The sequence below is a fragment of the Erythrolamprus reginae genome, chromosome 5 (genome assembly GCF_031021105.1).
Source record: "Erythrolamprus reginae isolate rEryReg1 chromosome 5, rEryReg1.hap1, whole genome shotgun sequence".
Lineage (NCBI taxonomy): Eukaryota > Metazoa > Chordata > Lepidosauria > Squamata > Dipsadidae > Erythrolamprus > Erythrolamprus reginae.
The window spans coordinates 91,173,713-91,294,650 of NC_091954.1; the positions used below are offsets into that span (position 1 = coordinate 91,173,713).

At 38.9% G+C, this 120,938-nt stretch overlaps 2 protein-coding genes across 8 annotated transcripts; one reads left to right on the plus strand and one right to left on the minus strand.

The window, feature by feature from the left end:
• The first annotated feature begins 2,677 nt into the window (after positions 1-2,677).
• Positions 2,678-55,437, plus strand: ARHGEF26 (Rho guanine nucleotide exchange factor 26). 6 transcript variants are annotated; one of them, XM_070753478.1, is made up of 15 exons: positions 2,678-3,130; positions 5,539-6,640; positions 9,918-9,957; positions 12,471-12,616; positions 20,416-20,472; positions 28,812-28,972; positions 31,302-31,454; positions 32,978-33,107; positions 34,748-34,822; positions 39,853-39,942; positions 40,298-40,452; positions 47,647-47,856; positions 52,996-53,063; positions 53,458-53,562; positions 54,929-55,437. In XM_070753478.1, the coding sequence occupies exons 2-15, from the start codon at positions 5,588-5,590 to the stop codon at positions 55,069-55,071; spliced, it is 2,586 nt and encodes an 861-aa protein (XP_070609579.1). In that variant the 5' UTR covers positions 2,678-3,130; positions 5,539-5,587; the 3' UTR covers positions 55,072-55,437. The 6 variants fall into 6 exon arrangements, with proteins under 6 accessions (XP_070609579.1, XP_070609580.1, XP_070609583.1 ...); XM_070753479.1 differs by having other exon boundaries at positions 2,707-2,756; XM_070753482.1 differs by having other exon boundaries at positions 2,707-2,756; positions 5,539-6,520.
• Positions 55,438-71,122: 15,685 nt separating this feature from the next.
• DHX36 (DEAH-box helicase 36) lies at positions 71,123-102,089 on the minus strand. 2 transcript variants are annotated; one of them, XM_070753490.1, is made up of 25 exons: positions 101,785-102,089; positions 99,989-100,116; positions 97,925-98,156; positions 96,419-96,457; positions 95,009-95,183; positions 94,836-94,911; positions 91,100-91,174; positions 90,758-90,924; positions 89,665-89,746; positions 88,253-88,393; positions 87,713-87,815; positions 86,820-86,907; positions 85,665-85,720; positions 84,301-84,365; positions 83,189-83,332; positions 82,716-82,833; positions 80,771-80,869; positions 79,704-79,877; positions 78,383-78,469; positions 77,768-77,851; positions 77,540-77,639; positions 77,365-77,455; positions 74,500-74,620; positions 73,614-73,766; positions 71,123-71,592 (listed from the first exon to the last, which is right to left on the minus strand). In XM_070753490.1, the coding sequence occupies exons 1-25, from the start codon at positions 101,986-101,988 to the stop codon at positions 71,407-71,409; spliced, it is 2,988 nt and encodes a 995-aa protein (XP_070609591.1). In that variant the 5' UTR covers positions 101,989-102,089; the 3' UTR covers positions 71,123-71,406. The 2 variants fall into 2 exon arrangements, with proteins under 2 accessions (XP_070609591.1, XP_070609592.1); XM_070753491.1 differs by having other exon boundaries at positions 94,836-94,915; positions 95,013-95,183; positions 101,785-102,072.
• Positions 102,090-120,938: the final 18,849 nt, after the last annotated feature.

The window sequence follows — 120,938 nt, forward strand, 5'->3', positions numbered from 1 at the left end:
TTCTGATCCTTAAAATTACAGTATGTACCAAAGCCTTCAAAAAGTTGCGACATCTTTGAAGCTGCAGGCTTTGGTGCTTAGTAATTTACAAAGATAGCCAACATTACTTCTGCTTATTTAAAATCCAAAATCATGACCTTTCTCTAGATGTCACCATAAAACTTCATCAGGAATGCTGTGAGATGATAGTAGAAGGTAACAATGAAGGAAGGATAACAGACCAGAAAAATCACTGCAGCTGGAGATAAAGAAGAATAGCAAAATCTCACTGTACTTACTCCATGTACTTCATTATAACAGACAACAAAAACAACAATAATAATAATAATAATAATACAGTGGTACCTCTACTTAAGAACTTAATTCGTTCCGTGACCAGGTTCTTAAGTAGAAAAGTTTGTAAGTAGAAGCAATTTTTCCCATAGGAATCAATGTAAAAGCAAGTAATGTGTGCAAACCCATTAGGAAAGAAATAAAAGCTTGGAATTTGGGTGGGAGGAGGAGGAGGAAGAAGAGGAAGACAGTCACTGCCAAAGGAAGAAGGTGAGGTGAGGTGAATTTAAAAAAATCAAAAACTTTAAGGCTTGAAAAAAAAAGAGGGACTCTGAGGGGGCAAGGAGGAGCAAGCGCCTCCCCCCCACATTTGCTCTGGACTACCAAAGCCTCCTTAAGTGCCACCAAAAGGCTCCTCTGTCAGCCCAGAAAAGTCCGAGATGGATGGGATTAAAGGGGATGGCAGGAAACTGGCCGGGCTTTCATGCCGCTCTGAAATTTGCTGGGAAATCTTTCTGGGCTCAGGTTCTTAAGTAGAAAATTGTTCTTAAGAAGAGGTAAAAAAATCTTGAACACCCGGTTCTTATCCAGAAATGTTCTTAAGTAGAGGCGTTCTTAGGTAGAAGTACCACTGTAATAATATATGATGATGGCAATTCTATAATGAATTGTATGGACACTTTCCTTCTCAATCCTTTAGGCTCACAACTCTTCCATAAGAGCCAAGGATTAAATATTGGAACATCTGTACAAAAGTATAAAGGAAGAAAGGAAGGAGGGAGAGAAGGAAGGAAGAAAGGAAGAAAGGAAGAAAGAGAGAGAGAGAGAGAGAAAGAAAGAAAGAAAGAAAGAAAGAAAGAAAGAGCAAGCCACGGTGGCAGAGTACAGTACTACAGGGTACTTCTGCTTGCTGCCATCAATTTTGCAGTTCGAATCTCACCAGGCTCAAGATTGACTCAGCCTTCCATCCTTCAGAGGACCCAGATTGTTGGGGACAACGTGCTGACACTGCAAAGCGGTATATAAGTTTTAGTGCTAGCCTCTTGCTATCAGAATAATAATGGACAATTATTTCACAATTACAGTATTTTACTAACTTCACAAGCCTGCAGGACCTTTTTAACAAGAGAGGCTTCTTTTATTTAACTGAATTCTTTTCTTCTTTCCTGTTTGTCCACTGATATCAGATCCCAATAATGGGAATTCAGGAAAAACCTTGCATTTCTCAACTTCTAGGATTTTTCCCCTTTACTCTTTTAATATTTGAATAATTGAAATGGTTGGATCTAATTCTGAATAGCCCCATTTTATGTAGGGAGTCCAGTTTAGTACTTTAGACCGGACTGGAAAATTTGGCCAGATGCAAAAAGCTCCAAATTTATGCATGCTTGAAATTATACTTTACTGAGCAGTAACAAGGCTACAGAATAAAACCCCATATTTGAGTGAGGTAGTGTAGCTCAAGTCTTTAATGAGTTCTAGCAGCCAAGACTTCCATTTAGGTTTCAATACCTTTAACTTGTCAGCAGAGGTAATTAAAAACTCTATGACATAATTATTTGCTTCTGATTCAATGCTGTGAAATCTTATTACATTTTAGCATTGCATGAACTATGACAGGGCTACAATATCCTTATGGTTTTACTCCATTTAATTGGTATAGTCATTTGACTAATTGCTAACAATAAACTAACATATCCACATGGCCAGCTTCCAAACCCTAACCAGATAACAACAAAAATGACTTGAGTTTTCTGTATTTTTTGCCATCTGTATATCTGCAACAATGGCAGATAGTTTAGCAGGTCATACTTTTTTAAAAAACTGTTCATTTAATTTGTGCACGAATAACGTGCAAGGCTTCACGTTCACTGGAATTATCAGTCATCAGTAAAACTATCAGTAAAATCAGCAATAAAGGAGGAAACAAAGTTGTAGATTGCTTGCCTCGTCTAAATACGCTCTTGGCGGGCAAGAAGTATTTCATTTAATTATATACTCTATATCAGTGTTTCCCAACCTTGGCAACTTGAAGATATTTGGACTTCAACTCCCAGAATTCCCCAGCCAGCGTCGGCTGGCTGGGGAGTTCTGGGAGTTGAAGTCCAAATATCTTCAAGTTGCCAAGGTTGGGAAACACTGCTCTATATGACAATCCCAACCTTGGTTCACGCCTCATCCAGGTGGTCCCCTTTTCAGGACCCGGGGGGGGGGGGGTCCTCCACACCTTTTGGTCTTATAATAATACCTCATATATTTTGTCTATGGCGGTCTTTGCACTTATATTCATTCCCCCTCACCGAAACAGCTCCAAGGACCCCCGCTCCCTGTTTCCTCCTCCTCCGCCTTTTTTGGAAACCATTTCCCCTCAGCCTGTTCGGAGACCGCTTCCCAAACAGCGCGTGATTGATGGGACAATTTCACGCGCCCTTAAAAGTCCTTCCCGGCTTCGTCAATCGCGCAGCAGAGGGGAGAGTTGAGGGGTGGGTTTTTGTTGCTGCTGCTGCTGCTGCTGCTGCATGCAAAGCAGACCAAGTTCTTTGGCTGAGAAACCTCCGGGGGACTCTCGGGTCTAAACCGCCCGAGTTCCCGCGAGGAGGAGGCGGCGGCGGCGACAGGCTTTTTCATTACGCCCTCCTGTCGAGTTTAGAAGGTGGGGTTTTGCCTTGCCGAGGGCGGGGCTCCGACGAAGGCCGTGCACGGTGCGGGGACCGGACAGGAGGGCAAGGAGCAGGTCGAGCGCCTGGAGCGCGCGGGAGCAACGGGTGGGGAGTGTTGTTATTTGTTTTGGCTGCGCCCAAGCTCGGAAGCTTCGCAAGTCCTTTGCCGCCGCCGCCTTCGGTGCGGTTCCGATGAGGTAAATTGACGGGGTTTTAATTGAGGGGAAGGATTAGACTTGACCTGGGGGGTTGGGGGTTCTGAATGTGGGTATTTTGGCGGGAAAGGCGCTTGGGCTGCCCTAGGTGGGAGAGAAAAGCTGCCGGGATCCCCTCCCGTTCCCTGCAGAAAGTTTCCCTAGAAGCCGCTGCTTAAAGGGGCTCTTGAACGGAAGAGGGCTGAGTTGGTGATTGTAAAGGCGGTGTTTCTTTCATCGCTGAGCCGCAGGGGCTCCTCATGTTGGGAGGGGGGGTTTACACACACACACACACAACACACAAACACCCACCTCCAGAACTCTACTGTAGCTAATGTCAGTGCTATAAGACTGCTAACGGGAACAGTAAGCTGCTATGCGAGCTGTTACAAGGAAGGCACAGTACAGTATAGGAATTCCTCTAGTGCTCATACCAGGAGTGCGAGTTCAGAATTTTCTTCTTAAAGATGTAGTCTGCTTAATGCAAAGGCTTCGGAAGGATTACACCGCCCTCCTGGAAGGACAAAAGAGGGAGCAAAATAATCCTTCCTTTCAGATATTGTTCAATTCGAGGGATCCTGCACAGAAGGGGGTTTTTTTTAGCCCTCCCTCCTCCACAATATGTTATAAACTCACCCAAACAGTAGTGCTGGGTTATTGGAATGGTTGCCACTCTTTTATAGCTTGTAGTTGTATTTAATGGGAATGCTGGAATTCTTGTTTATTGACCTCGTTTAGTACTAACTCTGTAATGTTGTATATGTTTTCCCCAAGTCCCATAGAGCTGAAGGGGTCTTATCCCCAAAGCAGGCCTGGGCTTTCTCAGCCTCAGGCTCAGCAATTGAGTAAACAGGCATACTTGAGCATGGAGTTGTTGGAGCAAAATGCAGTCCTAAAACTTGGTTTTAGAAGGCTTGTGGAACAGATGTCCAAAAGCAAGATCTTAGTTGCCGCTGACTTTTGCTTTTAAAAGCTAAATGTTGTGTAATACATGTACAAGTTTGTAAAATGTTCCTAGACTTTGTACAGTTCTGCTTATCAGATTGGGGTTCTGCTGGTGGGAGGCACAAACTTTGCTGCTGAACTGCAGTCTTATACATGTTAGCTCAAAAGTGAATAACCTGGAGTTCAGTGGCACTTTCTTCAATGAAGGGTTTGCTTCTGGGAAAGGAGGTGAAATTTGCTGTTTTGCAGCATGTAATTCTTTGTTGAATACTTTGGGAACAGGTTTGTCATGAAGCTATTTTCTTTGGATTTTGTTGTTGTGAGCCGCTCCTAGTCTTCAGAGAGGGGCGGCATACAAATCTAATAAATAATAATAATAATTATTATTATTATTATTTGTGTGCATTTTGGGGTATTTATTTTAAAGGTATCTTCACTTGTTCTCAAAGCCACTGTTAGGCTTTGTACAAATTGTACCTATTTTCTTAATACCCCATAAATATTTGCCTAATATTTTTCGAAATGTGGATTGGTGGTGCTATTGAGTGAAATTAGGTTTGATGAAAAAAAATTGCTCCAGACTGCTTAACTTTTGCATACCCTACATGGTTTCACACTTTAAAACAATATTTTTCTACAGAATTTGTAATAGGAAATATAAAGGCTTCTTAATTTGCTTGTCTGCAGGAGAGCAGAATGTGACTTACTTGCAGATCAACAGAAGCTGATCCAATACAAATGATTACTTTTCCTTTGCTTTGCCTTCTGGAACCACCATGGTTTACATTAAATTATTCTTGGCTAGTATTCTGGTGCTGTAATTAAATAGACCCTTTTTTTTTACAACAGCATCGCTGTTTAACTGCATGTAGAATAAGAAACTGCCTACTTTAAATGACTCAGAAAAACTTCAATTAAAAGTTTCTTTTTTTTCCTGGCATAAATATAACATTTTCTGTCATGCTGGGAATAACTATAAGAATACATTTGAGGCTGCCCACTTCTTTAAAGGTTTAAACTCTGCTTTCATAGGTCCACTTTTAGTAGTGTACCCACCAGCTAAAGTGTTAAGTTCCTAAAGCATTTTTTAGAAATTTCATTTTATGGAACACAATTATTTTCCTTTATTCTTTAACCACGGTGATGTGAAATGTCAATACATCTGATAGGCCCAGGCATTTACTGTTTAAAAGAAGAATCTAAAACTTAATCCACTCATCCTCTGCACTTCTGAGAAGCATTTGAATGGTACCCATTGGCTATGTCAGCTTCAAGCTCAAATCCTCTTCCAATTATAGTAAATATGCTTTGGAAATGATAAAGAGTTTTTTTTTATTAAAAAATAAATAAAACTGAAATGATGGACACTTTCTTCTCTACCTTCTCTCCCTATCAAGGGTGATTTATTAGATTGTAGCTACGGAATGATTTTAAGTTTTTGTTTTTCCTTTTTTGTTGTGCAATAGGACATATTACATTCCTGTGTTGATGTTGAATTGACCTCAGTTCTGGGTTATGGATGGACAAAATGAAGTAGACTTTTCCAATAAGAATATTACACCATTGTGGAAGAGAAGATCAGCGCATCGTGGGCATTTGCATACCAAGAACAAAACTAGGCCACAGTCCTATCAGAGTTCCAGTGGGGTCCTCTTCACAGATTTTCCTGTGGAAGACAAAGATACATTCACTTTAATGCAACCTGGTGAAACAATTACTTCTATGGACAGCAACTCTGTTCAAAGAGGTCCCTTGCTTTTGACCTGTAAAAGTGTACCAAATGGAAAGGCTCAGTTTCCAGAACACAGAATCTTATCTTCTACACTTTCTGATCAGTCCCCACAAATCTTGAAAATGGTTTCAAATAATTCTATAAACTTTATGTCTAGTGGTTGTATAGATTCAGCAAGCAGTAAATCAACTTACACAAGGAAGTCGTCTAATCAAGCATCACTTAGTCCTGAGAAGGAACATACTGTTTTCACATCAAGCCTTGGAGTGTCACCATCAGAAATTGTGCATTCGCCAAATAATACAACCATTGCCTTAGCATTACAACCCAGTCAACTTCCTAAAAACTTAGAAAATGAACCTGTTTTCCTGCATGCTCCTTCAGACATTCCACATTTGCCTCTGCAAAGAATACCATCAAATCGGAATGACCAATCAGATAAGCCATCTGTGACTCTGAGCACAAATAGTCTTGCTGCATTAAAAATGGGGAAACAGCAGATCATCCCTAAGTGCTTAGCTTCTGAAACAAAAGTAATTGGCAAAGCTAACAGTCAGAATTCATGGTCAAACAGCAGGTTACTTAAGGTACGCAGCATGGTGGAGACTCTTGATGTACCTTTGGTAGCCAGTGAAGATGATGAAGCAGATGGGGATGTGGAAAGCCCAGGGATGCTAAAGCGTAGCTTGAGGTCTACTTCATATCGTCGAGCTGTTGTGAGTGGTATTGACTTTGATGGTAGTGCTAATATTAAAATGAAAAGCAAACTGTCTCAGCCAGGGCTGAAGGCAGTCGTAGAAGATAAAGAGAAATTCTCTAGTTTAGGAAGAATAAAGGTAAGTAAATAAGTGAAATTATTAATAGTTTACAGTCATTGGTAGTATAGATTGGCTTATTTTGAACGTTTGCTGTTTTAGTTTCTATGGTGAAAGATCAAGGTAGTATTTTAACCATAGATTAATAGGGAAAAATATGAGAAAGCTTAGAGCAGAGGTTTTCAAACTTGGCAACTTTAAGACTTATGGACTTCAACTCCCAGAAATCTCTAGCCACTGGCTGGAGAATTCTGGGAGTAGAAGTACACAAGTTTTAATGTTGCCAAGTTTGGGGACCCCTGGCTTACAGGTTTAAGGATGAGAAAGGAAATATTCATCACAACTGAGTGATAACTGCCCCATCTGTGATAATCCTTTGTTTATTCTGTTAATTCAAACTTCATGGTTGGAGCATCATAGTGAGTTCTTAATTTCATCGTGATCTTAGTAGCTATCCAAAAATTTATCCCTAGGACATTCATATGGGATGAGGGCTTGTGTCTGGGATGTTTCTCAACTATAGCACAAGTTCTGGTTACAAACTCAATTTTCTTCTTTGTGTTCAGAACGTGGTCAATGTAGAGTATTGTTCAATGCAAAAACAAATAGACTGTTGAGCACAGGGATTTTCTGTGACCCTTTAGGTACTCTTGTTAAGATCAGAGGCAAGCCATGGGCCTCACTCCCAAATCAGAAAAAAGCAGACTCATGCATTGATTTGCGTGATCTTTCTCCAAACTGGCAACTTAAAATGATTATATATGAGAATGAAATTACTTTTGATAAATTTCTATTCAGATGCTCAAGTTTATGATATTGATATGGTAATGATTGTTCCAGATTATGTCAATATGTTCTCATTGAAGATTTGGGATTATGAGCCATGGTGATGCAGTGGTTAGAGTGCAGTACTGCGAGCTGTTTCTGCTGACTGCCGGCTACCTGCAATTTGACAGTTCAAATCTCACCAGGCTCAAGGTTAACTCAGCCTTCCATCCTTCCGAGGTCTGTAAAATGAGGACCCAATTTGTTGGGGACAATATGCTGACACTGTAAACCCGCTTAGAGAGGGTTACAAAGCACTGTAAAACAGTATATAAGTATAAATGCTATTATTGCTATTATATAATTTTATTATTATATTTATGGTGCTAATTATTTCCTGGTTGTAAGTATCTGTATAACTTTGATCGAAATATTGCATATGCAACAATGCTCTTCAGTTATACTTCAAGATACCCACTTTATCGAGATTCTATTAATTTTATTTAGGACAATCATGGAACTGACAAACAGAAAGAGCAGGATGCAAAGATGCAAGCTAATGAATTCATTCTTCAAAAAACTTTTGTGCAGATTACATGTCCCATCTAGATTCCAGTATGTGTATTTGGAAGCATTATTTGGATTGGGTTTTCTTTTTATATAATTATATTAAGGGGATAGATATCCTACAATTTTTTCTGGAATCTTAATTCACATTAGTCAAAAGAAACTGACAAGGTTTCTTGCTATTTATTCATGTAGAACCTTTTGCATAAAGAAAAGTTAAAATTTCCCAGAATTTCAAAGTCAAATAATTTGCTCAAAAGCAACTCAATTGTATAACTCAATTTTGGAGTTCAACATACATACAATGTTGACGCTCTTCCATCCTTCTGAGGTCGGTAAAAGGAGGATCCAGTTTGTTAGGGACAATATACTGACTCTATAAACCACTTAGAGAAGGCTGTAAAGCACTGTAAAGTGGTATATAAGTTTGAATGCTATTGCACAGGGTTTTTTATTGAATTTTTTTGGTATATAAATTTGCTCATCCTGACTTTATTAAAAGCAACATTTTTTTATTTACAGTCCAGTCTTTTCTAGGCCTCAAGGTATAGAGCTGTCCACTCAATATTTTTTAAAATGTCATAATCTAACCCCACCTGGGATTTAAGAGATTTTATGCAGAATGTATGCATTAACCTATTTAAAAAACCCATAGAATTTGTAGATTTCATTTTTAAAATTCCATTTTGGAATGTAGAGATCATCTGAAGAATGTTAGTGTTTTCTTTTAGTATCCCTGAGATACTGTGTTGTTTGTTTGTTTAGCTTTAGCTTAATGTGTTGTGCAGCCCAACCATAGTGTTTTGCAAGTTATGATTATCTCTTAGCAAGATGCATAAACCTAGCTAGTCATTTAACTAACATACTGTATAATGGCTATTATATCCTGTTCTTTTCATTTAAATTCTATCGTGTTGAATGAGGTAAATTGTGATGTAAGTGGCGTTTCTGTCAATTCAGCCTTCCTCTGACCTGTTACTTTTGATCGTTTATGTAATTCTGGGATCATGGAGAATCTGCTAAGTGAAGGTGGAAGAGGAAAGTGTGTTTATGTCAGTCCTGTTACATGTTTCCAAATTTTAATCCAATTCTTTAGACTTATTATCAAATGTGAAGACATTATCTGTGATGGAATATATACAAAGTCTAAAGGAAAATGCTTTAAAAATCTTGAAATATAGAAATGTATGAAACTCATAGTAATTTTCTATAAAACTAGAGGTTGTTTTAGGATAATTAGGAAAAAAAGTCTGGGTTTTCTTTTTTTACCAAATTGCTATTGACTTTAAAGACTTAATAAAATAATTTACTGTATGCATTTTATTACACTTAAACAGTGAACCATTTCGTACTTCAACACACAATTTAAAATTTTTCTTCAGCGAAAACATTACTGACATACATGTTAAAAATCTGTTACTTTTAAACATTCTTCTAATTTTGGCAGAGACAGTGATTCTAGGAGTGTTTTATTTTGTGAATGGTTTTGGAAAGTTCTGGTTCAGAACCAGAACATTACAAAAATTGTATCTCCTGGAAGATGGTTACTATCCCAGCTTACTGGGACCTTCAGTTCTCTGGTGTGCATGTGTGCGTCCTAGCGAGATTTTGCTTCTGCGCATGCACAGGAAGCAAAATCTCGGGATCCATATGTGTGTGAGTTTTTGGAAATCTTTTCCTTCCGTGCATGCACAGAAAGTTCAGATGCGCTTGCATCCCCTCACGAGAGTTTGCTTTCTGCACATGCGCAGAAGCAAAATTTCGCTGTGATGGATACAGGCGCATGCCTGAGGCCCAAAGCTGCACATGCAGCTCCAGTTTTACTACAGGCGCGGCATCCTCATTCGTAACAGTAGGAACCCAATACTGGTTATGAAAAACATTTGAAATTAATTTATGCACTGAGCATTTCTATTTTCACCAGTTTTCCCTCCCCCTTCTCTATTTTCTTTTTGAAATATTATAGAAAAAAATGCTAAAAGGACAAGGGACATTTGATGGACAAGGTAAGAACTGTTGGAGTATACTGTATTTATTTTTAATGATATATTGTATAAAGAAGTGGAACCAGGTTAGGTTTCACTCTGCTCTGCAAAGCAAAGCTTGGGGTCAAAGGTGTAGAGTCTTCTGTTTATATTAACAGGGTGAGGGAAAACAAAACTGTCATTGCAGCAAATGTAAAGTGGCATTACTATTGCAATATCTAGTAGGGTTCTTCCACTGATATCATGGATAGGAGAATGTCAAGACCAACCTTATAATGCATTCAAGTAGAGTAAAACAAGAGACTAAAACTACTTCCTATTGTAAAGAAAAGTTGCAATTCTGTCATGCATAGTTAATGATAGGAAATGCAAGGTATTAATCTTGTTATAATGGCTATAGAAGCATTATATCTTATTTGCAGGGGTTTTCCACCTATCCTCACGGGTACTGTATTGTGAATTTCTTTTTGTTATGATTGTTACGTCTTGGCTATAATTTGCATATTTTTATCGTTTGTAGGCAACACTGGTTGGTTGGTTTGTTATTTACATTTCATATCTCTGAATTTTTTTAACATTGTTCAAGTTCTCTCATCTAGCATTTTCCTTTAATGTCTTGCCTTTGTTCATTCATACTTTCAGTGGCATCCTCACGCTTTGTTATTACCAGCATAGTTCCCTCTAAGCTGAGCAGTGAGCAATCGCTCACTTAAAAATCATCATCAACTCAGAGTTTTCCAAACCTGCCCAGAAGCCGAGAGGGAAAGAGTGAGAGGGAAGGAGAGAGAGAGGAAGAGAGAGAAACAGATAGAAAAAAGAGAGGAAGGAAAAGAGAAAGAAAAAGAATGGGAGTAAGGAAGAGAGAAAGAAAATCAAAATCTAGTTTGAAACTAGCTCAACTATTTAAGTGGCATTTTGATATTGATAGAGTTGCCCTATTATGAGCTCACTGTTATAGACACACAGTACAGTATTTTATTTTGAAATTCTCTGAGGCAAAACAGGGTGGGTTTTTTATTTATTTGTTTGTTTGTTTGTTTGTTTGTTTTTTATTTATTTATTTATTTATTATTTCTGTGCCGCCCAGTCCCGAAGGGACTGCCGCTCAGACACTATACTTTTCCGCCCACCCCCCCCCAAAAAAAATTAGAGGGAACACTGATTACCAGTGTAACTTATTTATATATCCTATATTTTCATAAACTTAGGCTTTCAGTCCATGTTATAATTTGAAGAACAGTTGAAAAGTAACATGATAATTGAAAACAAGGGTCAAGTTCAGTCACTTTTCCCCTACTCCAAGAGTACTAAGATGAAAGCAAACTTGATAGGTTTGATACCATGTATATATACATAAAACTAACTTCTATAGCATGACACACATGTCACAGGTGGCATGCGCGGCCATATCGGCGGGCATGTGAGGCATTGCCTTGGGTTAGCTCCATTGCACACTAGCCAGCTGATTTTTGGCCTTGGGGAAGGTGATTTCACCCTTCAGAGGCTTCAGGGAAGCTTCCTTGAAGCCTCTGGAGGGTAAAAAACAGCACAGCAGACAAACCGAAAGTCCATTTTTCTGAACTTCCGGTTTGGCCATTTTTTTCACCATCTCATGCTTCAGTGAGTCCTGTGCGCATGCAGGGGGTGGATTGTGCACATGTGCAGGGGGCAATGCAGAGAGCGGTGTACTTGGTTGAGGAAAGGGAATAGGTGTAGGTGTGCTGTTAGTGCATGCACACATACCTTTTTGGCACGCAGAACTCACTGTTCTATAGTATTCAGTAAATAATCACAAGATTCACATCTTGGAAGAATTGAAATATAGTTCAGTCTACTTTCACAAAGTCATCTTATTGTTGACTTATAAGTTCTCTTAACTGATTATGTGTCTATTTTTAAACTCATTAATTATTTGTCATTTATCTGGAATGTAAAGACTGAAATAGGGCTATCTGGGGTTTCTGATTGAAACTTGAGATACTTAGGTCAAGTCTATTTATAATAACAATGTATGGTACCACTTGGCTTTACAACATGTTGCTTATTATCAATTTCTAGATTAGGGTAATATATTTTTAGTATTTCAAAAGTAAAAAAAAATCTAAACATCAGATCAGGTATAATTAATGCAACATGGTAAAGTATGGAGTGATTTGATTGACATTTTAATAGGCATGAGGGGGGGAAAAACCCAATATTGGGACTACACTTTAGCTCTGCATTTGCAATTATAGCTACAAGAAGCATAATTGATTCTGTTAGTTTCAAATGATTTTATACTTGCTTACATACCTTGCTAACAAGATAGATCAGCCAACTTTCATAACTCATTGTATTCAATTATCCACAGAATGGGAGGGAATAAAATAGGTTCTCTTGTTTTTCTTTCCTGAGTTTGGCTGACCTGATGTTCCTGTAACTTGTAATATGCTTGCCCAGTGTCTGTTCTGAACAAAACTAGCTGTCTAAGAGAAAATTATTATAATTATATTGTCTAAAGTATTTCAAATCATTTCCCTCTTTTGTTATTGCAGAAAATGCAGTGTTGTATCAGAATTATAAAGAAAAAGCTTTGGATATAGATTCCGATGAAGATGTAGAATCAAAAGATCACAAGTCAGATGAAAAAATAGTTATTCAATACAAACCTCTAAGATCAACATGGAGTCAACTGTCTGCAGTAAGTGTCGTAATATTAGTTAATATCTCAAAGTTCAAATTGGAAACCAATATGATATTTATATGCATTATAAGCATGATTGTATGAGGGTTATCCAGAAAGTAAGGTTACAAGGCACATAGCTCTCGCGGGGAATGTTCATGGGGGAAGTTGGTATTACTATCATGTAGCGCAGGGGTCCCCAAACTTGGCAATTTTAAGACTTGTGGACTTCAACTCCCAGAATTCTCTAGCCAGCTATACTGGCTGGAGAATTCTGGGAGTTGAAGTCCACAAGTCTTAAAATTGCCAAGTTTGAAGACCTCTGATGTAGCGGAAAGCCAGTGGAAGCGAACGAGCAGTGCCAGTGTACAGTAGATCACCGACTAGTGTTGTGAAGCTTAGAGATAAGCGTCCTCATTCCATTTCCCTCCTAAAGTGTGCACTATAATATGCTACCTGAATGCTAAGGGCATGAACGCTGCTGAGACTGTTACCCAAGATACCTACTGAAGCGCACAAAATCAACAGTCAGTGCCACTCGATAATTTCTTGAGCATTTCGAGATCGAAGGCGGGGCTTTTCTCAACTAAAACTTGGGCTCATCACCCAGAGAGCAAATGTCAATCAATGCAGTGGCGCCATACTTATTCTCCTTCAGTCAAAAAAATTCAAAACTCAGCAATCGATGGGAAAAATCTTGGGCGCCCATCGCACACAAATCAGTTCTGATTGGAGGGTGGGGGTGGCGGTGGAAAATGGAAGGATTATATTTTCTTGAAGTCATCTGGTTGTTAACTTAGCACTCTCTCTGAGAGCTGTTAGGGTCACTTGGAGATTTATGTATGCCCCCCAGGTCACCTGAATCATAATACAAATGGTTGTGGAACTTTCTTGGAACTGCTGAAAGGTCTGCATTGTTGTAGACAGAGGTTGTATCATATTCCTGCCCTTCTATTGAAGGAGGGCTGTTCAATTCTAACATAGTTGGCCTTTTTAGCTCCTTTGTCAAATCAATGGTCCTCTCTATCCAGAATGTGAACTTAATAACTGTTACCAGAAATTGCAACTATTGCATGGCCGCTGTGGCCATGTGATGAAAATTTGGATACTTGGCAGTCTGTCTATCCTTATGTTCACAGTGCTGCAGCTTCTGCTACCTGCCAATCACCTCACAAGTAGTAGTTCTAAGGCACTGTGAGAGCAACCATTATTCTCATGACTGTTTGAATGGTAGTGGTGGTTGGAGCATGCCTTCATTTTCCAGGAAATGGTAACTTCAGCACCCTGCCAATTCTCACGTAGCCTGTGCCAAGCTTCCTGTGCCTTCTTAGCTGGCACACCTTCCACTTAATGATCGGCACAATTGCTTAGCAACAACAACTAGCAGAACCAGGATTTCAGTCATTGAGCAAAGCGGTAATGTGACCTCTTTGCTGATTTTGGTCCCAATTGTTATTGTTAAATGAGAACTACATATACCGTATTTGTTTCAGATCAAACCAGTGTAAGTAGCAGTTTTGTTTAAGAGATGTATAGAATTGCACGAAGAGCAGGAAAAGCCCAAGGGCAGGGCATATTATTCTGGGTATTTCTATATGTCCAGCTTTGTATACATTCAGTTGACACTTGATGTTCTATTTCTCCAAATATTAAACTATTAAAATTTTCAGAGTGTTCAAATATGACCTTCATCAAAAGATTCACTGTGAATGAATATTTCTTAAATGTTTCTGAAACAGTATGGTTGAATTTGATTTCAACTAAATCAGGTACAGAACATAATTGAACAGCATAGTTTAAAAGCAAAGCAAAACAAAACACCCCACCCTTTATTATTTGATCAACTACTCTAAAAGGTACTTTTCATTAATTACTCAAAGTTTGACCTATTGCAGTCAGAACGACCAACTGTTAACCAGCTGTGCTGTTAATTTCCCACTGTGTTTTCTGCTGGATTGACTGAAGAGAAGAGAAGATTGACTGAATCAGCTGAAATGGCTCATTGCAGGGAGCTTAAATTATAGTATGAACATCCAAATTTGGCCATTATCTTAACAGTTTGATTATTGCTTCCGTGTGGTTGCTTCCCATAATCATTCCACAGGGGGTCATGTAGAGCTATTGCAAAAAAATAATCATGCCACTCGCCTCTTGCCCACTTGAGATAAGCAGCCTCAGCAATATGAATGGATAACGCATAATGAAAATCAGTTCTGTAATATAATTATCTTTCCACAGCTTTACAAATAAGGAAATAGTTTTAAACATATTAAATCTGTAAGACAAAAGTACATATATTTAAAGTTCTGAAGTTAGCTGTACTTACAACTACAATTTAATTAATTGCTTAAGTGATGTTGTTAGCTACTTATATGTCATTTTAATGCTTGGAAGTATATTTGTAAACTCTTTTTGTTCCAAAAAGTGAATAGAAGAGAACTTAACATTTTAGAATAGAATAGAATAGAATTCTTTATTGGCCAAATGTAATTGGACACACAAGGAATTTGTATTTTTAATGACTCAAGAACCATTCCAATCCTCAATAGTAAACCCATCATAACCTATTATTGATGCAGTAATACGTTTCTAAAAAGGTCTCTATTGGCTATAACATAACCTTAAATGTAAGAACTATTGGACTAATGGACAGGTATTAGAGATCAAAATTCACCAAGCTGAATATAGTTCAGTAATCACACTTTATGACCTCTTCTTGATCTCTTAAATATGAAACAAAATTGGGTGATTGCTTGGTTGGGTTGATCGTTGACTGGATTTATGCAGCATATCAAACCAAACAAGTTGCATTATGATTTAATGCAGTTGTGAACCCATGTGTTGGTTGTAAACCAAGATTTATAAATTAGCAGAATCTAATCTGTTAACAAGCTAAAGACCATGATTTTCAAATATGGTTTTAAAGTTTCTATGTGTAAATAGGCGGTGAATTATAAATTGTGCTGTAGTCAGATTCTGTACTCAGGTGGCTACATCATTAAACAGTTATGTTGATAAACAGCTAATATGAACACATGTGTGTAACTATAAATGATAGTTTTCTTTGACAGTACACTGTTTAAAAAATCTTCATGATAAAACTGTAAATTACAAGGAGAAACAGTACTATTTGGACAAAGGTAAATTGAACAAACATATATCACTTAGTCACTGTTTTCTGCACTAGAAAAAGGCTATTTGACAATTTGACAATTAATTTGATGAGTTCATATCTTTTGAAACAGAGTTATGTGTACAACTTAGAATGTACGTGTTTTATGTAAACCTGTATCAGACGTGGGTTCCTTCCAGTTTTAACCGGTTCTTTAGAACCGTCAGTAAATCGTAGATGATGTCACAGAGGCAGTTCTGTCGGTGATGATCCATGGGCGCCGCCATCTTGGATTTTACTTTTGTACATGCGCAGAAGCTAACTTTTGCTTTGGCGCATGTGTAGAAGCTATTTTTTGATTGCTGTAAAGGCGCAAGTGCCCGGCGCTACCCTGAGCGAACTGGCAGCAAAACGATCCAGAACCTATCCCTTCTCTGTATCCTCTTTGTATCCTGTATTTGATAATGCAAGGGTCAGATGCAAGCTGTGTAAATTGTATGGTCCAAAAATTAGCACAAAAGCATAACGCAGTAAAGTATACCGCAGTTTACTTGGTTTTGGTTTAATGACAATTGGAAGTTGTAAATCCTGGTTTATGATTTTAAGTAATGTATAAATCTGGCCATTATAGCTGAGTTAAACAATATCTGATTAACTATTGAGAGAAGAGGATTGAGATGTTGAATAGGAATTGGAGCTGAAAATATCTTCCTTGTGGACCAAAATGTCTTCCATCTAAACAAGCAAGCAAGCATGTTACACACCCATTTATATAAGTGTGTGCAATATGCATAGGAAACAGGTGATGTTGGACCTATGTATGTGGGTTATTATCTTTTTTGTTCTTTCCAATGCTCTGCTGTTATGTAAGATTTTTTTTTTGTTTAGTTTGCTTATCTCTTCTTAATTGACTGCTTGAAAAAAAACTGGATTAGAACAGAAATTCTTTTGAAAATAGCTCCTAAGCCATTAGAAATAAGATATATTCAGTTCTTTTTAAAGCTGTCTTTGTTTAAAGAAGTAAAAGCTATGTTGTCTCATTCACAATATGCAACAACAGAGTAATAATATACATGTGAAAGTAGCTTGAACTGTGAATATACCAGGAAGTAAAGTGAAAATGCATTTGGTAATATCTCAAGTTATATAAATAAGTATTTCAAGTTATCTGCAACTCAGGTTATCGTAAAATAGCTGCATCTTTTGCAAGCTTACATAAAAACAGAACAGTCATTTATAAAAGTAGAATACTGACAGGGAGTACCTTGAAGCTACACAGAGACTGTTAAGTTATGTGCAAAGTAACCCTTGAATAACAAGAATATGCACATGGAAATGTTTATGAGAGTAGTTATGAATAATTATCCAGCCACACACATACACACTAACTTAAGTAAAAGTTTACTTTAAGAAATAGCACAATCAAATAAACAGTCCAAGTCGTACACGTAATAGAAAGAATGTTTTAATTAAGAATAAAATAGAAAGAATATTCTTAATTAAGAATACTGTCCAAAGAATATAAAATTACAGTCTTCTTACCAATCAATTGCCTTTGTCATTCACAGCAAACAAAGGTATCACAGCTTAGCCTTAGATACTATATAGAACAGAATGTCCAAGAAAGTATGTCAACAGAGAGTATGTTAGACAGAGCAAGCCATGATCTCCAGTTCCCTCTTATGGCAATCTGCAACACAATTAAACAATCAGAAATAGTATACAGTTAAAGCTACATACATCAAGAGAGTTAAACCTACACTGTTGGATTATATATTGCCAACCCAGCTGATTAGACAGAGTCCTAACAGAGACAATGCCTTGCCTTTCAGACAATTTTGATTCATTGAAACTTATGCAGTTGTTGATAGAAGCATAGAGAGACCAAGAAAGGTGTTTAGAGATACCATACCAATATTCCTTTCTCAGTGACAGCTCCTTGGCTTTCATGAACAGTGAGAATTTATTTATTTATTAGATTTGTATGCCGCCTGTCTCCGAAGACTCGGGGCGGCTCACAACAGCAATAAAAACAATATAGCAGTGGAACAAATCTAATATTAAAAACATATAAAACCCTATCATTATTTAAAAAACCAAACAGCACATTCATACCAAACATAAAACAAAGTATAAAAAAGCCTGGGGGAAAGGTGTCTCAACTCCCCCATGCCTGGCGGTATAAGTGAGTCTTGAGTAGTTTACGAAAGACAGGAAGGGTGGGGGCAGTTCTAATCTCCGGGGAGGGTTGGTTCCAGAGGGCCGGGGCCGCCACAGAGAAGGCTCTTCCTCTGGGGCCCACCAAACGACATTGTTTAGTCAACGGGACCCAGAAAGGCCAATTCTGTGGGACCTTATCGGTCGCTGGGATTCGTGCGTTAGCAGGCGGTTCCGGAGATACTCTGGTCCAATGCCATGTAGGGCTTTAAAGGTCATGACCAACACTTTGAATTGTGACCGGAAACTGATCGGCAGCCAATGCAGGCCACCGAGTGTTGCAGAAACGTGAGCGAATCTGGGAAGCCCCACGATGGCTCTTGCAGCTGCATTCTGCATGATCTGAAGTTTCCAAACACTCTTCAAAGGTAGCCCCATATAAAGAGCGTTGCAATAATCGAACCTCGAGGGGATGAGGGCATGAGCGATTGTGAGCAATGACTCCCTGTCCAAATAGGGCCGCAACTGGTGCACCATGTGAATCCTGCCTAAAGAAATGTTATAGCGAACAATTAAACTTTTCTGTCATAAATCATCAGAAGAATGGCCTTTCTCATTACCTAAATACCGATAAATGATCAATTTGCTGGATCAGTCCCAAATTTTGCTCTTAGGAAAGAAAACAAAATATGTGGGGATGGGAACCTGAATTACTTTTTTTACATGCAAGTTTGACATTCTTGGACTATAGGAATGTGAGGAGCTTGATCAGCCTGAATGAATCTGTCTGACAGGGACAAAAATGATTAATTTTAATTATAATCTTTTAATGAAGTAATAGTTTTATTTTATTAAAACTAGTAGAGGCATGCTTTAGCTAATCTCTCTAATCTCACAATAAAGTAATGCCTCTTTCCATGTTAAGCATTAGACCATATAAATAAAATAGGTTTCCTAAATGTATATGAAGCAAAGGGTTAGTAAACTTAAAACTTAGATTGGTCCATTTCCTATTAATTTATTCTATCACTGTTCTGAAATTAGGGAATTTTGCTCAAGTGCTTAAAAAGACACATTTATACCATTAGTATATATGTTCCTGAGCCATATTCTCCTTTTCCGGTTTCTCTCTGCTGAATTCCAGTTGACTTGTCTATCTCATCTGTTCAGCAAATTCAAGTTATATTTATATTTTATTTGAATTTGACCTCTGACCTTACAAATAATTCAATTACATACATAAATTAAAACTAATTAAATAAAATGCAAACACATGCTATAAATCTTTAAATTTTTCAGTAAAAATAAGCACATATAGTTTTTCATGTAATGAAAAGCTAATGAAAGTTATATAAAGTAACAGAGATAACATATGTTTGTCTTCTGTTCCTCCTTCTTACAGCCTACCCAGGCCCTAATCTTACCACACATTTGTGAATATTTGCAAGGTTTTTTCTTTCTTCTTATCACATACCCACTACCGATCTGTCAGTCTTCACACAACGATTCATCAGCCTACATACCTCCCTTAGTAATACCAACCTTTTAGAATTTTGGTATAAGAAATCCCCTTTTTAAGCATGGATTTTGCTCCATCCCTCAAATTTCACATTCTTAATCCATCCTTAAAATTCCTGGGATATGATATAGTTTGAGAACTCTCGCTCTAGTACAGGGGTGTCAAACTCATGTCAATGTACCACGTGATGTATCATGACTTTCCCCCCTTTGCTAAACTGGGTGGGGTTGGGACCAGCATATGATGCATCTGGCCCATGGGTTTGACACCCTACTCTAGTAGAATTAAATCAATACCTTTATGTACAAGGGAATCAAGAACATACTTTTGGGAGTACAGTGTTCCCTCGATTTTCGCGGGTTCGAACTTCGCGGAAAGTGTACCACGGTTTTTCAAAAATATTAATTAAAAAATACTTTGCGGGTTTTTTCCCTATACCACGGTTTTTCCCACCCGATGATGTCATATGTCATTGCCAAACTTTTGTCTGCCTTTAATAAATATTTTTTTAAATAAACTTTAATAAATAAATATGGTGAGTAATAATCTGAATGGTTGCTAAGGGAATGGAAAATTGCAATTTAAGGGTTTAAAGTGTTAAGGGAAAGCTTGGGATACTGTTCATAGCCAAAAATAGTGTATTTACTTCTGCATCTCTACTTCGCGGAAATTCAACTTTTGCGGGCGGTCTCGGAACGCATCCCCTCGCGAAAAGCGAGGGAACACTGTAATACCATTCACAGGGCAGTTTTATACATTTGGGAGCTATAATGAAACCTTTTCAGAATACCTTTGTTTGGCCAGAGCTCCAGTAGTTTGTAACATCTGTAAAGGGAACTGACAGCACAGAAGTTACCTCTGGTTGAGACATTAACAGATCATTTAGGTATCATAAATTGTCAGTTGCTGTTTGTATAATGAAGTAGCTTTATATTATAGAAACTATGATTTAGAGTAAGCAAATGGTCTATCTTTGTATATTTTAAAAAAATTATGAGTTATTGTATATTAATTAAGCATTCGTTTCAGGTGAAGAGGAATGGCCTATCTCAGACCATCAGCCAAGAAGAAAGAAAAAGGCAAGAGGTAAGTGTTGTAATAATTAATTCAATTATTAATATATGCCTTTCTAGTACTTTTGACAGTAAGTTCTGGTTCTCTTTTTTCCCTTTGAACTAAATTACAATAGCATTACAATAACATTTTTATCTAGGCTTTTTGAAATTTTATTGCCCCCTTTAGAGTAAGGTCATATATGCTGGTAGAAAAGGATTATTTAAAAATGTATATTCTTATATGCTATAAATAATATGTGGTTTTAGAGGTATATTAATGATGGAAAGAAAATCCTTAGCCTGTGTAAAGTAGTAAAATAGGTAAAATTAACCTATTAGTGACTTTTCTCATATCAATTCTGTTTCTGTTAGTTTTGATGTATTTTTGATAATTTTGGAATTGTAGAGATAAAAGGGGTTAATAGTAAAGTATATTAGGTCATTGACTCAAACAACAACAGAATTCACCATATTAATTTTAGATTGCTGAGGTCAGAAATGTTCCGTATCTCTGTCCCCGCTGTTCAGTTCACAGATTTCCTGGATAAACATTTAAACTGAACAGCGGGGACAGAGATTGAATTGATACAGAATATTTCTGTCCCCAGCAATCTAAAATGAATATGGTTAACAGTGCACGCAACATGTATGGGTAAGTTTATCAGCCTTGCTGTCAAGCAAAGCCAAATATTTAATAATGAATGCCATATCATGTGCACTAATCAAACAGGTATTAAGAATATAGGAGCAGTCAGGCACAACACAGGTCATGTATACAGTAAACACAAGGTCAATCAAAATAGATTTAAATCTCTATGCATTAAAAGAGCAGATGTAGTTCCCCTCTTCAAAAAAGAGGAAAAAAATAGATCCAGGAAATGCAGACCTATCAGCCTGACGTCAATACCAGGGAAGATTCTGGAAAAGATAAGAAATGAATCAATGAACACCTAGAAGCAAACAAAGTAATAACTAGAAGCAAACAAAGTAATAACCAAAAGCCAACATGGGCTTGCCAAAAACAGATCATGCCAGACTAATCTTACTGCATTGTTTGACAAAGTGACAAAATTAGTGGACCAGAGGAATGCTGTCAATTTAATTTACTTGGACTTCAGTAAGGCATTTGATAAAGTAGACCATAACTTACTACTAAATAAACTTGAAAAATGTGGGTTAGACAGCAACACCACCAGATGGATTCAAAACTGGCTAACCAACTGCACTCAACGTGTAGTGCTCAATGGAGCTGCATCTACAGGGAGGGAAGTATGCAGTGGAGTAACCCAAGGCTCTGTTTTAGGCCCAGTACTCTTCAATATCTTCATCAATGACGACGGGATAGATGGGGAATTCATCAAATTTTCAGATGGCACCAAACTGGCAGGAATAGTCAACTCTCCTGAAGATAGGCTCAAGATACAGAAGGATCTTAACAGACTTGAACAATGGGCTCAGATGAAATTCAGTGGTGAAAAAAGTACAAAAACAAAATGCACAGGTACAGTGTATGTGGTACCTTGATCAACAGTAGTAGCTGAGAGGGATCTTGGAGTCCTAGTGGACAACCATTTAAATATGAACGAGCAGTGTGCAGCAGCTGCCAAAAAAGCCAACACAGTTCTAGGCTGCATTAACAGAGGGATAGAATTAAGATCAGGTGAAGTGTTAACACCACTATATTATGTCTTATTAAAGCCACATTTGGAATACTGCATTCAGTTTTCGTCACCACGATGTAAAAAGTGTGTTGAGACTCTAGAAAGAGTGCAAAGAAGAGCAACAAAGATGATTAGGGGACTGGAGGCTAAAACATACGAAAAACAGTTGCAGGACCTGGGTGTGTATAGTTTAATGACAAGAAGGACTGGAGGAGACATGATAGCAGTGTACCAATATCTAAGGGGCTGCCATAAAAGAAGAGGGAGTCAGCCTACTCTACAAAGCACCTGATGGTAGAACAAGAAGCAATGAATGGAAACTAATCAAGGAGACAAGCAACTTAGAACTAAGTAGAAAATTCCTGATAGTTAGGACAATTAATAAGTGGAATAGCTTGCCTCCAGAAGTTCTGAATACTCCAACACTGGAAGTTTTTAAGAGGATGTTGGATAACCATTTCTCTGAAGTAGTGTAGGGTCTCCTGCCCAAGCAGGGTGTTGGATTAGAAGATCCACAAGATCCCTTCCAACTGTGTTGTTGTTATTATTATAGAATTAGGAAAGCTAATGATGGGAGCAAAGTCAAAATTTAAAAAATGCCAACTCGTTAAAACATGAGAGAAAAATTGTTTTGGGTGTAAATAGATAATTTAGGCTGTACAACTTTTTGCCTTTCAGCTCTGGGCCTCAAATCTAGTCAGTTATTATTAACATAGACCTCCAGGAGCAGTAGTAACTTGGATAGCATTAAATATTTGGTGAATGTTCTGCTGGAATATTCTTGTGCCTGCAATGTAAAATTGTAACATAGGTCTGACCGGAGGAATAATCTTCTCTGTCTGATAAATCTTTCATGAAAGACACAATCAGATATATCCATATAAAAATGACAATATAGTTGTTGTCCAAAAATGTGCTAATATATCTCTTTATACCACCTTTACCCTATCTATGTATATTGAACATCTTGGTAATATTTATCTAATATTCACTAAAATATATTTAAAATATGTTGCATCAGTAATAGCAGAAGGTGGGACATCAAGAGAAAGAGATTTCCAATGTGTGCCATTTGTTATAGCTTGGCATGTAGCCAGTTGATCTAGATCTAGATCTCAACTCCCACAATTCCTGAGCTAGCATGTTTGGCTCAGGAATTCTGGGAGTTGAAGTCCACAAGTCATAGAAGAGCCAACTTTTTGGCAAACCCAACTTCGGAGAGGGGCGGCATACAAATCTAATAAATAAAATAAATAAATAAACTTTGCCTATCCCGGGTCTAAACCAAAGGTATGTGGAAATATGGAAATACCTTCCTCCCCATTTTGTGGCTTTGCTCATGAGCTAGCATTGAATCCGGTGGTGGGATTCAAATAATATAACAACCGCTTCTCTGCCCTAATGAATGGCTGGATGGTCATAGTCATGGTGGGCATGGTCAGGGGGTGTGACAGGCAGCACTCGGCCTCCTGCACAAATGGGCCATGGGGGAAATGGAATACACCCCTTGTGCTCTGTTTTAAGGCTAGTAGGCCTCCCTGCAGCCTCCTGGGAGAAAAAACTGGCCACGGGGATCTGCACTGCACCCCAATGCCCCATTTTGGCTAGTAGGCCTCCCTTCACCCTCCTGGGAGTTTGAAAATGAAATGCAGGCAAGAAGTGTCACACACAACTGCAGCCTCTTGGGCCTAGTAGGCCTCTCTGCAGCTTTTTTGGAGTTAAAATGGGCCGCAGATGACCCCTCATACACTGTTTTGACCCAGTAGGCCTCCCTGCACTTACCTGGAAGCCTAAATGAGGTGCTTGAAACTCCTGGAAGTAGGGAGGGCAGGAAGAAGACAGCTAGCAATTTAACTATCATTTCGCCCAAACTGGCCCGAACCAGCTGAATCCCACCACTGATTGGATTTCTTATCTTTCTATCATATTAGCATGAGGAGTGATCCTAAAATTTGTTGTTTTCTCCTCCTCAGCCCTCTAGAGGCTTCTGCTGCCCTCTTGATGAATTTGGGAAACACTCTTCCAGCTCCTTTTGGTCTGGATTGCACTCAAGAGAATTGTTCCTCAGAATAGTCCTGACAGTTCAATGAGAGATCATAAGGAAGGACCTAAACATCATTCTGAGTGTAAGTCAAGTCAGATTTTAAAGCTGCATAAAGTTAGGGAAGGAGAGGGAACGTCAGCCTTTTAAATTAAATTCTGTTGTGAATAAATTGGGAAAGAAGCAACTTATTCTTAAAATGATAAGAACTTTCCAGCTGTCAAGGAAAAAGTTGCAATTGGTGCAGTTCTCTTCAGCTGTGGTCCAAATCAGAGGAGCTCAAGGCTGGGTAATGATTCAAACTAAAGAGTCAAAATGAGAAAAGTGTCTTGGATTGGCTTGAGTACAATTTTATAGATGGTAAAGTAGGTGAAATCTACTTACCATCCTTACCGGTTCGGAAGCGTGCACTTTATAGTTTATAGTTATAGTTTATTAGATTTGTATGCCGCCCCTCTCCGAAGACTCGGGGCGGCATACACTTTGTGCCACTGGTGTGTGTTCTTTTTCACCTTCTGTCCATGTGCAGAAGGCTTTGCACATGCGTAGAGGGTTAAAAAAAGAAAAGAAAATGGTGATGTCTGGGCAGATGGGAAGAGCCTCATGTAGCTTCCACTACCAGTTCTCCAAAACACTGGTTGACGGCACTACCAGTACACCCAAACTGGCCTGAATCGGTAGCTTGAAAGGCTTTTTACTAGGTGATGGTGGTTACAACACATTATGTGGTCTAACCTAGGTGTGAACCCCATCACAGTTTGTGAAGTCTGTGGTTTATGTATTAGATCACTTGGCTTTTTTAATAAGCTGATTAAAACAAATCTTAGCCTTAATATTACATGGTAAAGCAGATACATGTAATAAGAAAGGTTCCCCAAATGCACAATTGTTCCATTGGAGAGGAGTGTTGAGGAGTCTACCTAACCTATACTGCTTTAATAAATAAAGTATATATGTATACATGTAAATACAATATTTCACTTCTTTTACTGATTAGTGTAAGGTTAATGCATTTTGTACATAATGATTTATCTTGCAATTTATAAATTTAACTTGTGTGATAATGCAAGCCAAGGAAAAATAATCTGGCCCAAGATCGCTCTTAAAAATGTATCTGCTATATACGAGCCTTTCTAATCTTAAATGTAATTACTACAGTGGATCCAAGTACTGTACCAGCTTTTAAAAACGTCCCTTCTGTTTTAAAGCCCTTTTAATTTTAAATGTAAGTGCTTCTTCAGTACCATATGTAAAGCTTCAGTGCACATTTCATCTCTAAATAGTTCTGACAACTGTTCATCAGCTATCAGGCTTTAAACGTCTGTGTGCATTGCTGTTATGCAGATGAACTGAAACTACATTTTGGAGTGTCACTCATGAAGATTGTCATTTGTTTTGAGTAAGAAATAAGAATTGGAAAATATGTTATCATTCTTCATCTCCAATTAGCATCACTCGGTTATACATGAGTTCAAACACTCCCTATTCTGTTTCTTTCCTTTTTTTCACCAAACTAATTGTTTGTAAGTTTTCTGAAATCCTTTGAAAAGCTGTTTTTGTTATCTGCTTGTCTCACAAGCAGATATAACTATCTCATTTTCACTTTCAAAACTGGGATGCCTAGTCTTGGATTTATCAGCTTTGAAGGAATCAATTAGGGCTGTCATCAGGACAGAGAACAAAGAATCTTTAAATAGTCTTGAAGATGAGTTCGCTGATGTCCTTTCTTTTAAAAAATTCAGATCAGAACAAATTAGTCACGGAACACTGCTGCTCTCTTTAGGCAAATCCTTTCTTTATGAGTGCAGTTAAGGCAACAAGATGCAGTAGAAACATAGTTTTAAGGGCAAGATGATAGCAGGAATGTAAGTCATGGTGCTTCTGTTGCCTCTAGTCATATTATACAGATCTTCTTTATGTTCACTCGGTTGTTGATTAAGGACTTGAAAACAATTAACCAGCCTGCCCCAGACATTTTCCAGATAGTTGGACTTTAATTCTCAGGGTTTCCAAGCCAGAATTATCATTGCAAGAACTTTGGGAGTCAGAGCTCGCCCAGCTGAAGAATGTACAGATTGAGAAGAACGGAAATACATACAAGCATGCTTGAAATGCTTATGGACTTGCAGCTCACTGTGGACTTTCAACTGTCTGTTGAAAAACAGTGACAGTAGAGAATGCCAGGATCTCAATCAATATACTAAACATTCATTGTAAAAATAACAACAATGGAAGAATGGCTGCATAAAAAGTACATTAAAAGATATATTTTGGGGTAAACCAGAGAATCATACTGAAAGTAGTACAGCCATCATGTAAAAAACGACTAAAGCCCAGTGCGGTAATAAAAATGCCCCAGTAGATAGAAGGGCTGCTTGTTAATATTCATATTCATTCATAAATGGGATTTTAAAATTAACTACCCTGGGCCTGTATGTAGGTCTGCTTTTTTGTGTACGTGTACACTTTTGAGGCAGTTTTGATTTCTGGCAACTATCTGGACTAATCCATGCAATTTCTTGGAAAGATTTTTGGCAATAGTTTACCATTGACTGCTTCGTATGGATGAGAATAAATTATCCAGCTGCTTCATGCCTAAGGTAGAATTAGAACTTCTATTTTTTAGCCTAGTGCCTTAACCACTAAACCAAACTGATTCTTGTAAGTCTTTTGTACCTTCACCAAAATTTGGACTTCTATTGTAACCCAAATTAAGAATAATTAAATCAATTTCTCTCTGCTATTTTCTTCTTTATCATTTTCCTTGTGTCAAACCAGATGTACGTTGACTTGAATCATGAATACAGTAATAAGTTGCAAAAAGATTTGAGAGACTATATATATATTCTGGACCCCATCATTTTCATATTCAGCCAATCTTCAATAAAAAACATTATGTGCAACTCTGGTATTGATTTTACTATGAACTATTTTAATTTTGTAATCAATTAATAAAGCTTATTTTTGTTGGACAATTCAATAAAAAACACATGTCTGGGCTTGTCTCATTTTTATTATATTTGAGCTGAATTAACAGAACTTTTTAACAGTGTGTTACAATAATATAGACTTATTAAAATGTATCCTGGGTTATTAGAATATATTATAATATCAATAATTTATGACATCTTAGCTAATGTAAAAATACAGCCAGCAATGGATTGCTGATATTTGTGATTTGTCAATTCTTGATTTTGGGGGTTTTTCAAGTAATTTGACTTTTTTAAAATGAGGTTCTTCTTCCTTTCTGTTTTGGTATTTCCCCCCTAAAATATATATATCCGGGCTACGTCATGGGAACAAATATGTTATGAAATTGATATATTAAAATATATGATGAAGGAAAATCCAAAAACACTGGTCCAAAAATGTTATATAATTCACATATTTATCTCAAGTTGGGGTTGAAAGTGATATTTTATAATCTTAAAGCAACACCTCAGTCATCTAGTTTTCACTAGGAATGGACTTGCCACTAGAATGTTATGGATTTATTGATTGATTTTGCCTTAGAATTTTTCCTTCTTTTAAAAGATGAGATTGAGATCTAGAGCCCAAGAGTCAAATTGCTGACATTTCCTCTTTAAAATAGCCTCAAAATCTTAAAAAGTGGTTGGAATATGGCACATTTCGACGCACAATCTATCCTAACTAACTCTTTTACATTCTTCTTTTTATGTTATATGTTTAATATATATATATAGTGTGTATTCATTGGCTAAGTGGGGAGAGGTATTTTGAGTTCCGTTGGGATTGGATGGCATAGAAGTCAATTAAATTAAATTAAATTTTTATTCACACTTTTTCACTTAGTGTGCAGGTTTTATTTATAGGATTTTTTATTTTAAACAAAGTACTGTGGAACCTCGGAACCCCACTCCGAGTCCTCGGAGAGGGGCGACATACAAATCTAATAAATAATAATAATAATAATAATAATAATAATAATAATAATTATTATTATTATTATTATTAATGACCACAATCCATTCTGGAAAGTTGGTCGGTGCCCGAAATGTTTGGTATCTGAAACAATTTTCCCCATAAGAAATAAAGGAAATAAATTTAATTGGTTCCCAGCCCCTGTTGACTCGCTATTATATGAAACTAACTTCTTTCGAAACATTAGCTTCTTTAAGCTGCTCCTTTTGCTTTAAAATCGTTGAGATTGTCAACTTCGACATGCCGTATTTGGTGGCAATATCCGACACACGCTTGCCTCCCTCATACTTTGAAATTATTTCGATCATAACTGTGTCTCAGGCACGGATTATGCTTGGTCTGAGATGCTGGTCGGTCACGTGTGGGTGATGTGGCTGTTCGATATCCGAATTTTGTTCGGCATCCGGTGCAAATTTTAAACAAAATTTTTGGTTGTTATCCAAAATGTTCACCATCGAAGCCGTTCACTAGCCGAGGTTGCACTGTACATGCTAAAAAATCCTAAATAGTTCTAAAAGTTGTATTTGTCTTTTTCTTACTGTTGAAACATGTACTCAAGTATTAAATTTTAATTTAAAGTTCAGAATAATTCTTTCAAGATAATTGTCCTGGATATTTAAAAATATCGTTATGAAAATGAATTACTGTAAAATGATTTCTTGTATAGAATCAAAAGAAATAACTTTACTTTTCTTTGTTATTCCTCAAACTCCTTGAATCATGCAGGCTATATTTGAAGTCATCTCTTCAGAACATTCATATCTGCTCAGTCTAGAAATTCTGATTCGGATGTTTAAGAATTCCAAAGAACTGAGTTCTACAATGACGAAAACAGAAAGCCACCATCTTTTCTCCAATATCGCAGATGTCTGTGAAGCAAGCAAGAAGTAAGTTTTAAACAGTCTTTATCTATCGGAGTTAGCAATACACATCTGGTTGTTGCTTGCTTCCAGGAATTTTTAAATTCTTTCGTGTTAATATTGTTGACAAGTAGTTCATTGTTGCCATATTTCTTTAGATAATTCAGTCAAAGGACAAATTTATAAAAGTGTGATCAAGTGGGTCAAATTTTGCAGTGTCAACTTGTAAAAGAAGTCAAGAACTAAATCAAAGGAGCTTTTAGCTATTTTTCATCTGTTATTAAGACATACCAAAATCAGTGGAGCTTAACCAAGCATGCCTGCAAAATAAAAGAATGTTCATGGGAACAATTTTCTTAAAAAAAAAAAGATTTTAATTTTTTTTACTGCTTGAAATCATATTATATTGCTTATCTTTGTTGTAATATATGCAACAACATTCATGGAGTATGCTGAATATTTGTTACACAGATCCATTATAATAGATTTATATAAGTGCTATGTTAATCTTTTGGCAGACAGTGTAATGCATTGTACAAATACTGTTGAAAGCTTTGACAGATTTTTTCAATTAAGGCATTTCTGGTTTCAAATCATATCTTTTCTGGTCTTAAACCAAACAGCTCTTGCCAAACCCTTAAGAGATGTGTGGGAATCATATGAGTAAAAGATTAACTCGTTAGTAGATACTATTGTACGGTTGTGAATTTGATAAAAACTATTGAATTTAATGTTGCTGGATATTTTGATGGTTCTTTATTTTGTGGTCTAAATTATGCTTGCCAATTCCTACAGATTTCTAATCATGTTTAGACTATAATAGATAATAATCTTCTGAAATAGTCAAAATTACTATTTATTTGTTATTGTTATAGTAGCTGTACTAAGCCAGAGCCATGGTAGGGAAATCAGAAGTTAAGAAAGAAATACTCTTACATAAGAAAATTATCATAGAGTAACAGTATAACCTTGGACATTGCCTAATCCAAGAACTCTGAGTCACTTGTATTATTGTTTGCTTTCTCTTGGCTGAAAACTCATATATTTGATGTCTTTGTCACCTAACAATTGCATCATTGTGATTTATTAACCTGTTGTTTTATATTAAACTAGCATCTAAATAAAAAAAAATCTTTTTTGCTGTAATGGACAGGTTCAGGTCTTTAATACCCATACAAGTAGCTAATTTGTTAATAACAAAAAAAAGGATATTGTGTCCGGCACATATAATTTTTTTCATATATCTGATGAATATATTGCAATATTGTGGGATGTCCCAGGAATGCAATTGTAAATTTTTAGGCCATTGAATAGGGTTATACAGTGCTGTGTCCATGGATGTATTTTCCAACACACAGAAAGACTATGTATTTATAGCTATTTAGTACTTTAATTATGTATTATTTCTGTGAAACATATTTTCATAGTAGAATAGTATGGGCTTTACAATTTGGTATTTCTGGTGTTCTATACACTATGAGAAACCAAAGTCAGATTGTCTGTAGCAGAGAACTGTACAGATCTGCTTACTATGGCATGCATAGGTCTTCAGGTTAACAATAAGAACTTCCTTGCTTACATGAAACAACTCTTAACTACAACTAAATTTATTAAGTTAATGTAGTTATGCCAGTTGGGACATCGTTTCAGAGATAGTTCCTTGCCAGTTTCCTCAATGTCTTCAACAATGATAGAACTTCTAATTTACTGCCTTCAATGGAAAAGTTATTAAAAATTCAGGGAGGTACTCAGAGGTGTATCTGTCTTGAATATAACCCCTTGTAGATCAGGATATCAGTCACATTTCTAAAACCTGGTATGTAGTGTGTAGATTTTTTTATATCCACGTAATTACCATCCATCTGACATATTGAGAATAAAATATTTAGGAGCTACTACTTTATGTAACATTTCTGGTCACCAGAAGAAAGTAAACTCCCATTTCAGTCTCATATGTTTTAAATGAGGAATAAAAGAACCTAATTTAATTCAAGCATTCGTTTTCCTGAAACAAATGTGTTTCCATTCAGTTTCTTCCAGTTGTTTGTTGAATAGCCCATAAAATATGTTCATTTATTCTTTTGAATGCAGTCTCTGTTGTAGTCAATTTACTGTTCACCTTCCATCCAGAGAGACAAATCTCAGAGTTATTTTTTCTTCCCAGTAAGGAAAAAAAAAGGATGTATAAATGGTTTTCAGACAATTAGGTCAAGGTACTATATAGAGTATAGAGTATAGGACAAGCTGTCTAGCAACTTCCAGTTGTTTGGGTAGAAAGGCAGTTAAGGATCTCTTTGCTTTTAGATAACAAATTGTGATTAAATGTATTGTTTAAAAAATCTTCTGCTCATTTCAGGTTCTTCACAGAGCTTGAAGAAAGGCATCGGAGTAACATCTTCATAGATGATATCAGTGATATTGTAGAAAAGCATACAACATCAACTTTTGACCCTTATATAAAATATTGCACAAATGAAGTCTATCAACAGCGGACGCTTCAGAAACTGTTGTAAGTAGTGGGAACTACATGGGGCTACCTCTGAAGAGTGTTCGGAAACTTCAAATCATGCGGAATGCAGCTGCGTAAGCGGTCATGGGTCTTCCCAGATATACCCATGTTTCTCCAACACTCCGCGGACTGCATTGGTTGCCAGGCACAATTCAAAGTGTTGGTGATGACCTATAAAGCCCTACATGGCACTAGATCAGATTACTTGCGGGGCCGCCTTCTGCCGCATGAATCCCAATGACCGGTTAGGTCCCACAGAATTGACCTTCTCTGGTTCTTGTCAGCCAGACAATGTTGTCTGGTGGGCCTAGGGGAAGAGCCTTCTCTGTGGCGGCCTCGGCTCCCTCCAGAGATTCATTCTTCCCCCACCCTCCTCGCCTTCCACAAGAGACTTAAGACTCACCTTTGTCACTATGCCTGGGCAATTAGATCTAGATCCCCTGACCAATGAATGTGATGCATGGTGTGATTGAATTGGTTGATTGATTGATAGATTGGGTTTTTAGTTGTACTTTTTTAATGTATTAAATTTGTCTTATACACTTTGTTTTTACAGGCATACAAATAAATACATACATACATACATACATACATACATACATACATACATACATACATGGTGTTATGAATCATAACACCCAGCACCCAGGAGCTCTCTGCAGGCTTCCCAGACGCTCTATCCACCCACTATTTTTGAAAAAAAAACAGTCAAAAAGGGCCTCTTTTTGCAAAAACTGGGCTATTTTTGCAATCCCCCCAGCACCCAGGAGCTCCTTGCAGGCTTCCCAGATTCTCTGTCCAAAAATGGGATGTGGGGGTGAGGCTTCGGGACAGCAAAAATGGCTGCATTTGGTGTATAAGACATTTCCACCCTCTTTTAGGGGGGAAAAAGGTGTGTCTTATACTCCTAAAAATGTGGTAATGGAAGAAGACAATACATTGAGTTTAAATTTTGCGCAAGTAATTCCCACCAGGCTTAATTTATTTCAATATATTTCTAAATTGTCCTTTATATTCAGGCATCATGGGTAAACTATGAATATAATTGTAGATAAAACTAAAAAAAAATGTTTTAGGCACAATTGTTATTAAAATGTTTCTATTAAAAAAACTTACTAAAAAGTTTGTCATTGGATTTATTCTAGAAAAAAAGATTTATTCAGGATAGTAAGTTATGAGATAAGCTGCTATAGATAATGTATAGTTGTAGCATCACAATAATTGTTGTTTTGCAATATCTCTTGACTTAAAGACAGGTGAAAGAGCCTCTGTGCTAACTAATCAGTTTCTTTGAGTTGAAAAACTATAAGCAACAGTTTTATAACCAGCCTGGATATTACCGCATCTTAATAGAATATTTGTGGGACAGTCTTATGAATTTTGGGCAAAACCATAATTTACAGTGTGAGGTATGATTGTTGGTATTAGTTTTTATGTTTTCAAGAAAGCTATTGACAAATATTTTTTTTCAGACAAAAACTTAGTTTTAATGTTGTTTATAAAATTGTTGCTATTTTGGACAGAGCTACCAACCCATCGTTCAAGGACGTATTATCACGGATTGAAACTCAAGAAGAGTGTAGGAATTTACCAATGATATCCTTCCTCATTCTCCCAATGCAAAGGGTTACCCGGCTTCCACTACTGATGGATGTAAGAGCAGCTTATTTTTAATTGTCTGTTCTATTTATGATTGAGTTTATATATGTAATTCTGCGGTCACAGTGGTTCCACTGTAATAAGACATGTCCCAATAATAAGCCTGGCAGGGCTTTTTGGACATGCATTCAAATAATAAAGTATAAACCCCACCAAATACTTTCTGGGGGAAGGGGGAAATGCCAGGAGCCTCTCTTTCTCCAGTGGGCACTCTTTTGGATGGGAGAGCGAGAGCAAGTAAGAAGCAGGCGCGCACACATCTGGGCTCATCTGGGCTCTGTCTATGTCAAGAGAGAATATTATCTAAACTAGCCAGTTTGTGTAGTGGTTTAAGAAGTGGTATTCAGCAGGTTCTGTCCAATTCTTTAGAACTAGTAGTGGAAATTTTGAGTAGCATGAACAATCTATAAATACTACCTCTGACTGGTCCCGCACTCATCTATTCTCTCTTCTGAGTCCCACCTGATTGGGTGGAAATGGGGATTTTATGGTAATCTTCCCCTGGAGTGGGGAGAGAATGCGAGATTTTACAATATCCTTCCTCTGCCATGCCCACCAAGACACACCCACAGAACCGGTAGTAAAAAAAATGAATCCCACTACTGCCCCAGGCTACAAACCAGGGGACCATAAGTTCCAACCCAGCCTTAGCTATGAAAGCCAGCTGGGTCAATCTCTTTCAGCCCAACCAGTTGTGGGGAAAATAGAAAGAAAGTATGTTGGATATGTTTGCAATCTTGAGCTACTTGTAAAAACAGAGGTGGGATATAAATTAAATAAAGGAAAGTTATGCTTGGATGTTGTACTGTAGAGACATTTTCTTATACTTTCACTTAACAATTAAAAATCTATTAATGAAAGGCTATATTTATAAACAAAACACAAGACAGAATTTCAGTGGTGGGAATGAGTGGTGGGGACCACCCAATGAATTTTGTCAGTAAGAATTGTGAATCTTCTGCCAACATAACTTGGTATGCTAAATTATGTATTAATACATAATTAGTATCATTTGGCCTGCAAAACCAAAAGTAATGGTCCTTTTTATTCCATTAAGTCTCTAAAAACAACATATTATCAGGAACAGTTTTATAGCATTTTGGCTTCTCAAAAAAACCTCAAGTCCCTTGTCATTAGAAATAAATATATCAATGTAAGAAGTTTGCTTTGGTGCTCTTCTGTTTTCATAGCTTGCTTATAAAAGCAAGTTAATAAAATGTTGATTTAGTGGTCAGACTGTTTTTATTTTGTTCCTTAAAAAGAGAACATGTTAATTTGCTCTTGTTCTAGATCTATCTAAATGTTCTCAAAGACTTCCGTATGCAGATCTTTCATACTTCGTTAAAGTTGAACTGGAGAGGTAGGCAGATAGAAACATTTGTACCTGAAAGTAGAAAAAAAAGAATGAAAGATTTGTTACCAATTCATTACATTAAACACTAAAAGTGAAATTTAAGTATTTCCTGGGAGGAAAAAAACATTTCAGGGCAAGATGTCTTATATTTTGATTCACCAGAAGGTAAACATTGGCATAAAATTCATAATACGGATTTGCAGATCCGTATCATATACACTTTCCACTCACTAATTAAAAACAACTCAATGCTAAATTGATGATTTTTTTAATATTTCAGACAATTTGCCAGAAAACACAGAAAGATTTGCCAAAATACGAAGTTTGCAAAAGGGCTTTAAAAGCAGTAAGCAAGGTATATTTAGATTCTCTGTACAGAATACTATATGCTTTATTACTGAAACTATTTTGTGCATGTTTAGAAGTCAGAATTCTATGTATAAACATAGAGACATAGAGGATTGACAGCAGAAAAAGACATCATAGTCAATCTAGTCTGCCCTTATACTATTTCCTGTATTTTTATCTTAGGATGGATCTATGTTTATCCCAGGCATGTTTAAATTCAGTTACTGTGGATTTATCAATTACGTCTGCTGGAAGTTTGTTCCAAGCATCTACTACTCTTTCAGTAAAATAATATTTTCTCACGTTGCTTCTGATCTTTCCCCCAACTAACCTCAGATTGTGCCCCCTTGTTCTTGTGTTCACTTTCCTATTAAAAACACTTCCCTCTTGAACCTTATTAGCCCTTTAACATACTTAAATGTTTCAATCATGCCTCCCCTTTCCCTTCTGTCCTCCAGACTATACAGATTGAGTTCATGAAGTCTTTCCTGATAGGTTTTATGCTTAAGACCTTCCACCATTTTTGTAGCCCGTCTTTGGACTTCAAAATAATTTCCTCAAAATCTTCTAAGAAGTCTTACAACCACAGTTGAGGCCAAAGTTTCCATTGTTGTAGCATTGATAGGTTCATTGTTGTTGGCGATGGTAGGCTTTATATTTTCAGAGGGTAATTTTTGCAGCCTAATAGGAGCCTCGGTGATTAGAGTGAGTACTGCAGGCTTCTTCTGCTGACTCCCTGCAATTTGGTAGTTCAAATCTCATCGGGCTCAAGGTTGACTCAGACTTCCATCCTTCTGAGGTGGATAAAATGAGGACCCAGATTGGTGGGGCAGTATGCTGACTTTGTAAACTACTTAGAAAGTAGTAGAGCACTGTGAAGAGGTATTGCTATTGCTAATATGAAAAAGAAAGAACCACTCTTAAAATTTCATAGCTCGAACTTCCATGAGACGCCCAAGTAATTCATCTCTGTTGCAATCAGTGAATCTGAAAAAAAGGAAAAATAAAACATTTATGGCTAAAAATTAATCTGGTTGTTTCCCCCAAATTTTCAAGACAACGAGATGAGCTTTTCTTTCCCAACCCTGGCAGTTTGCCAGAGAGCTGTTTATCATTGCCAAGAAAATTAATTAGCATTTAGTGATACTGCTTTCAATGAATATTTGTAAAATATTGTATAGGAAAGCAGTGCTAATTTTCCTCCCTATTGGGTAGAGACAATAATACTGATATAGATTCCAGGAACTTAGTTGTATTAAAAAACTCTTAATAAAAATCTCTTTATTAGAAGTAAAAATTATATTCTCCTTAAGACTCAGTAATTCTTGCTGCAAATTATTCCTGATGTTAAAATTTTTCATAAAAGGCATAGAAATAGAAAGGGGAACAATATAAAAACTGTTCATTCAAGAATGATTATTGATAATTTATTTCTCTATACCAATACCGCATGTTACATAATGTAATGAATATTGTAAGAGGTCTATAAAAAGTGGTGATTTTACATACTCTTCAGATCAGAAAAGAAGACAAAATAGCATTCTCTTGAGTGATACTGTTACTCTATATGGAAGTCATTAAATTATCAATTGATAAATCTGATTTTATCTTTGGCTCATAAAAATTGCTTCTAATGGCTTGCCAACAAATACTTTCCAGAAAAAGTATGCCTCATGGGTCTTTTAAAAATGCCTTTATCTTCATTTTTTCCAAATTACTCATTATTTGCACTGAAATTCATTGCTACTGAAAAAAGAAAATACTTTAATATGCCTCCTACACATAAAATAGCTTATAATGGGAATTGAAATGTAACTGCTTTGTATCTAAGTAACTCCAGACGAATTTTGTCTCAGAAAGGATATGCGCCACTCCCACATCATTATTCTTTTTTGGGTTGAGGGGGAGGGTCCAAAGTTTTTGGTAAAGAGAACAACTTTCCCAAAGGTATTCTCCAGAAAGTGGGGTAGATTTGCTACTGGCTATACTAGTTTTATCTTGGTGACAATTAGAAAAAGTTATTTTTTTTAACCAACATCTGGTGTTTCTTTAAATTAATAACATAGTTGGAAATGCATTTAATGATATAGATTGGAAATAAATAGAATCAACACTCTGTATTATTATAATTCCTGAAGTTGACCTTTGCAATAAAAATTAAAAAGGACAAAAGAAATGCTTTAAAAGCTTACCTTTCATTTCTCTAGCACAGAAATCCTACATTTTCTTGGTAGTAAGGAAAATAACAAGATTACATTAATTTTAAAAAGTAGGTTAATAGTAATACAAAAATGTTATTGGCATTTTACAATTGAGAATCCATACACTAGAGCAATGGTTCCCAAACTTTTTCAGTCTACCACCCCTGAGGATAAATTCATCCTCACTGCCCCCACTCCCACTCCCTCGGGTGGGTGTGGCTTGGTGGTCAGGTGACTGGGTAAGTGAGGCAACCAAAGCCCCCTGGAGTGCAATTTAGCCATGGGATGATGGGGATAGCCGAAATCATTTTGGCCAGTAGAGAGAACAACAGGTTAGGAGGAACTTGCTGGACTAAACCCACTAGGTCTTCCCTCCTCTCCTAGGTCATGTCCACCTTGCACTCCAGGGAATCAATAATGGCCCCTAAATAGTTCAGCCTGGTGGAGGGAGTCAGTTGGCTCATGCCTAAGTTGTCCAGGAATCCGTGGTGCCCAAGGGTGCTAAGGATTGCTGTACATCCTGCTCTGCTTGGGGAAGAGAGGAAGTTTGAATAACTATGTCATCTAGGTAACACTGGACACACAGAGATATAGATTAGACTTAGATTAGATTTATTGGATTTATATGCCGCCCCTCTCCGCAGACTGGGGGCGGCTCACAACAATGGCAAAAACAGTACATAGTGACAAATCTAATATTTACCAATCTAATTACAGTTTTATGTTACAAAATTCATGAAAGCAACCCCAATATATATATAAAACAAGCACACAATCAATTATACACCAAAACAACATGGGCAAGGGGAAGATGTTTCAATTCCCCCATGCCTGATGGCAGAGGTGGGTTTTAAGGAGTTTACAAAAGGCAAGGAGGGTGCGGGCAATCCTAATCTCAGGGGGGAGCTGGTTCCAGAGGGTCGGAGCCACCACAGAGAAGGCTCTTCCCCTGGGTCCTGCCAGACGACATTGTTTAGTCGACGGGACCCGGAGAAGGTCAACTCTGTAGGACCTAACCGATCGCTGGGATTCGTGCGGCAGAAGGTGGTCCCAGATATATTCTGGTCCGGTGCCACGAAGGGCTTTATAGGTCATAACCAACACTTTGAATTGTGACCGGAAACTGATCGGCAACCAATGCAGACTGCGGAGTGTTGGAGTAATATGGGCATACTTAGAGAAGCCCATGATTGCTCTCGCAGCTGCATTCTGCACGATCTGAAGTTTCTGAACACTTTTCAAAGGTAGCCCCATGTAGACAGCGTTACAGTAGTGGAGCCTCGACGTGATGAGGGCATGAGTGACTGTGAGCAATGACTTCTGGTCCAAATATGAATCTTAGATGGGCCGTCAAGGCAGCCATGTCTTTAGTGAATACCCTTAGTGATGCAGACAGGCTGAAGGGAAGTGCCCCAAATTCATAGTCTATCCCTGCATAGCAAAACCTCAAGTATTGGTGATGGGATAGCCTAATGGAAGTATGGAGGTAGGCCTCTGAGAGATCGATGGATGTAAGTAGATCTCCCTTCCTAAAAATCACCAGAATTGATTGTAAGGTGTGCATCTTGAATTTTTTATGCACTATATATTTGTTGAAACGTTTAATGTCCAGAATAGCTCTCTACCAGCTCAAGGATTTTGGTACTACAAACGGTTCACCATGACTGAGCTAAATGGGAAAAAATGGTCCTTTGCAGCTAAGGCCCAGGATATCAGGGCCGTAAAAAACCCCGAGGAAGTGGAATTGGATTGGATGGCAATCATGAAGGAATAGGACCTATAAAGAGTTGATCCTATTCAGTTTTATTGAATGGGTAGGTGAATATAGGAGAAGGCATATTTAGAACAACATAGGGCTATGAAAGTGACAACCAGAAATAGGTCCCTTGATTCATACTTAGAAACTGACAGGCAAGCAGGGCAGAATCCCAGACCAGAGAAGTCAGTCTGCTGCCAGATACATTCATAACTGCCTGGGCAATTGCAGCTTGTATCACCTCTAGCTTTTGGATGTCTGAGTGCATCATAGTAGTTCAAAGCAAAAATAACTAAGACATGAGTGGCCTTAAGAAGGTGTAGATAGCCAGAGACCTTGGATACATACAATACCTTCAGGACCGCCTTCTGCCACACAAATCCCAGCGACCGATTAGGTCCCACAGAGTTGGCCTTCTCTGGGTCCCGTTGACTAAGCAATGTTGTCTGGCGGGACCAAGGGGAAGAGCATTCTCTGTGGCGGCCCCAGCCCTCTGAAATCAACTCCCCCCAGAGATTAGAACTGCCCCCACCCTCCTTGCCTTCCTCAAGCTCCTAAAAACCCACCTATGTCACCAGGCATAGGGAAGTTGACAGCTACTACGATTTATGTATGGTTTGCTTGGATTGTGTGATTAATTTTTTATGATAAGGGTTTTATTCTGTTTTTAATATTGGATATGTACATTATGTATTATGTTGTGAGCCGCCCTGAGTCTTCGGAGAGGGGCGACATACAAATCTAATAAATAATAATAATAATAATAATTATTATTATTATTATTATTATTATTATTATTATTACCTGTACGTTAGAAGGTGCCTATTAAAAAAACCCCATTCTATGAGTTAGAATACTAATGAAATTGTAAGCAGTTCCCTTTTTAAAAAATGAAAGAAGCATTCTTATATTATTTGAAGAAAAGGCTAGTTCATTCAAAGGTAGCTGCACATTAAAAATCTTTTTCTGATTTCCTTATTGTTACATACCTGTAAAAGATGGGACTTTGTAAAGAAAAAAAGTAAATTTTTAATACTGAGTGCAAATGTATTAGGTGATATAGATGTCTTTTTCATCCAGTTGGTTCGACTGTGCAATGAAGGTGCTCGAAAAATGGAAAGGACAGAAATGATGTATACCATCAACTCCCAGTTGGAATTTAAAATCAAGGTAGGATACTTCCTTCCGTGCAATTTTTGGCAGACTTTTAACTTCTAATTTGTTTTAGTGTGGTGAATGTAAGAATAAGCTGTGTTTATTTTTCTTATGATGAAATAGGGTTTATTCAGTTGATGTTTTGGAAAATAACAAAAGTGTTTCCTGGAGGCAATAGATTAAAGCACAGTTCATATTTTTGGTTAGTAAATGTCAGTTCATTTTTCTTTTTCTCTTTTTCTTCCCCTTCCTCCTCCTCCTCCTCCTCCTCCTTCTTATTCAGAACTGTAGTCAGAATATCTTTTATTGCAAAAATGTCTGCTTAGAAAATCTGGAGAAAAGATTACATTGCAGTTTTCTTACTTTGTAGCCCTTTCCACTGGTTTCTTCTTCACGATGGTTAGTGAAACGGGGTGAATTGGCAGCATTTGTTGAAGACACTGGACTTTTTTCTAAAAGGACTTCTAAACAACAAGTATACTTCTTCCTCTTTAATGATGTCCTCATTATCACAAAAAAGAAAAGGTAGGAACACGTTTTTTGAAATGGTAGAATTAGGCCTGCATTTCTTTTACTGTGCATAAAAAGAAACAAAGTATTACTTTTTAGTTTTCTTATTTAAACGTTTGACAGCTCTGTTGATTTTTAATCAATTGCCTTTTTCTGTGGGTATGATGAACAAATCTTTATTTGTCACATTAATAGGGGGGGTTTATCTTTTAAAATCTGCTTAGATTACTCTCATTCATAATTAAAAATAAATTCTGATTAAGGAATATTATCTTTTCTGCCATTTTTTTAAAAAAAATATAGTAACTAGTTTTTTTCAAAAAGAAAATTAATAGAGGGACAAGAATTTTCATTTGAGTATTATGGACATTGATATTCATGTTTATTAGGCCAGTCATTTTTCTCAATGTTTTTGGTCAGTTTATTTGAGACTCTATTACGGAGCAATATGAGAGATTAAACCTGGAATCTTATGGATTGGTGATGACTCAGAATTGAGGAAAAAAATATGTTGCAAAATGATCTTGTAGTTAAGGAGGACATTGTACATTGGTTTAAAATTCCTTGCATATTAGAAGACAACTTTCCAAATGCTTTACATACCAGTTAGATCATGAAATGAAATATCTGGAACATTTCTAATCATCAAGCATTGCTGAAAGGCATTCAAATAATGAGACTTTTTCTAATCTAAACAACTTTAAGTAGTTTAATTTTATATATTTAAATTTTCTTCATATTAGACAAAATCTGATGGGTTACTATGCTTTAATTGAATGCTTCCTAAGAATCAGTTGTGATCTTAACGTGGATCCTGCTGGATTGAGAAGTAGAGTTTCAAATAGTTCACAGAGGATTTATTAATTTGTAATTTTATAAACACTTGAAAATCACTACTTCATGATAAAATTGAAAATCTCTACTTCATGGTAATAATCAGATATAGCTTCCCCCCAGACTCTCCAGAAAACTTCGGGGGCACTGAAAGTATTTAATTCTGACTAGTTCAGCTCACATTGCAAAATTTATCCAGCATATTGTGGGAGCTGTTCAGCCTGAAAGAGCCCTTGACCAACATTGAATGAGATGCCTTTCTAACTTTATCACATTTGTCTCTTGGTGTTCCTTCTAGGATAGTCCAAAATTCATGATTTGTGTATCATGAATTTTCCAGCTCCCCACATATGCTCTGCATTTTATTCATAATCCCCTTCATAATCTCCTTAATACTTGGAGTTATTAACACTGTTTCTTTCCGAATTCCACTCATTTCATGCTGGTGGATCATCTCATTTAGTTTTAGAATGGCTTTGAAGCCTGGAGAGAGCGAAAAGGCAATGGGCATGCCATTGCATGCCGGGAGGTGTTCTGGTTTCTGGTAGAACTTTAGCTATTACAAATAACTCTTACTAAATGCAGTATTTAATAAAGAAAAAAACTCCATCTTTATTTCTCTTCCCTTCCGTATTCAAAATACAGTTGATACTAGCACATTCCTCTTCCTCCCGTTATCTTTCTTAATTGCATTCCTCATACATTCCTCCCAGCCTTCTCCGTTTAACAAGATTTATGTACTCACAGCATGATTCAAAAACAGCAGAAATGACTGTAAAATAACACAGACTGCATTTGCTTGCTTGGGAGCTGAATGGAAATACCTTTCATTTTAGCCCTACAACATTGAAACTCCACCCATCTTCCCCAATGACCCCCTGACGTATCAAATACATCACTCCAGTATTTAACCCATTCCTCCCCTTAATATCTTCTTCCAAACACCTGTTCATTACGTTTTTGGACCCTTCTGAATGTAGGATTGACCCAGCGAACGTCTGATTCTTCCTCGCTAGATCATAGCCACATCCTGTAGCTGGCCTCCCACCTGTTCTACTACTTGTAACCCCGGGCCCACCACTAATTCATAAACACTATCTGTATCAGAGTCCTCAATTTCTTCACCATCCTCCAACTGACCAGGAGTATGTACAACAGGAGGGGGAGAGGTCATGCACACATATACAAGGGGATGCATTGAATTATTGGTGTGGACACCCACGCGTATGCCCCCCCCCCCCCCCATCAACCTTTTGGCACACAAGCCTTTTTGCTGCCACCACCAGCTCATTCAGCACAGTCCATTTGCTGCTGCCCATTTGCCATGGCCTGTTCTCCCCTGCCACAACCCATTTGCTTATATTTGCCGTGGCCTGTTCATCACTGGAGTGACCCATTCATCACTGCTGATCCCTGCCGCCTGGAACCAAAAATGCAATGCTCCGAGGCCAAAAATGGGACATGCAGAGGCCGAAAATGCAATGTGTGGATGCCGAAAACAACCAAAGGGTAGGGGCCAGTAGGTGGATGGGGTTTTGGCAACATTCGGTGTGTAAGATGCATCACAATTTCCACCCATTTTGGGGGGGAGTGGGGAGTTGTGTCTTATACGCTGAAAAGTACAGTAAATGTTTCCTTTTTTCAACTGTTGAATTTAATTATTTTTACAACAATTCAGATTATTGTGAAGCTTCATTGACAGAAACATAGATAACTGTCAGTAGTATGCTCACATTTTAAGAACGCCTCCCCCCTTTGTTAACTCTGTGGTTATTAGATATTCTTACATGGTATAGTCCCCTTAGGACATCATTGAAATTCTTTTTCCATCTAATGGTTTTTCAGTTCTTGAAATAATCTTGGTAGTGGAATGCAGCTGGACTTCTTATATATGAAGCCAGCCAAAGGTCACAAACTCTTTGGAATGTTACCTGTGCACACTTTCTGAATAAAATGGAATTTGGGCTACACATAGCAAAAAAAATAATAATAATCAAAATAATAACCATTTGTAATAAAACTACTGTTTGGGTTTTTTTAAAGTTGCAGAATTTTACAGAGGATTAAAACCAACAAAAATAATGAAGCTAAAATTTATTGAAATCTTTGCAATTGTTTGCAATTTAATTGAGAAAAAAAACTTTCTAATGGGAAAAGAAAAATATTTTTGTATGTATATATTTCTTGGCATGCAGGCAAATTTTACATGGAAAATACAGCAATGGTTTACTAGCAAACAGATCCCTAATTTTTATACTATTACACTTTTCTGTATAAAGCCAGACTGATTGCATATCCATTTTAACATCTGCTAACCATCTTCTCCAGCAATATATTGTTTATTAAGATGGGGAAGATTTGGAATTACTCATAAGGACTCATTATGCACTGTAAACAAATTAAGCTCTCTCATTCTAATAGAACCCAAAAATAATTGCTTTACAAACTTCAGAATATCAATTGTTTATATAAATAAATTATCTCTACGAATTTTCAGTTGGATCCCATAGATGATGATTGAACTAATGCAATATATTTACTGAAGTTGAAAGTTGGGGACAGTTATATGTTTAATTATTTAAAATCAGCTAAACACACTTTTATACACTTCTTTTTTTCCCCAGTAAGATTTGAGATTGGATCCAAATTGAGCGACTTGAGTTTTAGGTCCCACTAAATCAGTTTATTTATCTGGTGTAACTGCATTCACTCAGTTAGGAACAAGCATGGACGTTATGCATATTCTTCACCAAATTTATTTATTTATTTATTATTTAGATTTGTATGCCGCCCCTCTCCGCAGACTCGGGGCGGCTCACAACAAAGTGAAAACAATTTACAACAAATCTAAATTACTGTTTAAATTTTTTTTAAAACCCCATTTTCTAAACACACATACATACAAACATACCATTCATAAATTGTATATGCCCGGGGGAGATGTCTCCGTTCCCCCATGCCTGACGACAAAGGTGGGTCTTAAGGAGCTTACGAAAGGCGAGAGTAGGGGCAGTTCTAATCTCCGGGGGGAGTTGGTTCCAGAGGGCCGGGGCCGCCACAGAGAAGGCTCTTCCCCTGGGGCCCGCCAACCGACATTGTTTAGTTGACGGGACCTGGAGAAGGCCCAGTCTGTGGGACCTAATCGGTCGCTGGGATTCGTACGGCTGTATTTGGTAATTTATCATAATGTTTTCTACAGTAAAAAACTGATTGATTGAATAAATAAATTAATGAATGAATGAATAGAAATGGGTTCTTTTTCTGGGTTCCTCCAAACAAAGATGGCTTCTTGCCCAATACTTCTTTAAGAGGTGGGGGAACAAAACCCTCCGTCAAGGATGAGTTCACTACTACCAGAACCCATCCACATCATCCCCAACATGGGCTTGGCCAGCCAGGAAGGGATGGATCTAAAGGGCAGAAGGGGAATATCATAATCATAATGAGCCTATCACTTCCTTGGGTCCATAGTTTAAACCATTCTAAGACAACTGTGCAAGCTGCATCCCAGGCATCTCCCTAGCATCTGTATAAATGCAATTATGCAATTAAGAATAAATCCAAGTTTCAAGAAACAAGGAATGTGACATTGATCTATTTGTTTAATTAAAAATGAATTTATTATAAGGAAATGAATTGGAATAGAATTATTTATTGGCCAAGTGTGATTGGACACACAAGGAATTTGTCTTGGTGTTTAATTCTGAATGCACTAATGTTGAGTAATTGTAGTATAGGTGGAAAACCTAAGTAACCAGAAGGAAGGCTTGATAATGGCATAGCTAACCTGCTGGTAGAGAATAGCTTAAACTTCATTAGCAAGAACTCAGCTGAAGCATTTGCATGGGTGACTTTTCTCTGAAATTCTGGAATCATATAATCATTGATTGCAAAATGAATATAGTATTTCAAAGCCCTGCTGTTCTGACCTAGGCTTCACAAAATCACAAAACAGGCTCCATGTCCTGACAAAACCCCTTTTTATTTGGCTAATGTGAATTCCTAGCATTCACAGTAAGCAAAGTCCTGGCAAATTCAATTAAATATCAGCCACAGACTATCAGTCCTTGGAGAGTTGCCTGGCCAAGAGCCTCCAAGCGCAACACTGAACAAGGAAATATTTGGCGAGGAGTCTTTGTGAGGCCAACTCAGATAACAAATCTTCACACTAATAGACAAACTAATTGTCTCCTGCAAACACCATTTCCCTTTAGCTCCTATTTATTTCTATGGGAGGGGCCATTGCAGTCTGCCTTTATTTCCTAGTCGACCTCCTGATAGTTCTGTGCATGCGCACATCGGAAACAGGCTCCAACTGTTCTTCTCTCCCAGTTATCTCTGAATCCGAAGGTAGCTGATAACTGTCTGGTGGCCCTAGCCCCATCTCTGCCTCTGATACAGAGCACCATCAGAGCCTTCCCCAGATTCCAGGACTGGCCCATATTCCTCCCCAACGTCATCACTTACCGAGGCTGCAGCCAGCTCCACTTACTGCTGGCGGGCCACAAAACCTGCAATCTATAGAGGCGAAGGCAGTGATTGAGATCTATCATGGTAGTCCCCAAAGTGGTAATTACCCGATTTTCTTCCCAGTGACCAATTGATACTAAGTGATTTAACAAATTTTGACAATTTCTTCTTCCTGCCTTGCATAAGACAATGCCAATTAAAATAAAATAATTTATAGATATGCCCAAGTGTCAGAATTTGTGTCAAAATTATAAAGATAGATTTGGGTGTTTTTTTTTTAAAGATATGTGGAAAGAATTTTGAAAGAAATAGAACAAATTATGTTCCAGTTAAAACCATCATAGAAGCTTAAAAATGAATAAATAAGGTTGATGGCAATTTCTTATGAGTGAATGAATATGGTGTAAGTAATATGTGTAATATAGCTGTTACATTTATATAGCTTCTTTCTAGAAATCTCAATTGATTACATTGTGTTTTTAAGATGTTGGATAAAGCACTGATGCAATATAAACAGCAAAAGCCTTAAAAGCAGAATATTAACTTGTGAAATGAAATAACATAAACTTAAATGCCTCAGTAAAAAAAAAAAGTCTGGTCACGAGTCCAAATGATATAGCATATAAATGCTCATAAGTCAAAGACTTACTAATTAATAAAACCTACAAGATAATGATAAAAGGTGGCTAGTGAGACAAGCAAAGGGTTTCACTGTTTCTTACCAAGGGCCTGAACTTAGAAATTTTACACATAATCTATTTCCCCTTAGCATTAATTGTAATCCAGATCTGTTTAAAAATAAACTGTTTGTGTGTTTCTTTTTTTGTTTGTTGTGAATGAATGAATGAATGAATAAATAAATGAATGTATTGGCCACCCATCTCACCATAGGCGACTTACAGTTATGCATAAGTTAAATCATAAAAAGTTAAAATTGAACATTAAATCCAAGGATGGGGAGGCAGGGGAGGAATGGTGGGGAGGTAGGATCTATTATTCAATCAACCACCTCCATTGAACATCAAAATCTTTAGGCCCTTATAAAAAGTTTGGGGCCAATCTCTCATTAAGCCAGCAGGAGCAACAGCAGAGAAGGCCCTCCTATAGCCAGCACTTCTGGCGCTACTAGTGGTATGAACCAATCCCAGTGAGAAATCCTTCAAGTAACCTGGACCCATGCCATGAAGGGCTTTAAAGATGATCACTCGCATCTTGAATTGCACATGGAAGCAGACTGTCAACCAATGCAGCTCGTGGAGCAAAAGTTACAGAAGCTGCTTTGCACCAGTTACAGTTTCCCAATGCTCTTCAAGGGTAGCCCCACGTAGAGCACATTACAATAGTCCAGCCGTGAGATGACTATTGACTGAATGACTGAGCACAGGGAATCCTGGTCCAGTAAAGGCTGCAAATGGCACAAAACACAAAGTTGGGAATGTTTAAATTAAATACAACGTTTAAATATTTAAAAAATAGACTACTTATAGCAATAGCACTTAGTCTTACAAACCACTTCACATTGCTTTACAACCCGCTCTAAGCAGTTTACAGAGTCAGCCTTTTGCCCCCAAAAATCTGGGTCTCATTTTACCAACCTCGGAAGAATGGGAGGATGAGTCAAGTTTAAGCCTGGTGAGAATTGAAGTGCTGGCAGTCAGCAGAAGTAACTTAAAGTTGTGCGTTCTGACCACTGTGCCACCATGGCTCTAGCTTGATACCCTAATTGGATCCTTCATGAATGTTTTCTTTCTTGTTTTTCCTCCTTTGCTAAACAGCTAAAAATGTCTGAAAATTTGGCATTGTGGACTGTTCCCTATATGTTTGTTGCACACTTGACATATTTAGCATCGATTTGAATCTAAGCTCCCTTTGACTCGTGTCTCTTTTGGTTCCCTTTATTGACAGTGACGAGAGCTACAATGTTACAGATTACTCCTTAAGAGATCAATTACTAGTTGAGCAGTGTGACAACGAAGAACAGAATTCCTCTCCGGTAAAAAGCAGCACACCGATGCTTTACTCTCGGCAGAGTTCTGCTAATCACCTCTTCAGATTAACTGTCCTGAGTAACCATGCAGGAGAGAAGATTGAACTGCTTTTGGGAACCGAAACTCAGTAAGTAAATGTCACTCAGTAAGTAAATGTCTTCTGTTTGTTTTTTTAAATCTGGGATTCTGGACTTTTCCATCCATTGTATTGAAATACATTTTTCTGTTTCTGTTCACCTTTGTTCTGCAAATATACAATAATAACATACTCTTAAATTATTATAAAGTTATTATTATTATTATTATTGTTGTTGTTGTTGTTCTTATTACTATTATTATTATTATTATTATTATTATTATTATTATTATTATTATGTCAGTACAACAGTACAAACAAGATCACTATGCTGGATTTCGTATTTCATCACCAGTCGGGCGCTTCCCAAGAACCTAGGACTGCGTGATGTAGCGGCGAATTATGTTTGCCGATCCCAGTAAAGCGGCCTTTTGCAATTGACAGATGGAGATTTTGTCAATTCCAATGGTTTTGAAATGTCCGCTGAGATCCTTTGGTACTGCGCCCAGCATGCCAAGTACCACTGGGACCACTTTCACTGGCTTATGCCAGAGTCATTGCAGCTCAATTTTTAGATCTTCGTATTTTACTAATTTCTCTAGCTGCTTCTCCTCAATTCTGCGATGTCGATGATCCATACTTTCTTTTTCTCCACGATCACAATGTCTGGTGTATCATGCTTCAGAATTCGGTCCATTATTATTATTATTATTATTATTATTATTATTATTATTATTATTATTATTATTATTTAGATTTGTATGCCGCCCTTCTCCGAAAACTCAGGGCGGCTCACAGAATAAATATAGAAACAAAGCGTACTTACTTTCTTATTAGCAACTATCATAGTATTACAGATTTTTTGAGACAACACATATCTTCAAGTTAATTAGAATTAAAAGGATAACAGAATTGGAAGGAACATGGAAGTCTCTGGTCTAATCTCTTGCTCAGGCCGGAAACCCTATAACAGTGATGGTGAACCTTTTTTTCCTCAGGTGCCTAGAGAACCTGTGCGCTGTCATGCATGTGTGAGTGCCCACACCCATAATTCATTGCCTGGGGTGAAAACAGCTTCTCCCTGACCCCTGGAGGCCCTCTGGGTGCCAGAAATGTCCTGTTTCCCAATTTCTGGTGGGCCCAGTAGGCTCCTGTTTTCCTCTACCCAGGCTCCAAATGCTTCCCTGGAACCGGGGAAGGGTAAAAATGCCCTCTTCCATCTCCTAGGAGGTTCTCTGGAAGCCAAAAATGCCCTCCCAAAGCCTCTGTGTGAGCCAAAAATCAGCTGGCTGGCACACACATGCACGTTGGAGCTGAGCTAGGGCAATGGCAGATATAGCTCCGCATGCCACCTGTGGCACCCGTGCCATAGGTTCATCATCACTGCCCTATAACATGAGACATAGTTGTGAAATCTCTTTTTAAAAGCTTCTAATGTTGCAGCATGCCACAACTTCTGGAGGCATGTTGTTCCAACTGTCTGGAAATTTCTCTTTAGTTCTAGATTAATTTACTCCTTGTTAGTTTCCATCCATTACTTCTTGTTCTGCCTTCAGAAAACAAGATTGATACCCTCTTCTTTGTGACAGCCCCTTAGATATTGGAACTTTTCATGTCACGCCTAGTCCTTCTTTTTATTAAATATACATTCCCAATACTTGCAACCATTCTTCATATGCTTTAGCCTCCAGCTCCTGATCGTTTTCTCTGCACTTTCTAGAATCTCCACATCTTTTTTTTATATCATGGCGATCAATGCAAACACATATATTCTGTCTAGTCCCATAATTATCTCTGTTGCTCTTGTCTGCACTCTTTAGAGTCTCCACGTCATTGTGATTAAAACATATTTCATTTGAATAGCAGTTTAATATCTTCTTTTATTTGAGTCAATTTTATAAGAGAGTCCTTGCTAATTTTGCCTAAGGGAATAGTATATACTCTGTGTGTGTGTGTGTGTGTGTGTGTGTGTGTGTGTGTGTGTGATCAGGGTATTATTTGCTCCAATGTTTATTACGATCATTATTTGTTAAAAAAGTGTAAAATCTCTCTAAAATTTATATTTTCAAATTTCGTTGCGTCTAAAAGATTCAGCTTAAACATTGCCTGCATTTCATACACATCCATTTCCTAAGAAATAAACATTATAATTCAGATATTAACTCCAGACTGCAGTGAAGCCATGGAAACAATCTTGCTGAATTCTATGTAGCCTAGAAAAAAGGAGATGAAACTGTTCTGCCTTGTTTGCCTAGCCTACATTGAAAGACTATTCATCCTGAGACAGCAACAACAAGAATCATCTTGTTTTCAATGGTTCAGATTCCATTTTTTTTAAAGTTCAATTTTGTAGAATGGCCTTGGCATCTGAGTAGCTTGCTGAAAACTAAAAGTCTAAATCCATTTCTGGAATCCGGAAAGCAAAACAGCATGTATGTGCATAAAAGTCCGTACATTTTTGTCCAATAGGACATTTCTGCCATCTCAAAAATTAAAATTAACTATGAAGCATTGCATTGTGAGATATACACACAGACACACATTCTTATAAAATGGCTATAGAGCTAGATGATTAAATATTGCAATGTTACTAGGTTAAAATGCCAGAATGCCCCTGGTGAATTCATCCAATTTGAAAATTGCCATAACTAAACCACCTCTACCATTCAGTCTTTTAAGGTCTAATTATCATGATTTCTTCATTTCAAGAAATTAAGTTTCTCCTATTGCTTAGATGTCTGCTGTATTTCAAATGACACGACAAAAATCATTAGCATAAGTATAGTTACGTATTTTCTCATATCTTAAAATGTAATAAGTAGTGATGCATACATACATTTCCAATGCATTTTTTCCCAAACAGGCTTAATTCAATTTCCTTTCTTAAAATCACTGTTTAATCTACCATAGCTTTTTCTCCATGTACTGAAACTCAAGTGATTTTATTTTTTTTGAGCTGATCCATGGAGATCCTTCTGTTCCAGGAAATATTTATTTATTATTTATAAATTGGACTTTTATGCCGCCCCCCTCCAAGGACTCGGGGCGGCTCACAACATAAAATAAAACAATGCATAAGGTCCTAAATGTGCTAAATGCATTACAAACCAACCACTTTCAAGACATAATTACTTTTTTTTTTGTTAGCAGGCATCTATAACTCTTTGGGATATATTTTCTACTGCATTAGTAGTGTTGTGAATAAATAACAATGTCTTTTAGAAATTTTGCTTTGTTTTAATATCAAAGCATAATTTTAAAAATGTTGTAGTGAAGATATTTGCGGGAGATTACGTTGGTCAATTTATTCCATCTCAGAGCCAGGGAGAACAACTTAGGTCTTGTTCCTAGAACCATGATGGCAAATCTATGGCACGCATGCCAGAAGTGGCACGCAGAGCCATCTCTCTAGGCACATCAGCCATCACCTATTGGTCTTCATGTGCATGCCAGAAACTGGAAGACCAGGTGACTGGCATGCATATGCATGTCGGAAAACAGAAGCTTGCCGGGAACTGTTCTTCCGGTTTCTGGAACTCCCGCACATGCACATCAGAGAGCTGCTCTTCCGGTTTCCTGTGCTCCCATGCGCGCACGCTCCTGTTTCAGCACTCAGTGCTGAAAAGATTTGCCATCACTGTCCTAGAACATCCTCAGAGTGGGAATGATGTGTCCCTGAAGAGATGTTATTCCATAGATCAGACATTGCAAAAGAGGAGACATGGTTCATGATGTACCATGAAAACACATTCATTTACCATACTAGGTTACAGGTGGGTCATAAGATGCTGATTGTTACCTGCAGGTTACTTAAACAACTGCCTATCTACCATAACATCTGCCTGCCTAATTTGATCCTGCAGGTGGGGTGCTCAGGTTCCTTCAATTAAAACCAATTCACTTTCTGAGACTCTGAAAAGGACCTTCTCTGTAGCAGCACCTATCTTCTAGAATGAGATCCTCCTACCCCAGAGATATGGATGGACCCTCCTGTGCTGTTATTTAGATTAGCTGTGAACACATTGCCTCCTATCAAGGCCTTTCGTCAACATCTTTTTTATCTTTTATAGATTTCATTGGAATTTCTTTGATGATTGAGTGTTGCCCAATCATCAAGTGTCAGGGAGCATACAAAGAATGATGGAATACAATTAGAGTTAATTAGAATTAGAAGAATAGAATAGAATGCAAATGCAATGCAATGCAATACAATACAGCACAATACAATACAATACAATTCTTTATTGGCCAAGTGTGATTGCACACAGAAGAAATTTGTCTTTGGTGCATATGCTCTCAGTTTTACATAAAAGTGAAAAATACATTCATTAAGAATCACAAGATATACCTAGTGATAGTTGTAGGTTACGAATAAGCAATCAAATCATATTAGGAAACAAAACATTATAAATCGTAAAAATAGAAGCATCATGGTTATAGTCATAAGTGGGAGGAGATGGGTAATAGGAAGGATGAGAATAATAATACAGTCGTAGTAAATAGTTTGACAGTGTTGTCGGAATGAGTTGTTTAGTAGAGTGATGGCATTCGAGGGAAAAACTGTTAATTATTAAATCAACTAAATCAAATTTAGTTAATCATTCTCTCCAGATTTAAAATGCTTTCACATCTGCAAAAATTCTGTCTTGCTAGGGAGCAGCTTACACCTTTGTCCCAGTGCAGATTTTAGTTACCTCTACTGAGTCACTTCTTTGGCCTGGGGTGGAGTTAAATACAGATAACACCAGCATAAAGATAGCAATTTTAATCCATAGTAATGAATTACCTCCCAGAACATCTGAGAATTTAATATCCCCTGTCTCTGACAACTAATATTGGCCGCTTCAGGACAGAAGATATATCACAAAATGGTGCTATCCACTCCAAAGTCTCTTGTTCATAAAGTTCATAAAGATATTTATGGTATCAAAAGTCAAAGAGAGTTCCATAAAGATTAGGAGGGTCATTCTCTTCTGTCCTAGGCTTTACCAGTGCAATCTTTTTAAATTCCAATCAATTACAGGTCTAAATGATTTGTTTTCTCCAGGAGAAAACTGGTTTCCCCCATGTTACTTTAAAAGGGAAGCTTGAACATGACACAATCTTTTAAAATGTGTGTAATATAAATATATACATGCCATGAAAAAGAGGGAGATACTTACATCCATAATGTTTCCCCCCTTTTTTTAGGAATGAGAGAGCTCGCTGGATTACTGCACTTGGACAAAGCAACGATAGAAGCACCAAAGACAGGACAAGTAAGAAAGGAATGAGAAAATTATTTGGAGTTGTAATGGGAGCTTCAGAGACCATTGATTAAAAAAATAAATAAATCTAAATAGGTTTCTGGTGGGTTCCTCCCCCCTCCTCCCCCTATTTATCTGTCTACTTTGAGTACTAAATAGACAGTAGAGACTATTATAAGTACCTAATTGCCTTTGATTTTTTTTTCCATTTAGTTTTCATGTGAGATTGAATAAGACTTAACATTTCAAGGATGCCCCCTACTGGTCTATAGCTTTGGATGTAATTGATAGTTAAAAATAATTTACCTAAACATTTTTGATCTTGCGTCTTTTTGTATGCTGTTTGATTCTCCTGAGCTTTTGAAATTTACCATATGACTCAATAAATACTATTTTTCTCCCTTAGCATTGACTCAGGTAGAAGTTATCAGGTCATACACTGCCAAGCAACCTGATGAATTATCCCTGCAGGCTTCTGATGTAGTTCTTATTGATCAAAAAGTCCAAGATGGTAAGTAAAGGACTTTTTCAGTTGTTTAGTGGCTGTGAAACTCTTTTAAATGCAAAGGTCTTTAGCATTTGTATTGTACATTACTGTCTGTCATTTATTCTTACAGAGTTAGGATATCTTATTTGAGATTTCATATGTAAGAACCAGTTTTAAATGCCCCCCCCCCCCAATCCGTTTGGAGTATTTGGAATATGTGCTTTTGGTAACATTATATGTATTGCTGTTCTGAAAGTTAATTACGTAGCACTTTTCTGTATTTCACAACTATGGTAGTAAATCATTATCCTTTAGAAAGCAGCCAAAATAACACAGATGGTCCTTGCTTAATGTTCAGTGAGCATTCCAAGTTACCATAGAACTGAGCAAAGGGATTTACAATTGGTCCTCAAAGTTCTGCAATACTTCTGTGCTCACACAATCAAAACGAGTGCTGCTGGGTTTCACCTACATTTATTCATTTTATTAAGTTTATATGCAGCCCATCTCACTGTTAAGTAACTCTAGGTGGCTTTTAATAGCATAAAACTACCATATTAAATAATTAAAATGTTAAAAACATTGAACATGTTTACAATTACTTTTTGGCCACCCGCCTATTCATTACTGCCAGCTGCCCCCAACGCCCTACTCTGGCCTATTCTGTTGCTTAGGGCTGCCTTTTATGCTGCATTCTTTTGTACTTGCTCAGGAATTGTGTTGAAGGTAATTGTTGTATTTTTAAAAAACGCTGGTAGGGCATTTATCATTGCTTACCTAGTTTCAGTCTGTACAAGCTGATGGTTTCTAACTAATTTGATGTAAGGCAAAATATAGTCTTTGGGAACTTTATTAAATTATGTCCAGAGGCCAAAGAAGTTTAAGTTTTTTAATAAAAGAGTCCAAGGAGGATCAGGGTTTAATGTAATGATATTAGCATGTCCATTAAACTTTACTCTTTGAAATCATTCATTTTTCTCTGCTTGGGAAAGCAAAGCCACTGCTTCCCTTATCCACTGATACAAAAAAAAAAAGTTCTGTATCTTCTCTCCAAAGGAATATTAACTAGACAGATGGTGGAGAGGTAAAGACATCATTATAGTTTCTGGTGATTATCCTACAGTTACTTTTCTATTGTCCTTCCCTTGAAGGGAAAAAAATTGGTGCAAGTAAAGTAGAGCTGATGCAGTCCTGGATGTGCTTGGGGCTCAAGGGGGTGCAAGCTGCCTATCTTATTTTAGTAAATCATTGATTATCGCTAATTACTGGAGGGTAATACACAAAGATTAAATAAATTAATGGTCTCAGTTGAGCTCCGTTGGATCCGACAGGTTTCTTTGTCCTTATGGTGGCTTTTGATGTGTTTAATCCCTTTTGCACTCCATTGCAGGTTGGTATGAAGGAGAGCGACTACGTGATGGAGAAAGAGGCTGGTTTCCAATGGAATGTGCCAAGGAGATCACATGTCAAGCCACAATTGATAAAAATATGGAAAGAATGGGACGTTTGCTAGGCCTAGAAACTAATGTATAAAGTTCTCTATAACACATGTACTCTATAATTTGCACTAAAGTCAATGGCATTTTGGTCCCCTCCATTTTATGTTGGTAGCTGATCAGATGTATGAAGATAGATTTTTAAGAACGGAAGAAATTAACTCAATTCAAGGTAAATAAGGGTTCGTCAGGATCAATTTCTACACAATAAACTTTGTTTTTAAATTTTTATAAAAATAAATGTTGATTTATTGATAGCATATGTTTGATAGCATTCCTATTTACAGTTTTTAAAAAATATTCCTGTATCTTATATCTAATATACCTTTGTTATAAAAACTAGTTCTGTAGTCCATCATTTCATCTTCTATTTTAATTTAATAAACAGTTTTCATCACTTTCACTTCCACAATCAACATTTTGAATTGGATCAACCTGCTGTTATGGTTGCAGCTGCTGTGGTGCACATGATTGAACTAGCTATTGGTATATTTTGAGGTATAAGAAAGGCTGCTGAGACCCATGAACATTGACTATCGCTCTTCCAACTGAATTCAGTTGAACTGAAACACAACTGATTTCATAGCATACACTGTGATACTAATTGGGGGCATAAGATGAATGAAGACACAGGGATTATAACCATAGCAAAGGCGAAGGAATGGTGAGTAGACTGATTCCATGCATCCAATCTCCAGATAAGGAGAAGATGGGAAATTGCCCATGTGTGCTCAGAATGGTTGCTCCTCATGAGACAATGTCAGGGTTCCAAATAACAGCCCTAGTAGAAGTAAAACTCCAGTGCAGACATTCTCAATGTTCCATTTTATTTATGATGTCATATTGGTACATCTTGGAAAAACCTGAAACTGAAAGGTCTCCGGGTTTTCCCCACTCAAATCAAAATCAAGGTTCTTTCCCTTCACCATCACGGTCCAATCATGTCCCTGTCCCAACTGGAGTTGCTTCCCAGTCTTGGCTCTCCAGGTGCAGGTGTATAGCTATACACCTCACCCTGTCTCCATCCACCCTCATCTCATTTCCCACAGCATGTCCATTCACCAAGTGTGGCAGCCCTGAAGATCCAAAGTAAAAGATGGCCTCCAGGGCTGACAGACAGTGGTCCTCACAGGTTTGATTGTCATGAGACTCAACTTACTCAGAACTACAATGGAACCTTTTAAGAAGAATGAGTTCACAAACATCACTTTCTAATTATTTTTGCAGATTACCTATTAGCCACCTTAGTTTTGATTTTTGGAACAAGAAGATTGAACAGTCTTCGCTGGGCAAATTTATAGTCAATTCTGAAAAAAATTACAATTTTTAATTACAAACCTAAGGACTTAAAATAATTTGAAATAAACAGCAAAAAGATAAATAATATTTTAGTTTAAGAAAATTATAAATGGATTTATGGATAGATCAATTTGGAGTGTTCATTTTTACTATAAAACTTGAAATTAAGTATAAAAAACAACTTATGGGAAAAAACTTATAGAAATTTCATGTGATAGCAATTTTTAGAAATTGGACAGAACAGAAAACTACAGATTGTAAGCAAAAAGAAACAAAAATACCAGACTGATGTCAGTACTGAGACTTACAAAGTGATACAAAATATTAAAGCTCTGAAGAGTGGAGCCAGATGTTAGTAACTACAATATCAATAATATTGACATCTGTTTCTATGGACAGGCAATGTCTAAAAGATGTTAAGGAAGGAATAGATATGCAAATCAATAGATGACAGGTTAAGAAAATGATTTGGGGATATAAAAGAAACTGGTTGAAGTTTTAAAAATGAAAATGTTTTAAAACTTTTTTAAACTTTAAAAATGATAAGATAATAAAATGGTAAGATTTACAAATAATAAACCAAAAGAACGATTGGACAATGTTTTCTAATTTGATCTACAAAAGAAGGTTTTTAACACCTTGAAGAAATCCTGACCTGGAAAAAGAATTGAAATCAAATCTACAATTGTAATTGATTGAGTGAAAGATAAAGACTGGTAAAATTAAAAGGAAGGAATATGAAGTTAGTTTGTTTAATCAAGGTTAAGGTAAGACTTTTAAAAAAATGCAATCAACTGGCAACCACCAGCAAAAATGCTACTATACAAGGCTTAAACTTCAGTGAGCTACAATAACTAAATATTTGGGTTCAGGTGGCCATTCCATGATAGCAGATGGTGTGAAGAGAGAAAGAGAATTTACTTAGCTCTTCACTGCCATCTGGTCATCTACTGGCCATCTGGATTATGGTAACCATGCCATAAAAAAGTAGGGCTCACAGTAACACTTAGACTTTATATACTGCTTATATGTGCTTTACAGGCCTCCCTAAGTAGTTTACAGAGTCAGCATATTGCCTCCAACAGTGGGTCCTCATTTTACCAACCTCGGAAGGATGGAAGGCTGAGTCAACGTTGAGCCAGTGAGAATTGACTTGCCGGCTGTCAGTAGAATTAGCCTGCAACACTGCATTCTATCTACTGCGCCATCATGGGTTAAATTTTAAGATATGTAAGTTTATGGGCAAACTATTTTACATGTTTTACATGTGTGTTTCTTCTTCATTAACTGTTGAATCAGGACAAGTCCCTTGAATTGGTAAAAAAAAATGGCTTTATTTTTTAAACCCCATTAATTTCCTTTTCCTGCTTGCCTTTGTTGTTTTGTCAAAGATGTAGCAATTCTCCCCTCTTGACCCACCACCAAGTACAAGGGATGAAGATGCCATTATATCAGTAACTTGGTAGTAACAGGGGAAAAAATAGCTCCCTTGTCATGATATTCAGACTGAACAGTTTCAGCTTGGAATGAGTTATTAGACCACCCAGAAGTCCTCTGAGAAAACTTCTGCCAGCAAAAGCAACATAGTCTTATTCTGGTACTGGCAACTCAAATCATGTTTAATACTTGAAGTCCATCAGATGTTCCTCTATTCTGCTTAAGGCTGCACTAAGCATCATTCTGCAGAAGTTTCTTTTGCTGCTTTGTGATGGAATGAATGCATACAATAATTCATACAAAAAGGCAGGCAGTTTGGTCTATAAGAGTACAATGCACTCTTATAGACGAGGATGCCAACAAATATGTAAACATGGTTGCTAAATTTACTCCCAAGTTATTTAGACAAAGGACTTTGTACCACCCACCAATACCCTGACATCTGTGGTGTTCTGCGTACCCCAAATTCTTCTACTGTAGTGTGAAATGAGAACTGCACTGAGAAGTTATCTAAGTTGTGGTGGTACAAATAGTATTGCAGGAGATACTCCTGGTGACCACATTATGCATATTAAGTGGACTAGAAAATATTTGGGGATTTTATCACAATAAAAGCAACATTGCAATGAACATTTGAGGTTTGGGGAGGGGAAGAATGAATGGGAGTAGATAAACAGAATATAATACTGTATATTTTCAGTGTATACAAAGCAAACATTTATCATTGGTGTGTAATAGAAGATGGTAAGTTTACTGGCATTTCATTTAAAAAAAAAATGTTTTAATTAGTTTTTTCCCATCCCCAAACCACCAATTTTTCTTTCAAAATACAGTACCGGTAATTAATTTTTTAAAAATCATTTAACTATTCAATCATACCCGTGTCATGGAAACTTTCCAATTAAAGGGTAAACAATCCCATACATTATTTTAAATGGGTTAAGAATTGTAGCAGTGCTTTAAAATTGCTCTTTCTACATGCTCTACGACATGACTTGAGTTCATATATACTGTGTTAATTTTATATCATTGATTTCAAGTTGCTTTTAGCAATTACCTTTTCATCAAAGTAGAATATTGGATTGTGAAAAGTATAGTCTTCCTTTACCCCTTCCTTTTCATTATGTGATGAAATTAGGCGTTGATTGCTTACCTGAACGCCTCTTCTCGTACGGTGAGCGGGTACAGCAGTCACATGGGTTGCTCATGTCCAATCCGGTGGAACTGAGCCTAGTGTTAAAAAAGCTTGCTGGATCCGCCCCTTCCCCAGAATTCGCGAATCCGTAGACTAGGCTCAGATGTGAAGCTCTTTAGTGTTCAACTCTTATTGTTAGAGGAAAAAAGGTTATAGGAAGGTAAAGAAGACACATACAAGGGCGGGAAGTGACTGCTGTACCCGCTCACCGTACGAGAAGAGGCGTTCAGGTAAGCAATCAACGCCTATTCTCCGTACTGAAGGAGCGGGTCCAGCAGTCACATGGGACATACCCAATAGATGGTCCCTAGGGTGGGATTAGATTGCTATCGTGAGAGATAACGGATTGGAGTACCCTTCTGCCGAAGGCAGCGTCCGCTGAGGCGTAAGAGTCAATTTTGTAGTGCCTGATGAAGGAATTTGGCGAGGCCCAAGTGGCTGCTTTGCAGACCTCCTCCAACGGGGCTTGAGTCGCCCAAGCGGCCGAGGTGGCTGCGCTCCTGGTGGAATGCGCTGTGATGTTCCTTGGAACTGAAAGGGAGGCCGACTCGTAGGCCTTAGATATAGTCCCTCTGATCCAACGGCCTATCACTGTTGAAGACACTTTGGCACTCATGACTCTGGGGTGATAGGCTATAAAAAGTGCTTCTGACCTCCGAAAGGGTCCTGTGCGTTGGATATAGATCCTCAGCGCTCTAATGAGATCCAGGGTGTGCCATCTAATTGCCAAGGGATGGTCTCGTTGGAGGCAGAAGGAAGGTAAGACAATATCCTGGGATCTGTGGAACATGGAACTGACCTTGGGTAAGAAGGTGGGGTCCAGTCGTAAGACTACCTTGTCTTGATGAAATTGGCAGAGGTCCTGCCTGATTGAGAGGGCAGCCAGCTCCGAAATGCGTCGGGCAGAGGTAATTGCCACCAGGAATGCTACTTTAAAGGATAGGTACCTGAGGGACGCCGATTTTAGGGGTTCGTAGGGTGCCTGCGTGAGGGAATGGAGAACCCGTGGCAAATCCCAGGATGGATACCTGTGGACCTTGGAAGGTCTGAGGTTGGCTATACCCTTGAGGAATTCCTGCACCTCTGGAAAGGAACGGAGAGGCTGTCTGCGGGGCCCCGCTAGGACAGAGGAAATGGCCGCCAGATGACGCCGGAGGGTGCTGGTGGAGAGGCCTTGATGGAAACCTTGCATAAGGAAGGAAATGATCCTGTGTATGGGGATGCACAGGGGAGAGAGGCCCTCCTGTAGACACCACTGGTGAAACTTGGACCATGTATGGTCGTAGATTCGATTGGTCGAACCCCTTCTGGCCTTTAAAATGACCTCCACTGTGTCGGGGTCGTGGCCACGTAGTTCTAAGTCTCTCCTGATAACAGCCAGGCGGTGAGGTGGAACCACTCCGGGTCTGGATGGAATGAGGCCCCCTGCCGTAGCATATCCCCCGAAACGGGGAGTCGCCAAGGGTCCTGGACGGACAACTGTTGGAGATCGGCGAACCAGGGCCGGCGGGGCCAATGAGGGGCGATTAGGATTACTCGGGCCCTCTCGGTGAGGACCTTGTGAATCACGTCCGGGAGAATTGGAATTGGAGGGAATGCGTATAGTAGTCCTGGAGGCCATGGGCTCCGGAGGGCATTGATTGCTTCTGCTCCCGGGGATGGAAATCTGGAAAAAAAGCGAGGGAGTTGGGCGTTCGCATTGGTCGCGAAGAGATCCAGGACTGGTAGGCCGAATCTGAGGCTGATTTGATGGAACAGGTCTTGATGGAGATTCCACTCTCCTGGGTCTATCGTTGCTCGAGATAGCCAATCCGCCTGGACGTTGAGGCTCCTCGAGATGTGGTCGGCTAGGAGCGACCGAAGGTGTTTTTCTGCCCAAAGGCCTAACTTGAGGGCCTCCCTCATGAGGGCCTTGGATCTCGTGCCCCCCTGTCTGCAGATATGGCTTTTTGTGGCAATGTTGTCGGTGAGAATGAGAACGTGCCGGTTGGGGATGCGAGGAGAGAATTGCTTCAGAGCCAGGGATACGGCTCTTAACTCTAGCCAATTGATTGGCTTGGAAGCTTCCTCCGGGGACCACGTGCCCTGGGCTATCATCCCCTGGGCGTGGGCGCCCCATCCCGATAGACTGGCGTCTGTGGTGATGACAAATTGATCCGGGCACCTGAAAGGGGATCCTTTGTCCATGGCTGGAGACTTCCACCACTTGAAGGATCTGCGAACAATTGGTGGGATGACAATGCGACGACTTGAGTTGCTGTGCCCCGATCTCTGAAAGGGTAATAGGAGCCACTGTAGTTCCCTAGCATGAAGGCGAGCCCAAGGAATGATGCCTATGCATGACACCATCTTCCCCAAAAGGGAAGACAGGGTTACTATGGAAACTGAAGGTTGAGATAAAATGCGTGAAATTAACTCCCCTATACTGGTTTTTCTCTCAGGAGAGAGAAAGACCTGGGAAGATTCTGAATTTATAATGGATCCCAGGTGTAAAATGGATGTGGAAGGTTGGAGGTGACTTTTGTCAAAGTTGATGGAAAAACCATGGTCCTGTAGAACCGACATGGTGACAGAAAGGTCTACTTTCACTTTCTCTAGGGAATTCCCATGAACCAAAATATCATCAAGGTAACATAAAATGTGGATGGGTGACGCCCGGATATAGGCCGCCAGAGACCCCAAGAGTTTTGTAAAGACCCTAGGGGCCGAGGAAAGGCCAAATGGCATCGCCCTATACTGGAAATGCCTGCCCTGGAAAGAAAAACGTAAAAATTTTCTGTGGCATTTGGCTATAGGAATATGGAGGTAGGCCTCAGTGAGGTCTAAAGAAACCATGAAATCTCCTGGGTGGATGGCGGCCAAAATGGATGATAAGGAGTGCATCTTAAACTTCCTTGTAGGGCTTGGTCCCTTCTCTTCTCAGCCCTGGTGACTTTAGTCAAGGGGCGGGCCCCTGAAGAAGAGGAGGTCGAGGCCTGGGGGATACTGGTAATCTCATCGCCTGTAGGCCTGGCCTCTCTGGGACCTTGAGTGGTGCCTCTCTTGGGAAAAGTAGCCATAGTCTGACAATTAACAGAAGACAAGGCTGAGCCAAATAAACTGGATGATTAGGGAGAAGAATTTCAAGGAGTTCCCAAGAGGAATGGATCCTGCTCCTAGGCCTCGGAGCTGCTGAGACTTGAGGGCAATCTGGGCAAACCCAGAGTTCGTGTCCCCAAATACAGCGTGGCCAGCCTCCCTAAACTTTAACTAAACTAAACTAAACTTTAACTAAAGTAACCAAGGCACTCTGGTTGGAGGCTTAGCCGGTGGAGAATTAAGCCTGAGCGTCCCAAAGCCCACTCCGGGATCCGAGCGGTGGACTAAGGCCTACGCGGCTGGCAGAAGGCCAACACGAGAGGCCTAAGTTAAAAAAGGGCGCGAAGGCCTTCGCGCCGAAAAAATCGCTCCGTAACAGAAATCTTAAAGGGGAAGCGATCGACTAAGTCCAGGAGACTAGAAACAAGCGTCTCGCACCGCAGGAGGTATCTCTTAAGCCCTTTGACAATAGCACTATAAATAAATCAATGAAGCAATACTTGCACAAGGACCTCCAGGCCAAAGGATTAAAAGAATCCACAAGCGGCAGCGGGAATCGTAAACGGCAAGAACAGCCGAGGGAAAACGAAACCGCAACTTCTCCCAAAGGAAAAAAGCCGAGCCGCAAACGGCTGGCGCTATTAAGGCAAGTAAGCAAATAAGTATAATCAAATCTTACTACTTTTGAAGGAAAGATCGAAGGGAAGGTGTTAGAATGTTGAACGAGCTATCACAATACAACCGCAGGATGCGAGAACTGAGCGAATTCTGGGGAAGGGGCGGATCCAGCAAGCTTTTTTAACACTAGGCTCAGTTCCACCGGATTGGACATGAGCAACCCATGTGACTGCTGGACCCGCTCCTTCAGTACGGAGAAACTTTCATCACATGATGTACAAAGGAATTAATTTGCATTTATAGTCATAATTTATTAATTTGCAGTGCATTTGCTTATGTAAATAGGCATGGCATTTATATTTTAGTAATTCTGAAAGATTTAATAAGAAACAGCTAAAAAAAATCCATGAAGTTATTTCTGCCGCTTTAGATGAAAGTTCTATAGTAAGTATAATAGTGGACCATAAATGAATTTCTACATCCTTTCTGATACAATGAATGCTAATACATGGTCCTGAATAGAACATTAAAGCAACTGTCATATTTAGGTTTCCATCAAAATGACAATGACATTTTTGAGAAGCCAATCAAAATAATCTTTATTATGCCCATCGACCATAATGGAAGTTATGTAATGTACATAGCCTTAAAAGATAACTGCATTGGGGCAGCTGGTTCAGGGCTGTAGATGGTTATTTTCAATCTATGTATCTCTTTGTATATAAATAAATCTTGTTTTCCAAACAGAATATTTAGTTACATGTTGTTTACAATGGAACTGGCTGCAAAAATGCTTCTGCACAGAGAAAATGCATCATCTAGACCACACAGATCTTAAACAGCACTATCACGTTTCTTTGCCCCTTTAGAAAAGCAACAAAAAATGTCACTATAGCCATAAAATGCTTAAAAAACAAAGAGGGAATCACATGAGAATAATAGGAAGCGAGGAAGCCGAAGTCAGATAATAGGAGAGAATCAGACAATAACCATTGATTCTAGTACTGTACTCAGTTTCTATTCTCTTAATAAAACCATTTTCTTTTTAGTCTCAGCTTCCTTACTTTATTATCTCTAATCTCATGTATTACCTGTATTATTTGACTTGCATAAGAGGGTTGTATCATATCTGGGTTCGTTGTTGAAGTTTATTTTGGTGTGCCAGTATCAAAATAAACATAATTTGTGCTTTTGGAAAGTTCCATCTGTTCCTAAATGACATTTATTCTATGATCCGGCGTTATGAGTGGGACGAACAGCATAAAAGAATGGTAGCAGAATTTCTTCAATAACTCTGCTAAGGTAAAAATTGCCCAAGATTATTTTAGCTCTTTATCTAGTAAAGCAGCATTAGCTGCTCAATATTTAGTGGTGACCCTTTATCCATGTAAGCAGAGATGGGCTGCTGCCGGAACGGCTAATTGTGCTCAGCTCTGCAGTTCTGGAGCATGAGTGCGTGATCAAGCGCAAATTTGCTTCCCACACCTGTGCAGGTAGCAAAATCTTGCACAGGGGCATGTGTGCGGGTGTGTTTCATTGAGGGTTTTTTGCTTCCCCTTGGGCTGAGTGCAAGGTGCCACCTCACGATTGATTTCACATCAGCTCTAACCACATGTCCACACTACCAGTCACACTACCAGTTCTCTCATTTTTTCTGGAATTGGGGCAATTTTGAAGGCCTTCCAGATGTCTTTGTTTGCAGTATGGTCCAGTCAGGTGAATCCCCTTGCCCCATGAGCATCTGATCGTTTATATTTCCATAGTGTGCAGTGCCTGTAAGTGTCTATTTGTTGGCCAGAATTCTATCCACTGGATGGGCAACCATGTGCGTAGCACTTTTAAGGCACAATAGGATCTTCTAGATGTAGAGGACGCCGGCGACTTGGCCCCACTTCATCCAGGAACATTCACTTGTGCCCAGGCATCAGAAGTGTGTCACCATCAGTGATGCAGGATATAAGATAACAAAAATCACAGGCCTTTACAAGCAGGGTACTAGCAACTGATTATACCACCTGTCTAGCTGCTGCATTCCAGGTATTTAGTTTTTGCCAAATTAAGTCCAAATTCATTGAGTCATGTTTTCCATTGGATAATCAGTCACTCAATTCCATCCCGGGTTCCATTCTGTGTAGAATGGAAGGTGCATTGGTCTTGCCTGATACGTTCCTTCTCGTAGGGTGGACCGAGGATCCAGGATGGGTTGACTTTGTCCATTCAGCTTGTAGGACTGAGTCTGTCAATCTTTATTTGAGGGCTCCTCCTTTGCCTGGAATCCCTAGTTACAATGAAGCCGAAGAACACAGACTCGATGTAGCCACTCAAGAAGCATAGGTGCCAATAGAAATGATGAGATAGAGATGTATAGCCAATGTCCAGAGCAGAAAATTCCAAGATCCTCCTGGATGAGGTGATGGCCACCAGGAAGACCACTTTATAAGTCAGGTGCTGGAGACTAGCCGACCGTAATAGTTCATAAGGAGGCTGGGTGAGCAAGTCCAGCACTCTGGTGAGGTCCCAGGTTGGGGACTAATGAACCACCAGAGGATGCAAATTAATAGCCCCTTTTAGGAACCATTGAACTGACGGAAGGGCACCAGAGATTCAACTTCCCCACAGGACAAGATGGAAGACAGTGTCGCCACCTGTGTCCAAATAATATTTGGTGATAAGCCTTGTCTAAGTCCTCCTGGAGGAAGTCTAGAATCTGTTGTGATTCCGTCTGAGGCCCCTCAAGGAACGGCTGATCCTCTGCCGGCTTCCTGCTCAGAGGGGGAGGATGAGGAACAGGAGGTTCAGGCAGACGGGGAGGAGGAATCTCAGGCTGAGGGAGAGGGAGGACAGCCAGAGTCCCCCGAGAGAGAGCTCTCCCCAGCAAGCAGCCTGGATTCCTTAGATGAAAATGCACAAGCAATAATCGATCTCCGGCAGAGAAGAGCAACACAACGAAGGGGACAATTAGCCAGGTACTTTCAGCACTAAAGAGGCAACAGCTGGGTTTGGGTGTGGTGCTCTCTGGAAAGGCTGAAAAGGCAGACCCACCCTTCCTGGCTTGTGGAGTATTATCTTTGGGAGTCCTGGGACCTGGCTGTGATCTTTGGCGTCTTGGAATTCTGGTTTGTGACTTTGAATACTGAAACCTTGGGGGGAAAAGGTGTGGGTCTTATTCTCTACAGTGTTGGGTGTGCCAGCAAGAAGTCTGCTGTATTGTCTGGCCATCAGGACTCTGCTGTGAAGCCTCATAGCCTGCCTGTTGGGAAGAACAGGTTTTTCTCTGTGTTTATTTTTCAAACTATAAAGTGCTTTTGCTTTTACCAGCGTGTCTGGCTGCTTTTTCCAGTTGGTGTTGAAGTCTGGGGGCACCCAGACAGAACAGAATCCAAGGGATCACAAAGTGAAATGGGGAACAGCCCTCCAAGAGCAGAATGCCTTCCACATTGCAGAGTAAATGCATTTAGTGGAAGGCCTCCAAGATGACCTTGTAGGAGAAATGTTGCCATTTCAGAGCAGCCCACTCAAGTGCCAGGCAGTCAGTTGGTACCACCCTGGATCCAGGTGAACCAACTGCCCTTGATTGAGCGAGCACTCGGTCAGTGGAAATGAAGCATATATGTTAGAGCAAATTGCAAAAAATATATTAGGAAACCAACTTAGAAAACAAAACATAGGAATTTTGGACATACAGTGATCCCTCGAGTTTCGCGAGGGTTCCGTTCCAAGACCCCTCGCGAAACTCGATTTTTCGCGATATAGCGGTGCGGAAGTAAAAACACAATCTGCGCATGTGCGCCCATTTTTTCATGGCCGCACATGCGCAGAGGGTGGAGTTTGCGTGTGGGCGGTGGGGAAGACCAAGGGAAGGTTCATTCAGCCGCCCAACAGCTGATCTGCTCGGTTGCGCGGCAGCAGCGAGGAGCCGAAGATGGAGTTTCCCCTTTGCCTGGGCAACGGGGAAACCTCATCTTTGGCTCCTCGCTGCTGCCGCGCTACCGAGCAGATCAGCTGTTGGGCGGCCGAAGGAATCTTCCCTTGGTCTTCCCGCTGCCCAGGCAAAGGGGAAACCCCAAGATCGCTTGCCGCTTACCGCTTGCCCGTTCACCCGCCCGCCCGCCGTTTGCTGCTCGCCCATTCACCCGCCCACCCGCCGTTTGCTGCTCGCCCATTCACCCGCCTGCTCACCGTTTGCTGCTCGCCCATTCACCCGCCCGTCCGCCGTTTGCTGCTCGCCCATTCACCCGCCCGTCCGCCATTTGCTGCTCGCCCATTCACCCGCCCACCCGCCGTTTGCTACTCGACCATTCACCCGCCCACCCGCCGTTTGCTGCTCGCCCATTCACCTGCCCGCTTGCCGTTTGCTGCTCGCCATTCACCCGCCCGTCCGCCGTTTGCTGCTCGCCCATTCACCCGCCCACCCGCCGTTTGCTGCTCGCCCATTCACCCGCCCGCTCGCCGTTTGCTGCTCGCCCATTCACCCGCCCGCCCGTTTGCTGCTCGCCCATTCACCCGCCCGCCCGCCGTTTGCTGCTCGCCCATTCACCCGCCCGCCCGCCATTTGCTGCTCGCCCATTCACCCGCCCGTCCGCCGTTTGCTGCTCGCCCATTCACCCGCCCGCCCGCCGTTTGCTGCTCGCCCATTCACCCGCCCGTCCGCCGTTTGCCGCTCGCCCATTCACCCGCCCACCCGCTGTTTGCTGCTCGCCCGTTCACCTGCCCGCCATCAGGACCGCCGCGCACTAACTTGATGACGGCCATGCCGTCCCAGATCGTGGGGAGGGGAGCTCTTCTCCAGCCAGGGGACGGCGAGGCCCTCCCAATGCTTGCCCGCCGCCCAGGCCCCGCGCTTGGAGCCGGAGTGAGGCCACTTCCGCCTCCGGATGAAGGAATCTCCTCGGTGGGCGGCATCGGAGGATGCAGCAACGCAGCCCCGAAAAGGACCGGCTGTTGGTCCCTTGAACCCGCCGCCGCCGCCCACTGCGGAGATCCCTTCGCCCGAACGGAGGTGGCGGTGGTGGGTTCAAGGGACCAACAGCCGGTCCTTTTCGGGGCTGCGTTGCTGCATCCTCCGATGCCGCCCACCGAGAAGATTCCTTCGTCCGGAGGCGGAAGTGGCCTCAGAGGCTGCAACGCAGCCCCGAAAAGGACCGGCTCTTGGTCCCTTGAACCCACCACAGCCACCTCCGTTCGGGCGAAGGAATCTCCTCGGTGGGCGCATCGGAGGATGCAGCAACGCAGCCCCGAAAAGGACCGGCCGAGGTCGCCAGGAAGGGAGAAGAAGAGTCAATGAACGGTGCCAGCCGCCGCCTCGTCCAACGCAAAGCGCGAGAGCCCAGATCCGGAGGCAACCCGCTTGCTGTCCGCGGCGCTTCGAGTTTCTCCTCCCGAGGCGCGCTCGGCGCTCGCTGCAGCCAAACATCCGGGGACTCTTCTTCTCCCTTCCTGGCGACCTCGGCGGCGGAGGGTGGAAGAGCGGTGAAGAAGAGGAGGAGGAGTCCGCGCTGCTCCGGCTGCCGTGTCTCCTTCTCCCTCCTTCTTCCACCCTCCGCCGCCGAGGTTGCCAGGAAGGGAGAAGAAGAGTCCCCGGATGTTTCCCCCGGATGTTCGGCTTGCAGCGAGCGCCGAGCGCGCCTCCGGGAGGAGAAACTCGAAGCGCCGCGGACAGCAAGCGGGTTGCCTCCGGGTCTGGGCTCTCGCGCTTTGCGTTGGGCGAGGCGGCGGCTGACGCCGTTCATTGACTCTTCTTCTCCCTTCCTGCGACCTCGGCGGCGGAGGGTGGAAGAAGGAGGGAGAAGGAGACACGCAGCCGGAGCAGCGCGGACTCCTCCTCCTCTTTTTCATCGCTCTTCTACTCTCCGCCGCCGAGGTTGCCAGGAAGGGAGAAGAGTCAATGAACGGCGCCAGCCGCCGCCTCGCCCAACGCAAAGCGCAAGAGCCCAGACCCGGAGGCAACCCGCTTGCTGTCCGCGGCGCTTCGAGTTTCTCCTCCCGGAGGCGCGCTCGGCGCTCGCTGCAGCCAAACATCCGGGGACTCTTCTTCTCCCTTCCTGGCGACCTCGGCGGCGGAGGGTGGAAGAGCGGTGAAGAAGAGGAGGAGGAGTCCGCGCTGCTCCGGCTGCCGTGTCTCCTTCTCCCTCCTTCTTCCACCCTCCGCCGCCGAGGTTGCCAGGAAGGGAGAAGAAGAGTCCCCGGATGTTTCCCCGGATGTTCGGCTGCAGCGAGCTCCGAGCGCGCCTCCGGGAGGAGAAACTCGAAGCGCCGCGGACAGCAAGCGGGTTGCCTCCGGGTCTGGGCTCTCGCGCTTTGCGTTGGGCGAGGCGGCGGCTGACGCCGTTCATTGACTCTTCTTCTCCCTTCCTGGCGACCTCGGCGGCGGAGGGTGGAAGAAGGAGGGAGAAGGAGACACGCAGCCGGAGCAGCGCGGACTCCTCCTCCTCTTTTTCATCGCTCTTCTACTCTCCGCCGCCGAGGTTGCCAGGAAGGGAGAAGAGTCAATGAACGGCGCCAGCCGCCGCCTCGCCCAACGCAAAGCGCAAGAGCCCAGACCCGGAGGCAACCCGGTTGCTGTCCGCGGCGCTTCGAGTTTCTCCTCCCGGAGGCGCGCTCGGCGCTCGCTGCAGCCGAACATCCGGGGAAACATCCAGGGACTCTTCTTCTCCCTTCCTGGTAACCTCGGCGGCGGAGGGTGGAAGAAGGAGGGAGAAGGAGACACGGCAGCCGGAGCAGCGCGGACTCCTCTCTCGGTTGGAGGTGAGCTTGACGACGCCCCCCGGGAAAAAAACTGAAGTGGCCACTTTCTCCGTCGTATGTGTGTGGGGGCTCGGGAGGAAGCTGCCGGAGGAGGGTCGACGACGGGTAGCCCCGCAGCTGTGGTCCCCGCCGGGATGGAGGCGCCTGGGTGCACACGCGCGCACATACGCACACGGATGGGGGGAGTGCGAGCGAGCGAGAGGGGGGGGGAAGCCCAGACGGGATGAACCGTTTCTTGGGTGGCCCGTGTGGAAAAGGGGAGCGAGGGGCCGGGCGGGTTGAGGGAATCAAAGAGGGGTGGGGGTGCTGCTCTGAGGCGCTCGGAAAGAGTTTTCGGAAGGCTCTCGTGTTACGGCGAAAGGGCGTGTGGAGAGCCTGATGTTGGCGGAATTGGGGACCAGCGAGGAGCCGAAGAAACCCGCTGCCCACGGAAAGGGGAAACCCGGATGTTCGGCTCCTCGCTGCTGCTGCGCTGCCGAGCAGATCAGCTGCTAGGCGGCCGCTGGAGAGCAAGAGGGGGAGAGATAGGGAAAGAGAGAGAAGGAAAGATGAGGAAGGAAGAGAAATGAGAAAATGATTGAAGCAGAGAATGACGAGAAAGAGACAGAGAAGTGACTCTTGGTGATGACGTATGACGTCATCGGGTGGAAAAATCGCGATATAGCGTTTCGCGAAGATCGAGATGGTAACAATTGCTGAAAAATCGCGATATAGCGTTTCGCGAAGATCGAGATCGCGAAACTCGAGGGATCACTGTAATTTATGGCAAATATAAGGAGTTTATCAGGATACAAGAAATCAAATACAAAACACATATTCAGCAAACAAAACCTCGGGTCACACAAGCAATGTCTATAAAATTACAACTAGTATCTTTAAAAAGTTTTCTAAGATTTAGTTGCATGCCCCAGGAAGATGAAGGTCTTGTACTATTTTTATGGTTAAAGAAAAATCTTTAGCTGGATGTGGATTGATACATCAGTGTCAAGATATTTATATAATTTGAACTGTTTAAGTTGATACTGCTTAAATCCAGATTCTGCAAGGAATGTTTGTGTAGTTCTAAAGAGTTCAGCAATGATATTCAGATATGGCCAACACAATAGCTCTGCTAATAACTTACATAATAAAAACATATTTCTGCTACTCTTGAAATAACTTCATGAATAGTCTATAATCCTATAATTATGCTATAATTTTCTGCATTATGAATACTAGGACAAATAATGTTTCTAAGCCTGCACAGTCCCCAAATGTGTGATTTCAACTCCCACAAATCTCAGCTGGGAAGACTGGGAATTCAGGGAGTTGCACACATTAAAAGTATGTGGATAGACTGATTTTTTAAAAAGGAGCACATCGGTTCAATTATAATTGCAGGAACAATTTTTAAAAATAAAGAATACGCTATTCAAATAGAATTTGAAGGACCTTATTTCTTTTCCACAGCCTTATATTCACTTTACAAAGGGCACCATCCAAAGAGCTGACAGTTTTTTGCAAGCTATTAGAGAAGGCTTTAGGTTGTAAATAAGTCTGGGTTGCTGAAAGTCAACATGTTATATCTTACATTATATGCAGAACAGCTGGACCGCAGCACATATTTATTACTCTATCTACTAAAATGATGCAAATATATATTCAAAAAGTGGAATTTTAGTTAATCTGGTCATTTTTGAAACCAACAATTTCACAGAATTGTGTAAGCCAAAGAATGTAAAAATCAGTTACCTCTTTTATTTTATCCAACTTTTGCCGGAGGGAAAATCAAAGTTATACAAGAAGCAGCAAATAACTTGATACACATACACAATATTACAGATGATAATAAACTTACAGCTATGTAAACAAGTACTTTATACATTGCATGCCATTTACACAGAGCCATTATGAAATATTGACACTAAAGATTAAATATCAAGATTCTCAGGTATAAAAAAAATTAAAAGATGGAAAAAAAATTGGTAGCACTACCATGTTTTCAACAGCAAGGGAACACTATTAATTGTATTGTTCATTTTGGAAATGAGGCGCGAAGTTTCTGGCAGTTTCATTCTCTTGTGTAGTGATTAAGTCTATAATAGCTGTCAACACTGCAGTGTCCCTTGATTTAGTATTGTTCCAGTCCACAGGTTGTGGATTTTCTATTTTCTCTTGTAGAAGGTCATCCAATTCTTTTTTCAAATCCTAAGGATAAAAAAGGGTTGTTGGCGAAAGTGAGTAACATCTAGTTTTTATAGGTAATCTTCAGATTATAATCACAATAAGGACAGGAATTTCATGCATTAAGTGATATGGTCATTAAGTGAGTACCAGATGTGATTTTAAGACCATTTTTATCATAGTCATTAAGCAAATCATGGAATCAATTAGCAAATTACACAATCATTAAAGTGGTCCCCCAACTGAGATTGCAAATCAGTCATGCGATTGCAAGCTGCTGAAACCATCGTAAATGTGAGCCAACTTCACAATTTATAATCATGTGACTGCGTAGTGTTGCAATGACTGTAACTTCAAGGATGGGTTTTAAGTCATTTTTTCCAATGCCATTGTAATTTTGAACCATTGTTAAAAGAACAATGGTATGTCGAGGATTACCTGTATTCTGTTTTTATATAGCTGTATTAGATTATCTAAACAATATACTTTTTAAAATATTTACTATTTAATCTAAGTATATATATATGAAATATATATATGAAATATATATAGGGCACATGTTTTCGCTGAGAATATATGTATATATGATGTGTTAAACAAGCTGCACAGCCAATAAACTATACTCATGTTTGTCCAGTTATACTATGTATACCTGCATATTTAAAATTTTCACAGCATTTATGACCCTTTTTTATTTTTTTTCTCTTGACAGTAATGTTTAAAGTACTTGTTTCAATTTCTCTCTTTGATATATCACTATCATTTTCCTACAAATCTGAAACATTCTTTCCTTTTCCTGAAATTTCTTTATTTCATTTACTTTGCATTTGTGTTCTCTTTGTAGTTTTATTTGTTTATTTGACTACATTTTCTGTAACTATTATTTTATATAAGATATAAGATATACCAGGCACAGTCTTTTTATCATTTTTTCACTATTTTCTTAGAAGCATTTTCTTAGTCTCTTTAACTTCATCTTTTACGAAGCATACTTCCCTATTCTTCCCATTACTGTACAAACAGTTATGTAACACTCTATAACATAATTATTTTCATTTTATACCAAGCAACTTCCACATCTTCTTTTCACTCATTATTTTGGGAAATAATACTTTATTTGTAAAATCTAAGGCGTCATTCTTTCTTTTTATGCAGTCATTTTTTTCATTTTCCCCATCAATGTTTTATCAAATGCAATTAAATTTATCAGTTAAATTTCTATTCAACATACTCAATATGCCTAATAAAATTAAAAAGTTGAAAATATGTGTAAAATTTAAAATTTACAGAAAATGTGACATGTGGAGGCCGGAAATGACTGAAGGAAGGACCAAGGGGTAGGCAACGCTTTGGCAATGTACCCTGTATAAGACGCAGAGATATTTCCATCCACTTTTGGGGGGGGATGCTAGCCAGATGAATACTGATGGATGCTGGTAGGCAGAGGCAGTATTTTTTTTTATTGTTCCCCAAAAACTAATGTGCATCTTATAATACGGAGCATCTTATACTCCAAAAAGTACGGTACTGTATTTGGAAGTTTTTAAACAGTTTTCTAAGTTAGTTCTGTGTGTGATTTGAAAATCATTTGGAAGAAGTATTTTGGATTCTGAGTGGGGCATCACTCCATTAATTAAAACTGCCTATTTTTTTCACAGGCTGTAGAAAAAAATGATGCAGCTATTTAAAGCATCAGCATTTAATGTAACACTCAAATAGAATTATGCCTAATATTTTTCATATTTACTACATTTTAAGGAAATAATCTATATGAAACATGTTTTCAAAAATAGTCTGTTTAATATAATTATTAAATTGTGTCAACTATTTGAAACAGAGGTATGATTGATTGCTTTAATAGTAGGTTTTATATATTTTTAATGTTTTAAACTGTATTATTATCATTTACTGTGTTTATTTTTAACATTGTGAGCCATCCTAAGTTCACGAGGAGAAGGGGGGAGGCTATAAATCAAATCAAATAAAAATTAATAAATAAATATTTTAAGTGACCTATTCCATGAGAGTAGTGGAAACTCACTCACCTTTACTAGCTGTGCTATTCTTGCTGGAGATTGAAAAACAATCCATTCATCTACAGCAATTGTATCCTGCTCTTTGTCCTTTTGAATTGAAATATCTCCTCCGAAAAACAAGAGACAATATGGCGAAACTTCCGTACAATCATACAAGTATATCTATAGTGACAAAAATATTTATCACACAATAAATATAGCAAAATAATCAACATGAGGCCTTGGAACATTATTTGATTTTAAATCCCTTTACGATGTCCCTATAGCACAGTAAGTCATAATTTACAATGAAACCCCATTCCTGCAGCTTTGCAGGTTACATTTGTTGCCTGCTGTAACCACAAAGAAAAAATGAGCAGTTGTTATTTCTAACCCATCAGACATTTCACATTATCTAATTCACTGAGTTTAATTTAATTAATTAAATTAATTAATTTAAAGGCTTGTTTTATCATTGTCTGAAAGCAGCCCTTTATGGCACCTGACTGAACGCAAATCAACTCAGATATTTTTGTAATAATTACATAAAATTTTTCTCTGTTATACTATTAAAGTATTACAGAGGGCCAAATGCTAAGCAAAGGTACCTTTGTTACCTTTTTGCTTTGTATTAAAAGCAAAAGTGAATATACAATAAGATAGAGATTTACTTAAATATTAAGTACTTAATACTAAGTATTTAATACTTAATGTTTATCTTAATATTGATATCTTCCAGTCTAAGGTTATCTGCTATTAGTTTCTCGACGAAAGCTTAATCATTTCTAGCTAATATCTGTAACTAATAAGTGTTGTTTGAGATTGAAACAAGCATAGAAATACCACAACTGTTTCAGCCAACGTCCATCTATATACACACATATATTTAAAATAAGTAAAAAAATGTTTAACTTACGCTACTTGTTCTCATTTTCAAGTGATAAACTAGCCAGTTGTAATGGAATTCTGTCTCTTCAACATTCACAGATTTGGGATGAATATTTACTGTTCCATCCGTTTTGGTGGAAACTTTAACCCTGAAAGACACAAAGCAGTTACAACTTACATGAAAAAGACATGCAGGAATAAAAAAAAACTTATTTTTTTTAAAAAGGGCCTGAAAAAGTTAATGACCATTTGCTGATTTACTTTCCTAAGAGTTGGGGGAACCTCTAAAAAAAGTACCATAGAGGGTGAAAATTGGACAAAATCTGGATTGCAGTTCCCTTGGTGAAATAAAACAATTGTTCCATGTAGGGATCAGCAATTTAGATGTAGAACATTATACTTGTATATGTCTTCTCTCAGTAAATATATATTAGAAAGTAGCTTATATATTGAACCAAAGTTTCTCAACCTTGACAACCTTAAGATGTATGGATTTCAACTCTATGGCTGGGGAATTTTGGGAGTTGTCTGCCACAGTTAAGAAATATTACAGTAAAATTTTAACCTAGAACTAAACAGTACATGTAAAAGAGATTAAGAATAATATTTTAAAATTCCTCATTAAAATTAAAAGAATCCAGTTAGTTTCCTACAAGTATATTTAGTACTCTTGAATGTGTACATTCTTTTATTTTTCCTCTCCAAGTTTAAGAGATTGCTTTTTCTACAAAGATAGCTCCAAACTGATAACCCACTGCTTCCTTGCTATTCGCTTTTTCATAGTAGAATATGTTTCTTCTACCATTTACTAATTCGGGATATCCCAAAAATAATTAACATATTTTTGCTAAACAAACATAATTTTAGAATATGTAAAGGAGAACAATTAAGAGGGATGATGTTAAAATGTTCGTTAGCAACACCATCTAGTGACAAAACAATACTATTGCAACTTATTTGAGCTTTCAGATGTTCATACAATCAAAATGCTACCTACCCTTCAATAACATCTGATTAGTTGATTTCATAAAGAAAAAAATTATAGTTATTTGGATAAGACTTTGGCGAGCCTAAGATAACCAAAGTAAGCATCAATTCTAAATAATCCTCAAACTCAGTTTCTGCGTTTGTTGGGAGATAGATTAGGGTGATTAGGATGTAGATGTTTATTACTCTCTTGAAATCTCTTCCTCTCCAAACTCTCCACTCTGAAAGCTCCATTCTGAAAGAATGAGGCAAAAAGATTGTTTAGAGGAATAGTGGGGGTGTTTTTCCTTTCCCTCCTCCTTACAATGTGGAGACATTAGAGACAAAGGTATTTCAAGAGAGTAAGTCTGCATAGGACCCTATGGTTTGCCGACCAGGTTTGCAGTGTGTTTACACTGCTCTATACAACAAGACATTAAGCAGGCACTCAAGCACTCCAAAGTGGAGGGGAATTATTAGGAGGTAAGCATAGTCAATGGTGTGAAACTGAATTATATTACCACTTTTCAGCTGGACAGCAGTCACACCATTTCTCAGTGACAGCTTTGCTCATCGGCAGAGCTTCTAGATCTAATTAAGGTCATTAAGCAAGAACTACCAGTAAAAAAAATCATATTGGAACATGTTTAAACTGCTTCAGGTATGTCTTAAACATAGGTAAAGCAACAAAAACATGGATAGACCTAGTCTTCCAATTCTCAATCTACCTTCCTTGCATATTACTGCAAGAAATTTTTAGGGCAGCCCCCAAAAGCTTGTACTGTACAAACACCTTATAAAAGATCCTACATCATGTTGGTTACATTGTTGGAAGCTAGGATTGAAGGATGGTTGAAAAGTCATATCCTGCTGTTTAAAAAAAGGTAATACAGTGATCCCCCGGTTATTGCGTCCCCGACCATTGCGAACAGGATAATTTGCGATTTTTCAACCCGGAAGTCAAAATACCATCTACGCATGCGTGCCCTTTTTTTCTATGGGCACGCATGCGTAGATGGCAACCGGGAGATCAGCTGCTGGGCGGCTTCCCTGGGTCTTCTCCCTCTTGCTGGCATCAGCGAGGAGTTTCCCCACCGCCCACGCAAACTCCTCGCTGCTGCCGCTTCGTTCGGGCCGCTTCCCAGCTGAGTACTCAGCTGGGAAGCGGCCCGAGCGAACGGCTTGTCCGCAGCCTGCCTGCCCACGCGCCCGCGGCTCGCGCGCCCTTCTCCCGCCCACGCCGTTCGCTCGGGCCGCTTCCCAACTGAGCCCTCAGGCTTGAGGGCTCAGTTGGGAAGGTGCGCAGGTGTTTTAAAACGTCCCCGCCGACATGGGGGGCTCGCTAGCACACCCCCAAACCCGGGTTGGGGGTTCGGGGGGGTGCTAGCGAGCCCCCCATGTCGGCGGGGACGTTTTAAAACACCCGCGCGACTTTCCAATGAGTCCCGAAGACAACGCGTTTGTCTTCGGGACTCATTGGAAAGTCGCGCGGGTGTTTTAAAACGTCCCCGCCGACATGGGGGGCTCGCTAGCACCCCCCTGAACCCCCAACCCGGGTTAGGGGGGTGCTAGCGAGCCCCCCATGTCGGCGGCGACATTTTAAAACAGCCGCGCCGCCCCCAATCTTCGGCTCCTCGCTAGCGCTGCGGAAGTAAAAACACCATCTGCACATGCGCAGATGGTGTTTTTACTTCCGCAGCGCTACTTCGCGAAAACCCGCTCGTTGCGGGGGGTCCTGGAACGGAACCCTCGCAACGAGCGGGGGATCACTGTATGCCTAAGAGTGCTCATTGAAAAGGATTGCCTTCAATGGTTACACACCAAATCTGAGCAGAGTAGTACATTTGCTACAATATTATCAATTTAATAAATTGATCTATATGCATTCCTAATAAGTAGTCTCAGAGTACATTTTCAGAAGCCTTACATTTTTCTCTTTTTGCTGAAGTTTGCTCGGATTTTTGCAACCTTTGGATATAGTCCAGCACAGATAACAGCTTTGAGTAACTTCTCGTTTTCTGGAAGAAAAGACAGGGGAAGTAGAATCCTACACGGAAGAACCCAAAGCCTGCCTGTTATTTTGCTTCCTCCTCAATATTTACCTGAGTTAATGTTGGATTTGGGATCCCAAGGGTTTCTACTATTCACAAACCCAGCTGCAAGGAGATGTTCCGCAAATTGCCCTTTCATGTTTCGCAGCATCTAGAGAATAACACATAAGCACCAAGTAATTTTTTGCAGATTTTGTAAAATGCAGTTTCCTGCCAGAGACAATGTGGTGGAATGTAGTCTGGATTCCCTACATTTCAAAAGAGGCAAGCAGTTTTTACCTGCAGGGTATTGGAAGAAAGAAAGTACTCCCAGCAGTAATCCTTCTCGTACCTGAAGCCACGCCGCTGAGCTTCTTCCCAACCCTGAAAACAAGATTTATGTTTTAATGCAGGTCCTACTAGAATAACTCAAAGAAAAACTGCACTGAATAAATGTGTTTTTTAAAATACAATGAGATGCCATATACCAAGTAGATTTAGGAATTTTCATAGGTAATAGGAAATTTTATATTTTAAAAACATTATTTTTGAAAAAGTTCATGTACTGATAATCTCTGTTATACTTATTATTTCCTGATAATCTCTGTTATACTCTGTTTGTATTTATGCAAAACAGGAAATAATCCAGAACAAAATTAATAGAGTTTCCTTATAGCATTATGAGATATAATAAGAATAGGGAAGGAATAATCCCATCAACCATAGTTTTCTTGAAAAGGAGATGGGAGGCATAAAAATGGAATAAATAATAGATTTTTAAAAATAATTCCAAAGCAATATTTTTAATAAAAAGGAAATAATGGTTTCTTATATCTATGAATTCTGCATGCTTTTCTTTCAAAGAGGCAGCTACCCTCTGAAATTACTACAGATTGCAAATTGTAACAGAATTACCTTGAAAGCGTTCACAACAGTCAGGTGATCACTTTTAGAATTTCTTGAGAGTTCCTTCCTTCTCGCATCTGCTATTTTTTCTTTACCCTTTAGAGGAGGAAAATACTTATTGAGATAAACAAAGAACACTTTTTCATCTATTTAGAGTTTTAATTGAAACAGATGAAAATTTAATTGATCCATCTGTTGAAGTACAGAAGTTCACAGATGACACAACAGTGATCGGCTTCATTCAAGACAATGATGAATCCCCATACAGACAGAAGGTTGAACAAGTAATCTTGCGGTGTGACTAGAACAATATGGAGCTGAATACATTCAAAACCATAGACATGATGGTAGACTTTAGGAGAAACCCGCCCATACTTCCATCTTTTACAATACTAGACAACACAATATAAACAGTAGAGATTTTCAAATTCCTATGTTCGACCATATTGCAAGATCTAAAATGGACACCTAATATCAAAAACATCATCAGAAAAACACAACAAAGAATGTTCCTTCTGCGCCAACTCAGAAAGCTCAAACTGCCCAAGGAACTGTTGATACAGTTCTACAGAGGAATTATTTAGTCTGTCATCTGCACCTCTACAATTGTCTGGTTTGGTTCTGCAACCCAACAAGAAAGTCACAGACTTCAAAGTCTAATTAGAACTGCAGAAAAAACAATCGCTATCAACCTGCCTTCCATTGAGGACCTGTATACTGCACGAGTCAAAAAGAGGGTGGTGAAAATATTTACGTACACCAACTGCTTCAACTCCTACCCTCAAAATGACACTATAGAGCACTGCACACCAGAACAATTAGACGCAAGAATAGTTTTTTTCTGAATGCCATCACTCTGCTAAACAGATAATTCCCTCAACACTGTTAAACTATTTCCTAAGTCAGTACTACTATTAATCTACTCATCGTTCCTATCACTCATCTTCCACAAATAACTATGACTGTAACTTTGCTGTGCATATTCTTACAATTTTTATTGACTGAGTCCTAATATGATTTGATTGCTTATTTGTACCCGGACTATCATTAAGTATTGTACCTTATGGTTCTTGAGAAACATATCTTTTCTTTTATGTACACTGAGAGCATATGCACCTGGATAAATTCCTTGTGTCTCCAATCACACTTGGTCAATAAAATTCTATTCTATTCTAAAAAAATACCTTCTGAGCATGCATCAAAGTGTCATTGAATTTGCTACAATTAGAATAGAACCAAGTAAACCATTGGATTTTTGCCAGCTACTTCTTGCTAACATTTTTTAAAAAGGCATTTTACATATTTTTAATTTTATTTTCAGATACATTACCAAGGGAATGATAAAGGGGTCCTTGAAGCTGAGGCCAGATGCAATAGTGAGAACAGGATCTAAGCAACAGAATAAGGCTCCAAACAGAATCATTTTTCCAATGTGTGGCTCCACAGGTAATCGTGCCAAATGGACACCAAGGGGAGTCAACTGTTCTTGACTGTCCAATGCATTCTATCAGTGGGAAGAGGAAAGAGACAGAATCAATGAAAAAGCATACAACACGAAAGAGGAGAGGATGGATAATGGCTTTAATAAAGAAGAACAAGCTACTAAATTAGGTTTATAAAGTCAATGAACTACTAAATTAGGTTTAGGACAATTTATTAGGTTTCTTGTAGCCACATTACTGTTTTAATATCTAGCATGACATATTTACTGTAAGAATATCTGTGTTTATTCTAAACTTATCCTTTCATCACATGAAAATAGAAAATGAAGGCCAAATTCAGTCACAAAGTCATTCCTTGCATTTTTTATCCACTGGCAAAAATTCAAGAAAATTCAAAAACAGATTCAGACTACAGATTAATAACGAATATACAAAAAACATAAATATGAAGCAGTTGCCAAGTACTTGAATTTTGATCACATCACCATAGAAATGCCGCAAAGTTTATAACTGTGAAAGTCATAAGTCATATTTTTCAGTGCTGTTATAACTTTGAATGGGCAGTCAACTGTTGTAAGTCAAGGACTACCTGTATATAACATAGAAACATAGAAGACTGACGGCAGAAAAAGACCCCATGGTCCATCTAGTCTGCCCTTTTACTATTTCCTGTATTTTATCTTACAATGGATATATGTTTATCCCAGGCATGTTTAAATTCGGTTACTGTGGATTTACCAACCACGTCTGCTGGAAGTTTGTTCCAAGGATCTACTACTCTTTCAGTAAAATAATACTTTCTCATGTTGCCTTTGATCTTTCCCCCAACTAACTTCAGATTGTGTCCCCTTGTTCTTGTGTTCACTTTCCTGTTAAAAACACTTCCCTCCTGAACCCTATTTAACCCTTTAACATATTTAAATGTTTCGATCATGTCCCCCCTTTTCCTTCTCACCAACTCCTTTAGATGCTTTATGGATAACAACACAGCATCATGTGATGGTGGATCCATGAGCTTCATCAAAAAGTTTGCGATACCTCCAAGCTTCAAAATCTGAAAGAAAACCATGATTTTACTCAATTATATCTGTCCATGATAAAGTAAAACAATTACAATCAAACATCACCTGTAAGAAAACTAAACAAACATAGCTAATTCACAACCCTAATGACTCCAAAACCCCAAATGAGTTCATGAAACTCAAAAGCAACAATACCACAAAGAAGATGGAAAGATGATGGGAGAAAAATCACATCCCTGAAATTCTCAAGGATCCATCCATTGCTAGTCTACCTAAAAGTATTACTAAGGAAGCCAAGCTGATTTCTGGAAGGAAGTTAGAAATCATGAAATTAACTACTGTAATTTCTTTCTTGGGCATTGTTGTGGTTAGCTCTGGCCCAGCTCCTGCCCCCAGGACTGTGGATGTAGGGGAGACATCCACATGCTGCAGGCCTGTCCCCCCCCCCCTCCCGGTGGAATCTGCTGATGAAGGCTCTGAAGGCTCTTCTGACCAAGAAGACATGAGTGACAGGGAGGAGGAGAGTGTGGCAGACAGCTCAGAAGGAGATCAATTATCTAGCTCCTCCTTGGATTCAGAACAAGAGTTAATGATACAGCCACGCATGCGGAGAGCTATGCATAGGCAACAATAACTGAGAGATTATTATCAAAGAAAATGAGGCCACCTGTGGTTGGGTGGGGCTGTGGTAATTAGTGAGGCTGCTATAAATAACAGCCTGTGGGTTTGGCCATTGTGGAGGATTATCTGATCCTTGTGTTTCGTGACTGCTTTACTGACTTTGACCTTTTGTGTGCTGATTTTCCCCCGCTTTGAAACTAAGCCAGAGCAAAGTGTGTTTCACTTTGTGAAAGAAGAAGGACTGTGAATTACCTCACAGAACTGATAAGGGACTTGTACAAATTACCAATTTGTTTGGAGACAAGTGCTCTTTGCTATACAAAAAGAGTGCTCTGTTTATTTGCATTTTCGGTATAAAGAACATTGTTTTGAATTTTCAAACGTGTGTGTGTCTGAAATTGTATCTGTGAATTTTTGGGAGGATTTTACCAGAGAGCTCGACAGAACAGGCATGAAAGCCAGTTGGGTAACCAGTTATTCTCTTTCAGACCCAATAACCTCACAAGGAGGTTGTAATAAAAATAGGCAGTGGGAACGGTCTTTGGAGAGGAGAGGCATATAAATTTAATAAATAATAAATAATAATTAAGTATACAGGTAGTCCTTAACTAAAAAAACATTTGTTTAATGTTCAAAGTTACAACGGCCCTGAAAAAAGTGTATTATGACCATTTTTCAAACTTACAACTGTGGCAGTACCCCTATGATCACATGACCAAAATTTGGGCGCTTGGCAATTTGCATGTATTTGACAGTCTCATTGTCCTGGTGTCATATGATCATCATTTGTAACCTTCCCTGTCAGCTTCTAACAAACAGACAATGGGGAAATCCAGATTCATTTAACAACCATGTTATTCAGTTAACAACTACAATGCTTCACTTAGCAACTGTCATAAAATGGGGCAAAACTTGCTTAGCAATTTTCTTGATTAGCAACAGAAATTTTGAGTTCAATTGTGGTCGTAAATCGAGGAGTTACTAGATAACCAATTCAATATTTTTTAATAAAATAGGTTTCCTAAAGAGCAAGACCAAGGCTTCACCAGGATATAGTATCAATGTCCTAATTGTGTAAATTATATTATTATTATTATTATTATTATTATTATTATTATTATTATTATTATTATTATTATTATTATATTATTATTATTATTATATTATTATTATTATTATTATTATTATTATTATTATTATTATTATTAGTTAGATTTGTATGCCGCCCCTCTCCTAGGACTTGGAGCGGTAAATTACCTTAATTTGCAAACACAGTTCCTCCAAAGGAGTCCTCAGGATTTCAGGCAACTGATAATCATCTAGCAGACTGGCACGAAGACCATTATACAAGTGGTAGCAGTGGCCGGGTTGGACTCTGTAAAAGTATAAATATATTCTTATTTGGTACTTTTACTCAAATGGTGTGAGTGAACTATGAAGATAGCAGAGGTTGCATTTCATAAAGCAACTTCTATGCCCTGATATATCTACCATAAAATACAGTGGGGCTCTGCTATGCTACCTTGATTTTTCCACTCATTAAAAAAGTATTATAATTAGAAGAGCCAGTCAGCTTATAAAAATTCAATAGGGAAGCAATAAGACTTGAATATTAAGAAAGCATCTGCAGTGAAGGGAAAAAATAAAAATGTCTTTAAAGTGGAAAATGTTTCAAATGAGCCAACATTTTCCTACTGAACAAATTTTATAACAATAGATATTACACATACCTGCCCGCTCTTCCTTTTCTTTGCTTGGCATTTGCTTTGCTAACCCATTCTGCAGCCATGGTGCTGATATTGTTCTGCGTGTCAAAATGAGTTTCTTTTATCTTTCCTCCATCTATAACATAAACTACATCATCTATGGTGATACTGCAGAAATGAGAAACAGAGAAATGAGAAACAGAGAAATGAGAAACAAAGAGAAGCTATTTGCTTATCTACATCACACAGATTTTAGCTAATACTTTATGAAGTAATTTTCTCTTTGCAAGAAATAAACATTATCCCCCCCCCCCCCCATGGCTGATGAATCAAGCCACAAGGAACAGCAATAAACATTGGCTGATGCCTTCTCCTTTGCCAAAATGTCAAATAAAATAAAATAAAATAAAATAAAGGCAATCCTGGTAATACTGTATTGTGAAATGGTGAAATTATTAGAGGACAAATTTACACTGCTATATTAGAATTAAACCACATTGCCAGATATAACAGGGAAACCTTGACATAGTGTTAATTATACATATAATTAGCTACGTTAATCAATAAGAATTGCCAGTCTGAGCACCAAATAATCTATAGCAGGTACCTTATGCCAAATAAATCTGCCTTAATGAAGACTGGCACAGTGGAAACTTAGCAGTGCAAGCAAAATAGCAATGTACTATTCATTTAATTTCGGATGTGCCTTCTGAGGCATAACCAAAAAAAGAAAAAGAAATAAAGCATCTTTGCATTTATTCTGTTAGTCTGCCTAATTCAATTTCATGCCCTATACAATTTCCCAGCACAGACGGTCCACATCCTGGTTTAGAATACTGCAATTCTTGGCTCAACAAAATATGGTAGGTTCAGCAAAGTTGCCATGGACACTGTCACTAACTTTAAACTCAGGAATGCAATTCAATTTGTAAATGCTGAAAATGCCTAAATCCTCTTGTATATCTTTTAAAATATCTAAACAAAATAATCTGATGATGAAAAAAACAGAAAAAATATTTTTCTCCATTTTATCCCTACTACAATGCAAAGAAATCACCTTCAGTTCAATTCAATTACTAAAATTTTTGTTAATAAATTAATTTCATATATTTCTAGAAGCATAAAATAATGTTTACCTAGTCTCAGCAATATTTGTAGCAATTACAATTTTACGAACACCAGGAGGGGTCCTTTTGAACACCTAAAGAAAAGCATGTAAAAGACACAAAGATAATAAATGTTGTTATAAAATCCATTTTTATTTATTTTTTATTTTAAATATATTATTAAATTTATTAAATATCAAATCACTTCAGTTAAAACAAACCATGAATATATAGTCTGAAACACATACTTGAAATACCAAATACTAGCAATCAAAGAGAAATTAAAAAATTGCAATATGGAAGCTGAAGATAAACTATTTATAAATAGAATAGATTTGCTTAAATCAGTGTGATTTGAACCACTCCTAACATATTCAAGCACCACAGACAAGTGAATCTATTCTTGTTATGTTAAAATCTGATTATCACCAATAATTTTTAGACTCATGAAAAACAAGTGTTTGAAAGTAGAATAGTTTTCCCTAATTGAAGAATTATGTTTTTTAGATTAAGATATATATTTATTATTTATTTTGCACTTATATTATTTATATTAAGAGATATATTTATCCCACAAGACTTTGTGTGGTATATGTGACACTGCTGAAAGGTGGGTTAAGATCATTTTATCACATGTGGGATTTAGTATGGCTACATTCTGAGTACGTACTTAATTTTTTCAGAGTAGGAAAAATGCTTATTTTTTTCAGATTACTTAAAATGCTCAAGAAAATTTACTTTTTTTGATAATCCAGACTAAATTAATTTAAATCAACAACAAATATTTGTATTCAAATTTAAGATATCTTTCAGAGATGCATACATTTTCTAGTGACTGAAATTAGAACTGTCAACTTAGTTTAGCGCCATGGTCACAAAACAAAACATCAGATGACTTATGATTTTACTTTCGCTTTTCCTATTAACTCTGTTTGTTCCAAGCCAGTTGCAAAGCACACAAGTAGGGATCAGAACTGAGTTTGCCAGTTGGCAGGTGTGGTACAAAAGGAATATGCAATCTTGCAGGTGGCTGGTGATGTGAAGTTGCTCCCTCGAGCTCTGTAACTTAATAGCTTAAGTTTTAACTTTGTTTTTCCATTACTTTTATCTCTGCTTTTATTTCTCCTTTTATACTATGGTATGTTTCCTACTATAAATCAAGCAGTCACTTAAAAAGTGGGAAAGAAATGAGATAAATAAATGCCAGGTTGCAAAGCACCCTAGTAGTGAATGTTAGATGCACCAACAGTCCTAAATGCAAGGACTGGTTGTAAAGCTATTATTTTTTTACCCTGTTGTAACTTCAAGATGTCGCCAAATGATACAGTCAGTATGGGAAGACTATTATTACAGATAAAGTTAATAAAATTATGGTTAGCACCAATTATACATACCTGAGTCTGGTTAACAGTAGGCATTAACGAATGCAACGGTATGATGACAAACCTATCTGAAAATTAAAATACACAAAATAATGTATATGAAATTCTGTTAGGAAATAGAAAAAGTAGAGAACTTAAGTATAAAAAGACAATGAAGCTGTACAAACTGTTCTCAAAAATACTTTTCAATTAATTAAAAATATTGGAAGGGATGGATCTCTTGATCTACAGAAATTGGAGTGTTCCATCTCTGCTAATTTTTAAGGAAAAGCTGAAGAGTCACTTCTCAAGAATGATTTAGTTTTTCTGTGTTACGAAGGGTTTTCTAGAGTTCTCTGTTCCAAATGTACAATTTTAATAGCTGGAGTGGGAGGGAGAGTTTCTCCAAAGATTCTCTCAAACTGCATGTTTGTGTGGACATGAAAAAAAGACAAAATGATAAAGTTGTGAGGAAAAGGGGACTCTTCAAACAGGCTCACCAATCTTTACAAAAGATACCACTACTTTAATGCTTCAAGGACAGGGGAATGCTTTCCTTACAGTAATATACTTGAAATTCCTATTTAAAATAGTTCACACTGCCCTAGTAAACATTGTATGTTATGTCTAAACTTAATACGTACCGCTATGCTAAAATGGATAATCGTTAAGATGACCTTTTTCAACTTATATTGCTATTATCATATTTATATTATTATTATCATCATCATCATCATCTCCTTGACCTATACCTTAAATTCCATTAACACTTACTGTGCTGCCTTTCCAACAACAAGCAGTTCAACAATCCCACTTTAGCTATTGTGTAACATGAAAATCAGGACTTGGATATTCACTAGCATGCAAAGCAATTATTGTATTTTTGCCATTATTATATTTTTCAACATAATGCAGGTATACACAGCTTTATGAATTAGAGCAGTTGCTCAACAGTGTTGATTTAGCTCAAAATTCCAGGTAATGCAAGCCAATGACTGAATGACTGAAACAATTTATTAAATTGTATAATTGAAAATAATTATATTATTGGATTTGTATGCCGACCTGAGTCTGCAGAGAGGGGCGGCATACAAATCCAATAAATAAATAAATAAAATAAATTTACTGAATTATTTCACAAAAAGTCTAGTTTACCATATGGAAACTATTTCAGTTTTAAAATTTTACCTGATTTAAACATAACTTGAGATATCAGAAGATCATGCAGTGTGCTAATGTTATCCCATCCAGGAAGAAATACTAGAATTGCGCCTTCCTGGACATAAAACAGGTATATTAAACAACACATCTGCATTTTTAAATTAATAAATATAGCATACAATGTGGTCACATATATAGTTCTAGGGTGATATTTTTAAATAGAACTTGTTTAAACAAAGGAGGCCAACCCTCATCTGAAGCCATGGCCTACATTTCCCCCCCTCTTTTTTCTCCACCCCCCAACAACCAAAGGATATATTATGCCAATGAAACTGAAACAGGGGGACATGGAATTTTTTAACACCAAAATCTCTCGTTTCATGCTTGTGGGGTTTCTGTAGGAAATTTGCAATACTAGGAGTGTCGGTTGCCTACCAGAAATATTTAAATCTATTTTTCTGCTTAGTACTATTTGCTTTTGTAAATAAAATTGTAAACTCCCTCTGGCTAGCTGCTGGATATTGAGTGGAGATGATTTCTAGATTTACCTATTCTATTTATATAAAGCAGATAAAATTCTATCCACACACCATACATTAAAAACTATTTCCACTTTCTCATTTTCATCCCATTTCTGCTAGACTAGATTGGAAGTTCAGAATGTAAGCTATATTAACCTCTTCTTAACAAAGAAATAACAAATATTCCATAAGTTTTTCTCTCAAACTATAAAACTAAAGATAAGAACATGCATTTTCTGTTTATAAACATGAACTGGTTCTTAAAATAATTCAATCAAACCTATTAATTTTCTTCCCAACAAGCATATTTTCACTATTTCTCAAGATATATGAACACTTCTCTGCACAAACAAGTAAATAAAACAAGCAAATAAGTCTAACAGCCAATAAGAAACTCACCTCTTCTTCAAGAGCAATATATCTTATTAATGCTGCTATTAAATCAAGATCAATTTTATCATCATCTATCATTCCCAGTGCATCAATTGTACTTTCTGAATATCTAAAAATCATGCAGAGAATAAAGAGTCAGTACTGCCAACACAAAATTGCTATGCTTAAAGTGATTATGCTGCTTCTCATTGTATGAAAAAAAAGAACAGAACTAGTTATAATGTGTGTTAAGGACAAGGTAATAGTTCTAAAAAGGAATTATAGTAAAAAAATATTTCAGGCAATGAAAACTTTTTTTTGCTTTCCCTTACACAGCTACTTATGTCTACTGTAAATTTGTCAGTAAATTAATTTGTAAATAAATTAACTTACTGAGAATTCAATACACATATAAAAAATTCAAAAAATACTGCTACTTATATCTCTCTCATATTTACAGTGAAGTCAACTATCAGTTGGTCAACAGCTTGCTTAGAAAAAGTTAAGAATTAGTAGATAAAAGAACATTTGAAAGTTGCTTTGAAAAGGGAGAAGAAATATACATACTGTGTTCTTAGTTGCTTTACATAATCTGGCCATTGTTCATGATAAATTTCTTCTTTTTCTTCCTTTTCTGGTCTGCTTATGTGTCCCTGCATAAATCTTTTTTTCCAATGTGGCCTGCGATCTGTATTTTCTGGCATGTACCTTCAAACAGACACAATGTTAGGATTACAGACTTGTAGCAAGATTATATTTGCTTGCAAAATGGATTTTCACTTTTTTAAAAAAAACTGCACAAGTAATCCTTAATGTAATCAGGAACGCAATTTCCATTAGTAAGCAATATGGTTGTAACGCATGACATCATATGACCATATCACTTAGCTATTGACCATATCACTCAACATCAATCTCAGCAGTCACTGTTGCCAGAGTTACATGGAAATCATGGATTGTTGGGCAAGGACCTCACATGACTGCAACTTGCAACTTTCTGCCAGCTTCCCACAAGCAAACCTAATGCAGAAGCTGGCTGGAAGGTGCAATTCCTAGGCAGCTTGCAAGCAGACTAAAGGGCAGGTGAATATTACAAGGTGAGGTAGGGGAGTGCAATTGTGTGTAGATAGAGGAGAGAGTATTGCAAGTACAGTGGTACCTCTACCTAAGAACGACTCTACTTACGAACTTTTCTAGATAAGAACCGGGTGTTCAAGATTTTTTTGCCTCCTCTCAAGAACTATTTTCCAGTTACAAACCCAAGCCTCCGAAACTATAATCAGAAAAGGCAGGGAGAAGCATCTGTGGGACATCTCTAGGAATCTCCTGGGAGGAAACAGGGTCGGAAAAGGCAAAGAGAAGCCTCCTGGGGCCTCTCTAGAAATCTCCTGGGAGGAAACAGGGCCTCCATCCTCCCTGTGGTTTCCCCAGTCACACATATTATTTGCTTTTACATTGATTCCTATGGGAAAAATGGTTTCTTCTTACAAACTTTTCTACTTAAGAACCTGGTCACGGAATGAATTAAGTTCGTAAGTAGAGGTACCACTGTATGCTACTGGGTATGAGAGCTCTGGAATTTTCTCACTGTAAGAAAAGCAGTAGGAGCAACTTGCAACCTTCCATTTCAAATTCCCATTGACCTTACTTATAGGAAACTGGCAAAAAGAATACAAATAGCAATTGTGTGATCATGGGATGCTGCAAAATCTTCTGGGAGCCCAGATCGTGATCTTATGATTGTGCGGGAGATGCCATATCTGGAAGTTCAAGGCCAGTCATTCAGTGTTATCACAACTTTGAATGTTTATTGAACTACTAACCTTCAAATTTATTCTGAAAAGGTTTAGGTACAGGAGCACATGTGGGAATATGAAGAAAAGAATAGTGGGGAACCTTATCCATATGTTGAAATCTATGTGCTACACAATCTAGATTAGAATTAATTCTGAAAAGGAAAAAGGAAGTCTTTGACTAACCGTAATTTTTCAATGACATCTTCCAAAAGGTATTCCTTGACAGGATAAGCCAAGCCAGGAATATGGATCATAGGACAACCCTCTGCCGTAAAGAAGAGAAAAAATATTTTTAACAACTGCTATGTGAATGAAACAGAGACGTAAAATATTGTACCAGAAGACAAGAATGTGAAGCATGTACAGAATAAAAGAATCTATCAAAAGAAACATTGCACTGGTCTAGTTTCTTTAAAAAATGTAAGCATTTTTTTACATATGCACAAGAGTACTATAAGGAACATAAAAACTACAAACAAAAAACCCAACTGCAAACCTATCTTTGCATTAGAAGGTCAAAGAGTAAGCCTGTAACATCTTGGGAATGTGCAGAACGTCAGTATTCATACAAAGTTGCTGAATTAACAGCAAGTATAACATGGGATATACTTGCCTAAGTTTAGAAATGTTTATTTATTATTATTATTTAGATTTCTAGGCCACCCTTCTCTGGAGACTCAGCTACTTTGCTACAAGCAGCAAAGCACAATAGTGTCTCAGCAGAAACCCAACTAAAACCGTCAGCATGCATCTAACTTACCTACAATTATGAAACACCAGAAATAAATATTGTGCTGTGGTCTTCAAAGTGTGAAAATAATGGATTAAGAAGGGGACCTGCACATCCCAAACCCCACTTTCAAACAAATTCATTAAATTTCTGCTTTCCAAAATATGTAAAAATATATGTAAATATTAAGTTTGGAACACCTATTTTGCACAGTGAAATCACCCCAAGCTATAAGAATCCTCCTTTTTACCCAAATAAAAAATGCTGTAAAACATTACTTGAAATTACTCTCAGACCTGTTTAATTTTTGTCCTGACCTCACTTTATATTTTGCAAAATTTGCAAAGTTTATATGCACCTTGGTTTGATTTAAAAATATGTGCCATGCCACATAACATTTATTAGCTATTTTGATTTAGCTATTCTGATTCAGTATTATTCAATACTATTTTCATGCACAATTTCTCAGTGTAGACTTGGTTTATTTTACTAACAAGTTAAAACTAATTACATTTTACATATTAAAGTGTTGAGTATGTCGTATACCAAAATAATCTGAAAACTTCTCAGCATTCAGTGTAGCGCTCATCAAAATTATTTTCAAATCTAGTCGTACATTCAGGAGGTCTTTAATTATTGCCATTAAAACATCTGATTGAAGATTTCTCTCATGGACTTCATCAAGGATTACATGACTTACACTGGACAACTGTCTACAAAAAAATAAACATAGTGGTTTTTTAAACCAAGAAATGCAATTAAGAAGTTGTAAGTAAATAGAAATGACTAACCATAACAAGTATAATAGTTAACAGCAACAAAGGTTCCATTAAATAAATCCTTGAAAAGCACATTTACTGGTTACTTTGATTTTAAAAAAATACATACTTGTCTGACTGGAGCCACTGCAGGACAATTCCTGTTGTGCAGTATAAAATTGAACCTTGTCTCCTTGGCAACCGGCTGAAAGAAATCCATTAAAAATACTTCAGTTCTCCCTTTTTTGCATTTGAAAAAAAATGAATAGAAGATTAGGAGGAAACAGAATTTCAAAAACAATAATGAATCAATATGATTTAACAATAGTTCTATACACCTATTAAGATTCAAATGAAGTGAGTGGCTGCGCAAAATAAAGATGACAACTATAATTCTATCAACAAATTTCCTTAGACAATATCTCAACTGAAATCAAGAGAGTGGATCAAAGCATTCAATCATATTCCACTGCCATTAGAAACAATCTATAAGCTGCTTCAACAGCATACAATATATTTTAGTGGTGCTGAAAAAAACATCAGGAAAATGCCTCTCTTGGATTCTAGTTGCACTAAAGAATGGAAGGAACTCTTCACAGAAATGAGTATCTACAATTAGTTCTGTACAAATTGTATTACATCAACTATACCAAAAAGGTCAAAATAAAAATAATATAGTTTTAACTTTCATTAAATCATCAAAACCTGGTATAGTGGTCAAAATTTCAAAATATTTTTGACACAGTTGCCCAAAATATATGGAGATTTTAAAAGAGAATATCAAAATCTTGCAAAAATTGGTTGCTTTATTAAATCTCATTCATTTTAAAATGTTACTATTAATCTTTAATTTGGAGGTTCTTTCCTGAATCATCTTTAGTCATGAACATGAAACAAAGGTTAGAATAGAATAGAATTTTATTGTCCAAATGTGATTGGACACACAAGGAATTTGTCTTGGTGCACATGCTCTAGCGTACATAAGAGAAAAAGATACATTTGTCAAAAATCATGTGGTACAACGCTTAATGATTGTCATAGGGGTCAAATAAGCAATGAAGAAACAATCAATATTAATAAAAATCTTAGGATGCAAGCTACAAGTTACAGTCATACCTCTAAGTTCCCTTCCAACTGTGTTATTCTGTTAGTTGATTGCTGGCAATCATCCTAATTCTTTCAAATACAGTAATACCTCATGATACGAACTTAATTGGTGCAAGGAGGAAGTTCGTAAGACGAAAGGTTCGTAAGACGAACATTGTTTCCCATAGGGAACAATGTAAAGTCAATTAATCCATGCAACAATAAAAAACCCCCGCAAAAAACCGCTGCCGCCCGGCTGTCACCTTTTAAAACAGCCCGGGGGCTTCGGCGTTGGGAGGCTGCTGAGAAGCCCCCCGGCTGTTTTAAAAGGTGACAGCCGGGTGGCGGGGCTTCTCAGCGAAAGTTCGGGTTTGGGAGGCTGCTTTGAGGAGGCGGGGAAGCCTCTTGCAGCAGCTGCCACAGCCGCCGGCTTCCCCGCCGCTCGCCCGCCGAGGATGCTGACCTGCTGCCTCGCGGGGAAGCCGGGCAAGAGCGATCTTCTGCCGGCCATGGGCAAGCAACGGGGAGTCGCCCATGGCCGGCAGAAGATCGCTCTTGCCCGGCTTCCGCGCGAGGCAGCAGGTCAGCAGAGCGATCTTCTGCCGGCCATGGGCGACTCCCCGCCGCTCGCATTGGGGTGGGGGGGCTGTCAGGACACCCCCCCACCCCAGCACTTTGCATCCCGCCAGCTAAGAGCAATCGGGCAGCAGCTTCTGCCGGACATGGGTAATGAGCGGGACAGAGAAGCGGGGAGAATCAGGAGGCTCCTTTGGCGGCTGGAGGCTGCCTGGCTTTGTGTTTTTGGCTGGGGGAGGAAGCAGTAGGACCTTCCTAACTCCCTCCCCCCCAGCCAAAACCCCAAAGCCTGTTTGCTGCCACACGATTTAGCCAGGACAGGAGCGAAGTGACGTGGAGGAATGGGGAGCTGAAACCGGGCGGTTTCAGCTTTCCATCCCTTCACGTCACTTCGCCGCTAAATCGTGTGGCAGCAAACATGCTTTGGGGGTTTGGCTGGGGGGGAGGGAGTTAGGAAGGTCCTACTTCTTCTCCCCCCCAGCCAAATCCCCAAAGCATGTTTGCTGCCACACGATTTAGCGGCGAAGGGACGTGAAGGGATGGAAAGCTGAAACAGCCCGGTTTTAGCTTTCCATCCATCTGCCCGGCTGTTTTAAAAGGTGACCGCCGGGCTGGGGGGCTTCCCAGCAACCTCCCGAACCCCGAACTTTTGCCGAACTTCCGGGTTGGGGTTCGGAGGGGTGCTGGGAAGCCCCCCAGGCCGGCTGCGACCTTTTAAAAAAGCCGCGCGGCTTCCTAGCTGTCTCCTGAAGCCGAACGCGGAAGTTCGGCTTTAGCGTTTGGCTTCAGGAGACAGCTGGGAAGCGGCACGGCTGTTTTAAAAGGTCGCAGCCGGCCTGGGGGGCTTCCCAGCACCCCCCGAACCCCAAACCCGGGTTCGGGGGGTGCTTGCAAGCCCCCCAGGCCGGCTGCGACCTTTTAAAACAGCCGCGCCGCTTCCCAGCTGTCTCCTGAAGCCGAACGCAGAAGTTCGGCTTTGCCGTTCGGCTTCAGGAGACAGATGGGAAGCGGCGCGGCTCTTTTAAAAGGTCGCAGCCGGTGCTGGGGGGCTTCCCAGCACCCCCCCGAACCCCGAACTTGTGCCGAACTTCCGGGTTCGGGAGGGTGCTGGGAAGCCCCGCCGCCCGGCTGTCACCTTTTAAAACAGCCGCGCGGCTTCCCAGCAGTCTCCGAATACCGGTTCGTAACTCGAAAAAAGTTCGTAAGAAGAGGCAAAAATTTTCTGAACCCCGGGTTCGTATCACGAGTTGTTCGTAAGACGAGGGGTTCGTATCTTGAGGTATCACTGTACTGGTAAATATAGCATCCCAACAATTTACCCACTTCAATCTGGCAGACAATAATTAAGTAACAGCAATTAATTGGTCAATAATCCAGTTTATCTTCACTCCTAATATTTCCGTTTTAGCCTCACTAACCAAAATTAATTTTGTAATCAGTTTGCTTCAGAAACCTATAATAACTAAATTGTCTCCTTTGTTCTTTCCTTCAACTCATTTGGGTGTTTCTAGAATAAATTCAAGGCATTTGTAAAGGCAGCACATTAAAGCCTAACTTAGACCTCAGTATGTGTGTCAGTATTCATGATCCACGAGAAAGATGAGGCCCTATGAATTTCCTACATTCTGAAATAATACCATCTTATTTATTTTTTATTCCTTTTTTCTCCTGATACTTTCCTTGATATGTCCACTCTTCTTACATCATCCAGTCGGACACTGCAATTTCGTAAATTCATAAATTTCCCTTCTTCATAAATCAAATTCTCCATTACTATTTTCTGAACTGTATCTTTCTTTATGCCAATCACTGTCTATGTGCTATGTCTTTTCAGTGCTTAGATAACAGTCTAATTATATAGGTGTCTCTACATATGTACAAAAATGTGACTAACCAATCATTTCTATTCCTATCAATATTTGTCACAGTAAAAACACTGCTTGGCTACAAAACTATTATTATTAAGCTACAACTCTTAACACATCAGTGGAGTCTCCAAAAGTTGTGCAAATGTGTACTGTACTCTATTTTAAAGGCTAGTCAAACTCCTGAGCTTCATTTTTGTTCAAGTTATCGTCTGTGATGCCTAAGACATTCTTGGCTAAATAATCACTCAAATGTTAAGTATACTTCTAACTGATTGCAAAATATTCAAGAGAATCTGCATTCTATGAAATGTCAGGCTATAAACAAGAATCACGTACCTTTCAAGGCGAATTTGATATCCAGTGCTTTTTCCATTACCACAGCTTTCAGCCCTTTCTGCTGCAACTCTTTCTGCTACCTTAATTTTTTTTTAAAAAATAAACACTTTATTAAAATCTATGTTTTTCTAAAACAGAGTTACTTTTAATTACAGAATGGAGTTAAATACCACTTACAGAAATAGCACTGATTCTCCTAGGCTGAGTGCATACAATCCTGCAAGAAGATCCTTTTCCTCTTTCAATATGGTCATCCAAAATGAACTGAGTTACCTGCGTTGTCTTTCCACAACCAGTCTCACCACTTATGACAGTTACCCGACTATTATTTATAAGGTTAACAAGTTCCTGTTTTGAAAAGTATAAAAGTGGTCACTTTGTGTGTGTAAATGCACCACCTGCACATCCATGCACCAATTCATTGATGAAGCAAATAAAATTCACACTACACACTGATCAACTTAGTGCTTGATTTCAGTTTTGTTATCTGTCTGAACTGATTCTCTAAATAAATTATAAAATATAAAATAAATTAATTTAATTAATAAAGAAACATCATTAATTTAAAAATATATGCAACATAGCCAGAAACAATTATACCAATTGTAGCCCCTCTGGGAAAAGGAAAATAAAAACCCAAACCCAGATATGTTGGGAATTCATTAAAAACCAGTCTGGATTTGCAGAAAGCAAATGCTTATCATTTGGTGCATTTCTAGCAAAGAAAACTGATTTATTCTTAATTCTCTAATCAGAAAAATCGATTAATCCATGGAAATAAATAGAAACAAAAACAATGTACTATGGCTGGCACAAGCCTTACATATTAAAAAGAGGCTTTTTTTTTTACTAAAAAAGTTATCTCTTTTAAGATTGTTAAAATAGCTTGGCAATAAATAAATGTTAGCATTAATACAATAACTTTTAAGTACTTAAAAACTACTTAATTTCTTGAATTAAAGTCTACATTTTAAATCAACTATATTAACTAAAAGTAGTGTTTTAATATTAGGCTCATAACTGTCTCAGCAGGAAGACTAGATAACAATTCTGTTTTTTTTTAAAAATGGTAATTAAATCTCATGTTATAGTGCAGGGGTGTCAAACTCAAGGCCTGTGGGCCACATCCGTGCAATGGGGTGCTTAGATCTGGCCCGCAGGGCCAACTTGGAAATAACAAAGGACAAGCAGCAGGTGGCCCTCCCAGCTGTTTTCGCTGGCAAAGAACTGCAGGAGGCAGTCACAGATGAAAACAGAGCTCAGGAGCCTATTTTCACTGACAGAGCGCTCAGACCACCCCAGGTGCTCCCAACACGAGTGACAGTGAACAGGCCACACCCAATCCACCCCCACCCCTGAGGTCAAACACCACCCTGATGAGGCCCTTAATGAAACAGATAATACATCCATTATTAGTGTATTAGCAAGCTTCAACTCCTTCAGAGAAATCATCCTATTGCACTACTTTTTAATATGTTATTGAAATTTCTGATACTATTTAACATTCATTTTGTTTATATAAAACCTCTTTATCCAAACCCCGTTAAAGATGCAAACAAATTATTTCAATAAACATTCCATACCTTCCTCATACTGAAGGAAGGCAATTTCTCACGAAATCTCTGCAAATTAAAGAACATGAAACTTGGTTACTTCACAATTCATTTTTCTTGAAATTTTAATAGAATTATAAGACATAAATTCCGTGATATCCCCTAATCAACTGTTTTCTCTTTACAGTTAATAATTTTTTTAAAGTATCATGATACATCAATTGAAAAATTGATTGAAGCAAGACAAAATGTACCAAATATTTAGGAAAACAGCATCTCTGCTAAAAAGATACCTTAGCATTCCTTTCTCTAAGTCACACTGGTGACATCACTGGGGTGCTAGCCTCAGTGAAAATATCATGGACAGCAATAAGATCTTTCAAAGTATGCCAAAGCTCTGACAAACTGCCTACTGCAGATCAGCTATTCGTTGATATCACAATTTAAGAAAGGAAATGAATGCTTATCCTACTTAGTAACAAGCAGAGATCCATATGCTTTTTACACCTGTTGTTGTTAACTGAACAACACTGGTTTGAAACAAAAATGATACCCCAAATCTATGCAGAGGAGACACAATTGAATTTAATTATGTAACTTCTCCAATTAGTCTTCTTTTATTAGTTGCAAGAATATTTGCCCAGAGGGCATAATTCATAATCTTATAGGTCAGTGTGTGCACTATTGTCCATGCACAAGTGTCCATACCCATAATTCAATGCCTGGGGAGGGTGAAAATGGCCTCCCACTCCCCGTGGAGGCCCTCTGGAGGCCAGAATGGTCCGTTTCCCAACTTCCGGTGGACCCAGTAGGCTTGTATGCCAGCAGATATGGCTCCTCATGCCACCTGTGGCACCCATGCCACAGGTTCGCCATCAGTGCTATAGGTTATCTCACTTGCTAGACCAATGCATGAGTTTTTTTATCCTATTAAGTTTTGTTCTTTCACTTTACCGAGACACCAAGAACATTTCCAGATCTATTACAGTTTTAACACTTTTTGGAATTAGTTCATCTGCCAAATCACTTACCCGCAATCTTAATTTAAGACTATATTTGGTGTTGTTTAATTACCTTGCCAAATCACTTACCCGCAATCTTGGTTTAAGACTATATTTGGTGTTGTTTAATTACCTTGGTGCCTTGTTTGCTGACACAAACTAAGTTGCTTTATGTACTAAGATTATAAGGCTTTATCCTAGTTCCATTGAAACTAAATTCAATGTGATTTAAACTGTCAATTTATTTTCATTATTCCTAAACCTTGACATTGATTCTATATTATTATGAAAATTATTAACTCCAAGTAGAGATAAATATATACTTTTCTCCCTCACTTCCATCTCATCATTCCATTACCAACAGGATTTCAGAGTATGAAACTTCAATAGCTAAGCATTCTTGACTGAAGGGGAAAATATCTGTTATATTTCTATACATATCAACTCAGAAAATAAGTCTGATTCTATATTTGTAAGATTGATATCTCAAGCTCTATTGAATTATAATATCTTGTCATTCAGAAAATCTCAGTACCTGCATCTCAATATATCTTGAATCAGACTTTTTCTTTCTCAGTTCTTCTTTAAATTGTTCATCTAAGTCACTATCAGGCATATTTTCTTGTAAAAGATAATCTGAATCTTGAACCAGAAATGATTTTTCCAGTGCTGGCCTTCTCTTTTCAGAAGCCTTCTCCACCACAGGCTTTTCCACCACAGGCTTTTCCACCACAGGCTTTGTTTTAGCAGGAACCTCCTTTGAATACCTGGAAAAAAATAATTGCATATATTCCTATTGTGAAAAAGTGCACATTATTGAAATGTATAGATCATAAAAGTCTGATCTATAACTACTTGGTCATCTACAACTAAGCAGGTGCAATTAATTTCAACGAATCTTGCAGAATCAGATTTTAGCTGTACTTTGTTTGCAGTTGTATTAATCTGCCATTCTCCCTCTGCTTATATCACAATACTGTCTCAAATAAGACGCAGTCTAAAACTTTAATTATATGTGTGCGCTTATCTGTCTGACCTCAGTTGGGCTGTTGACTATTTAATACAGATACAAAAAATATCTATTGTCAATGAAGACAACATTCAGAAAAAGTGTTGGAAATGGTATTTAGAATATGACAGTAAAGGACATTCATCTTCATAAGCAATCAAACTGCAGAATATTAGTTACTCACAGGACTAAAGTTATAATTTAAAGTAATTCATTTTTAAAAGACAATATGTTCATTCAAAAATATCAAAAGTTCACCTAATTTATCTATCTGATAATGTCAATACCTATGGACAAACTAAAAAGCTCTGTTATATGCTTCACTACAACATGTGATATGACAGTGCTAATAAAGTAACTTTATGACCAATCCTCATATTTACAACCTTCACAGGTCTGTAAAGCAAAGGAATGTTGAGGTTCAGAAGCAGTTAGTTTTATTTAGCATTCACTTTGCTTCAAAAACAGAGCTGCCAGTATCTTTTGTGGTTCATACAGAACTACCAGTATGTATATACTACACTACATACACTTCATTCCACTCCCACCCACCCTCAATAGAGATTTTACAAAACTGGTTTCGGGTAGCATGGACAATGGAAAGCACAGAAGATAGAAATGTTGACAGAGGATGGTAGAAAGGCAAATATTGATCATGACTACAACATGGTCAATCTGTGGCACAATGGATCAAACATTAATCAGCCGGCAAACAGGAAAGAATAACACTTGATAGGAGCTAGAATGGATTTGTCAAGAATAAATCATGTTCAAACGCTCGAAGACTCCTTTTTGATAGAATGATCTATTTACCTGACTAATGTTGTGAAAGACTTAGTGGATCTTGCCTACAGTATTAGACTCAATGTTCCACAAGAAACTAATAGTTTGTCTCCAGAAGTTGTGAAGTTGGAAGTTTTTATGAAGATGTCTGTAGGGTTTCCTGCCTAAGCAGAGGATTGGATTGGAAGAACCTCAAAGATTCCTTCCAACTCTGTTATTTTAGTCTAGTATTTGACCGAGCCAAAAATATTACGTCATTCTGGTACTGCATTTTAGGAAACTTAATGACAGACTAGAGTATGTCACAGGAGTGCAACCAAGATGATAAAAGAAAAAGATTAAAAGGAACAGTTGGAGGCATCGGCTATGCTTAGCTGTCTTCAAATATTTGGAAGGCTATCATGGAAAAGATAGGCAAGTACCATTTAGATTTAATGCAGAAGCCAGGTAAGAAACAAAGGGTATAAATGACAAGAAAATATATTTGATCATACGCCAGGGGGGGAATTCTTATCAGTGAGAACTATTTAATACTAGAATGGATTATCTTAAGCGATGGTCACTCTTGTTTCACTGGAGTTATTTAACTGGATCTAGATGCCATCTATTGGGGATACTAGTAAACGGAAGGGGACTTAAGCAGATGATCTCAAAACTTATATTTTTAACTGCAGTCAGGATATGAAATCAAATCAGACTGTACTACTTGCTTTACCATTCTTAAGCTGTCCTTGCTTTGCTTCTAATTCCTACTGAAAAATAAGGTAACTTTATCAAAAACAAAAAAAGATTGAATGTTCTTATTACCCTTCTTCATCAGACCACCAAGACATAGCTGCTTCTTCTTCTTCTTCTTTTTCATTTTTGTTTTGGACAGTATTCAGCAGTTGTACAATCTGTTCTTCTCTGCGCTCATCCATATGCACCACAGCTCTCTAAGTAAGTAAAATGTATCTTATTAAACATTTAACATGCAATATTTAATATTATTTTGTATTTAACTATCTCACTGATCAATGTTATCCAAAGTGTCAAAGTGCATACCACTATTCATGAAAACTGTAAGTTTTCTTTTTCTTCCCTTTTCATAGAATACGAGAACCTCACAGCCCAATGTGTAGGACACATCTCTGTCCTACACATTGGCAAAAAGAATCTGAACACCAAATACAAGCTGAACAAACGAGATGTTACAGACAACCCTCACTCCATAAAAGACCTTGGAATACTCATCTCAAATAACCTAAGTGCCAAAACCCACTGCAACAACATCGCCATAATAGCTTCAAAAGTTGTTAACCTAATCCTACATAGCTTTTGCTCTGGTAATCCCACACTACTAACCAGAGCATACAAAACATTTGCCAGACCAATCCTCGAATATAGCTCATCTGTTTGGAACCCACACCTCATTTTGAACATAAACACTGTAGAAAACATCCAGAGATACTTTACTAGAAGAACCCTCCACTCACAACAGAATACCCGGGGTGGCGCAGCAGGTAGAGTGCTGTACTGCAGGCCACTGAAGCTGACTTGTAGATCTGAAGGTCAGCGGTTCAAACCTCATCACCGGCTCAAGGTTGACTCAGCCTTCCATCCTTCCGAGGTGGGTAAAATGAGGACCCAGATTGTGGGGGCAATAGCCTATCTCTGTTAAAAAGTGCTATTGCTAACATGTTGTAAGCTTCCCTGAGTCTAAGGAGAAGGGCGGCATAAAAATTGAACAAATAAAAATAAATAAATACCCTACGCAACTAGACTTACAATCCTAAAATTAAAAAGCTCAGAACAACCTCACTTTAAGTACAACATGAGCATAGTTCATAAAATTATCTGCTACGTACTTCCTGTCAACTACTTCAGCTTCAACCACAGCAACACACAAGCACACAACAGGTACAAACTTAAAGTAAACCGCTCCAAACTCGACTGCAGGAAATACGACTTTAGTAACCGAGTAGTTCATGCCTGAAACTCATTACCTGACTCTGTCATCACCCAACCCCCAAACTTTACCCTTAGACTATCCACTGTTGACCTCACCCGATTCCAAAGAGGTCAGTAAGGGGCGTGCATAAGCGCAACAGAGAACCTTCTGTTCCCTGTCCTAATGTTTCTCTTTTACAAATATCATGGATACTGCTCAATGAAATAAAGGGAACACTCAAATAATACATCCTAGATCTGAATGAATGAAATATTCTCATTGAATATTTTGTTCTGTACAAAGTTGAATGTGCTGTAAACAAAATGAAATTGATTGTCAATCAGTGCTGCTTCCTAAGTGGATAGTTTGATTTATTTAGAGTTATATTTTGTTTTTGTTTTTTGAGCAGTGTATATAAACATTGTTATATCTTCGTATACCAAGACATACTTGACAAAACAAAATAAATAAAAATTTAAGGGTACCCTACGTTCAAGACGTACTTCACCCTCATTTCTATAGCAGTAACTCCCAACTCCTCAGCCGAAGTCTTCGGCGTGCTTTCAAGGCTTCGCAGCGTACTAAAGAAAAACGACCTTAATGGAAGCCAAGGCATAATCCCGCATCGCAAACTGAGCTCTTCCGCGCCTTCTCTTCTTTTTCCATCACCCACCTGCTGCCTCTCGACTTCTTTGCTTCTCTCGCCTTGTCTCCGTGCGTACCACAGGCCAATATCGCGGCCCTTCAGGTGTGGAGGAGGTCGGCTGCGGCCGCCCCCTCTGCCACCGCTGGAAGAAGAGGAGGAGGAGGGGGAGGACGACTGTGAAGCGCGAGAGCCGCCCCTGCGGCCCCAAGCCCGGCGGTTCTCATAGCTCATCGTAAACCGGTCAACGCAAACGCGTTTCTTGAGACCTTCTTTCTCAGTCGCGATGACCTCCGGAAACAGAACCGGCCACCAACTTCAAGCCGGTCTGACACAGGATTATTCACTTCCGTTTGGAAAACGAAAGCTGGTGCGCAGGCGCAAGCGCCGCTCCGTGGGTGCTAACAAGAAGAGCGTTTCTAAACCACCGGAAGTTTAAGATGTGTGAACTTCAATTCCCAGAATTCCCTACCTGGCTCGTGTTTAGTATTTAAGAAAGCGGCTGAATTACCCGCGATGCTACAGGCGTTGCTGCCGTCGAGCGGTGGTAATTGATTGCCCAGCAACGGGAATGGGGGAGAGGGGGCCGTTTCCACCAAACTATTATTCTTTGTGCGTTTGAATCTTTTGTGAGAGATTTTCAACTTTTAGCGGAAAGGTATTTTTGGTCCAGCCTCACCCAGGGTGCTACATATGTAATTACAATCGCAGCCTTTTATTAAGTGGCAATTTTCAATGGTTTAACAAGCGGGCAACGTTTTGCCAACTTATTCAAAGCTGTGAGGTCGATGGTCTCACAGCCTAGGCGCGAATCGAAGGGGAAAAGATGGACCATTCAATCAATCTTTCAAACTTGGCAAGTTTAAGATGAGAGGACTTCAACTCCCAGAATTCCACAGCCAGCATGCTTCAAGATCCGTGGACTTCAATTTGCAGATTTCTGGCTGGGGAATTCTGGGAATTGAAGTCCACCCTTAAACATGCCAGGTTTGAAAAACAACACCGGGTTAGATGCAAAGTTAGTTCCAATTTAACACTCTAGGATTCCAAGATTCACTGTCATTTAGCAAGAAACAAGCTTATGGATCTAGGTGTTGAGATTCATCCCTCTTGAAATTTTTGAGGGTGAGAAAAATTAACCTCCAGTAAGTAAAAACCCTAATTATATACCTGACTAGCCCTATAAATGTCACCCCAGCCTTCTGGTAGGAGAACTATAATTTTGGGTCATCGGCTTTTTGTAAGTGATTGTAAATCATCATTTTGCCAATTGGAAAGCCCTAACAATCGAATTGCAGCAGCCCACAATATACATTTCAACATTGAAATAAGGATGTGCAGTCTTTCAAGTCCTGTTTTAAATTATACTTCATTTATACTTCGTAGTTTATAAAATCTTGGTCTGCAGCTTTCCAAAGTAGACAGTTTTACCCCAGATTGTGGGACAATTACAATTATGTGACAATTACAGTAAAAAGTTGCACAGTCTCTTCTAGTAGACAGCAATCCCAAATGGCAGGCCATGATGTAATTGCTACAGTTTAATAGGTGTAGTTCATACTAAACCTATCATTTTAGACAGTCAGTGGATGAAGAAGGTTCAGTGGAAGTAGGTATAAATCAAGACAAACTCTTTACTTTTGAAAATTACATTGTAATGCTTTCGCTAATACAACTAGACTCTTATTTCCACTTCATGTAAAGCCTAGTGATTTTGAATGATTATCAGAACCACAAAAAAGATGTCTGCTGACTACAGTCAAGCCATATGTGCAGAATTTTAACCATCTTACATTTTTCAGTGCCTGATGTAAACATGTTCACTCAGGTATTGATTGAAGGATATGAAAGTATTTATTTATTTAGTATTTATTTATTTATTTATTTATTTATTTAATTAATTACATTTGTATGCCGCCCAATCCCGAAGGACTCAGAGCAGCTTACAACAATAAATAAATAATCAAGTTTGTATGTGCAAACATATGTAGATGACATTTTGAAGCAGCTGTAGTAGCCTATTTCTTATAGGGAAAAGGGCAAGAATTCTGTTTTCCCTCCTTCAATAAGAATTTTCTAAAGTTCTCAAATATTAAACCAGTTGTCCCAAAGGTTCTTTTTCAAGAGGCAACTGGAATTTCTGGTTTTTCTCTGAAAACATGTAGCTTCTTGGATGAGAAGTGAAATGTCTTCAAAGAAAAGCCAGAAAGTCCAATTGCTTCTTGAAAAAGCACCTTTGAGACAACCATGACCTGGATGACTGAGAATCTCCATAGACATTGAGCTATGCGCTTTATTAAGCCAGTTGTTATAAAATTAAAATAAGATAAAAATAATGTAAGCATATGCAAAATTGGCATTTGTCCCTTCAGACATAGAGCTCAGAATCCTTTAGTATTAGAAATGTGGCTTTGTATATGGTGCTGATTTTTGTTTGTTTGTTTATCCTTTTGAGTCAAGGATTGTCTCCTGGTTCTGTTCTTGTAGTTTTCTTGGGAAGTGGTTTTCTGTTGCCACTTCCTGAAGGTTGAAGGAGAATGAGTTAGTTAGTTAGTTAGTTAGTTAGTTAGTTAGTTAGTTAGTTAGTTAGTTAGTTAGTTAGTTAGTTATTGATTGGATTTGTATGCCGCCCCTCTCCGCAGACTCGGGGCGGCTAACAACAATGATAAAAACAGCATGTAGAAATCCAATTAATTAAACAACTAAAAACCCTTATAATAAAACCAAACATACACACAAACATACCATGCATAACCTGTAATGGCCTAGGGGGGAGGAATATCTTAACTCCCCCATGCCTGAGTCTTGAGTAGTTTACGAAAGACAGGGAGGGTGGGGGCAGTTCTGATCTCCGGGGGGGAGTAGATTCCAGAGGGCCGGGGCCACCACAGAGAAGCCTCTTCCCCTGGGGCCCGCCAAACGACATTGTTTGATCCAAAGTCATCCAACTGCTTTGTGGTAAAGTGGAAGTAGAACTCACAGTCTTCCTGTTTCTAGCTTGGTACCTTAACCACTACACCAAACTGGTTCGCTGGGTGTCCAGTAAATATGTAGTGAACCCTAGTGAGAAAAACAGTAGATTCTGGAGTTCATTTTTTCAATTTCACTGAATAAGAATAAATCAACAAAATAATTGGTTAAGATAACTTTTTCCATATAATACATTTCATTATAAGTCTGCAAATTTCACTTTTGAGTCTGCATCTTTACTGACTGTAATTACTTTTTTTTAAATAAATGTCAAATATTCTGAAACTAATTTATGATGTACAAAGCTTTTGGAATGGATGAGTATTCAAGTAGATATTTTCATTACAATTCTGTATAATGCAAAAATCAGAAGCCTGAGCATTTCCTGAAATAATTACTGAACATTTTCAACTTTAATGGCAATTAATGTACCTTTTGCTATGGGACATGATGAGCACTATTCATTCTGCTTGTGTTAAGTGCTGTTTCTAGCCTTCTAGCTCATATTTGAAAGAATTTATTTTCCTATCATTTCGTGTACCTACTTTTCTGTTGCTGACAGATGTGGTAGAGTCCCCAATTTCCCACAGGAAATTAAGGATGCAGGATAATAACAAGTATCAGAAAAAAAGTCAAAAGTCCCTGCAGTATTATTCAGCTGTCTAGAATATGTTACCCTTAAATTATTTATTCAATTTCTATAGCTGTCCAACTCAGCCTAGTGATTCTGGGCAGCTAATGTTCATTATGTTTATGCCTGCTACTAAAATAGCATAACAATAAAGATCTTTAGGACAAGATTTTGAAGGCTCTTTGCAGAACTAATCTTCATTTTAAATGAGTATAATAATTTAGAAATTGAGGTGAGGACTTAAAATATTTTATACATTTTCTATTAATCTTACCCACAGAAATTTAGACAAATCCAGATACTTGTTTTCTGTTTTTAATTTTGCTTGTTTCATTTTATGCTGCTGCTCCCTGTTAACTTCCCACCAGAATTTATTTATTTATTTATTTATTATTTAGATTTGTATGCCACCCCTCTCCGCAGACTCGGGGCGGCTCACAGCAAGATACAGCAATTCATGACAAATCCAAATATAATTTAAAATATTTAAAAAGATTTTTAAAAGAACCCCATTTTACTAACAAACACACACACAAACATACCATGCATAAATTGTACATGCCCGGGGGAGGTGTTTCAGTTCCCCCATGCCTGACGGCAAAGGTGGGTTTTAAGGAGTTTACGGAAGGCAGGGAGAGTAGGGGCAGTTCTAATCTCTGGGGGGAGTTGGTTCCAGAGAGTCGGGGCCGCCACAGAGAAGGCTCTTTCCCTGGGGCCCGCCAACCGACATTGTTTAGTTGACGGGACCCGGAGAAGGCCCACTCTGTGGGACCTAATCGGTCGCTGGGATTCGTGTGGCAAAAGGCGGTCTCGGAGATATTCTGGTCCAGTGCCATGAAGGGCTTTAAAGGTCATAACCAACACTTTGAATTGTGACCGGAAATTGATCGGCAGCCAAGGCAGACTGCGGAGTGATGGTGAAACATGGCCATACCTAGGTAAGCCCATGACTGCTCTCACAGGTGCATTCTGCACAATCTGAAGTTTCCGAACACTTTTCAAAGGTAGCCCCATGTAGAGAGCATTACAGTAGTCGAACCTCGAGGTGATGAGGGCATGAGTGACTGTGAGCAATGAGTCCCGGTCCAGATAGGGCTGCAACTGGTGCACCAGGCGAACCTGGGCAAACGCCCCCCTCGCCACAGCTGAAAGATGGTTCTCTAATGTGAGCTGTGGCTCGAGGAGGACGCCCAAGTTGCGGACTCTCTCCGAGGGGGTCAATAATTCCCCCCCCCCAGGGTAATGGACAGACAGATGGGATTGTCCTTGGGAGGCAAAACCCACAGCCACTCCGTCTTATCTGGGTTGAGTTTGAGTCTGTTGACACCCATCCAGGCCCCAACAGCCTCCAGACACCGGCACATCACTTCCACTGCTTCGTTGACTGGACATGGGATGGAGATGTAAAGCTGGGTATCATCAGCATACTGATGATACCTCACCCCATGCCCTTGGATGATCTCACCCAGCGGTTTCATGTAGATATTAAATAGCAGGGGGGAGAGGACCGACCCCTGAGGCACACCACAAGGGAGAGACCTCGGAGTTGACCTCTGACCCCCCACTAACACCGACTGTGACCGACCGGAGAGGTAGGAGGAGAACCACTGAAGAACAGTGCCTCCCACCCCCAACCCCTCCAGCCGGTGCAGAAGGATACCATGGTCGATGGTATCGAAAGCCGCTGAGAGGTCAAGGAGCACCAGGACAGAGGATAAACCCCTGTCCCGGGCCCGCCAGAGATCATCCATCAACGCGACCAAAGCAGTTTCCGTGCTGTAACCGGGCCTGAAACCTGACTGCTGGGGACCTAGATAATCGGCTTCTTCCAAGGACCGTGGGAGCTGGAGCGCCACCAGCTTATCAACAACCTTCCCCATAAAGGGAAGGTTGGAGACTGGACGATAGTTATTAAGTACGGCTGGGTCCAGGGAAGGCTTCTTGAGGAGGGGGCGCACGAGCGCCTCTTTATAGAGTGTTGAAAAAACTCCCTTCCCCAAGGAAGCGTTGGTAATCTCCTGGACCCAGCTCTGTGTCACCTCCCTGCTGGCCGAGACCAACCAGGAGGGACACGGATCCAGTAAACAGGTGGCGGAACTCACAGCTCCAATGGCCTTGTCCACTTCATCAGGTGTCACCAGATCAAACTCTTCCCAGACAGGTGGACAAGTATATGCCCCAGTCACCTCGACTGACTCGTTGTCAGTCGACTCTGTTTTCCAATTGGAGTCGAGGTCGGCCCGGATCTGAGCGATTTTATCAGCAAAAAACATATTAAAATCCTCGGCACTGCTCTGCAAGGGCTCCCCAACTCCCCCCTGGTTAAGAAGGGAGCAGGTCACCCTAAACAGAGCGGCCGGGCGGGATTCCGCTGATGCAATCAAGGCGGCATGGTACGCGCATCTTGCCGCCTTGAGCGCCACTTTGTAAGTCTTAATAAAAGCTCTTACAAGTGTTCGATCAGATTCAGACCTACTCTTCCTCCATCGCTTCTCTAGAATCCATGTTAAATACAAAAAGTTGGAAGAACTTAAAATTCTGACTTATCCAGATTAAAGTCATATTTTGTTTCTTGCAGCTTCTTCTCATCATGCTATTTACCTTTTTTTTTCTTTTCACAGAACCCATCAGTCTCATTCAGGAACGGGAAATTACAGTTTTGCAGAAACTATGAACAAGAATAGTCTAGTTTTTGCTCTCCTGTTTGCTGAGACTGTATTAAATTATTTCAGTGTTTTAAGCTTTTTTCATGGGGGAAACAATGTAGAACAACTAGGAAAAAGTTTTTACCACCTGAACTCATTCATTTCAAATAGGATTTGGAGATTCACCCCACATTCTGATTTTCCAGCATAAAATGAAAGCTATTATCTGTGCAAATCAAAAAAAGTCCTTTGTATGTATAAGATCCACAGAATTATGTATGTTCTCACAAAAGGTTCTTGCCAGGGTTACCATTAAAGGCTTGTTTCATTATATTTCAAACTAAGCACCTCTTGAAGTTGTTTTGAAATGTAATATGGTTCTCACAGCAGAATTCACTTCTAAGATTGGAAACTTCTACCTTTTGCCCAGTGAAGCTTTCAGATTGATGCTGAGTCTTAGGGAACATTTGGGATTGTTGCTAATGTTTCACCCTTGTTGCTGTACATTAAGAGCACTGTCTGACCTGCTGAAGTCTATTGCTGGAGTTTTGGAAAGCCTGATCTTGAGGCTTCCATTTATTGCCAGCTGATCAGATGATCTCAGGAATTTAGGGCCTTTAGGTCAGCCGTAGGCCTAGCCAAGGTTATGGAAGGTCAACAAGTACCAGAGGGTCACATTTGAGATCTGGATTTTGTCTCAGGCCATTTGCAAGTCTGGATGTTTTTTTAGAAGGAATGTATATTATCATTTTATGTGAGATAGATTTGGAAGTGTTCATATGACCAGTAGATGGGGCATTCTACAAGAAGATCAGTGTAGGCCTCTGGAAAAATTTAGAGGGTATTTCCATACCACCACCATTTCTACCCCAGTCATTGAATGAAATAGCTTGACACTGATCGGTGATTATTTGATTATTTATTAAATCAATGTAGTGCTAAATTTTGTGATTCATAGTGATTTACAGAGATAAAACACAACAGAGCTATAAAACATATATTAAAACCAGAATATCAATTAAAACAATATCCCTTTCAAATCTCATAATCAAAGGCGCCCACTTTTATTAATTGACACTATCTTTCAAAAGTCATGCAGAATAGTTCAGTTTTAACTACTGAAAAATTTCAAGTTGGTGCAGTTCTACTTTCCATTGTTAAGAGTATTCCATAAGGTGGGTGCCTCCACAGAAAATACCACCCCTGGAGTCCTCCTGATCTGACCTCTCATATACTAATTGTGAACACATTCAGCTGGGATAAATGTAATGGATGGATTCCGTGTCGAGAACATGATCCTTCGAATGCCTAGGTGTAAAGCTATGTTGGTAAAACTTGTTCCTGTCAGACAATCTGAAGCCAGCATAATGGCTGAAATACATGTGTCACGTGACTGAAGTGGTTTTTACTCATCAGCATCTGATTGACTGTGTTCTGCATCGATTGCAATTCTAGGATAGAATTCAAAGATTGCCCCACATGGGCTCAAGTTCATTAATCATTCCAAGTAGTAACAAGGGCATGAGTTATGAGTTACCATTACTTATTCATTCCACATAGGTCCATTTGATATGGCCTTTGCCTATTCTTATAAGAGCCACTTGGTAGACACCTTCATTGTAGACCAATGGCTCCCAATCTTTCAACCACCAAGGACCAGTTCTGTGGAGAGAGGTTTTTCCATAGACCAAAGAGGTGGTGGAAGATCTTAAGCATAAAACGTATCAGAAAAGACTTAATGAACTCAACCTGTATAGTCTGGAGGACAGAAGAAAAAGGGGGGACATGATCGAAACATTTAAATATGTTAAAGGGTTAAATAAGGTTCAGGAGGGAAGTGTTTTTAATAGGAAAGTGAACACAAGAACAAGGGGACACAATCTGAAGTTAGTTGGGGGAAAGATCAAAAGCAACATGAGAAAATATTATTTTACTGAAAGAGTAGTAGATGCTTGGAACAAACTTCCAGCAGACGTGGGTGGTAAATCCAGAGTAACTGAATTTAAACATATATCCATTGTAAGATAAAATACAGGAAATAGTATAAGGCAGACTAGATGGACCATGAGGTCTTTTTCTGCCGTCAGTCTTCTATGTTTCTGTGTTTCATGTTTTGCCTGTATCCTGCAGATGGGGCTTTGCTTGTTTGTGTAGCCCAGTTGTTGGCATGCCGTGGTCCGATACCAGTCCATGAACCAGGTGGGGGGAGGGGGTTGGGGATCCCTGTTGTAGTGTGTTACCTCAAGGATAATGCCACTCTCTGATTTATAATGAACAAAGAATCATATACTACTTGGAAAATGGCAACTGCTTATTTTTAACATAAAAGCTTTGCCTCATTAAGGCCATAACCTCCACCATAGATCAAGAATTCTGTGTCATCTCTGGCCTACAAGGGCGTATGTATGGCTGAGTATTCATCAACCCCCTGATGATATGTCACCCGCAACTGAACCCTTCCCAGCAGGGCCATGTAGATATTAAATAACAAAAAAAACACCTTGCACGGATCTACAAAGGACTTGTTTTCCTTGCCCTTCCTGCAATTCCACCTATTGGATACATCCTCTGAGAAAGCTAGAAAGCTTAGAACTACGTCGCCTAAAACACGATCTAAGTATTGCCCACAAGATCGTATGCTGCAATGTTCTACCTGTCAATGACTTCAATCGCAACAACACAAGAGCACGCAACAGATTCAAACTTAATATTAACCGCTCCAAACTTGACTGTAAAAAATATGACTTCAGCAACCGAGTTGTCGAAGCGTGGAACTCATTACCTGACTCAGTAGTGTCAGCCCCTAACCCCAAACATTTCTCCCTTAGACTATCCACGATTGACCTCTCCAGGTTCCTTAGAGGTCAGTAAGGGGCGTGCCTAAGTGCACCAGTGTGCCTTCTGTCCCCTGTCCAATTGTCTGTCCTTATCTCATTTATCTTTTCTTCCTTTCAAATATGTTCACCTTTATATCTTTTCTTTTCTTCTATTCTTTTCTTTACTTATATTATTATATATCTTTCTCTTCAATGTGTATTATGTATTGGACACAATAAATGAATAAATGAATAAATAAATGAATAAATGAATAAATAAATGAATAAATAAATGAATAAATGAATGAATGAATGAATGAATGAATGAATAAATAAATGAATAAATAAATAAATGAATGAATGAATAAATGAATAAATAAATGAATAAATAAATAAAGGAGCAGAGTAGCAATAGCAATAGCACTTATATATCTCTTCATGGTGCCTTCTCTAAGTGAAGGCAGTGTGGTCCACTAGCGCCCTGACAGCAGAGGTGGACAGCAAGGAGGATGAGGAGGAACCTGGGCCAAGCCTGGAGTCTGGAGAAAGGCAGGGATTCAGCCAGGACATTGAGAAGGTCTGTCCTATCTCCAGAACCTCCAGAGGCTGACATGAGCGATGAAGAACATCGCCTGTTGTCAATGCGTGCATGTTCAGAGCTGCCAAAAGGCAAGAACAGGTTCCAGAGGAGAAGGACTACTCGGGAGTAAGGCTTGGGGCTAAGTGGCCCCTCCCTTAGGCTATATAAGTGGAAAACACAAAAGGGTTCCTTGCAGGAAGCAACTAAGTTAATCTGTAGATCTTGTCATTGCAACTCAAGACTCAGACTTTTCTATGAAATACTTTTAGTCAAACTTATTTTTCTTTGTACTTATGACGACTGCTCATGACAATTAGAAGTTGTACAAATAAAAGAGGTTTGGGAGATAGTTGTTTGTGCCGTTTTATTTACTCAGGAAGCCAGCTCAGTTTACAAAATCAGCCTATTACCCCCAGTAATCTGGGTCCTCATTTTACCACCTCAGAAGGATGAAAGACTGAGTTAATCTTGAGCAGGGTGAGAGTCACACTGCCAAATTGTAGGCAGCATAAATAGCAGTACAGTGTTCCCTCGATTTTCGCGGGGGATGCGTTCCGAGATCGCCCGCAAAAGTCGAATTTCCACGAAGTAAAGATACGGAAGTAATAACACCATTTTTGGCTATGGACAGTATCACAAGCCATCCCTTAACCCTTTAAACCTCTAAATTACCATTTCCCATTCCCTTAACAACCATTATTACTGGTACTCACCATTGAATAAGACACTTAATGATCCTGATATTTATAAACATAATTATTTATTAACAATAATTTTTTTGTTGTTATTTATTTGCAAAAATTTATTAGTTTGGCGATAACGTATGATGTCATCGGGTGGGAAAAACCGTGATATAGAAAAAAAACACGAAGTATTTTTTAATTAATATATTTTGAAAAACCGTGGTATAGGCTATTTGCGAAGTTCGAACCCGTGAAAATCGAGGGAACACTGTCATGCATTCTAACCTCTGTGCCATTACGGGGGATCTTGTCTGGAATATTCACCCTTTACAGGCAACCCAAATATTGGTTTCATATAATCCTCTCAACAGCCTTCCTAAAAAGGGAAAGAAAACAGTAATTCTAAAAACATGGCTCCAGAGAAAACCTCTATGGAAAGAGGCAGACCAATGATTCTTTAAGGGCATCTGGCACAATCCTTCCCCTAAAAAGACATTGAAAATTGAAATCTAAGTACTCAGATGCTTCCAGGCCACCCACATAAGCTGTAAACTACAGAAAACAGAGTACATGCCAAAGAGCATATACATAAACTAAAATGAATCCTAGCTAATTGAAAGTCACTGTCTTATTACTATTTCATTTCTGCCCTTGAGGAGTCTGCCCATTTCTGCTCATGATGAATTTGAGTGACTAAGATCAGAAAAAGTGCAAATGTATTGCAGTAGCCATGAAGTGGTTTGTCTATTTTTTTCTTAGTCTGATTCAATTGAGTGTAAAGAGACCTATCAGATGGCACTAGACCAGTGTTTCCCAACCTTGGCAAGTTGAAGATATTTGGACTTCAACTCCTAGAATTCCCCAGCCAGCAAATGCTGGCTGGGGAATTCTGGGAGTTGAAGTCCAAATATCTTCAACTTGCCAAGGTTGGGAAACGTTGCACTAGACAATAATGTAGGATAGACTCAAACATGAGTCTTTCTTTGTGTTTCATCATATTTACAGTTTGTCAACTTCCTCTGATATTCTCAGCATTGTTTCTGCCACAATATATCCTAGAGCTCCCCAGTAAACCAAGAAATACATTATGACTCAATAGTAGAAGGAATTGCCCAGGGCAAACAAATCAAGCATCTGATCATAATTATCTGCTAGGATACTGGAAAATCCATAAAAAAACCCTGTGTAGGATTGTGTAGGGTTGACCATGCTAATCAATCCTTCCACCTTTCAGAGGTTCATGATAGTAAATGTTACCCAAACTAGGGAATAATTTCACCATAGTCAAATCCTCAGTTTTGAATTATATTTTTTGTCTATCAAGATAATTCCCACAAAGACATGTGGGATTTTTTTTTTAATTAAAAGCTACTTTAACCTCAAATGTTGGATTGCATTCATAATTACATAGCAGCTATAGGAATGAAATTAAATTTCAATAGCAATGTTCATTTTCTTAATATATTTTAATTAATTAGGGACACTGCAGTTGTTGATTATTCAGAAAAGGCTATTAGTAATAATATGAAATCTCATTTTGAAAGTACAATGACCCATTGGATTTGCAGTCAAGTATCTAAGGCAGCAAACCATGAAAATGCAGTGCCTGAATTTGAAATGCAATTGAATTTTAGGCATGTTATGATTATGTGATTGTTAGTCTGCATTCAATACTTTTGCAAAGCTAATTATGTATTTGAAGGTAAAAAAGCATTGTTGTTATTAGAACCATTAATATTTAACATTTGCATTCTCCATTAGTTTAGGATTGTGTTCCTGATATTTGTATTGGCTCAGCTGGGTTGAAAAATAAATCCAGCTCTGGCTTAACTGCATATGTAATTTATGTAGAAAAAGAAGATGGAACTAGATGAGACGATGGCGGTGGTCATGGTGATCATCTAACCGAAATGTTGGCATATAAGGATACAGTGAATAACATCTCTCTTCTGGTGCTGCATCTGTGAGCAATTCCATTAAAAAGTGTTGTATCTTAGATTATGTCAAGTGTGAAGAAAAAATATTTTTATAATGGCTTATTCACACTTACTAACAGGAGTTTGGTTAGACACAGTTCCTTCTTATGATCTTGCAAAGTAGACAGGACTCATATAACTACTAAGAATGGCGTGTTAAGAACGGATGGATAAGACATTGCTAAATGGGGTCGAAAATGAAAATTGAAAAATGTGACTTACTCATTTATTCTTTGCCCTCAGAGCATTGTCAAACATAAGAAATGGCATGGCAAGGAAACAAAAACCACTTATCACTGTGCAGTAATACTATGCTCACTATATTCATTAGTCTACTAAATGCTATGAATCCTTGGAAATAATCCATTAGCACAACAACACAAGCTATTAGAGACATTGGAATAATTTACACTTAGGAATTAATGACTAATTTAGAAGACTAATAGACATATTCTTGAAATATTCTTCAAAGCAAGAAACAAACAATTTAATAGATACTGTGAATATTTTTTAACTGGTGCTAGTTTTATGTTTTAGTTATAATGTTTCTGTTATATATGTTATATATGTATTTATTGTCAACTGCCTTGAGGGCCTACTTAATGTTTTTAAAGTAATACTCCATATTATACTGAAATGCAAACTACACACAGCTCTCAGTTAAAGTATATGTGGACTAATCCTTAACATTTATTTACATGGAAGGAAACCCCATTAAATTAGATTGAATTCACTATCATTCACACTTGTTTTGGTTTGACCTACACCTTTTCCTTCCCCCAGCCCTCAAAGCAGAGCAGATACAGGATTATTTCAACACACTTCTATTTGTGAACATATTTGTGAGAATGCTGCCTCTACTGCTTAATCATTAAATAAAATAAACTATCATTTCAAACAGCAGATGCAGAAATGACAGAGCTGTGTGTGCTGTCAAGCGTACACTGAATTCCCTATAATGGATTAATGGCCATAGTTGAGCCAGATGTCAAAACGTATTGCCAACATTGAAGCTAGTCCAATTATCTTCGACACATGGAAATAACAAAAGCAAAGAAATTATTGTAATAGAAAAGAGAGAAGAATCATGTCGCTCAGTGCCTCAGGCAACAGTTTTTTTAAATGAAGCTTTGTCAGATAGTTTGACAAGTAAACACCTGGAATAATAAATTTGCTGCCCCTTGATGACAATGAAGATGGATTCAGAGCAGTCCAGGACTATTATTATTGTTAGCATATGGCATTGTTACATTAGCCAAGAGACCACAATGTAGAAGTTTGGCTGCCAATTTGCCAGCTCTATAGGGCACACTCGCATGCTTCCCAAGCTACATCACAGGAGGGCAATTTGGCTTCGCACAAGAAAAAAAACCAAGCTGCTCTTCTTACAGCGGCATACAAAGTCCCTTTCATTGTAATCAGGAAGGTTCAGAGCTGGGAGGAATCTGACTGCCTGCACGGAGCACTAACTCATCTGCACACTGAAGTGGTACCTATTTATCTACTCACATAGAACATGGATTTTGTACTGCTAGATGGACAGAAATTAAGATGAGTGGTGGGAGTTCACCCTTCCCTGCAGTGCTAGGATGTGAACTGCAAGAACAGTGTCATTAAGCTGCTGAGACTCTGTAATTACTAGCCAAGGACTGATGTTCTAGATCAGTGATGGCGAACCTTTTTTCCCTCGGGTGTCAAAAGACCATGCGTGTGCACTATCGTGCATGCACAAGTGCCCACATCCATATTTCAGAGCCTGGGGAAGGCAAAAAACCCTTGAGGTCCTCTGGAGGCCAGAAATGGCCTTTTTCCCAACTTCTGGTGGGTCCAGTAGGCTCGTGTTTCGCCCTCCCCAAGCTCCAAAGGCTTCCCTGGAGCAGTGGGAGGGTAAAAACGCCCTCCCCCATCCCCCTGGCTCTCTGGAAGCCAAAAAAACCTTCTCAGAGCCCCTGTATGAGCGAAAAATCAGCTGGGCGGCACACACATGCATGTTGGAGCTGAGTTATGGCAATGGCTCGCGTACCAGCAGATAGGGCTCCGTGTGCCACCTGTGGCACCCGTGCCATAGGTTCGCCATCATTGTTCTAGATTATAGTCTAATTAAATATAAATTGAGATGTGAAAGGACACAGAGAAGAGAATGCTTTGAACATTGAACCTCCCAAATTTCAATGTGAAATAAACTATATTACTCAGTAGCCTAAAATTACTGCTGTAATTCAGTGTCTGGATTTTTTTCCCCCCAATCCCACATGCACTTTGGTTGAATCACATTTCTTTCAAATCACCTTCAAAAAGATCTCTTTGACTACTATCCTTCTGGTGAGAAATGTCAAACGCTATGTTCTGAAGCTTATTAAAGGTCAAAGGGATGGAAAAATCAGAGAAGAAAAAGATGAAATAACTCATTAGAGATTTAAAAAGATTTAAAATTTTAAATCCATCTGGTTTCTAAAAATGATAAGCAATTCACTATTTCTAATGTTCTCTAATAAACAAACAATAGGAAGGGATAATTAAATTTTAATATGCAAATACCTCTTAATGGATAAATGATATCCAATTATTTCAAATTTTTATTGAAATGAAACAGAATCCAATTGGCCACTGAACTATAGCCTGCGTGAATACTGCTTTTATAACAACAGTACATTACCTTATAATAGGTTAGATGCTTAGCTGATTTTACCTAATGCAAGATAAATGGACAATTACCAATAATAATTCTTGGAAGTATGATGAGGTTTCTGTGTACAGTCATTATCTTTTCAAGAAATTAACAGAAAACAGGACATAAGGCTGATTGACAATATTGAACAGTGAAGATTTGGAGACCTTAAGACAGAAGTTTCATTTCAGTCTGCAAACATTCGATTTAGCCCATTCTTTAAAATTATCAAAATGCTCTCCACATTTGTGGTTTGCAGCTTCAATGATTTCAAAACACATCATGAAAGGAGTTCAAAATGTCCTAATTGAAAAAGTATCTTTGAAGTTGATGAAAATTAAGGAAAGGTGAGAAGATAAGTTTATCGTCTTAACTAACAGACTGGTCACTTCAATGCAGACAAAAATAGAACTGGTAAACCAGCAGTAAAATATCAGCATCTCTCCTATCAACATCACAAGAATATGGACCGTTTAAAGAATGACTTAAATCAGTATTTCCCTGTATGTTTCCCTTGAAATCTATGCACTGTTAATTCCCGTGAAAGTAGGTCACTTGAAGGAATTCCAAGTTTTTTGTAAAGCATCAAATGTGCACATCTAAATTGAATTTAATTTCAAATAGCTATATTTAAAAATATATAAATCAGAATATACCTTTTTGGGCATAGCAAGCTGTTGAGAATGTCTCTGGATTTCACACTATTTTCGTACAGTGCAAGAAAGATGAAGAGTCAACTTCCTATAATGAATTTTGGAACAATATTGTCCCCATTTTATTGATGTTTCTGCCTGGCACCACACTTCTTTCTCATTTTAGAGATCGGTATGAGATTTGAAAAACTAACTTCCATTGTTTATATGCTTATGTAAAGTGAAAAGGCTTGGATTATAAAATATTTTGCAGCAATATGGAGTTGAATGTAGGCTGTTGAATATGATAAAAATGTTATACGGCGGAAGTAAAGAACGAGTGACAAAAATGTTTGATGCAATGAGAAGAATGGATCTGAAAATGAATACATCAAAGACATAGTTAGTTGTGTTCCACAGATAAAATGATTGCTTGAAAGATGGCCAGTCACATATAAATCACTATAAAAGCAGAGCAAGATAAAGTCTGGTTCTTGGGTAGAATGTTTATTAAAGATGAAAAATGAGTTGTAAAATCAATTATTTCTTGGTTACTGACATTGTGGCAACTTTTGTAGCAATTCTACTGGAGCTCAATTTGTGTTTCTGCAAATACTGGGATCAAATTGCCAGTGCTAAAGCAAGTAACAAGACTTTTTAAACTTTATGCAGTCCAGAGAAGTCCTTCCAAAAATGAGAGAAATATCTCAGTTGTATGAAATTAAAAATGAATACAAGAATTTAAAATAATTTAAAAGTGCAGGTAGTTTTGTGTATCTCTATACAAACACACAGAGAATTTGTGCGTATAATAATACACAATTGGAAAATGTCTTTTGACCGTCTCCATTTTTATATCCACATGGAGTTAGGCTAGTTTTGAAAAGTTAAAACTAATGGTAGAAGCATAGTTCCCTCTAAGCTGAGCAGTGAGCAATCGCTCACTTAAAAATCATCATCAACTCAGAGTTTTTCAAACCTGCCCAGAAGCCGAGAGGGAAAGAGTGAGAGGGAAGGAGAGAGAGAGGAAGAGAGGAAGAGAGAGAAACAGATAGAAAAAAGAGAGGAAGGAAAAGAGAAAGAAAAAGAATGGGAGTAAGGAAGAGAGAAAGAAAATCAAAATCTAGTTTGAAACTAGCTCAACTATTTAAGTGGCATTTTGATATTGATAGAGTTGCCCTATTATGAGCTCACTGTTATAGACACACAGTACAGTATTTTATTTTGAAATTCTCTGAGGCAAAACAGGGTGGGTTTTTTATTTGTTTGTTTGTTTGTTTATTTATTTATTTATTTATTTTTTCTGTGCCGCCCAGTCCCGAAGGGACTGCCGCTCAGACACTATACTTTTCCGCCCACCCACCCCCAAAAAATAGAGGGAACACTGGGCAGAAGTATTAATCAGAAAAATGCTATCTCTTTCTTTCTGTCGTATTCCAGTTAGAAGCACTGTACTTTCAATATTTGGATCCATACATAGATTCCATTGATAAATCCAATGGAAAGGGAGGGAAATTATTTTTGCTATTGTAGATATGAGACACAACTGGTTTTTTGAAGTCAGAATGACAGATGGAGCAGGTTTCTTTATATTACCTCCTTCTCACTGGCTTGAGCAGGAGAAAAAGTATTATGAGCTCTCCAGGTTCCACCTAACCCTAACCACATTCTGATGAAAGCAGTACATAGCATACATCGTCTGGTGCACCAGTTGTGGCCCTATCTGGACCGGGACTCACTGCTCACAGTCACTCATGCCCTCATCACCTCGAGGTTCGACTACTGTAATGCTCTCTACATGGGGCTACCTTTGAAAAGTGTTCAGAAACTTCAGATCGTGCAGAATGCAGCTGCGAGAGCAGTCATGGGCTTACCTAGATATGCCCATGTTTCGCCATCACTCCGCAGTCTGCATTGGCTGCCGATCAATTTCCGGTCACAATTCAAAGTGTTGGTTATGACCTTTAAAGTCCTTCATGGCACTGGACCAGAATATCTCCGAGACCGCCTTCTGCCGCACGAATCCCAGTGACCGATTAGGTCCCACAGAGTGGGCCTTCTCCGGGTCCCATCAACTAAACAATGTCGGTTGGTGGGCCCCAGGGGAAGAGCCTTCTCTGTGGCGGCCCCGGCTCTCTGGAACCAACTCCCCCCAGAGATTAGAACTGCCCCTACTCTCCCTGCTTTCTGTAAACTCCTTAAAACCCACCTTTGCCGTCAGGCATGGGGGAACTTAAACACCTCCCCCGGGCATGTACAATTTATGCATGGTATGTTTGTGTGTGTACTTGTTAGTAAATGGGGTTCTTTTTAAACTTTTTAAAATATTTTAAATTTATTTGGATTTGTTACGATTTGTTATATTTTGCTGTGAGCCGCCCCGAGTCCGCGGAGAGGGGCGGCATACAAATCTAAATAATAAATAAATAAAATAAATTCTGCATATTCATAGCTTTCATAGCAGATCTAGTTTCTGATGGAGCTAGTTACTTACAATGGCTCTCCTATTTTATCTATGACATCCATAATATTTGTGTATGCTCTATGGAAAAAAAGCTCTTTACTATATATACATCAGTGCAAAAGACTTTCCAATCTATATACTATATAAGTGTGTGTGTGTGGGGGGGGGGAAACAGGTTACATGCCTTCTTGAAAGCAAAATGTGACTCTGTTCAATGGTCATTATTCACTACTTCAGCAGAGTAATAAAACCATTGGGTTAAAATGACCAAAAATTATTTCTGTAAACAAGTGGCCATTTTGCATTAATCTCTACCCTTAACGTTGTTCACAAATGGCCAGTCACAGCTATCATTATGTTGACTACACTGAAAGATGATAGCAATTTCCTTTCTGGTTAAAGGAATAGACCGAATAATGCTGCACCTGATGGAGCTGGTCTGAGTTTCGAAACCAAGCAGTTAGGTCTGGTTAGTAATTGGATATCACACCATTAAAGAATGCCAGAGCTGTAGGCTAGGTGGGAAGTCAAAACCATATTTATCCTTTTATCAATAATATTACAACGTAATCATAGGGTTGAGCCTAAATACATTTTGCTTTCCTTCTCAAATTCTATAAAAGCTAGAAATCAGCTTTTTAAAAAAATGAAGACTGATGGTCCAAGGTAACTCATGATCCCCCGAGATTGTTGGCTAGGAGGTTAAAATCCTTTAACCACAATTTTTAATCCAGGATTCGCAGCCTCCCTTACTGTGAGAACCTCACTTTTGGCTCCACTGCCAGTGCAGCAAAACTGGCATTAAGAGTAGAGATTTAAGTTACCTCATCAAGAAAACTTCCAACAGCAATCCTTCAGAAGGCAGAGGGGGGAATCTCCCCTTCCTTGGTGCCTTATTCCTAAGCAATACAGTGATCCCTCGATTTTCGCGGGTTCAAACTTTGCGAAACGGCTATACCATGGTTTTCCAAAAAATATTAATTAAAAAATACTCCGCGGGTTTTTTTTCTATACCACGGTTTTTCCCACCCGATGACATCATACGTCATCACCAAGAGTCACTTCTCTCTCTCTCTTTCTCTTTCTTTCCTGTCATTCTCTGCTTCAATCATTTTCTCA

Excerpts from the sequence above, each read along its gene's own strand:
- ARHGEF26 (XM_070753478.1), top strand. The coding sequence starts at position 5,588 with ATGGATGGACAAAATGAAGTAGACTTTTCCAATAAGAATATTACACCA. Across the intron at positions 9,958-12,470 it reads AGGGACATTTGATGGACAAG|AAAATGCAGTGTTGTATCAG; the intron begins GTAAGAACTGTT and ends TTGTTATTGCAG. Across the intron at positions 47,857-52,995 it reads CTTTTGGGAACCGAAACTCA|GAATGAGAGAGCTCGCTGGA; the intron begins GTAAGTAAATGT and ends CCCTTTTTTTAG.
- DHX36 (XM_070753490.1), bottom strand. The coding sequence starts at position 101,988 with ATGAGCTATGAGAACCGCCGGGCTTGGGGCCGCAGGGGCGGCTCTCGC. Across the intron at positions 87,816-88,252 it reads GTAAAGCAACTAAGAACACA|ATATTCAGAAAGTACAATTG; the intron begins GTATGTATATTT and ends CATGATTTTTAG. Across the intron at positions 71,593-73,613 it reads GAATAGCACAGCTAGTAAAG|GATTTGAAAAAAGAATTGGA; the intron begins GTGAGTGAGTTT and ends TTTTATCCTTAG.